General features: G+C 47.5%; 1 protein-coding gene across 4 annotated transcripts; it reads left to right on the top strand.

Annotated features, from left to right (window-relative positions):
* Positions 1-77,489: 77,489 nt before the first annotated feature.
* LOC130043630 (poliovirus receptor homolog) lies at positions 77,490-120,992 on the top strand. 4 transcript variants are annotated; one of them, XM_056136057.1, is made up of 8 exons: positions 77,490-77,609; positions 99,207-99,569; positions 109,089-109,206; positions 110,777-110,925; positions 111,737-111,856; positions 112,873-112,904; positions 113,355-113,455; positions 119,847-120,992. In XM_056136057.1, exons 1-7 carry the CDS (start codon positions 77,522-77,524, stop codon positions 113,433-113,435), a joined length of 951 nt encoding a protein of 316 aa, XP_055992032.1. In that variant the 5' UTR covers positions 77,490-77,521; the 3' UTR covers positions 113,436-113,455; positions 119,847-120,992. The 4 variants fall into 4 exon arrangements, with proteins under 4 accessions (XP_055992032.1, XP_055992033.1, XP_055992034.1 ...); XM_056136058.1 differs by having other exon boundaries at positions 120,626-120,985; XM_056136059.1 differs by lacking the exon at positions 119,847-120,992 and adding an exon at positions 118,918-119,025.
* Positions 120,993-144,179: the final 23,187 nt, after the last annotated feature.

Here is a 144,179-nt window from a genome sequence, read left to right as displayed (position 1 = left end):
TTCACAAGACTCGCTCAAATCTGTGACCAAGAGCAGCCTTTTCAGACTCCTTTTATTTTATGGCTTATTATAATCACGTCCAATGAAATTCAGCAGTTTAAGAATATGTAAATTAACATAGTAGTTAGAAAACATAGTTACAGAAACTGAAACATTAACAGTTACAGAAAGGAAAACATAAACAGTTACAGAATGGAAAACATGGTCAATTACAGAAACTGTAACTGTAACTGTAATTGTAATAACCTCCTTACACCTGAGGTCTGTGATGAATAGGAGAGAATGTTTACATCTGAAGTTTTATCTAGGTCTCAGATATGTGAGAAAAGGAAGCTGCTGCTTTGTGCTGCAGGAATTTGCTGGCCACATAGGGTTAGTTTTGCCTTTTCCATATCAATCAGACTCTCAATCTTAGGCTTGCCCACTTAGTGCATTGTGGGGTCCTGGTTTCTGCTTCCTTCTTGCAGGGCAGCATCCAAGGACTCATCTTCATGATCTGGTTGGGCACCAACAGGTTTATTTATTTATTTTTTATGTAGGAGTACTGCTATTTATTCAGCCACTGATTAGCTGATTGAATTGGGCATGAACTCCACCTTACTATTTTTTTTCACTTGATCACTTAATATCCCGTTACTCATCTATTTGCCCGAGCGGGCGCGAGTAACGTCTCCATTCATCCCCGTTGCATGCTAGCGTAGCCCAATGGCATTTGCTCGTTCTAGGAACATGAAGTGACTCAAACTGATCATTCAGGGTCTTGACAAAGAAGTCTGACCATCTCGTACGTGGGCGGCCACATGATCTTTTGATGTCCTGTGGAATCCAGTTGGTAATGACTCTAGTCCAGTGGTTGTCTCCAAATCTCATTATGTGTCTAGCCCATCTGATTTTTGATGTCTTGGCAAACGAGACATCGTCCCTGATTCTTGAGCATTGATTGAGGTTGGAACTCTGGATTCTCTCTCTCGTTTGAGTGAAGCGTGATATTCCAAGCATAGCTTTTTCGATTCCTCTTTGAGAGACCTGAATAGCTTTCTCATCCTGTTTTCATAGGGCCCAGGTCTCTGAGGCATATGTTAATGCAGGAAGAACAGTGAAATCAAAGAGATGTGCTCGGAGCTGGAGGTTCTTTGTCCTCTTAGTTATTTCTTTGACGCTCTTGAAGGCGTTCCAAGCCGCTCTCTTCCTCCTGCACAACTCAGGTGCCAGGTAATTCGTCATGTTGACTTCTCAACCCAGGTACACATAACTGTTGCATTCGGAGATGATCATTCCGTTGAAAGCGAATGGAATGTCAGGAACAAGACTGTTTCTCACAACGGGAGGGCCTTACTTTACTTTTATTTTATTTTTGACTTTCGGGTCATACCTGGCTTGTCTCAAGGCTTACTCCTGGCTCTACACTCAGGTACCATCCAACCCTGGAAGGCTAGGGGGATCAAACATAGTGCTGGGCATTGTACCAGAGTCATACATAAAAGGCCCTCCTGTTGTTCATCGATTTGCTCGAGCGGGCCCAGTAACGTCTCCATTGGAGATTTTGTTGTTACTGTGTTTGGCATATCGAATACATCATGGGTGGCTTGCCAGGCTCTGCCGTGCGGGCGAGATACTCTCGGTAGCTTGCCGGGCTTTCCGAGAGGGGAGGAGGAATTGAACTCGGGTCGGCCATGTTGGCTGCGTGCAAGGCAAATGCCTTACCGCTGTGCTATCAGAGGGCTGGAGAGATAGCACAGTGGTAGGGCGTTTGCATTACAAGCGGCCAACGTGGCCGACCCGAGTTCTATTCCTCCACCCCTCTCGGAGAGCCCAGCAAGCTACCGAGAATATCCTCCCCGCAGGGCAGAGCCTGGCAAGCTACCTGTGACATATTCGATATGCCAAACACAGTAACAACAAGTCTCATGATGGAGATGTTACTGGGTCCACTTGAGAGTCATACATATGTAAGGAAAACGCCTATCCACTGTACATAGCTCTGGAAGTGAATTTTTAAACTAGTATCTGTCACAAGTTAAAATATTTATGAGACCCTCTGCTTGCTCCTCTTCTCCCGGTAAGGATACCCTCCAGGCTAACATCTCAAGGGCCTCTTCAGAATGGGAAGCAGATTCCCCTCCCAGCTGGGGCCTGACAGCCTCCATGCCTGCCCTCCACTAGCTCCACATCTCCTGAACCAATATGTGGTGACACAGCCCCTCCACTCATCATACCTCACACTGCTCACACTTATCCTTCCTTCCCTGGGTGAAGACAGGTAGAGAGAGAAAAGAGCAGCACTTAGCCTAACTATGAAGATTTACCTTGAGAAAGGGAGATGTGTGCAAGATTCACCTGAGCACAGTCCTAATTCTAATTCTGAAGATTCACCCGAGCACACCAAACACAATGACAAAGACATCAGAAACAGTGATCATAGCATGATGACTCAACCAGAAAACCCCAGCTCTGTAAACTCTTAGAGCATGTGGTGAGGGTTACATCAGGGAGAGGATGCTTGATGAGCTCGAAGAAACAATGGCATAAGCAGTTTGCAAAGCACAAGAAAGTATGCTAGGAAGAATGAGAAAACTCCATTCAGGAATGACATAATGAAAAGTATGGCAGGAAATAGAAGGTCTGAGCAGCAGAATAACAGTAGCTGGTGAAAAGACTGAAGAGCTTTCAGATGAGCTGCAGGAAACCTCTTTGAAGATCTGGAAGACTAGAAGTTCAATAGAGTGGGGAGGGCACTTGCATTGCACGCTTCTGACCTGGGTTAGATCCCTGGTATCCCATAGGGTCCGATGAGCCCCTCCTGGAGTGATTCCTGAGTTTAGAGTCAGAAGTAAGCTAAATGTGGCCACCAAACAAATGAACAAATGAAAGGTTTAGAAGGTTTAAAAAATCTGAAAATAAATGAGCTGCAAACCAGAGAACTATGGGATGAGTTTAAGAGGAACAATATAAGCATCATCGGAGTCTCTGAAGACCAAGAAGGTAAGTTTGAGAAGAACCATTTATTAAAAATTTGTAGATAAGAATTTCCCAGAATTGAAACATGTAAGCACTGAGACCCAAAGGAACAGAAGGGTTCCAGCACAAGTGAGCCAAATACAAAACTCCAAGACACAGTAAAATCATAATGACAAAGCCAAAGACAGACATTAAAAATACTGAAAGCAGCAAGATCTAAAAATGAAACTACACACAAAGAGCTTACTCTGTAAGAATCAGAGTAGATCTATCAAATGACTCTCCAATCAGAAGAGAATGGTGGGATATAGTAAAAAAAAACAAAGCTCAATGAGATGAAAATTTCACCAACAATAGTCTATCCAGAGCCAGAGCGGTAGTATAGCAGGAAGGGCTTTTGCTTATGTGGCTGACCCGAGTTTGACCTCAAGCACTCCACATAGTTCCCTAAAGTTCCCAGGAGTAATCCTTGAGCACAGAGCAGGCCCTGAGCATAACCCATGTGGCACCCAAACCAAAATAAATAACTAATTTTTAAAAGGAGCTTCTTTAAAGCCATGATACAGTTCTCAGCACTTTGTCACTAAATGTTGCATTCACTCATGTGCTTGTGGTCACCCTCTGCCGGATTCAGAAAGGCCTGTTTATTCTTAACTTCCTAAGGTCTTATGCTTTTTCAATAATGAATTGATGTCTCATTTATATTAAATGTACCAGTATAATCAGGTGATATTGTTAATGCGAAAGTGAATTTCCTTATGCTGGTGGGTTCTTGACAATTTTAAGATTTGCATAGACAACTTGGTAGTTGAAAAGTCAGAGTTTATTGTACAGTTTTAGGTAGATGGGTCCGGGTCCCTCCCCAGATGGTGTTTTTTCTTTTTTCCTTTTTTGGTAAACCAAAATCTTTTTTTTTTAAATTTTTCTCCTATTCCTTTTTTAAATTTTTTTTTAATTAATTCACCATGAGGTACAGTAACAAAAATTTCACGTTTGAACTTCTCCCATATGGTCATCAAACACCCAACCCTTCACCAGTGCACGTTTTCCACCACCAAAATCCTCAGTATCCCACCCCTCCATCACCATTCCACACCTCCCCCTGCCTGTGTGGCAGACAATTTGCAAAATACTCTTTCTCTACTTTAGTTTCCTTTGATATTCCGAGACCAGTCCTACCACCCCTCATACCTGCCAAAAATGCAATGCTAGACAATGTGTTTTGTATTGCTTGTTATGTAAAGGTAAAAGTAAAGGTAAAGGCCCTCCCATTGTTCGTTGATTTGCTCGAGTAGGCCCAGTAATGTCTCCATTGGAGACTTTGTTGTTACTGTGTTTGGCATATCAAATACATCATGGGTGGCTTGCCGGGCTCTGCCGTGCGGGCGAGATACTCTCGGTAGCTTGCCGGGCTCTCCAAGAGGGGCGGAGGAATCAAACTCGGGTCAGTCATGTTGGCTGCGTGCAAGGCAAACGCCCTACCGCTGTGCTATAATGTCGTGCAGCTGCTAGAGGAATGCTCTAGGAATTCCAAGATTTTAATAATTAGGGTCTGAAGAAATCACTGCAGCAAGTTGCTTGGGTCCAAGATTCATTCTTGCATCTCTGGTTCGTGGCCATGTGAGAGCTTAAGTAGGCGGTGGGCGGATGTGGCGTCAATCAGAGTCCCATCAGGGCAGGGGGAAGGAGGAGGGCTCACTCCTCCCCAGTCCCTCAAGACTTGGGATTTGCCATCACCGCGACTCATACCTGGAGCTTCTCACTGGATTCTAGAAAATGGCGGTTGCAGGACCTCCTAGAGTGCAGGCATAGAGACAACACCTGCCCCCATCTGGAGCAGCCCAGCAGAGAAGGCCTTTTGCAAAGTCCCAGGCCATCTCTGCAGCAAGTTGCTTTGGTCCAAGATTCATTTGTATGTCTCGTCCCAGGTGTTTTTTTACCTATGAATGACTTTACCAGTCCTGTCCCACACTGTCTACAGTCTCCTGTGAACGAGTCACTGGTCCTGTCCCATGATACTCTGTCTCGTGAGCGACTTGCTCAGTCTCCAGCCACGGCCACATGTGCCTGGGTGAGACTCCTGTGTTTAGCACCTTGTCAGTACCTGCACATTTCAGCCCTGCCTGAACCTGAGCTTTCCTGGGCATCTACTGAGACCTGCCTGTATTCTGCCCTGTCTGGCCCTGAGTACTGGACCTTGTGCCCTGGCACGCTGCCCTACCTGATGGTTATAAGGAGCCATTACTGGGGCTCAGGGTCCAGGCCGGGTTCCAGGGTGTCTGAGCAGGTGCTGGGCACCAGCTGCTCCATAGCCCAGGGTGGTGCTGTGAGATGAAGACACTCAGAGCATCTTTTGCAGAGTTTTAAGGGGGTTCAGGGTCTTTCCAAGGGAAATTGCTACATGGGGTATTTCTGGACCCATTGGGCAGACGGTTTGGGGCTCTTTTTTTTTTTTGTGCTGGATCACCATATTCTTAGGTCTTGAGAAATATTTCCACTGTTTTCCTAGAAGTGGAACAGAAAGTGAAACCAGCTTTCTCTGCCTCCCCACCAGCTGCTCCAAGCCTGTGTTGGGCTCCTCTTACACTCAGGCCCCCAACAGCACAGGGGGAGTGAGCACTCACTGCCCTGTTGGTGTGCATGTTCCAGAGAATCTACGGGTGATGGTGTGAGAGACACACTCCCCAGTCCCAGAAGTCAGAGAAACAGCAAAAGTGAGGTGCAGTGAAGGTGAGGCGTGTCTTGGCCTCTGAAAAGAACAGGCATGGGCTGGAGGGATCTTGGCTCAGGGAGCTGCTGGGAGACCAAGTGCTGAAATGGGGGAACCCCTGGAACAGCCCTGACTGTGGGAGCACTCGGGAGAGTTCATTATCCTCATCCCTTTTCGCTAACTAGGAAAAGGACCATAGAGGCCAGGAACCAGCCTGCTGCCTCCCAGCAGAGGTCTCTGTCTCCTCTTTCATTTTCTTTCTTGTCTTTGTTTTGGGTCCTACTCTGGAGTGAGAGATTACCTAAGAAGTCTCCAGAGCACTTGTTTACTGAACTGAAGAGCCTTTATTAGCCTGCAGGGGCTGCCCAGCCTGAGAGCACAGGGCTCAACGTTACCAACAGCCCCAACCTGCTTCCAGGCAGTTTTCATGCATTTGTATCACATCCTGTTTGGCAACATCAATTGGGAAATTTTCTAAGTAAGCGAGATGATTTTAGTACAGAGGCTGGATGTTCATGGGCTGCCTTAAATGGTTAAAACACTTTTTAAAAAATTTGGCAGCTGAAAAGAGCAACGTATGGCCGCAACTTTGTCTGTAAATCAGGATATTCTCAAGGTTAATCTTAGGGGTTTCCAGGCCCTGGGTCTCTGCATCCTTGAAGTGTTCCATTCTGGTGCTCAGCTCTTTATTTGAGCCGCCTACATTTTTCTGTTAACTTTAGTTCACCTGGTCACAATACCTTGTGGTGCTCTGGGCTTACTCCTGGCTCTGTACTCAGGGTTTACTTCTTTGTTCTGTGTTCTGGAATCATTCCTGGAGGTGCTCCAAGAACCATATCTGAGCTGGGGTTGATTCAGGTCAGCTGCATGGAATGCAAATGCCTTCCCTGCTGTACTCTCTCTCCAGTCTCAAATGGATTTCTATCTTATTTTATTCTTTGAGGCCATACCAGCAGTGCTCAGGGTTCCTCCTGGCTCTGCATTCAGGAGTTACTTCTGGTAGTGCTTAGGGGATACCAAGGTTTGAACTCAGGATGGCTGCATGTAAATTCCCTACCAATTGTATTATTGCTGCAGCCATTGGATTTTTGGGGGGGCGTGTCACACCCAGCAAGAGTCAAGGGTTAATCCTGCATCTGTTCTCAGAGATCACTCTTGGTGTGTTAGGGTACCATAGTGGGTGGTGGGGATTGAACTCAGTCTGCCATGCATTATCTGCTGTACTATTTCTCTAGACCCTTAACATGACATTTTCTTTTTTCTTTTAAGTTTTAAGGGTCACATTCATGTGCTTGGTCTACACTGGTTGTCTAGGGCACAGCTAGGGAAATTTTCTCTGTACCCTGTGTCATCTACACTGGCTGCTGAGACCCTGTCTCCATGGACCCCATTCATTTCCTGCCCTGTCTTCACTGGCCCTGCAGGAGAAGGGTCTACACTGTCCATCCCGACACAGAACACACTGCCCTTTGCCCAACTCTTCAGGGGCTGCCTACTTGCTCCACAGCTGCCCTCCCTACTGTCCCGTGGCTATCTACATGGTCACAACACCATCTTCCTGGTCCTTCCCTCACAGCCTTACCCCCACTAGAACCCCCAGTACAGCCAGATGTGGGTCAAAGAGGGGTCCTGTCCTGAGCATCCCCCACGTGTGTAACTATGAATGTCTGACATACACTCCATGGATCATCTGCACCCCAGATCCGCTGTTCAGGGGAGCTGTATCCCCCCACCCACCCCAACACTACAGGAGCAGCAGACATGGTTCGAGCCTCCCCAGCCCATTTAAGAACAAAGACAGTGAAACTGTCCAGAGGAAGATCAGTTTTTGGTTTTGAGAGGAAGACCACACTTGGAGATGCTCAGGGGTTACTCCTAAGTGTACTTAAGAATTACTACTGGTGTTATTGGGGGGCCATATGGGATGCTAGGAATCGAACCTAGGTTGGCCACATGCAGGGCTATCGTCCTACCCACCGTGTTATCTCTCCTGCTGACAGGAGAACAGAGTTTCAAACATTCATTGTACAATCTCCACAGCACCTTAGATTATTAGTCACAGAACCTTCTACTCTTGTCTGTGCTGAGTCACTAATTCTGCATCTGGTTCCTCTGGACCATAGTGTGTCAAGGGTGTCGTAGACACCGTGCCAATTGACAGGCAGTGTGAACAGTAAGGATCAAGACTTCTGGTCTACACTGATACAGCCTAGGATACACCCGCTCACAGCCTGTCTTTCTCCCCTGCCCACACACACTCTGCTGCATTTGCAGGCCCTGGCAGGAGGGAGCAGAGCAGAAATTCCCAAGTATGTGATACTGCAGAGCAGGGACTGAACCCCTCAAAGACATGAGCACATTTGGCATCTGTCCCCACGTCACTAAAGGAACACAGCAAGACTCTGACCCTCCTAGGACACTCCATATGCACCCAGAGTTATGTCATGTTGCCCAGATTCAGCTTCCCTTCATGTCCCCTGTTTGAACTTTGGGTGATGGCTCCTTTTCTCCTCAAGTATGGGCCCCTCAGGACTCCTGTCCCTGAGCTTGTCCCTTCCCCCCCCACCACCACAGATGGCCCCCAGGTCTCCATAAACCTCTATGATGACATTGGGAGGCAGGGCCACAGGGAGACCAGCCTGACCTGTGATGCCGCAGCAACCCAGAGCCCAAGAGTTATGACTGGAGCACATGAATCCTGGGCTGATCCGGGTCCGAGGGGGAGGCTGGGGGTTGGCTCTTGTTTCTGAGTGGGGAGGTTAGGGATGAACTCCCAATTATTGCTGGACAGGGCCTGGCTGTTCAGACTCTAAGGTGAGGAGGAGGAAGGGCTGATCTTGACTCCTATACCTGAGAAAGGTGCTGAGAGTATGGGCCAGGCTCTGAGAAAGGATGCTGGGGATGGACTCCTGATTCTGAGGGAAGAGGGATGGGGATGGACTCCTAATTATGAGGAAGGAGACATTGTGAAGGACTCCTGTGCCTGAAGGAAGAGGTACTGTGGATGAACTCCTGGGTCTGAGGGATGAGGATGGGGATGGACAGCTGTCTGCAAGGAAGGAGAAGCAGAAGGATCAAAAAACTGACTTCTGACCCTATTAGACTGTCTTGCCTGTGGCAGGACCTCAGCTCAGTGGCGGACAGGCACCCATGTTTGGAGACCCAGGGCTCAACCCCAGCAACATCAGAATATCTTTAAATTAAATGAAGGGGTCTTGCACACACAGTTTCTTGGGGGTCTCAGCCCAAGGGATAGGTACCCCAGCTCTTCCCAGGGCTGCTCTGTGTCCCTTCCTCACTCTCCTGCCCCAATCCCCACAGTCCCCACTCAGCACTGGTCCATATGGGGTCAAAGATCACCTGCACCCAGTAGGGGCATTAGCTGGGGTCCACCCTAAGGACCCGGAGACCAGAGCAAAGGAGGCTGCAACTGACACGGAGTCTGAGGAATCTGGGCAGCTATGGGGTCCAAACCTAAGGGCTGGGCTTTCCTCTGAGTGAGGCAGGAGTTCTCGGTGAGCAGAGGAAGTCCTGGAGCTCTGTTCTAGTGATTTCTCTCAGGCCAGCAGGTATGTGTGTTGTGGGGTGACAGGTGAGCAAGAGACTGAGGATAGGGTCAGAGCAGCACCCACACAGGCCCTGAGGACTGGAAGGTTCTGGATGGATTCTGAAGACGGATCTCAGAACCTGCTGAGCAGTTATGGGGGAATGAGAGGGATAGTCAGGGGGACTCCAGGCACCCTCCAATTTGGGCCATACAAGGGGAGGTGCTGGGGTTCCTCAATCCCTGTCACTCTGGGCTCCAACAGAGGCTGCATTCTCACCTGCCTGTGTCCCCCAGGACCATAGGCCTCCTGCCCCCCTCTGCTGTACCCCAGGTCTCCTGGCTCCTGATCCAGCCCACTGAGGAGTCCATCAACACGACTTTCATCTGTTGTGTCTCCAATGACCTGGGGGCAGGCCAGGCAGCCATGAGAGTCATGATCCCAGGCGAGGACTAGTGGGGAGCACGGAGACACCCAGGAGGTGCTGAGCAGGACTATATCTGAGGGGAATGGGAGGGTCCCTGGGGAAGAACCTCCCAGCCAGAAGATGCTCCCGGACTCCAGCTGAGGCCTCCGCCTGGTCATTCAGAAAGGCCTTTTCAGGGGCTGGGGCCGAGCTCTCACCATTGCAGCTGCTGAAAATGCTACAGATGGAGGAGAAAATGACCCCATCAGGTTTGATTCAATCTGAGGGCCCCAAGTGTGTGCAAAACAGGAATATCCCTTATTGTGTCTGTACTGTTGTCAGTGCAGGCTGTATTCTCAGGCCAACTCTGCCCTCAGTAATCCGGAAAGGTACCCCAGCTCTTCCCAGGGTCTGCTCTGTGCCCCTTTCTTACCCTCCTGCCATTCTCCTGGGGAGGGGCTCCTGGGTCTGAGGGATGAGGCATTGTGATGGGTACCAGGGTTTGGCATTGCAGGTGCCCACTTCACCATTTAGTAGAGCTGGAGAAACGGAACAGCTTTTCTTATTTTCTTTATATCTTTATTTAGGGCTGGAGCAATAGCAGAGTGGGTAGGACATTTGCCTTGCACGAGGCCTACACGGCCAACTGGAGTTCGATTCCTCTGCCCCTCTTGGAGAGTCCAGCCAGCTACCCGGGATGTATTCGATATACCAAAAACATAACAGCAAGTCTCACAATGGAGACGTTACTGGGACCGCTTGAGCAAATTGATGAACAATGGGCTGACAGTGCAGTGCTATAGTCTTTATTTACTTATTTGTTTTTGGCGACACCCAGGGTTGCTCAGGGCTTATTTCTGCTTTGCACAGTGATCACTCCTGGCAGCACTAAGGTGACTATATGGGGTTCCAGGGATGGAACCCAGGTAGTCTGTGTGCAGGGCAAGGGTCATCCCTGCTGTCCTGTCTCTCATGCCGCTGAACTCAACACTGACAGTGGCTCTGGCCAATCCCAGCAGCCACAAAGTGGGGAGCGTTCTGATTGGCCAGTCCTGGTCCCACCCCCTAGATCACAGAGTTCTATGGAGTGACAGTGGGGACTGCTATAGGAGTGAGGGGCGATGTTTGTGGCCAGGGGGATCCCAAAGTCTCCGATCCTAACCCTCTGCCTCCTCCTCTTCTCCCAGGATCTCCCCAGGAACCATCACCCTCACGCTGGGCTCTCCGGATCAGCCTCTGGGTTTCAGGAATCGTGTTTATGACTGTGCTGGGGGCCCTGGTTTATTGCCGGGGTCAGAGACAGCCCTGTGAGTGTCTCTGGAACATTCCCCACCCGTAAGTCGGTCCTGAGCCCCAAACCCTGAGCCCACACGAGGCTCTGTGCTCGTTCCCCCAGGCAGCCTGTCCTGCGTGTCCTCACAGCCCGGCAGCCCCGACCCTGTAGACATGGACACTGAGGCAGGGGCTGGTCTCCCACCCTGAGGGAGTGAGGTCCCCAGGTCTGTCAGCACTGGGTGCCCACCAGGGGCACAGGGGGACTGAGGACAACGTGACATCCTCCAACTGTCCCTCATGTCTCTTCCAGGAGAGACCACTAATGCTCCTACAGAAAGGAGGAGGCAGCAGGCACTCTGGACCCCTCTTCAGGGTTGAGAAAGAACTGGGAGATATGAAGTAACAGGCCAGATGGGCTAGCCAGTATTGATCAATGATTAATTATAGGGCTGGGGACCCAGAGCCACAGTACAGCAGATAGGATGCCAGCGTTGCACACAGCCAACGCCCATTTGACACTGGCTCCCTATTTGGTCACCCATGTCCACCATGAGTGATCCATGAGTGCAGAGCCCGAAGTAAGTCTTGAGAAAAAGTGGTTGTGGCCCAAATCCTAATAATAATAATAATAATAATAATAATAATAATCTGTCACTGTCACTGTCCTCCTGTTGTTCATAGATTTGCTCGAGCAGGCCCAGTAACGTCTCCATCGTGAGACTTTGTTGTTACTGTGTTTGGCATATCGAATACGTCACGGGTAGCTTGCCAGGCTTTGCGGTACGGGTGAGATATTCTCGGTAGCTTGCCAGGCTCTCCGAGAGGGGCGGAGGAATTGAACTTGGGTCGGCCATGTTGGCTGCGTTCAAGGCAAACGTCATACCCACTGTGCTATCGCTCCAGCCTAATAATAATAATAATAATAATAATCACTTGATCACTTGACTTCCCGTTAATCATTGATTTGCTTGAGCGGGTGCCAGTAATGTCTCCATTCGTCCCTGTGGTGTGCTAGTGTTGCCCAATGGCGTCTGTTTGTTCTAGGAACACAAAGAGCCTCAAACCGATCGTTCAGGGTCTTGACGAAAAAGTCTGACCATCTTGTAGTGGGCATCCACGTCTTTTGACGTCTCATGGAACCCAGTCGGTAATGGCTCTAGTCCAGCGGTCATCTCCAAATCTCATTACATGTCCAGCCCATCTGATATTCGATGCCTTGGCAAACGAAACAGCATCCCTAATTCTTTTAATCGTCAACGGAGGTCTGAACTCCAGATTCTTTGTCTCCTTTGAGTGAAGCGTAATACTCCAAGCATAGCTCTTTTGATTCCTTTTTGGGAGACCCAAATAGCGTTCTCATCCTGTTTGCGTAGGACCCAGGTCTCTGAGGCGTATGTTAATGCAGGAAGAACAGTGGAATCGAAGAGATGTGTCTGGAGCCGGAGGTTCTTTGTACTCTTAGCTATTTCTTCAATGCTCTTGAAGGCATTCCAAGCCGCTCTCTTCCTCCTGTGCAACTCAGGTGCTAGGTAATTCGTCATGTTGACTTCTCGACCTAGGTACACATAACTGTTGCATCTGGAGATGGTCATTCTGTTGATAGCGAATGGAATGTCAAGAATAAGACTGTTTCTCATAAACATTGTCTTCGTGAGATTCAGCTGTAGTCTGACCTTTCCACACTCACAGTCGAAGTTGACCAGCATTTGTGTCACTTCGCCAATGTTTGTTGTTATTAGAACAATGTCATCAGCAAAGCAATATCATCAGCAAAGCGGAGGTGGTGTAGTTGCCGACCATCTATCTTCACTCCCATTCCTTCCCATTCCAGTCGTTGCATAACGTTTTCGAGGGTGGCACTGAAGAGTTTTGGTGAAATGGTATCACCCTGCCAAACCCCTCTCTTGACATCGATGATAACTTCTTTGTAGAATTGTGAGATCCTGGTAGTGAATCCGTAACACAGCTCATGGAGGATCTTGATGTATTGAGTTGGAATGCCCTGATTGGCTAGGGCTTCCATGACCGCTTCCGTCTCAACAGAATCAAAGGTCTTCATTAAATCAATGAACGTTAGACAGAGTGGCATCTTGAACTCCTGAGAAACCTCAATGAGCTTGGTTATCATATGGATATGGTCAATCGTGCTGAATCATTTTCGGAAACCAGGTGGCTCGCATGGTTGTCCTTCATCTAGTGTTCTGCCAATCCTACTCAGGATGACTTGAGTGAACAGCTTGTTGATGACAGACAACAGGCAGGTTGGGTGATAGTTGCCAATGTCGTGGATGTCTCCCTTCTTGTACAGTAGTACAGTCCTGCTGGTTTTCCACTGGGATGGAACCTTGCATTCAGAAAGGTAGTGCGTGAAGAGCAGAGCCAGTGTATCAATGAGTACTGATGGCAGGTTCTTCAGTTGTTCAGGTCTGACCTTGTCTGGGCCAGGTGCTGTTTGTTTCTTTACCGATGAAATGGCATGTCGGATTTTGGAAGGGAAAATGCTGGGAACAACATATCCATCCTGTGGAATTTGGTATATGGGCAGGTGGACATGGATATCAAAGAGATCTGAGTAGAAGTCATGGGTAATCTCCATTGCCCTTCTGGAAGATGTGATAGATCCATCAGGACATCGGAGGGCAGTCATCTTGGTCTTGTAGTTGGTGAAGGACAGGCCAGCATTATGAATGCTTTTCCTGGCTTCTGCCCCATCTACCAGCACTTCTGCTCTTCTCTCTTTGAGGTCTTCCTTTATCGCATCCCTGCACTGCTTTGTGAGCTCGGATGTTCACTTGCAGTTGCTTGAGGCATGCACCAAACCACGTTGGTGAATAAGCTCAAGAATTTTCAAAGACAGGCAGTTTTTGTGGCTATCTCTCTCTTGGCGTTTCTCGCACAATCATGGGGGTGCTGAACCAGTCGATCGTATTCCTCTTCAATGTTGTCAACAATGGCATCTTCCCATGTTGCCACAATAGTGCCAAAGAGCTCCCAGTTGGTGGGAGTTCTGGGAGTTCTCTTTTTAAACTTTGCAGCTCTTTCTCCCCGCTCTGTGAAGTAGAATTTTGCATGAAGGAGATGGTGGTCTGACCCCGTTTGGAATTTTGGAACAACAGTGACATCGGTCAAGCAAAACCATCGATTGAATATGATGTGGTCTATTTTGTTGTGGAATCGTCCACTGGGAGACTCCCATGTCCAACGTTTAGATTCGGCCTTCTGGAACTGTGAGTTACCATGGATGGTCTTGGTTGACATGATGAACTCAGACAGTCTCTCACCCTGTTCGTTCCATTCTAGGCCATGGATCCCGATGTGGAGTTCTTTGGCTGATCTTCTCGGTCCTATCTTGGCATTAAAATCACCCACAATGATCTTGTAGAAGGTGTGGTCTTCTTTATAGAACTTCTCCAGCTCCATGTAGAACTTCTCAATTTCTCCTTCATCATAATTGGATGTTGGTGCATAGACAACGAAGATAAAAACTGCCAGCAGTGAGCCACATCTATTCAAATGTAATCATCCGATTCGGATTGTTAGGTATTTGAATGAATTAATGTTCATGGCCAAGTTCGTGTTGACAAGGACACCGACACCTCCAATGCCTCTTTTTTTGCATGTTCTGAGGAACAGTTCTCCAGTGTTAAAAACGGCGTGATGTGATTGATGATGTCTTGTCTCGGTCAGACTAATGATGTTGTACTTGATCTTTCACGCTTATACCATCAGGTCCTCGATGGATGCATCCGATGTCAGCGTACGTGCATGAAAGTGCAGACAGTCATTTTTGTCTTTCTTTCTTTTGGCAGCCTAGTTCGGCTTGAGATTTTATCAGCCTCTCCTTCCTCATCCTTCTTAATGCTGCCCTATTGGTGGCTTTCTCAGGGTCAGGGAAATGAGACCCATTGTATTTACTGGTTTTGGCTTATCAAATAAGCCACGGATAGCTTGCAAGGCTCTGCCGTGCGGGCAGGATACTCTCGGTAGCTTTCCAGGCTCTTTGAGAGGGATAGAAGCTTTTAGGGCGGCCTCTAATCACCCTTGCAGGTGTTTCCACGGTTCAAACCATATTTGAACCCTATCAAATATGGTGCGGCAATCCTGGAAGATGGGTATTAAGTGTCTTATGATGTGTTAAGGTCTGGAAAGCATCCTGGAGTGTGGTGGCGGCTGGATAGTGTAGGTAGTGGAGGTAATAGAGACAAGTGGTTGAACTCCAGGAACAAGGAAATACTCCATGTATGGGACACGTGGAGCTGTGTTCCACTCTTAATGGGCATCAGGTTTTGAGCTAGGACAAAGGTGCCTCAATTCCCGAAGGAGGAAGGAATGATTTTTAATAGGAGCACCTTCTAACTTCTCTCTAGGATACCTGTTTGTATTGTAGTGGATGTCTCTCTCTCCACCCCCATGCACGGATTCATACCAAAGCCTCAAGAGATAAGTATTTTCTCTCACATATAAGCTAGGTTACATGCATGACTGCCTGTGAATCTGATCAGAGAATGGCAGTGCTCCCCTGCTAGCTTCCTGACAGAAGTTGTGATACTCCTGCTCCAGTGCTCCTTGCCTGCTGCAATGCTCCCTGCAATTCATCGAACTCCTGAGGCTGCTTTCCTGGGACTCTTGCTGTGGCCACTACCTCTCCTCTTGCAGGAACAATTCTTCAAACCTCTATCCAGACTCATGATTTCATCAAAGTGTGACTAAATGACTCTTACCACCTCTGGATAGTGCAGGACAATTGGACACTTTACAACAAGGACTGCTCTGGGTCCAGGGTCGGGTTGAAGTTTTAGAACAAAAATGAGACTGTTTTGTGATGAAATTGTTCCTCGTTCTATTTTAGTGTTTTTTGTGTTTTGTAAACAGGAAAGGGGGAGATGTTGGATATTAACACAAAGTGTTTTAGGCTTCATCTGTGAATTGCCCCTTTTCCTCCTCCTAGAGAAGTTTATCTTGTCCTTGCTAGCATCCCTAATTTAGTTAAAGTTTATCTTTAACTTTTCCTTTGTATTTTACCTCTTATTGTCTCAGTTCCCCAAGTCAGTCTTGATTACTTTTAAGTCAAAACTTTCTGGTAATTCTGAACTTTGCATTTATACTGCTTTGTGTTTGAAGTGCTGAGTATTTATACCTGATTCTTTATTTCCCCTATAGTTTTTTTATATTTTACTATAGAGCAATGTTCTTTGGTTAAACACAAAAAGACCGTTAATGTACAGAACATTGCAGAGAAATGTACTCGGTTGTTTAGTTCCATAAGATGAGGAAGAACAAGGAGGCCAAGTGATGAGTTGACCCAAAGTTAGGAATAAAAAGAGGTCACTCAAAAGAATAGTGAGAAACAGAATGGCTCTCTGGGGATGCAGAGACAGAATAATAATAACCCAAGAATAACCTGACAACAACCCTAGAACCCCTAAGAATAACCCGAGAATAACCTGACATATTTATTTATTTATTTTTCTATACTTTATTTTAACACCCTGGTTTATAAGGTTGTGCATGATGGTTGGTTACAGCCATTCACTATTCAGCCACAATCCCACCACCACTGTCCTCTTACCTCCACCAAGAGGCCATCAGACTGTGTTTTCTAGACTCTAATCTCTAGTCCAGAGCTGTAGGCTCTAGGGCTGGAGCGATAGCACAGCTGGTAGGGTGTTTGCCTTACATGTAGCCTACCTGGGTTCCACCCCTCTTGGAGAGCCCGGCAAGCTTGGAGAGTATCCGCCCACACGGCAGAGCCTGGCAAGCTCCCCGTGGCATATTCGATATGCCAAAACCAGTAACAAGTCTCACAATAGAGATGTTACTGGTGCTCACTCGAGCAAATCAATGAACAATAGGAGGACAGTGCTACAGTGCAGTGCTATGGTCTCTAGATCAGTGAATGAGCTTACATGGGTTCATCACACTCCACTTTCTTAGCTGCCAAGTGGGAAAAAAGTTTTTAACCTTCAACGCTAATTTCCAGTGTCCGCCCTCTCTAATCATGCCTTCTTGCTTAGTAAGAAAGGAATGGATCCTTGTTAGTGAGCAGGATGTGGTAAGAAGCAGTGAAAACTGCCAGCACTCAGGTGGGGCTGTTGGTGGCTGAGTCTGCCCTCAGGCTGACTCTTCATTTCAGAATCAAGGGCACTGGGGCCCTCAGGGAAATCTCAGGCTCACAACAAGAGGAAACCACTTGCTACTTGCTGAAAGGAAGTACTTTCAGCAAGTTGCTGAAATCACTTGCTGAAAATTAAAGCTAGTTGCTGCTGGCTGCTGCCATCTGACAGCCCTTTGTGACAAACTGACAGCCCTTTGTGACAAACTAAAGCTCTTTGTGACAAACTAAAGGATATGGTCAACACCTGTCATTGTCAACACCTGGACAACTCCCTCTACCTCCTCCTCCTCATCCTCCTCATCATCCTCACAGAACACACAATACATTGTGAACTCACAGGTGACTCAAAAGGATAGCTAAAAACAGGATGACACAAGCTGAAAATAGACTATCTACGAACTTGATTGCCATTCAATGCCTCTTTTACAAACCACAGCACCTAAAAGGAGAGAGAGAGAGGGAACAAAAGGGAATGCCCTGCCACAGGGGTAGGGGGTGGGAGGGATGCTGAGAGCATTGGAGGTGGGGAATGCGCACTGGTGGAGGTATGGGTTCTCAATCATTGTATAACTGAAACCCAAGCACAAAAATTTGTAAGTCTACAACTGTACCTCATGGTGTTTCACTAATAAAAATTAAAACAAACAAACAAAAAAATAGTCGCAAGATTTTGTATTATATTTCTCATCTGATCATTAAAGTATTGATTGTATTCTTTAGAAAAAAAAAAGGATGACACAGATCATGAACAGAGGAACAAAAACTGAACCCTCTGAGTATAACCGCGGGGAATAACCTGACTTTGAGACAAGTTCTACACTGCTCCCCACTGTTGTTCTTAGCTACCACGTGAGTAAAAATGTTTTCCACAGATCAAAACTAAGGTCAAACTGTTGTTCTGTCGCGAGCTGAGAATGAACAGAGAGAGAGAGCGAGCTCAGGATAGGATAGTGAGTTTATTAGAGGCTCAGCATTAAGGACCCCAAGTCAGAAGAGAGACTTGGAGTCCCATTTGCTGAGAGGGTCTCTCTTTATCCTTTGAAAGTTGGATACAATCTACCAAACAAGGGTTACAGAGGTAATTGTTGGAGTACAAGAAGCTTAGGTTTACCTGGTTACACCCATCAATCTGGTTACACCCATCACAGTGCTCCGGAGGCACTTCCACTTCCATTGTGTTTATCTGTAAACAGTCTTCCCTATGCTCTCCTTCCCACCCAGTTAATCAGCTTTCCCCTTAATCAGACTGTTAATTTGTAAGATCAGTTTCCCAGAAATCTATGATTTTATATGTATGAGTGAAATATTGCCTTTCTCCTCTTCTTATGCCTTATGAATAGTTTACCTTTTTGTATAGATACAGGAAGACCGTTAACATTATGCTTTGTAAGTTAGGATTTGATTGGCCTTGAATATTATTCACTCCCAGGCATCTGCTTTCTCGACTTAAGCCTCAGTTGCCCTTAGTTCCTAACACCCCTAAAGCAGGGTCCCGATGAGGGACTGAATGGACCCAGGACAAGCGGTGAGCTACCCTGGCAGCGAAATGGGCCAGGCCAAAGTGCCACGATTCTTAACTTTAAGTTAAGAGTTTGATTATAGACAAATGCTGTCATGATCCAAAGGTAACGACAAGACTAAGATCCTGCTAGGGGTGGGAAAGACTATCTGGCCTGAGCACCGTAGTCTGAGATGGAGATGGCCCTAGGAGAGCAATTCTATAAGTTTAAGGTATTTCTTACTGTATCCATACAAAATGATTTATATTATATATGCTTATATGCTTGTTGAACAAGGAGAGGAGAGACACACCCTTGGGATTCCACTCTAGGGTGGGTCCTCATGCTGAGAGGATCTGTCCTAGGAGCGGCCTTCCCTGAGGCTAAGAGTTCTACCCCTATTGATTGTGACCACACCTATGTGTAATTGTTTCCCCATTCTCTTGGAAAGAGATATAAGGAGACTGTAGATTGGACAAGGGGGGGGGCAGAGACAGAAGGAGCAGAGACAAGGAGAGACGATGAGAGACAGGAGCAGAGACAGATGAGGAGAGAGATGAAAGCATGAAAGTACACATCTCAAGAGGGGAGATGCGGGTGACACATGTGCTCGGGCACCACATGTGCTCGGCCACGTGGGCACAAAGCAGTACATGGGCTCAGGCAGCATATGCGCACGCTTCCTTTGTTCCAGGTGGCCTTTATAGGGCTTCTCCAGCCTGCCCCCACGTGGGGCTTCTTCCCAGGTAAAAGTCCGTTGCTAAGGAGGTTACCAGGGATGTCCAAAAAGAGGAATTTCATGGAGAGGCCTATATCCTCAGGGTCTGCCTGCCTACATCAAATCCCCCCTAGAGATTCCACCACCTTGAATCTTTAAGGGAGAATGGCAGAAGGTCCATCTTCTGGAGCTGCTTCATGCTGACAATGGGACGCTGGCCCTGCCTAGACAAGGGGTGAAATCTCATGCTACCTCAGCTTTTTAGTGGCCCTCAGCAATGAATTGGTTGGGTTCCTGAAGTTATCTGAAAGAAATAAATCAGTTCGATTAGACTGAGGGATATCACTTTGAAATGATTAGACCCTGGGAGGAGTAGAAGGTCCTTTCTGACCCAGTAAGGACAGAGTTTTTTGCTGTCTTAAAAAACAAGAGTTAAAGCAACAGAAACCAAGCAACATAATGCCATACCCATATCTATCATTAAAATAATGGAAAGGAATAATTCTACCCACAGGTTTGGTTGATAGAAAAATGACTTCCTGTGTCCAGATATTTCTACTGGACACAGAAACACCAAGCCATTCTCTGGCTTTCTCAGTACAGATTGGAAAAGCTTCTGCCCATACACTGAAGCTATCAATAAGAACCAACAGATATTTATACCTTGAACATATGAGCATTTGATCATTTGCATAAGGTCAAGCTGCTGATCATCCTCTAAGTCCCTTGATGCTGAACAGGTGTCAGGAGAGTAGGCTCAAGATTTCTACTAGGTTCATTAATGGCACAGAAAGCACAGTTCTGAGTTACATCTGCCTTACTTCCTGTTCAGTCCCTTCCCGTGGAAGATGGTTCTCACTAGTGTTAAAACATAACCCTTTAATAATATTCCATTGTATTGGTCCAGGAGTTAGTAACTTTCCTTGTTGGGAAAGTCCAACAACTTCCTTTTGGAAACCTCCAATGTCCATTGTTCCTCTTCTGCAGAGCATTCTGGCTTAGAGGAAATATTTTCTGGTGTTAATCCCATGATGCAACAAAAATTAAGAGCTGTTAATATCCTTGTTCTCTCCAAATGACTGTTCACAGAAAATGAGATGCAATAAAGTATAGAAAGAAAATTCGCAGTATTTTAGAACTAGATATTAATCCATTCTAATTTAACCAGTTTAGATGCCCTTTCTTGACACTTTGGCCAATTCACAGACTGGGAGAAAGCAATTCTGCACTTTGAGATGAGCTTCACCTAGTAAAGCTCTGGCTTCCAATGCTTGGATCAGACTAGTGACAGCATGTATAACATTGAGTTCCTTTACAGATTAGGCTGTTTACCTACAGACAGTAAACCAAGTTTTATCTAAATTTCCCCAAAGGGGGTAACTTTTTGATCAATATTAGGATACATTTATTCAGTCACCTCTGTAGAATTAGAATCTGATTCTTACAAAAAGCAAGTTGCAGAAACATGGTTTTCTCTCCACCTTCACTTTAAAACTTTGCAAGATAGCTTAACAAATCTGGCTTGCTCCTTTGCATAAACACAGTAAGATTAGAGAACTCTCCATTTGGGATACCCCATTATTTACTGAGAAGTCCTGGGGATCGGCTAAAGACAGGAGACACACCAAAAGTGGCATTAATCTTCTCTGGCACGTCAGAGCTACCCAGGCCTGGCCAGAAGATGTCCCGCGATGAACTGTATGAATGCCTCAAGCCTTCAGGTTGTGGCTTTGGTCCTCGATTTCCACAGAGATGTCCTGGCAGAAAGGAATCCATCCCATCCCTTCTTCAGGGCTGGAAGAAATCCTGATTTCCAGGTTTTTCCTTGACACTGAGAGTAGGCCCAGACTGAGATAGTCATTGTAGAGTCCTGGATTCTTCATTCTCCATAGCAGTGATGATTTCCAGTCTTTCCTTGAGCTGGCCTTCCTGTAGGGTCACCCTGAGGTTTGTAGGGTACATGAAACAGTACCTGTTAAATCCCTGCTCCTGTCATTTAGACAGATTCCCTGACTGTTCCCTGGGATCCCATAGTTGGTTTTTCCTGTCTGCATGAGGGGTAGACCCTATTACAGAGAGGAAAGACTTATCTGGATTTATGCAAACCAACATAGTGCCATGAAACATCAAAAAACATACTGAAGGTACAAAAGAAGAGAAAAGCAAGCATTTCACTTTACTCACAGAGATGTAATACACCTGTTTGCTGTGGGTCCTAGTAAGAGAAGCTAATATCTGTAGAGATAAAGCATACCGTTTAACATGTTTTCAATCCCACATGGAAACACTTTAACTTCCCATTAATAAGAGCACTGTACCAGGAGTTCAGTGTACAGTTTAACATGTCTAATTCATTTAACCCCATGTCAAAAACCCTTGGTGTCCTGCAACTTTTGAAAAATTCAATTATCTTAAGAGCATTGTAACAGGAGTCCATATAACCCATCCAGTATCTTTCCCATAGATCTTACAAAAAGGTACTAGAACAATTCTGCATGTGATTTAAAGATTTTCTTATAACAAACAATTTGATCAGTTCCTTTTCTTAAAACACAACCTCAAACCTTCTACACATTCCTTTACATGCATTCTGTAACTTTCATTCATTTAAAAATCAACTTCACTTTAACAGAATTCCTTTCCTTTTTCCCTCTGATATCTCCATCCATTATCTTTCTGACTTAAGACACACGTCTATATTCCCAAGAGTCATCCCACAACTGACTATCTCCCAAGTTTGGAACACTAGTTACCAATCATCTCATTTAACATTGACAAAAATCCTCTGCCGTACCATTTCAAAAGCATTATATCAGTTCTATAGTTATGTAAAAAGGCTTTAGAGATGCTCACAATTAAAGTTCTTACAACATACATTCACTGGGCAAAAGTTCGCTTCACATTAGAAATTAACCAAGAGACATCTTAGAATTCTGATTTCTAGGAAAACACAAATACAAAAAGATTAAACACTCAGATTACCATAGAACAGAAAGCATTTCACACTTGTGTACAAAGTTCTGTGAAGGTCAGGACTAGGTTGATACCTGGAGACAGAACTTGGCATGAAATAAAGTTATCATAATAATAGCATGCATTTTCACATACAGGACAGGCTGATTAATAGTCAGTAAAAGTTCCCACATTTCCATGAGATTCTCCATTCTTATCTCAAACTCTATACCAAGGCACAATGCTATGGCTTAACTCTCTCAAGATGACATCTGAGATCACTTACAATTCTTTGCTAAGTACCTCTAGAAATTTTAATTACCAAAAGTCTCATAGATCAAATAAAAACACTTGTAGGATAGGTTTTGCAACCAACTTTATAGCTCTAGAAACTCATATTTTAAAATAAACATGAACCTCTTTTTATATACCACATTATTTCAACTCACAAGATTTTCTAGGTCAAATATTCTAATCCAATGCAGATACAAATATGTGCATTGATATAACGGCATAAAACCCTTGAACCACCAATTAATATAAAACATGATAAAACCCTCTTTGACTTAATTTCAATAGTTCTTGTCCCTTAGTTATTTAAATCATAAGCTTTCTACACCAGATACTTTTACCAATTCCACAAGAATACAAACATGTTTTCAGACACAGAAAAAGCCCTTTAGTTTTTTCTAAACTTTGATATTACTATATAATATATATCACTCAGCTCCTGGGAGAGAACAAGGCAGAGTCTCCTACCCTATGCCTGACTGTCTCCACCAGGGCCCAACAGCTGAAGACCACCGGGGCCCAGCCAAGGCCATGCTGGGACCACTCTCCACACACTTGGATGAGCCTCACGCATAAAAGAACTGGCAGAGGAACCCAGGTGTGTGGGACCCGGGGCTGAGATCTCCAAGCCTGCTCGGTTTGGGACTGGACCTGCCAGTAACTAGACAGTTACACCCACCAACTGCCGTGTAACTCCAACAACGGCCAGGATCCAGAGATTATCACACTCAGCTCCTGGGAGAGAACAAGGCAGTCTCCTACTCTATGCCTGACTGTCTCCACCAGGGCCCAACAGCTGAAGACCACCGGGGCCCAGCCAAGGCCATGCTGGGACCACTCTCCACACACTTGGATGAGCCTCATGCATAAAAGAACTGGCAGAGGAACCCAGGTGTGTGGGACCCGGGGCTGAGATCTCCAAGCCTGCTCGGTTTGGGACTGGACCTGCCAGTAACTAGACAGTTACACCCACCAACTGCCGTGTAACTCCAACAACGGCCAGGATCCAGAGATTATCACACTCAGCTCCTGGGAGAGAACAAGGCAGTCTCCTACCCTATGCCTGACTGTCTCCACCAGGGCCCAACAGCTGAAGACCACCGGGGCCCAGCCAAGGCCATGCTGGGACCACTCTCCACACACTTGGATGAGCCTCACGCATAAAAGAACTGGCAGAGGAACCCAGGTGTGTGGGACCCGGGGCTGAGATCTCCAAGCCTGCACGGTTTGGGACTGGAACTGCCAGTAACTAGACAGTTACACCCACCAACTGTCATGTAACTCCAACAACGGCCAGGATCCAGAGATTATCACACTCAGCTCCCGGAAGTGCACGGCCGCATTCACGGCCGTGCGACATCTTATCATCTCATTCCTAATTTGGTCAAACTGGCAGGCTACCAAATGTACCCTGCCCACACAGCAGAGTCTGGCAAACTCCCCGTGGTATACCCAATATGCCAAATACCAGTAACAATGATGGGTCTCATTCTCCTAACCCTGAAAAAGCCTTGAATACGGCACTTAAAAAAAAAAATCTCAGGGCTAGGACGAAGAAGATGTTACTGGCACCTGCTCGAGGCAATCGACGAACAACAGGGTGGTCGTGATCGTGATCGTGATATTAGCATAAGAAAAAGCACTTGTACTGTCAATGTTTATAGAAACATAAGAAAACTATTTATGAATATGAAGAAACTTTATTTTAGTGGCTTCTGTACCTCTGTTTGTAAAGACGGCCTAATTTTCATTACAATTGGCTGATACTTGTAAGATAAAGCCTTGCATTCTCTGGACTTTATTTCACTTTGGTTTCAGGCTCTAGTTCCACAGCTCTTCTAGATAGTAGATTCTTTAAACCTTGTCTAATAATTTCCAAAAACAACTGCCTTCCTTAAATCACTGAGCTGCATATCACTGACTTCTCTAGAATTTCTACTTCTGATTTCAACCTGGTTCCAGCACTTGAGTGTTCCACACAGACAGACAGACAGACAGACAGACAGACAGACAGACAATGAACTGACTAAAGACCACCACACCTACATGTGCACATATCTGCAGTTGATCGATCGATCTGACCCTTCAAAAAATGGCAGGGAGAAAACTGATGGACTGAGAAAGGAAGGAGCAGTCCCCAGGGCAAAGAAGCCCTGTCGACCGATTGGGAACAGTGCTCCCCATTTCCCAGCCTGACCAGCCAGTCTCCTGTTTGTTAAAAATGGGTCAAGAAAGCGCTTTTTGTTGATATAAGCCGGCAAAATAAACTATGACAAACTTGTTGAAATCTAAGGTGGCTAGATGTTAGATGTTACCATATTTTAGTCAAGGCTAGTTCTGAGGCAAGGAGCTAGTATCATGATCTTGCATTTTCCTGCCTCCTCTGCTTTGATAATCCTATTTCTTATGTTACCTGCAAAGCTCTGACTGCAAAATGATCTGGTAACGCAAACTGTCATTCACTGTATATCCTTCCCAATATTCTAACTTATACTCAGGCCACGTGGTGTTACAGAGGTCAACAAGATATTCCTTATCTAAGCCACCTACTTGGAAGCTCTTCCGGTGTTTTAACGAGCAACCCAAAGGAGAATATTTAGGTACTGATGTAGAATTTCCCATATTTCCTAATTGCAAGCAATAATCTATGAATATGATGGTTCCTTGGCAAAACTTTTCTTCAGGTCTATCCAAGGGGACTCGAACCCCTTTACTCTGGCCTCTCCCGAGGGGACTCTAACCCCCCGTAAATTGGCCTTAGGCTTCTCCCAAGGGGACTCTAACCCCTCGTGGATAGGACTTCACTTTGGCTTCTCCCAAGGGGACTCTAACCCCTCGTGGATAGGCCTTCACTTTGGCTTCTCCCAAAGGGACTCTAATCCCTCGTGGATAGGCCCTTGGCTTCTCCCAAGGGGACTCTAACCCCTCGTGGATGGGCCCTTGGCTTCTCCCAAGGGGACTCTAACCCCTCGTGGATAGGCCTTCACTCAGAGGCTCATTGGATTTGGACCGTCTCCACCAATGGCCTCTGCTTCCACTGTAGGTGTCCCTGGGTGGACCTGGCATCGGGCAGACCCACAGCTGTGTGCCCGAGCCTAACCTAGTGCTGTGGTCTTAAAACTCTGCTCCTTGAAAAAGTTCTGCCTTACCTCTGGACTGCCTTCATTAGCATTTCAAATGACCTCTAGCTGATTTTCTAGTTAGACTGAGAAAAGGAAAAAGATTTTCTGTCTGGAAGTTGATCTGCTTTTAGTTTCCCAGAATCTGCACACTATTGGGCTTTCCTCCCATTCCTCCCATAGTGGACGGTGATGCAAGACAGACAAAGGAGGGGTTCCTCTTTGCAGAGACCATTCAGATGCTTGCCTGGCCGGTGGAGAACTTAGCCTTAGTGGTTCAGCATTGTGACTTGCGACCGGCATCTATGCCAGTGCCACCATTGACCGTATGTTCTCTGTGAAATCGCAGGCAGCCCACCCGAGCTCCGTGACTTTAGAGGGACTTTAAGAGTGCCAGGTCGTGGAGCTACAAAATCACGCCCGATAGGAGGATCTATCAGGGTGCTCATACACACACACACATTCACACAGAGGTTATCACATTCCTCCCCCTTCCCTCCTAGAGATTTCCAAGGGAGCATGCCTCCACAGCAGATTTTCCACAGATTACCTCCTTCCTCGTGGATTTCTTCACTACATCTCTCCCTTCGTGGTCGCTATCTGATGTCGGTGGGCCCCACAGGTGACTCATGTGAAGTGGGGAGGAGAAAGACAATCACTTTCTCCCCACCCGCCTCTGCCACTCGGGACCCAGGGTTACTGGGTTCTTGTCTCGCCTTGCAGAAAGGAATTTCAGGAGTAGACAAGCAGTGAAGTAAATAGATTTTATTTGGAGGATTTTTAGGTGCGGAGGAGCAGAGACAGAAGGAGAAGGGGGCAGAGACAGATGAAGAGTGAATCAGAATAAACTACGACTAATACCTACCGCTGATGGGATTACATGGCGCCAGGGGGCCAGGTGGTGGGTGTGACCCCCGCCTACTGGAATTTGGAGGATCTGGGTGGAAGATGCTCGACTCCAATTCGAGTAGGCTTGGAGGTCTCGGCCCCGGAACCCGCGTGACTTTGTCCCTCTGCCAGTACCTTCATGTGTGCAGAGAGTGGTCTCAGCATGGTGGTGGCTGGGCCTGGAGGTCTATGGCTGCCGGAGCCCCGGTCGGGGCGGGGAGGAAAGCTCGACCCGCTCCCCTCCAAGGGGTCCCGGCGAGGGACACCCAGGCGCGGGGGCAAAAGACTGCACTGCTCCACACTGCTCTTGTCAGCTACTAAGTAAGTAAAAAAATTTTCCACGTTTCAAAGCTAATGTAAAACTTTCAATATTCTAAAATCATGCTCGCTTGTTTGGTGAGGGGGGAGGGGGAAGCTGATCGTCGTTGCTGAGTAGAATGGGATAAAGGAATGTTTCAAACTTGCCTGGATTCAGGTTAGGGCTGTTGGTGGCTGAGCCCTGAGCTCTCAGGCTGGGAAGCCCCTGCGGGCTAATAAAGGCCTTTTAGGTCTTTCAGACAAGTGTACTGGAGCCTTCAGGGTAACCTCACTCACAACCCTGAGAGGCTGATATGGGTCTACTGTGCAGTTGCCACTGGCTGCTGGGGTCTGCCTGGGGCCTCCAGTTCTGACTTTAGAAGATTCTGAAATCAATGCTCTGTCTGGTCTGACCCAATAGAAACCAGCTGGTGTTTTTCCCCATGGATGAGCTGTCACATCCTCTGCATCCTAAGCCCCAGGACAGTTCTTTCAGATTCTCTCACCCTGAGAGCACTTCTAAGAGACCAGGGGCAAAGTGGGGGAAAGCTTTGACCTAACCTGAGCCTAGCTAAGCAGGGCCAGGTGCAGCCCTGCAGACCCTCCTGGGTGGGGATTTTTCAGAGGAAGAAACTGAGGCTGCGGGGTCCGAGCAACAGCACAGCGGGGAAGGCACTTGTCTCCACAGGTCACATAGGTAAGATTCCCGCACCCAGATGGGTCTCTAGTGAACCTGAATGCAGAGTCAGGGAAACCTGGGCACCTGTGGCCATTCTCAGATTTCTTGGTTCTGTCTCATCCCAGTTTCACATTAGCAAGTGGCAGGTCTTGGAAAGAGAACCAGAAGACAATGGGAGAGACTAAAAGGGAGTTGCAGAGGAAGACAGAGACTGAAGAGGATGATGCAAGAGGGAAGATAAAGGCAAGAGAGTAAAAGGAAAAAGACGAGATGGAATAAAGGAAGACAATGGCAGCAGACTAGAGACCAGGAGACACAGAGAGACAGAGACTAAGGAAGATAGAGGCAGGGGACTGAAGAGGAAAACAGACTTGGGGATAGAGAGGACACTGAGAGACTTAGAGTGAAGACTTGATGCTGAAGACTATATGTTGAGAATGAGAAGGTCAACAACAAGATGCTGAAGGAGGAGAACTGAGAGTTTGGAGACCTTGTGTCTTCAAGGAGACTTGGATGATGATGGAATTCTGATGACTGGGACTACAGCCATAACGACTACGACTGTGACGTAAAGGGAGAGTCGGGACGACGCCAGAGAGTCCACCCGTCTCCTGTCCTTCTCCCGTTGTCTGTAATAGCCTAGGGAGGTGACTCTAAGCCACTGAATGCCACCACCATGTCCTACTCGTGTGCGGAACCAGGCCCACCACTGCAAACCTTTCTTTCCAACCTTTATCCCCTTTTTCTTCATTTTATCTTGTAGTGTTGTTGTGAAAACTCAAGGCATAGTATTCCAACAACCTTTCAAAAACATTTTTTTAGTTTTTTTTTTTAAACTCCCTCGTCCCCCTTTTTTTTTTTTTTAACACAAGGTGATGACCAAATAGAGATTGGTTGCATACAAGGTGTACATCTGAACACCTGTGCTATTTCTCTGGTCCATCAAAGGATGTTTTAAGCATGTAGGAAGGGATAATAGAACCCACTGGATGTCAGAATGCTTTTCTTAGGAATGAAGCATTTTTGTTTGCATCCACTTTTTTTTCTCTCATGGAAATTAAACTAGTAGACACAGATGGCTCTCAGTGGTGTTTTAGTTTCTTAATGTCCTTGTAGAGAACCCGGGAAAATTTGGGTGTGGGTGTGACTCCCAGAAGTTTCTTGATGGTTTAATGGATGGTTTCTGCTGTGAGGTCTGTAGTGGCCTGTCTCAGGCTTTGGACTCCTTAACATTCAGTTAACAATTTAAAGTTAGACTTGATTTAGACATGATTTTAATATTGTGGACAGTGTTAGTATTAGAATCATGATCAGAAAGATTTGGAAAGATTGAAGTTGTCGGATCTTAATATGAATATGAATTATAATATGGATAAATATTTGTGATACTAAAAAGAATTTTTGTACAGATTTTGATGGGCTGGTTTCCAAGATTTTTTTTTGCACTTCCATCTATGAAGATTCTCTCAGAATAATATGAAACAGATTACCCATTTCCTGAACCATTAGGACCTATTATACTTTTGCTTTGGTTTAAAGAAATTTACTTCCCAACAAATCAATAAAGTTAACTGTACAATTGTAAATTGTACTTTGTAAATTATAAATTGAAGATGTGTTTAGCTTTGTAAAGTTCAGAATGTTATGAGGGTAAAATTGTTTTAAACGGCAAAACAATTGTGTTTAATAACTTATTTAAGACTAGTGTAATAATTTTTTATATGTTAAAGTTAAGTTAAAGGCCCTCCCGTTGATCGTCGATTTGCTCGAGCGGGCCCAGTAACGTCTCCATTGGAGACTTTTGTTGTTACTGTGTTGTTTGGCATATCAAATACTCTCTGTAGCTTGCCGGGCTCTCCGAGAGGGGCAGAGGAATCGAACTCGGGTCGGCAATGTTGGCCGCTTGTAAGGCAAACGCCCTACCTGCTGTGCTATGGCTCCAGCCCTTTTTTATATGTGGAATGTAAAATCAGATTTTTGTATGTAACATCATTTGCAATTTCCTACTTGTGCTGAAGACCATGCGTTCTGGAAGTTGGGATAGTTACTGTTTTCTGACTATTAGCTTGATTTTTATACTCATGACAAATTGAAGTACTGTGGACTGGAGTGACAGTAGGGCAACTAGGGTGTTTGCCATGCACACGGCTGACCCAGGTTTGATCCCTGGCACCTCATATGGTCCCCTGAACTGTGAGGAGTGATCCCTGAATGCAGAGTCAAGAGTTTGCCTTGAACATTGCCAGCTGGGTGTGGCCCAAACAAAAAACAAACAAAAAAAACATTGAGGTGTTGCAATATTTAAGCTTTTTCTTTCTGCAATGATGGCTTGAGAAATGTGCTCTGATATTCTAGGTTTTTCTTGCTTTTCACCCAGTTTCTTGCTTTTTTGCCCTTTAATCATTTTGATTATAAGCTAGTTTTTTTTAAATAGTTAAACTATAAACTAGGTATAACTATATAAATTATAAAGTATATCAAGTATTCTTTTAGACACTTGATTATAAGGCTCCTAAGAGGTTCATAACATTAAGTAAATTTAAAAATTAAAATGGTTTAAGAAATAAACCTAATTAGTTTTGTTGAAATAGCTAGAATATTTTAAAAACTAGCTGCAAATCTCTTTCCCCACCCTGGCATTAAAATAGACCATTTCATTTCGGTTTTGCTGAGTAAAAAGGCATAAGGAATGAATAATTATGGGACATAAGTTTGTGTCTATATTTGTTTTTAAAATACTGTTTGGATTCAATTTGACAGTTCTTGATAAAATAAAATGTTTTACCAGTTTTCTAACCCATGTGTTTCTGTACCCCTAAATGCAATTGTACTATCTGTGGGAATTATCCCGACTGCTCCTCCTGCAGTTCTTTGTTTATTGACTTAGATTCGAGCTGGCCTAGAGCCCAGTGATTTTGTTACAAATCTGTTTTTGTTGCTAGACCCAATAAAAAATTCTTAACTTGTTAGAAAGAAAGAAAGAAAAAAGAAAGAAAGAAAGAAAGAAAGAAAGAAAGAAAGAAAGAAAGAGGTGGGTCTTCCTCCCAGGCTAGTGGGCGAGTCTTGTGAGATGAGGGGTTGACATATCCGTTGAGGTTTAGTGGAGCCAATTCTGGAACCTAAAGCAGAAATTTCTTTTTTTTCCCCTGAATTTTTTTTTTCATAAAATTGTTCACAGTAATTGTTTGCATTCAATTTTTCAACACCAAACCCACCACCATTACCACTTTCCTCCACCGTTATTTTGAATTTTCTCACCCCCACTAAAGCCTGCCTCACAGGCAGGTGCTAAATAATTTATTTTGTATTGCTTGTGATGAATAGTATAGGATGTCTGCTCCATCTGAGATGCCCCAGAGAAATCAGTTCAGCATGGGGTCTGGGGGCATCTCTGTAGCAAGCTGCCCTGTTTTGAAATTCATTCATGAGTCACTGGATCTTGGCCATTAACACACTTAACCCAGAAATTTCTTTTAACAGTGCTGATTCCTTCAGCAGCAGCTGCCCCTAAAATCCTTTGCAAAGAAAATCAACCAGCAGGAAGAAATGCTCAAAGGGCAGAGAGACCCCCAACCATCCTGCTCAGCCCACTAAGACCCCTGGCATGCCCTGGCCCCCCTCCCTACTGGGCCTGACTCTGTTGCTGCCTCTGCTCTTACCATTCTGGGCACCCACCAGAGCCGGTAAGTGATCCCTTCTCCTGACCTTGGAACCCAGGCTCCCAGCCCTGCACAGTGCTTACCCCATCCCTGCACCCTCACAGGCGGAATCAATGGCCTGGCAGGGCCCCTGCAGCCATCAGGGAATCAGCAATTCTATTCCCGCGGGCTCAGTCACTCTGCAGAAGGGTCATAAAACCCCATTCCACTCTGTACCCAGATGTCCAGCTCTGAGGGTGCCCACTTGACAGCGACCCCTCACTGAGCCCCTCACCCCATATTCCAGGGACCAGGGAGACTGCTCCATGTCATCCTCAGCTCAAAATAGGGTCAGGCATTGACCCTTGGAAAGGTACCTCTGTGTCTCCAGAAATGCTGGAGAGTGGAGGGGATGGACTGTCCGTGAGTAAGACGTCGTCAGACTGTGTCCTCAGGGGCATTACTGGGGCTCAGGGTCCAGGTTAGGTACCAGGGTGTCTGAGCAGGTGCTGGACACAAGGTGATCTAAAGCCCTGGGCAGGGCTGTGAATTCAAGGCACTCAGCATTTTATGCAAAGTTTGAAGGAGGTTCAGAGTCTTTCCAAGGGAAGTTTACCATAGGGGGTGTTTCTGGAACCATCAGGCAGAGGATTTTGTGTTCTTTGACTTGATGCTAGAAGTTTTACCACTCGCCCCAGGTCCATCCCTATTCCACAGTGGAATCTCCCTTTGGTGGGTGTTAGGAACTATGGCAACTGAAACCTGAGTCAAGTAATTATGAAGGATGCACAGGAATTGATACAATTAACTCCCAAATATTGGGATCATAGCATTAACAGCCTTTCTGTGTTTAAGAAAAGAACACTGCTCTATAGTAAAATATGAAAAGGCTCTAGGGTGTGAGTTCACAAAGCATGTGTGGGTGCTGCGCGATGTGTGTGTTCAGTGTCTAAGAGCTGCCTCCCATCCTTCCCAGGCCTCTCCAGCAGAGAGACAGAGAGATAGGGGACCACAGCCTGATGGTGAAAATGACCTGTTTAATGCAGAGCTGCTGAAGGGGTCAGATGTATAGGGTTGCATGTTCGTATGATTTACACAGGTAAAACATTCCAGCAGAGGCAATTCTCTGGGGGAGATTAGCTCAAGGAGATGCTCTGTCTCCCAAGATATCTATATTGCTTTTCTCTTTCCCTCTAGTCATATATATCAAACAAGTAAGTCAAACAATTAGTCACACAATTAATTCTACTTCTTTCCCATGTATTCAAAAAATGACTACGAGGCCTCAGCACTCTCGCTGCCTGCACTTGGGCCCCTTCCCTCACCCCAGACAGCCGATGGCAATGGTGAACAAAGGAGGAAACAAGGCAGGTTGGTGATCAATTGCAGTTTATTCCATTCCCATCTCCCTCTGGCTCCTTCCTGTCTCACCCATTCTCATATTACTCCTCCTATTCCTCTCCTGTGCCCACTTAGTTATATCCCCAAATCATGAGGGGTTAGAGTAGCAGTTACACATAGGTGTGGTCACAAGATAAACAGGTGTAAAGTCCTTCCCTCAGGGGAAGCTTCTTCTAGGACAAATTCTCATCCAGGAAGATGATCTGCCTAACGACGAGATACCATACAAAACTCAGAATCCTTAGAAGGACCTGACCCTACAAGTCAGCATAGTCTGATTTGAGGATCACTGTATCACTGTCATCCTGTGGTTCAATTGCCTCAAGCAGGCCCCAGTAACATCTCCTTCATCCTAGCCCTGAGATTTTAAAAAGTGCCTCATTCGAGGCTCTTTCAGGGTTAGGAGAATGAGACCCATCATTGTTACTGGTTTTTGGCATACTGAATATGCCACGGGGAGTTTGCCAGACTCTGCCGTGTGGGCAGGATACTTTTGATTTGAGGATAAAGGTGATTAATCAGTTGAGGAATCAGAGCACAGAGAAGAGGTTAAAGATAAACACAGATGAATGGGAGTGCCTTGTGAGCACTATGATGGGTGGAACCCAATAAACCTAAGCTCCCTGTGGCAAGGGAGAAAGGACAAACCAATATTATCCTAAACTTATCAACACTTACAGTTGTTTGGAAAGACATAGTAAGAGATAACAAGCCCAAAAGTAGTTCTCTGGCTCCCAGTTCTCTGATAGCAAGCAAGCTTTTACCATAAATCTCAGACTAAGTCCTCAGGCCAGTTCAGCTTGTCCTTCCCCATGGAGGTTCTGTCTCGTAAGTCATAACAGCTTGCACCAAGACCATGTATTTATGCTTCCTAGACTGTCCCATTTCAATGCCTGGGTAGCTTTGCCTCTTTCCCAGTTCCATCCCAGTCCCATGACAGGACCTCCTTTTTGGGGGTGTTAGAAGCTACAGCAACTGAAACCTGAATCGAGTAATTGTGATAGATGCCCAGGAGTAGATATATTTCGAGTCAATCAACTCCCAAATATTAGAAGCATAGCATCAAGGTCTCTCTGTGTTTAAGAAAAGAACATTTCTCTATTAAAATATGAAAAGGCTATAGGGGAAATAGAAAAGCAAGTAAATCGCTACAAATACAAAATCTAGAATTATCAGAAAGTTTTGGCTTGTAAACAACCAAGAGTAACTTGGGGAAATAGAAAAGGTTAAAGATAAATTCAGTGAATTAGGGATGCTCACAAGCTTCTGCAAACTTCTCTGGGAGGAGGAAAAAGGGAATTCACTGATGAATCTTGAAACACTTAGGGTTAATATTCAACAATAGGGAAAACAGAAAAGCAAGTAATTTATGACAAATACAAAGTCCAGAGTCACAGAAGGTTTGACTTACAAGCAATCAAATCTGACTTGGGGAATTGTAACAATGAGAGGTAAAGCACAAACAAAAGGTTGAAGATAAATTTGGGGGGTTAGGGATGCTTGTAAGTGCACTTAAGATTCTCTGGTGGGAAGAAAAGGGGCAAATCACTGATGAAGGCTAAAACATTTAGGGTTAATATCCAACACCAGTACAGAATCAGCCCTCTGCCATGATACTGTCTACACTACACTGGCAGGAGGGAGCAGAGCAGAAATTCCCAAGCATATGACACTGCAAAGCAGGGTCTGGACTCCTCAAGGACATGAGTGCAATTGGCATCTGGTGTTTCTGGATGCATCGGGGATAAAGTTTTGCATTCTTTGACTAGATGCTAGAACTATACTTTCTGCTTTTATGGCCACATCCAGTAGTGCTCAGGGGTTACTTCTAACACTGTTATTAGGGATCATACCTGGTGGACTTGGGGGGCAATATGGGTTGCTGGGTATTGAATTGTGTTGGCTGCATGCAAATGCCCTCCTCACTGTGCTATTATTCAGGTTCCAAGCTTGCTGTCTTTCACACACACACACACACACACACACACACACACACACACACACACACACACACAGAAGAATACATACCATTTATGAATATACTTTCTCTAACTACCAGTATTTACGGACTGGAGTGATAGCACAGCAGGTAGGACGTTTGTCTTGCATGCGGCTGACCAGTGTTTGATTCCTTTGTCCCTCTCAGAGAGCCCGGCAAGCTACCAAGAGTATCCCGCCCGCACAGCAGAGCCTGGCAAGCTTCCCGTGGCATATTTGCCAAAAACAGTAACAACAAGTCTCGCAATGGAGACATTACTGGTCCCTGCTCAAGCAAATCAATGAACAACGAGATCACAGTGGTACGGCAGTGCTACAGTGCTACCAGTATTTACAGAGTACAAACTTGTGTGTTAGAGAGGGGGAAGGATTAATGGGCACCTAACAGATAAAAATCAGGGGTTGGAGTCACAGCTCAGAGGTTATAACTTGCCTTGCCCATGGTCAACCCAGGTTCTAGTCTTGGCACCACATATGTTTCCCTGAGCCCTGCCAGGAGTGAGCCCTGAGCACCACCAGGTGTGGCCCAAAACAAACCACTGCACTGCACTGCACTGTCCTCCTGTTGTTCATCAATTTGCTCAAGTGGGCCAAGTAATGTCTCCATTGTGAGACTTGTTGCTGTGTTTGGCATATCGAATTCGTCATGGGTAGCTTGCCATGCTTTGCCATGCGGGTATGATACTCTCAGTAGCTTCCCGGGCTCTCCGAGAAGGGCAGAAGAATCAAACTCAGCTTGGTCGGGTCGGCCGCTTGCAAGGCAAACGCCCTGCCTGCTGTGCTCTCGCTCCAGCCCAAAATAAACCAAAAAATATTTAAAAGTAAAAGAGTGTAGACTTTGTCCCAGCTCCCCGGAGTCCCGTGGTGTGTCAGAGTAGAAAGTGGGCCCAGGAGGTCACTTTCATATTGCTGACACTTGAGAAAACTTGGAACTTCTAAGAGGGGTCTGAGATTAATTGTGGCTTTTGATCTCTTTAAAGATTAATTTTGGGCTCTTAAATAAGACTGATAAATAAGCTTGTATAGCTGAGCCGGAGGTGGTTTGTCAGTGTGACTCTCACATACCTAACTTTGACTGTTTAATTTCTTGGTAAACTTGGTCTCAACTTATTTCAGCTAAAGGCACAGCAGCAATTTTGGGGTATCGGGAAGCCTGAAGGCACCATCAGGCTGCTGATGCACTTGCCCCGCAGGTACAGGTTGACCTGCTGGTGGCACCATATCCCCTGCCCAATTTTTTAAATTACTACCAATACGTAGTAGATTGAAGTTGAGGAAAGTGATGCCTCCCATCTTCTTTTTCCCCAAGGATTGCTTTAGATATTTGTGGGGGTTTATTGTTCCATATGAATTTCAGGAATGTTTCTTCTACTTCTTTGACAAATGCCATGGGTATCTTTATAAGAACTACATTGAATCTGTATAATGCTTAGGGGAATATTGCCATTTTGACAATGTTAATCCACCCAATTCATGAGCAGGGGGTGTGTTTCCATTTCTTCATTTCCATGACCTTTTTACACCATCTGACCACCATTGGTCTCTCATGGGCAATTATTAACTGCCTGGGGAGATCTGTGGTTTGCAATTTTTTTCTTATTATTATTGATTTTGGTTTGGGGGCCATACACTGTGATGCTCAGGGGTTATTCCTGACTCTACTTGGAGGATCATATGGGATGCTGGAGGTCAAAGCGGGGCTGTTCTTGTGCAAGACGAGTGCCCTCCCCATTGTACTCTCTCCAGTCCCATGATTTTCTACTTTCAGATTGGTTGCAGTCTCAGACAACAAAGTCACTGTTTTAAAAGATAATTGGAGCTTTTATTATTTTATTTTTAATTTTTAGGCCACACCTGGCTGTGCTCAAGGCTTACTCCAGGCTTTGCACTCAAATATCACCTCTGGCAGGTCTTGGCGAACCATATGTAGTGCTGGAGGCTAAACTCAGGTCATCCATATGCAAGGCAAACACCCTATCCACTGTACATCACTCTGGAAATGAATTTTTAAATCAGAATCTCTCAGAATTTAAAATATTGATGAAACCCTCTGCTTGCTCTTTCACCCCTCTGGGTAAAGATAACTTCAGGGATAACATTCCCAGGGCCTGTTTGGAATGGTAAGCAGATTCCCCCCTCAGCTGAGGCCCACCCTTAAACAGCTCCACATCTCCTGAACCAATATGTGGTGACACAGTTGCTCCACTCATCATCTCTCACATTGCTCACATTTATACTTCCTTCCCTGGGTGAAGACAGGTAGGGAGAAAAAAGAGCAGCACTCAGCCTAATCCCAGAGAACTTTAGGGGGCCTTACTATGAAAACTCACCCTGAACAAGGGACATGAAGGCAAGATTCACCTAAGCACAGGCCTAACTCCCAAGATTCACCTGAGCATAGCAAACATAATGGCAAAAACAGTCAAAGCCTGTCAGGAACAGTGATCATAACACAATGGTTCAGCCAGAAGCCCCCAGCTCTGTAAGCTCTCAGAGGATGACATGAGTGACAGCAGGGAGAGAATGCTTGATGAGCTCAAAGAAATGGTGGTACAGGCAGTCAGCAAAGCACAAGAAAGTAGGCTAGCAGGAATGAGAAAACTGCATTCAGGTGTGACAGCATAAAAAGTATGGCAGGAAATAGAAGGTCTGGGCAGCGGAATAGCAGTAGCTGTTGAAAAGACTGAAGACCTCTGAGATGAGGTGCAGGAAACCTCTTGAAATATCTAGAAGACTAGGAACTGGAGCGATAGTACAGCAGGGAGGGCACTTGCACTGCACGCAGCTGACCTGGGTTAGATCCCCAGCATCCTATAGGGTCTCATGAGCCCCTCTAGGAGTGGTTCCCGAGTGCAAATCCAGGAGTAACCCTCAGGCACTGCTAGGTGTGGTCCCCAAGCAAACAAACAAACAAAAGGTCTAGAAGATTTAAGAAATCTGAATGAAATGAGCTGCACACCAGAAAACTATGGGATGAGTTCAAGAGAAATGATATAATCATCATCGGAGTCTCTGAAGACCAAGAAGGCAAGTTTGAATAGAATCCTTCATTAAAGGAATCGTAGGTAAGAATTTCCCTGAGTTGAAGAGTGTAAGCATTGAGAAACAAGGGAACAGAAGACTCCCAGCAAAAGTAGAGCCAAATACAAAACTCCAAGATACAGTATAATCAGAATGACAAAGCCAAAGACAGAGGTAAAACACTGAAAGCTGCAAGAACTAAAAATGAAGCGGGTAGGGCGTTTGCCTTGCACGCAGCCAACATGGCCGACCCGAGTTCGATTCCTCCGCCCCTCTCGGAGAGCCCAGCAAGCTACCAACAGTATTCGATATGCCAGACACAGTAACAACAAAGTCTCCAATGGAGACGTTACTGGGCCCGCTCGAGCAAATCGATGATCAACGGGAGGGCCTTTACTTACTTACTTATACATAGAACTCCCATAAGAATCAGAGTAAATGACTCTACAATCAGGAGAGAATGATGGGTTATAGTGAAAGAAAAAAATAAAGCTCAATGAGATTAAAATGAGACAGCAAGAATAGTCTATCAAAGGACCAGTACAGAGGGTAGAGCATTTGCACACGTGACTGACCCAGCTTCAAGCCCTGGAACTTCACATGGAAAATAAGCAAAATGGAAAAACAAATACATACCTGTAAAAAGAGAAAGATATACAAAATTTGGGAAGAAAATGCATCCACTTTACTAATTTACAATTTTGAGAGATTTCAAAAGTTTAATTTTATTACAACCCTGCCAGGTGTAATCCCTGAACATTGAATCAGGAGCTAAGTGCAACCCAAAAACCTAAATAAATAAATACATTTTTAAAAGAAGCTTTTTGAAAAATCAAGATACAGTTCTTTGCCACTGTAGCATTCAGTCATGTGCATCTGGTCACCTCTGCCAGATTCAGAAAGGTCTGTTTATTTGTAGTTTGCTAAGGATTTTATAATTTTTCATTACTGAATTAATGTCTCATTTATAGTGAATGTCCCAGCATGCTCAGGTAATTTTTATATCATGTAGATTTTATTACAGACATAATCTTAGTAATGCAGAAACTTAAGCATTGTATATATATTTTCTTTTTTTTTCTCCTTACTAATTTTTTTCCCCTTTATTTTATTTTATTTTATTTTTTTTACAGTTGTAGATTTACAATTTTTTGTGCTTTGGTTTCAATTATACAATGATCAGATACCCATCCCTCCACCAGTGCCCATTTTCCACCACCATGGATAATATCCCTCCCCCCCCCATCCCCCCATCCCCCCTGTCTCTGTGGCAGGGCAATCCCCTGTGTTCTCTCTCTCCTTTTGGGTGTTGTGGTCTGCAAAAGAGGCATTGAGTGGCAAACATGTTCAGTCCATAGTCTACTTTCGACATGAATCTCCCCTCCTGGGAGGATCCTCCAAACATCCTTTATTTGGTGCTCCCTTCTCTATCTGAACTGCCCTTTCCTCTAGGATACCCGGCTGGCCTCTAAGTTATGGAGTAATCCTCCTGGTGCTGATCTCAGCTATTCTTGGGTATTAATCTCATACTTTGTTACTTTATATCCCCCAGATGAATGCAATCTTTCTATGTCTATCCCTCTCTTTCTGACTCATTTCGCTTAGCATGATACTTTCCATATTGTACCACTTGTATGTAAATTTCATGACTTCATCTTTTCTAACAGCTACATAGTACTCCATTGTGTAGATGTACCAAAGTTTCTTTAACCAGTCATCTGTTCTTGGGCATCAGGTTTCTTCCAGTTTCTGGCTATTGTAAAGAGTGCTGCAATGAACAAACAAGTGCAGATGTCACTTCAACTATACATTTTTGCCTCTCTGGGATATATTCCCAGGAGTGGTATTGCTGGGTCAAATGGGAGCTCAATTTCTAATTTTTTGAGAATCGTCCATACTGTTTTCCAGAAGGGCTGAACCAGTGGACATTCCCACCAACAGTGAAGGAGTGTCCCTTTCTCGCCACATCCACGCCAGCATCGGTTGCTTTTGTTCTTTTGAATGTGGGCCAGTCTCTGAGGTGTGAGATGGTATCTCATTGTGGTTTTGATCTGCATCTCCCTGATGATTAATGATGTAGAGCATTTTCTCATGTGCTTTTTTGCCATTCGGATTTCTTCTTTGAGAAAGTTTCTGTTCATTTCATTGCCCCATTTTTTGATGGGGTTGGATGTTTTCTTCTTGTGGAGTTCAACCAGTACTTTGTATATCCTTGATATCAACCCCTTGTCGGATTGTATTCGGCGAATATCCTTTCCCATTCTGTAGACTGTGTTTGTATTTTGGTCACTGTTTCTTTGGAGGTGCAGAAGCTTCTTAGTTTAAGATAGTCCCATTTATCTATCTCTGTTTTCACTTGCTCGGCCAGTGGCGTGGCATCTTTGAAGATACCATTAGCTTCAATGTCATGGAGGGTTTTGCCAACTTTATCTTCAATGTACCTTATGGTTTCTGGTCCGATGTTGAGGTCTTTAATCCATTTTGATCTTACTTTTGTACACGGTTTTAGGCAGAGTTCTGAGCCTATTTTTTTTGCATGTAGCCGTCCAGTGATGCCAACACAATTTATTAAAGAGGCTTTCCTTACTCCACTTCACATTACTTGCACCTTTATCAAAGATTAGATGAGCATATGATTGAGGGGAGATGTCAGTGTATTCAACCCTGTTCCATTGGTCTGCAGTTCTGCCTTTGTTCCAGTACCATGCTGTTTTAATTATTACTGCTTTGTAGTACAGTTTGAAGTTCGGGAGGTTGATTCCTCCCATTTTATTTTTCCCAAGAATTGCTTTAGCTATTCGTGGGGGCTTATTGCTCCATATAAATTTCAGGAGTGTTTGCTCCATTTCTTTGAAGAATGTCATGGGTATCCTTATAGGGATTTCATTGAATTTATACAAGCATTGTATATATATTTTCTAACGTGATAAGTATTCCCTTTTTTAGGATAAAATAGCACTGTAGCACTGTTGTCCCATTGTTCATCGATTTGCTTGAGTGGGCACCAGTAACATCTCCATTGTGAGACTTGTTACTGTTTTTGGCATATCGAATACACCACGGGGAGCTTGCCAGGCTCTGCTGTGTGGGCGGAATACTCTTGGTAGACTTTTAAAAGTATTATAGGCCTATTCTTATATTTCCTTAAATTTTTCTCATTTATCCACACCTCATTTTTACTAAATTGTATATTTAAAATGATTAGCATAGAATTATTCATACTATAATTTCCTTTATTGTTTTGCTTTGGGGTTTTGGGTTTTCTCTTTGGTTTTTGGGCACACCCGGCGAATCTGGGGATTTCTCCTGACTCTGATCTCAGGGATCACGCCTGCTTTTTAGTTCACACCTGGCGATGCACAGGGGTTACTCCTGGCTCTGCACTCAGGAATTACTCCTGGCGGTGCTCAGGGGACCATATGGGATGCTGGGAATCGAGCCTGGGTCGGCTGCATACAAGGCCCTGCCCCCTGTGCTATCACTCCAGCCCCCAGGGATCACTCCTGGAGGGGCTCAGAGGACCATATGAGATGCCCAGGACCAAACTGCAGTTGACTGCAGGCAAGGCCATCACCTTACCTGCTGTACCATCCCTCTAGCCCCATACTCTTTTCCTTAAAAAATAACAAACAAAAAACTTTTTTTGTATTGAATCACTGTGAGATAGACCCTTACAAAGCTGTTATGATTGGATTTCAGTAATACAGTATTCCAACACCCATCCCTCCTCCAGTATACATTTCCCAGCACCAGTGTCCCCAGGTTCCCTCCCATCACCACCTCTCCCTGTCTGCCTTCATGGCAGGCGCTTTTCTTCTCTCTCTCCAATCCCATACTCTTGATTTTTAAATTTATACCTGTAGGGACTGGAGTAGTAGTACAGAGGTTTGGGTGCTTGCCTTCATGGAGGACCTGATTCCGCCCCCCCCCCCCAAACCTATATGGTTCCTCCAGCCGGGCCAGGAGTGATTCCTGGGTACAAAGCTAGTAGTAAACCCTTAGAAACTGCCGGGCGCCCAAACGACTCTGGGCTCAATGGGACCCGGAAGCAAAAGATCCTCTGCCTACTTCCCCCAGTCTCTGGCAACCTAGGGGTCACACCCATAAGCCACTCCCTGCCAGCACCAGATAATCTCCTCATCGGCCACCCTCCAAGAACTCATTGGCTGCTTCTCCGGGAAGGGAGCATAAAATGAGGTTCCCATAACCATGCTGCTGGACTCCATGCCAGGCTGTTTTCACTCGGAGCACCCCAGGGTGAGAGGCCTCCCTGCCCCAAGTGACCCAGCCCCAGCAGTCAACTTCCACTACTCAACTGCTTCCAGGCTCGTAGCTGCTTTCCAGTCTGCATGGCTGCAAAGTGGCCATGCAACACATCATAAGACACTTTCCACCTGTTTTTCATAGTTACCACACCATATTTAATAGGGTTCGACATTAGACAGAAAATCAGAGAGACTGATATGTATATATGCAAAAGAGAAGATTATCCACGACTTCTACTGGGATCTCTTCGATAGCTCCGTCCACCTGCCCACATACCAAATTCCATGGGATGTCGTTCCCAATGTTCTCCCTTCTGAAATCTGACACGCCATTTTGTCGACAAAGTACAGTACCCAGTTCAGACAAGGTCAGACCTGAACACCTGAAAAATCTGCCACTCGTCAATACACTGGCTTGACTCTTTACACTACCTGTCTGAATGCAAGGGTCCATCACAATGGAAAACCAGCAGGACCATTCTGTTGTACAAGAAGAGAGACATCCACGACATCAGCAACTATCCCCCAATCTGCCTGTTGTCCGTCATCTACTAGCTGTTCACTCGAGTCATCCTGAATAGAATAGGCAGAACACTATACGAAGGACAACCATGCAAGCAAGCTGGGTTCCAAAAAGGATTCAGCACGATCAACCATATCCACATGGTGACCAAGATCATTGAGGTTTCACAAGAGTTCAAGATGCCGCTCTGTCTAACATTTATTGATTTAAAGAAGGCCTTTGATTCTGTTCAGACTGAAGCGGTCATCAAAGCCCTAGCCAAACAGGGCTTTCAAACTCAGTACATCAGGATCCCCCATGAGCTGTATTATAGATTCACCACCAGGATCTCACTATTCTACAAGGAAGTGATCATCCACGTAAAGAGAGGGGTTCGGCAGGGTGATACCATTTCACCGAAACTCTTCAGTGCCACCCTCGAGAACGTCATGCAGTGACTGGAATGGGAATAAATGAAAGTGAAGATAGACAGTTGGCAACTACACTACCTCTGCTTTGCTGATGATATTGTTCTAATAACACCAAACATTAGCCAAGTGGCACAAATGCTGGCTGACTTCCACCGTAAGTGTGGAAAGGTTAGACTGCAGCTGAATCTCACCAAGACAATGTTCATGAAAAATAAACTAGTCTCTGATATTCATTTGCTCTCAGCGGAACGAACATCTCTGAATACAGCAGCTATGTGTATCTGAGTCAAGAACTCAACATGAGGAACGACTTGGCGCCAGAACTGCGCAGGAGGAAGAGAGCTGCTTGTAGCGCCTTCAAGAGTGTCAAAAAAGTTAAGAGGACGAAGAACCTCCGGCTCTGGATACATCTTTTCGACTCACCATTCTTCCTGCACTAACATACGCCTCAGAGACCTGGGCCCTACAAAATCAGGACGAGAACTCTATTAGGGTATCCCAAAGAGGAATTGAAAGGGCTATGCTTGGAGTATCATGCTTCACTCAAGTGAGAGAAGGAATCCAGAGTTCCGACGATCAAGAATCAGGGATGCTGTGTTGTTTGCCAAGGCATCAAAAATCAGATGGGCTAGACACATAAAGCAATTTAGAGATGACCGCTGGACTAGAGCTGTTATCTACTGGATTCCACAGGATGTCAAAAGGACACGTGGCCGCCCACCTACAAGATGGTCAGATTTCTTCATCAAAACCCTGAACAAACAGTTTGAGGCTCTCCTTGTTCCCAGAGCAAGCAAATGCGATTGGGCTATACTAGAACTGGAATGGAATGAATGGAGACGTTTCTGGTGCCCGCTCGAGCAAATTGACGATCAATAGGATGAGAAGTGATACAAGTGATACATATCAGAGAGCCTGGCAAACTACTTGTGGCGTCTATGACATGCCAAAATCAGTAATGTCAGGTCTCATTCCCCTGACCCTGAAAGAGCCTCCAATCATTGGGAAAGATGAGTAAGGAGAGACTGCTAAAATATCAGGGCTGGGAGGAATAGAGATGTTACTGGTGCCGGCTCGAGTAAATCAATGAACAACGGGATGACAGTGACAGTGATACAATTTACTGATTTAAAATTTGGAGCGATAGCACAGCAGGTATGGTGTTTACTTTGCATGCAGCCAACCCGGGTTCGATTCCTCCATTCCTTTCGGAGAGCCCGGCAAGCTACCGAGAGTATCCCGCCTGTAGGGCAGAGCCTGGCAAGCTACCAATGGCATATTCAATATGCCAAAAACAGTAACAACAAGTCTCACAATGGAGGCATTACTGGTTTCTGCTCGAGTAAATCGGTGAACAACAAGACAACAGTGCTATACAATTTTGAAGGATTTTAGGAATTTGACTTTATTACCACCGCCATGCTAAAGTTTTTAAAATCCCTCTTATAAATCGCATATAACGAAATATAATAAAGAAATAACAAATGGTCAAAACCAACCAGACTGGTGAGCTGGTGTGAAGGACATGTCCTAGGGGAGGGTGTGGTCCGGAGGATGCTGGGGACACAGAACTGAAAGTTTTCTCTGGGGGTGGACGTGGGGCTGGGAAGAAGCAGGAAAAGGATGGGTGTCGCAGTAAAAATGGGAAAATAGGAAAGTAATAAGAAGAAGAAAAAGAAGATAGTGATGATAGTGTCAGAGAGGAAATGTAATATGAAACATCTGATATCAGAGAGGTACATGCCTCTTCAGTGGCCAGATGTGGACGTGGCCCCTCATCCCAGCCACTCTCCCCCACACCCGTCCTAGACCCCTGGACTAAGGTGCACACCCAGGTGAGCAGTCTCGGGGGCTCCTCCCCATCCTGACCAGGGCCCTGTTGGTCTGAGTCCCGCATGTCCCACTCTCTTTCAGCCAATGAGATGGCCGAAATGACCGTGTGGGCACCCACAGAGGTGCACGGCCGCCTGGGCGACATAGTGATGCTGCCCTGTGAACTGCAATCTCGGGGGTCCAGCACCCCAGAAGTGACGCAGGTAACGTGGACACGGTGGGCACTGTCGGGGGAATCCAGCATCCTGGCGGTCCTCCACCGACTGTCCAGGCCCAGAATCTTGGAACCCGGCCATGTGGAGTTCGCGTCTGCTTGGCGGAACCCAAAGCTACAGGATGCTTCGCTGCTGGTTCACGGGCTGCGGCCGGAGGACGAAGCCAACTACACGTGCGAGGTGACCGTGGCCCAGGGCGGGAGCAGGAACGCGACCACCTGGCTCCGGGTGTTCTGTGAGTGCGGAACGGGCTGGGCTGGGAGGGAGGTTAAGGGTGTCGGTTCCCCCAAACTCAGATACTTTCTCAGGGTGGGGGTCATACAGCAGGGCTGAAGGGTTCCTCCTGGCTCTGCACTTGACCTTGGGGGAACCAGGTCCACTGTGGGCAAGAGAAAAGCCTTATCCACTGTCCGTCTCTGGCTCCCTCCACGCCCAGGTTCTCTCGGGGAAACAGCAGCACAGCAAGAAGGTGGGTTGGGGACTCTGAGGGGTAGTGTGACAGGATCTGGGTGGGCAGTGAGAACGGGGAGTTGGGGGGTGCTGAAGATCCTGAGAGGCTAGAGCCGTGGTCACTTGGGGGAAATCTTGGACACTGAGGAAGGTGTGGACAGTGACAGGAAGTAGGATTGGGGGCCTGGGTGTGAGCGTGATGACCCTGTGGGTCTCCAGAGTTTATCCAGACAAAGCACTTAGAGGTGAGCTATGCAGGCTCAGATCCTGTCCCCAACACCAGCACTCAGACCCTCCTATCTATACCCAGGCCATCGACAGTCAAACCCTCACTGTCTACACCCGGGTTACCAACAGTCAAACCCTCACTGTCTAAAACCTGGGCTACCAACACTCAGACCCTCACTGTCTACACCCGAGCCACCAACACTCAAACCTTCATTGTCTACATATGGGCCACCACACTCAGACCCTCACTGTCTACACCCGGGCTACCAACACTCAGACTCTCATTGTGTACACCTGGGCCACCAGCACCCAAACCCTCACTGTTTACACCCATGCCACCAATGACTGTTGCCTCCTCCCTCACTGGGACTCCGTTCGTCCTGACTCCCTTGCTGTCTACACCACCTTCAGCACAGTGTCCACACACTGCCCTCCACCTGCTTTCTGTTAACTCTCTGTCCTGGTCTTGCACTTGCCTACATTCTGCCCCTTCTCTGCCATGCCCACTTCCTGCTCCTCTTCCAGCATCTGCACCAGCGATCTCCAACCCCCAATCTGCAGACAGGTGCCGATGCGCAGAAATTCTATGCTGTGATAAAACTCACTAGAATTTGTCAGTAGATTTGTATTTATTCCTTAATTTCTGTTATTTTTATTTGGAGCAGGGGAGAGACGCCCAACAGTGCTCAGGGCTTAATCCTGACTCTGTGCTCAGGATCACTCCTGGTGGTGCTTTGGAGACCATGTGAGGTGATGGGGATTGAACCCGGTTTGACCCTGTGCAAGGAAAGTGCAATGTACTTGCTACCCGCTGGACTACCACTCTACCACTCTCTCTAGTTTTTTGTTTGTTTTGCTTTTGGGTCACACCCAGCGGTGCTCAGGGATTAATCCCGGCTCTGCAGTCAGGAATCACTCCTGGTGGTGCTGCCGAGATCAAAATCAGGTTAATCACATGCTTGGCAAGCACCCTACCCACTGTACCCTCTCTAGTTATTTTTAAAGAAATATAGATTTCATTTTATCGAGCGATATTTTAAAAGGAAAGCACAAAATACTTTTGTTTTTTAAACCTCACCTATCTGTAACCAGGGCTTACTCCTGGTTCTGCTCTCAGGGATCACTCCTGACAGGCTCAGGCGAGCATTACCTCTCTGGCCCAAAAGAAATAATAGTTTCTTTCTGCCTTAGCAGCTATCCAAATATTTATATTTTCACTGGCCTGTAGGTGCAAAAGGATTAAAAGCCGCTGGTCTACACTCGCTCCCTGGAATGCTCAGCACTAACCATTTTCTACACCAGTGGTCTAGGCTACAGCTAGGGGTATTCTCACTGTGCCGTGTCATCTGAGTGACCCCATGGTGTGTGCATTCTAGAGTGTTTGACACATGCCCCCACCCTCCCAGCCCCCCACGCCAATATCACCCCGACCCCTTGGGGCTGTGATTCACCTTCTCTACTGACACCCCTTGAGCAATCTACACTGAGCCCATCAGGAGTCTACACCACACTGATGGACTCTTCCCACCCCACCCTCCCAACTGTCGACACTGCACACTCCCCACCCTCTTGGCAGTGCCATCACTGATTCCCTTGTTGACACGGTCTACAATGGACCCTTGCTCTGAGAGATGAAGGAGCTGTTTGACAGATCTCCCACTCTATCTCAGAAGCCCGCCAGGATGTGATGCTGCTGCTGCTCTCTCTAGGGATCCAGAGACCCACAGGCCACCATGCAGGACTTGTTAGAGCCTTAAAGTAGTTGGTATATGACAAGGGTCCTGGCCTTTCCTCACAGCCCAGCCATAGGCCCCAACAACAGCTGCCCAGAAGCCTGGGGTGGGGGATTCTGAGCCCCTCTGCACCCTGCTGTCTCCTATTCCAGGACCCTCAAGCTTCCCTCTCCCCAGGGACCCACATCCCTCCTTCAGACCTCCCATCCTGGCTGTAACAGCAGGACCTGGACCCCACCTAAGTGTGGGTCCCTCGGGGCTCCTGTCCCTGAGCCTGTCCCTGTCCCCTCCCCCAGATGCCCCTCAGGTCTCCATCTCCCGCTCTGATGACACCGGGCAGCAGGGCCGCAGGGAGACCAGCCTGAACTGTTATGCCCGCAGCAACCCTGAGCCCAAGAGTTATGACTGGAGCACGTGAGTCGTGGGGCTGATCCGGGTCTAAGGGGGGTGGCTGGAATGGAGTCCTTGGTCTAAGAGAGGAGGCTGAGAGATGGGGTCCTAGTCTGAGACGCCAGAAAGATCCAGGGAGAATAGTCCCTCTTGTCCCCTGTTAAATGTCTCATTGTGGAGCGGGAGCTCAGCGCAATGCTGGGCAGAGCCCTCGTGTGGGAGTGGGCAACCTCCAGGTGGGTGCATCCCCAGCACCCATCATCCACAAGCTAAAATAATGTCATGCACAGAAATCAAGAGACCCAAACTTTAACAACCAAACTCAAAAATCTGCTGTCAGAGGGTGGGCTGTGGGGGTTGGGTAGTCATATGGGAGGGAGCTTGGAGCAGGGGTGGGGGGAGTGACACTGATGATGGGTGGGGGATGCAGTATGATATGTCTAAAACTCAACTAAGAATAGCTGTGTAAATCACTCTGCCTTACAAAAATGTGATTTTTTTTTTAAAAAGTCTTGCAAATACAATTTCTGAAGGGCACAGCCCAGGGGTAGAGTACCCCAGCTCTTCCCAGGCCTGCTCTGTGCCTCATCCTTACCATCCTGCCCTGATCCCCACACTCCCAACTCAGCACTGGGCCATGAGGGGTCAAAGATCAGTTGCACCCAGTAGATGCGACATTTGCTCAGTCACAGCACTGATGAGGCAGAGATTACAATAAAGGAGACTGAAACTAGTACCGGATCTGAGGTGATGGGATTCATCTAAGGAACTGACTTTCCTCTTGAGTGAAGTGAAGGCACTGAATGGAGTTGGACTTGATCTCTGTTCCAGTAAGTTCTCTCAGGCCACCAGGTGTGTGCATTCAGGAGTGACAGGGGAGCAGGGGCTAGGGATGGAGTGATAGTGGAGGCCACACGGGTTCTGAGTACTGAAGGTTCTGGATGGATTCTGAAAGCAGGCCTGAGGACCTGCTGAGCAGTTTTGGGAAAGAGGGAGAGTCGGGGGGGACTCCAGGTACCCCTCAACTTGGGCCATACATGGGGAAGTGCTGGGGTTCCTCAGTCCCTGTCACTCTGGGCTCCAGCAGAGGCCACGTTCTCACCTGCCTGTGTCCCCCAGGACCACGGGCCCCCTACCCCCCTCTTCTGTACCCCACGGCTCCCAGCTTCTGATCCAGCCCACTGAGGAGTCCATCAACACGACCTTCATCTGCCGTGTCTCCAATGACCTGGGGATAGGCCAGGCAGCCATGAGAGTCCTGATCCCAGGTGAGGAACAGTGGGGAACATGGAGACATCCCAGGAAGTGCTGAGCAGGCTCTGCCCAGTATTGAGCTGAGCTCCCTCTCTACAACGAGACATTTAACAGGGGACAAAGGGGACTTTTCTCCCTGGGTCCTTTTGGTGTCTCAGACTAGGACCCCATCTCTCAGCCTCCTCTCTCAGACCAAGGTGCTGAGCAGGATGAGAGGGTCCCCGGTGAAGCAGCTCCTGAGTCATGAGATGCTCCCGGATTCCTGCACAGGCCTCTGCCCATACACTCAGAAAGGCCGTTTCAGGGAGATGAGGCAGAAATCTGGTCATTGAACTTACTGAATCACCAATGTTTCCCAGAAAAATGGCACATTATTAAAAAGGTAGATTCAGCTTTAATAAAATCTAGGTGCTCTAATTTTGTGTGTAAACCAGGATCTGTATTTTTCCCTCATGTTCTCTATGCTTCCTGTTCTTCAGACTCATCCCTCACAAGTCAGGGGAACAGCATATTTTACAGGTTCCCATCACACCGTTCAATAATGGGAGGGGTAAGACATCAGCACATTCATATTAGCTCTGCCCCAAGTCCCAGGCCTGTCTCTCATTGGCTCATGTTAGCTCACATAACCTCCCCAGGAACCAACCACAACAGCCACACAGAGCGGGACGCTCTGATTGGTCAACCACAGACCCTGGAGCTCTATGAAGTGAGGGTGGTGGCTGCCTAGCAGAATGAGAGTCCATGTTTGCTGGACAGGGGGACCCTAACATCATCAACCCTAAATCGCTGCTTCCTTCTCTTTCTTCAGAAACCAGGGAAGAGTCACTCTCACGCTTGGCTCACCAGATCATCCTCTGGGTTTCAGTGATCGTGTTTATGCCTGTGGTTAGGGCCCTGGCTTATTATTGGCGTCGGAGACAGTTCCGTGAGTGTCTCCTCTCTGGAACATTCCCCACCCGTGTGTCAGCCCTGAGCATCCCGAGCCCTGATCCCTGAGCCCGACCCCTGAGCCCGACCCCATGCGACTCTCTGTGCTTGTCCCCCAGGCAGCCTGTCCTGCGCATCACCACGGCCAGGAGACCCCGATCCTACAGATATGGACCCCGAGGCAGGGGCTGGTCTCCCACCCCAAGGAAGTGAGGTCCTGGTTCCAGGCCTGTCACTGAGCGCCCACCAGGGGCACGGGGGACCAAGGGCAGAGTGACACTCCCCAGCTGTCCCTCATGTCCTTTGCTAGGAGAGACCCACCCCTGCAGTACTCCTACAAAAAGGAGGGGGCAGCAGGAACTGCAACTCTTGTTGCCCCTGTAGGAGATAGAAGGAAGAACTTGCTGGGACATATGAAGTATTAGCAGCTGGAGGACAGGGCATATCTGGACCCACAGTGCTTGTTACACACAGTAAAATTTCTCATACACTAGCAGAGACCTCCTCCTCGAGGAAGTCCTTTTTATCGTCCCAGAATGTGTAACCACCTTTTCTGGGCTGCTCACCCCAACTGTGTCCACTCTGCGTTATGCTATGAGGGTCCATGTCTGTGTCTCACATGTACTGTGAGGCCCCAAGGGAAGGACTCTCAGGGTCTGTGTTCCCTGCACCCTGGAACCAGGCTGGATTCGGGTGTTGGAACAAGTGATTCCGGGTGTGTCATCTCCAGAGCCCGGCGGTCTGTGCTTGGTCACTCTCGGCCTTATTATTGCTTATTCACCAGTAGAGGACGGGTTCCCTCTGACTCAGTCTTCTCATCTGTAAAGTGAGGACTCCCTGAGCACTCGGGGCAGCACTGAGCCTTGCATGGGGCATGTTGTACTCCACCCCCCCCCCCCCCAGCTGCGTCTCTCTGAATGTGGCTTTGTGAGTGTCACAGCAGGGCAGGGAGAAGAGAATTTGGAGCATCACTGCCCAGCCGGGCAGCCTGCCCCAAGAATGCCCCTGGCAGGAGGAAACACTCAGGACTGGCTCGGGAGCCCCTAGGGACTGAGATCTGAGACCCAGAAAGGGGAGCCGAGGGGCCAAGGTAACATGGCTCCTGAGGGTCAGGGCCAGACCTGTACCCTACCCGGCTCATGAAGCCACACTCAGCCAAAATGGCGAGATGGGGTTTAGTATTGTTTATAATGAATAAAGTCCTGGACAGGGCTTGTTCAGTATTGATAGTACTGATTTCTACTCAATCACCAGCTGATGGAGCACATAACTTTATGTTTGAGGCTCCAGGTTTGATTCCTGACACTGCACAAAAACTAAAGCAAAAGGAGATAATTGAAGGAATCTGAGGAGTAACTGGCAAAGCTTCTCCCAGACCTGATTTAGAACTGTAGGACCCTGGAGGGAAGGGGGAGTCCCGGGCCCTGCACCACTTCCTGTGATTGGCCGCAGCTCCCTGACATGTCTCCTCTCTCCGCAGGCCAGGACCTGGACTAGGCTGCTGGGGTAAGTGAGGGGAGTGGGGACAGAGTTAGGGGTGTACTCAGAGCACTGCTCGGTTGGTCTCCCGGGAGCACTGCCTGTGCTGCACCCAGAGTCTGTGTATTGTCTCAAAGGCTGAATTAGTTTCTTGGTCTGTGCTCTGATCTGCTGTGTAAAAAATATTTTGGTAACTCAGTGCTTGGAGGTTACTCATGGTGGGGCTTGGTTACTCTGCTGTGCGTGCTGAGGGACCAGCTGTACCCCCTGTGGGTCCAGGTGAGACAGGCGAGCAGACTCCCCTTGCTATCCCTCACACGTGGGGTTGCATTCCCTCATGCTGCATCTGGGGAAACTGCCCGGACACCTGGGAGAAGAACCCGCAGGCCTAACCTCTGGACCGCGGGGCTGCAGGGAGAGTCGCTGGTTTTGTCTGAAAAGACCTTGCAGGTCAGGTTTGAATCTTCCCTTTCCAGGCTGTCTCCTGTGCAGCTGTGCAGTGAAACCAGTGCTTCCCAGGACCCATGGACAGAGGGCGCCAGGGGACAGGCGGAGCAACCTAGACACACTAAAAAAGATGGTCCCAAGGCTGGACACTTTCCAAGAACAAAACACCCCTTGAATCCTCTCTCCTGGCCCGAGACATCCCTCAGGGAGTCCCCTCTGCATCAGAACACAGTGGGCAGGTGCAAGCTTGGGGTCCTCAGCACACAATATCCTCTCACTGGATGTCCCATCTCTCCTCCATCAACCTGACTCACATTCTACCCCAAGGTTCTGTCTCAGCATCCCAGGGCTTCCCAGAAACATAAAACTCTGCTCGGGAGCCTAAGCTGACAGGGAAACCAAGATAATGGGCAATTGTGCCTGGAGAGATTTAGATTAGCTACACATCCCTGTGATTTTTCTGGCTTCTTTTGTAAACACTTGCCAACCCATAAGGAATGCCAGGGCCTCACAAAACTCCCTTACCTTAACTTACTCTCATACTAAGTTGATCCCCACTGGAAGCTCCTTCTCTCTTCTCTTTTACTTTCCAATAAACTTTCCTACTTTCCAACTCTGAGTCTGAGCATCTTTATTACTCAATATTTTCATTGTTAAAAATATTGAAGAACTTGGGAATAGCGAATGAACACAGAGACCCACCGCTTCCACCTCACCTGCATCATTTGTGGCTCGCCTAGGAGAAATTTCCAGCAGAAGAGCAGGACGTGTGCCAGACTCCAGGTCTCTGTTACCTGTTTCTTTGTTTTCTGATGCCTAGTCCTGTAGCCCTATTTGAAAAAACAGGCATCCACCCATACCAGTTAGAAGGTGACTAGCACCTTGGGGTCGTTCTTAAGGTGGATGAAAGTCTGTCCGGCTTTCCTTCTCTGTGATCCCACTTTCCCCAGGAGAGTGGAATGGCGCAGTCTAGGGAGTCGAGTTCCCCTGGAATTGCTTCTGCTCTTCCTTCTCACCCAGTGGCTGGAGAGGAGCACGAGCCCTAACCGCAGCATAAGTGGCCCATGAAGCCTCACCCGGCTTAGTGGCTCGCATCCTGCCTCCAGCATGAAACAACTTTGTCTTGGTCTCCATTCTCTGGTCACACATGAGAACTCAGAACCCCTGGGCTCTCCTCTCTACAGGCTCCTAGGGCACTTTCCTTTGCTGCCCCTGAAAGAACTTGTTTCCCTGGGAGATGCCCAGAGGCTGGTGCTCCTGTGCCCTCTGGCAGCTCAGCCTGGATGGCTTCTGGGCCTCAGCCAGTGTCCTGGAGTGAGGAAGCAGCAGAGGCCCAGGCCAGCCGGGTTGCTGGTGGCTTGTGACCTGCTGCTCTAGGGCTAGAGAGGTAGAGATCCAGCCTCTCCCTCCCTCCCAGCTCTAGGCCATTCCTATTCAGCCTCTTCATCTCCTTCCTCTCAGAGGCAGTTCACAGATCTTTTGTTCAAAGGCTGCTGAAAGTTTAACCCTCTTAGCCTCTACCTACATGCCACCACCTCTATTTGGGGGCTGGTGCTCACTTATGAAGTCTGTTTGACCCCATGGGTGGCTTAGGTGAGGCAGGGAGGAGAGGGAGAGAGAGAGAGAGAGAGAGAGAGAGAGAGAGAGAGAGAGAGAGAGAGAGAGTTACTTTCTCCCGATCCACCTCTGCCACCCTGGGACCCAGGAATACCAGGTTCTTGTCTCACCTTGTAGAAAAGAATTTCAGGTGTAGACAAGTAGTGAATTGAAAACAGATTTTATTTGGAGGTAAAGGTAAAGGTAAAGGCCCTCCCGTTGATCGTCGATTTGCTCGAGCGGGCCCAGTAACGTCTCCATTGGAGACTTTGTTGTTACTGTGTCTGGCATATCGAATACTCTCGGTAGCTTGCCGGGCTCTCCGAGAGGGGCGGAGGAATCGAACTCGGGTCGGCCATGTTGGCTGCGTGTAAGGCGAACGCCCTACCCGCTGTGCTATCGCTCCGGAGAAAAAGAAAGTGAGAGAGAATAACATGCTCGAGAGAAGGCAGGTTTCTCCAAGGGAGGATAGAGAGCCCCTACACACACCCCAGCATTATATATGAATGCATGAAGGTACACATCTCAGGAGGGGAGATGTGGGTGACATGTGTGCTCGGGCACCACCTCTGCAAAAAGGCTGGACTCTCCCATAAGGACCGCCCAAAATCAGGGAAACCTCCTAAACCATGTCCTATTTGCAAAGGAGATCACTGGAAGAGGGAATGGGCAGGGGCGAAGGCCCCCAAACCCCCATTTCAGTGGGGACCTGAAATGATGGGGCCGAGGCTCTGACTCCTGGAGGTCCCATTATATGAAACAATGAAACTCTCTGTGAGCCCCAGTAACCTTAGTGGTAGAGGCCTCCCCATCAGCTTCCTCTCTGACACTGAGGAGGCATTCTCAGTCTTTCTCTCCTATAAAGACATCTGTCTCTTACGTCTGTCAGTATGTGTGTGTGCAAGGGGGAATCTGCTTCTGCCTCACCTGTAGCAGAAGGATTCACAGAACTCAGGAAGGCTGAGGCGGGTCCTCACCCTGACCATGTGGGATTAAGGTCTGCAAGAGAAAAGTACATTGGGGTCCCAGCTTGGCTCAGCTTGGCTCTGTTGGTCCCCGCCGAGTCCCACCCACCACTTTCTCACAGGAACCTGCGTACTGACCTGCACCAGGAAGCTCAGCTCAGCTCCATGCCCAGAGTTTCTCTGGGGTCAGTGGACACAGGAGTCCCCCATGATGATGGAGGCAGTTAGACGGGAAGGGCCCCCATGGCAATAGAATTCCTAGGGAGTAGTTAAACCATCTAGCCCTAAGGCCTTCAACAACCCACCTTGTGAGTTAAGGGGCCTGATAAGACCTTCTAGGTGCCAACAGACCCAGAGAAAGCTGGACCTCCATCCAGCAGAAAAAAAAAACGCAAGGAAAGGGGTTTCAAGGAGGAAAACTCCCAACTCTCCCTCCAGAGTGTTACTCTCTCTCACTTTCTCTCCCTCCTTCCCCTTCCTAAAAGCTTCCAAATAAAATCTGTTTTTACTTGTCTGCTTGTCTAGTCCTGAAATTCCTATCTTCGGGAACACAAAGACCTGGAAACCCTAGGTAAGGCCTTGGACTGACTTTCCTTTCGTGCAAAGAGCAATCCCTCACTCCAGCCTGAGTTTGCAGCTCCCCCAAAAATTGGGTGGTGGGATTAACTCCCAGGCCAAGAAGAACAAGTGGACGTCAATGTGGCTTGACGGCCACCTGGTGGGGTGGGTGGGCTCTGGTCCATGCGGTGCAGGGACTCATCACAGACTTTATCAGTACTCGCCTCCTAGCAGGTTACTGGGGGAGCAAAGGCGGATTGGGAGAAAGTGACCCTGTCTCCTCTCAGCCTCACATAAAGCCACCTGTGGGTCCCACAGACATCACAGGGCTGACCTGGGCTCCAGTCCCGGCAGGGATCCAGGCAATACAATCACCAGACACCCCATAACCACATAGCATAGTCTCTCAAGTGGGACCCCCAAAAGACCCTCCCTCCCCCCATCAATACCCCCAAAAATATACTCTGCTACTAACTGGGAGAGCCCAGGACTCAGAGCCAATACCTGAATCAGAGACAAAGTCAGAATCAGCCCTTCCTGCATGTGGACTCCAGAAAGATCCACTAGGCACAGAGTGTGTGTAAGAATCTGACATCTGGGACCTTAGGGCTGACTTCCCAGCCTCAATCACCTGCCTAGCAGCATGAGGTCATGAGTTTGGTCCCTGGTGTTCCCACGTGCACTAAGCATGGATCCATTTTCTCTTATGACTCAGAATCTTGCCACAGTGATGCAACTGAGCATGATCACTGCAGCACAGGCAGGTGTGTATGAGCACCACAGCTATCGCTGGGCACCCCCGTGAGCCCCACAATGAAAGACTGGGGGCACTGAAGTGTCCAGCAGCAGATGAGCACTGTGAGCACCATAACAACCCCACGGTGCACCATGAGCAGCATGAGGGAAAGGTGCAGGCTTAACAACAGTGGCTGTGACAGCGGGAAGGAGAAGTTTTCTTTTGATTTATTTTATCTTCTTTTTCATTTCTGTTGGGGTCACACCCTGTGGTACTCGAAGAATAATTTGGTGCTGAGACATCTCGCCTGTGAATCTTCATTCCGCACACTGTGCTACAGACCAATTTATAGAATTTGGGTAGGACAGAGCGACAGTCCAAGGGTAGGACACTTGCTTGCTTGTGGCTGACCCAGGTTCAATCCCAGGAATCACCTACAGTCCCCTGGGCTCACCAGGAGCGATTTCTGAATACTGGACGAAGAGTAAGCTCTGAGTACTGCCATGTGTCATGGAAAAACAAAACTAATTTGGGGAGCTCTGTGACGGATCTTGAGAACCAGCTAAATTTCTTGAGATCTTCATCTAAAAATGTAAGATGGTAATAAAAAATATTTATTTTTTCAAGCCTGTAACTTATATTTATATGCCAGAGGACTTGTAAGACTCTGACCTCTGATTCTGTGTTTCTAGGTCTCTGTACCTGCCACACCCCGTGGTGACAAGCCTTCCCTGCTACCCCTTGTCACCAGCAGGGACTGAGATTCTCCTGGTGCCAGACCCAGTCCCCTCCTTCCCCTCCTGCCCCCCTCTCTCCTGTAGAAGGATCCTGGTGTGGGCTATCAGGGATCCCAGGACGTCCAGGAGAAGCTCCCGACCCAAGGCCCTGAATTCATCACCCTGCAAAGGCCCTTGTCCATGTCAGGGATAGTCACAGGCTCAGGGATTAGGACCCGGATGTCTGGGGCCCATTATTCTACCCACCACTGTCCCCTGGGCCCTTCTCTAGTGCAGGAACTGAGACTCTTTCCTGGCGAGGGTACTTAGCACAGAGAGGAATTTGGAGGGATGAACGCATGGAGGGAGGGATTGAGGGAAGGAGTGATGGATAGATGCATGGTTGGAGGAATGGTTGAGAGGATGGGTAGATGGATGTTTATATGGACAGGGTGGATGCTGGCTTGTTAGATGGACAAAAATGGACAGAACGATAGACAGAGGATCAATGATAGATACATAGAAGATACATAAACTGTAGGATATGGGGGATCAGGGCTTCTCAGTGTGGGCGCTATCACACCCTGGGTGTGCCAGAATGATCCAGAGGACCAACTGCAGACTTGGTGGTTGGAGAAGGAGAAAATTTCTGTTCATTTTCTAACGGAGGTAGATTCCAGGGTCTGAGAGGCAGTACAGCAGAAAGGAGATTTCCGTGCACACAGCTGACCTGGATTCAATCACCGGAACTGCACCTGGTTCCCTGAGGCCCACAAAGAGTGAGCCCTGAGCACAGATGGTGTGACCCCAAAGCAAAATTAGAAGGTAAATTTCCAGGAGGGCATGTTGATTCCTTTCCTGAAAATCCAGGAGTCAGCCCTGATCACTGCAGGTGTAGACCCAACCCACTTCCCCTCCCCAACCACCACCCAATGAAGACCTTGGGGCTGGAGAAACAGCCCAGGGGCAGGACACCAGGTCAGGTAGAAAGGAGACAGCAAAGGGTGTGTGGGCAGCCCTGAGGGGGAGAAGGAGAAAGAAGGTTCCAGGCTGTAGGCACTGAGGCTCCCAGTCAGGCAGGTCCTGGTGTCTGGGAATAAGGAAACTGTAGCGGGTTCCACACAAGTTCTCTCCCTCTGCCTGACAGGGCACAAGTAGGTCAGCCCCGGGGACTGCTGTGCCCCAGCTATGAAAGGATCCAGGAAATCAGACACAGAAACCACTTTCATGGATCCGACATGGAAAACCATTTTCTTGGATCTGACACCAAAACCCACTGGAGCCAGGACCCTTTATCACAGACCAGGAACCTGCACAAACATGGCCAGACCCCTGACCCTCAGACCCCAGACCCAGGGACTAGGAAGGAGAAGGAGGATTTGGAGGGAGGGAACCTAACTCATCAGAGCAAAATAGAACATTTCTCTGGAGCTTTGGCCCCTTGAAACTTCTTTTTAAAATTTTATTCATTTTATTTTTTAAGAACCAGATAGGACCAATAGGGTGTTTCAGCCTAATCACTATAGAGATGATAATCATGATCCTGGGACTCCAATCATCTTGTTCTCTTCCCTCTGGATAAGGAACAGGAGCCGCATTTCTTATGGGAGACTTTGCTACTTCTCTTTTCTAGGAGGAGGAAGTTTGAAAGCAAAAGTAAGGCAAAAACAAAGAGAATGTATGTGAGCCCCATGAATCCCACTTCCTGATGCTTTTTACTGCCTTGATACTTCCTGCCTCCTAAATAAATGTTTGCTTGATGATTTTGAGCTCCCTTAGAATCCTTCAGGGGGAGCACAGAATCTGTGGGCAAGGGCCTGAGTGCCAACCACCCCCCCTCCCCTTATGACCATCTCAGCCCCTGGCAGCCTGGGAGCAGCACCCCTCCCCCCATGCATATACACAAATACATGATGCTGTTCGGGGCCAGAACAACCACTTCCTGGGTAACCCCCAATGACAGCCATGCTGAGAGGCCAGCAGGGGAGAATATTCTAGACCTTTCATGAGCGTTTCTCTCAGGCTCAGAAGTGGCTCTGCAGAAGGGCCCATGGTGGACAGCGCTTGCTCCCAAGGAAAATCTCCCATGGTCCACTGGGTCCTGCGGGCAGTGGGCCTGGGTGGACCCCACTGAGCACCACAGAGAATCAGGTGCAAGCACCAGAGCTGGGCGTGGGAGCCACCCCCACAGCTACAGCCACAGGGATGAGAAGGAGAGAAAATAATAACAGCCAGAACCAAGTAACAGTAACACAAGTTCCTGGACAGAAAGAGTGAGAAAGTAACTCTGAATTTCTAGTAGAAATTAGCTGATCATCCAGAAGGGGACGCAAACCTCGCATTACCTAAAGATTTATCGTGTGTGTGTGTGTGTGTGTGTGTGTGTGTGTGTGTGTGTGTGATGTGTGTGTGTCTGTCTGTGCACATTTGCTGCCACCTGTTCAGGACTAACCCTGCCCTTTTTGCTTTTATGTGGTCCCCAAAGCTGTTGCTCACAACTTTCCCAGAATCAGCTTCTCCCTCACCCCAGATGCTGAACATCTTTGCAGAAAAAGGGGGTTTCTCTCTTACCTGCTAACTATCCATCAGCAAATACCAGCGATCTGCGCCCAGACTCACAGGAGGGGCTGGAGAGAAAGTTGGGGCTGGGTTAAAGCTCTTGTCTTGACCAAGGCTGACTCTGGTCCCCGAGACTCACTGGGAGATACGCACGAGCACAGAGCTGAGAGCTTCCTTGAGTCCCAGTGAGGGAGGCAAAAACCAAACAGAACCAAACTCCAGAACAGAGAATCAAACCAATTCCTTCAATCTTCACACTCTGCCCTCCACCAAGAAGGAGCCCCCACCTCTGCCTGGACCTCACAGTTGCCTCTCACTGGGCCTCTGGCTTCCACCCCGACCCCCACAACCTGATCCCCAAGCAACAGCCAGGGGACCCCAGAACACAAGCCCAGGCACACCCCAAGGTACAGACCAAGTTCCTCTTTTCTCCTCTTTACTATTTGGTTGGTTTTTCTCTGGGCACCCAGGGCAGTGCTGAGTGCTTAGTGCTTGGACTCAGTGCTTGGGGGTGAGACCTAGGGGTGCTCAAGTACCACACAGTGCCTGAGATTGAATTCAGACCTCCTACACCCAATCTTGTTCTCGGACCTTTGTACTAACCCTCCGGTTTTTCCTTTTCCCCCTTTGATTTTGTCTGTAGATCTGTCTGTTTCTCTCTCTGTCTCTGCTCTGCTGCTTCCCGACCATTTATTTAGTGCTTCCAGATTTGATGGTGTTGAGGCCAGATAGAGAGCATAATGGGCAGGGCACCTGCATTGCACGTAGTATACTCAGTTTTGATCCCCAGCATCCCATAGGGTCCCATGAGCCCACCAGGAGTGAACCCTGGGTGCAGAGCCAGGAGGCATCCCTGAGCACTGTCTGGCATGACAATAAAACAAACATGACAATAAAAACAAACAATAACACCAGAACAGACTTGCTGGCATTCTGTGGGTTCCTAGGGGAAGGCTCTGAGTCACTCCACTAGAGTTACCTTGGGCAGTCCTGATACCAGGGTTATTCCTGTTGCACTCCCAAACCTTGACCCCTGAAGAATGTTCCTATGTTTCATCCATGAATTGATAATTTTTCATCAGGAACAGCCCTCAGTGTTCAGGGAGCGGAACCAGAGGCCACCAGGGGCCAGAGCAGGGGTGGTTGCAGCTGCGGAGGAGGTTATGGTTTGCTGCTCCGATTCTTGTTTTATTTTTCAGGGCCACAGCTTGTTTCTCAGGGGTTACTCCTGGTTATGCACTTAGAAATTACCCCTAGCAATTCTCATGGGACCCTAGTGGGACACCAGAGTCAGAACCAGGTTCAGCTGCGAGCAAGGCAAGCACTCTTCCTGCTGTGCTCTGGCTCTGGACACTCTCTGCTCTTATTCTCATCACAGCCTTTTTGTTTCTTAACTTTCTCCATCCTGAAGGTCTATCCTGCCCCAGGGGGACCCTGACACAGACACCAGTGAGAGATTTTGTTCATTTTTCCCATCAGGGTTTAAGTATGTGTTTTATGAGACCCAGGGCTTACTCCTTGCTCTGTGCCCAGGATCACTCTCAGCCAGGTACAGCAGAGCTAATTCAGTCCTGTAAAGGAAATCCAGTGCTTTAATCCATGGACTGTCCCTCTGGCCAGCCCCTGGGTCTGGTTTCATGCCTTGCTGAGGTGGGGACATCAAAGCTCATACAGGCTCCAAAAGTGTTTCAGGAAACTCAGCATTCATGGGGAGAGACAGGGATAAGGCAAACTAGAAGCATACAAACATCATACATCACATGTACAGAACATTGCAGAGACATGTCCTGGGTTGTGTAGTTCCATTAAATAAGGGAGATTATGGAGGCCATATGACAGGTGACTCAAAGTTAGGAGGAAAAAGGACAGCGAGAAACAGGATGACCCTATGGGTTGCAGAGACAGAATAATAATAACCCAAGAATAAACAGAAGAACCCAGAACCCCTAAGAATAAACTGAGAATAACCTGACTTATTTATTCATTAAATTTTCCTAACTTTATTTTAACACCATGTTTTATAAATGGTTCATGTAATTGACTACAGGCCTTCACTATTCCAGCCCAATCCCATGATCACTGTCACCTTCCCTCCACCACTGTCTCCATTTTCCCAACCACCCCTCAAACCTGCCCCATAGCAGCCCAACAATAATTTATTTTATATTGCTTGTTATCCCTAAATGGCTAACAGAATGATCAAAAATTATTTCCATAGAAGAAAATTTGTGAAATTTTTTGAGTCTCATGATGGGGACAGTAAGTCCTTGCCTGGGAGTTACTAAGGTGTTGTTGCTAGTTAAGGCTTCTGTGTTCATGTTTGTGTCAGTCGAGATCAGTTGGTTTTTATGTTATATTCCGTCCGTCTTCTACTCAGACGTTAATGATGTAGATATTGGAGATATTTGCAGCCATGCACTTCCGAAAATCAAGATTTCTTCACTGTGCAGTCCTGCTGGAGATAAATTAACTGGGTGTGGCTTTGGGGTGTGGGAGTGTCTATGGGGCTTTTTTTGGGCAGGAGCTGGCCCGACCCCTCTGAGGATGTCCCTGACAATTTTGCGGATAGGTGATCTCTTTCCAGATTTGAGTCGCAGGAACAAGGAGAGCAGATGAGCTTCAGGGTGGCTGATCTCAGCTAACTAATAAACAAAGTAGTTGTCACACTTCATTGTTTTCTACTGCAAATAGAAAGAAGCTTTTTAACCTTCAAGGCTAGCCTCCAACCTTGCCCTCCATCATCACAGTCCCTTGTATAGTAAAAGGGAAGCAGGTGGTTGTTGAGCAGGATGTGGTGAGAATGAATGAGAACTGCCTGCACTCAGGTGATGCTGTTGGTGGTTGAGCTAGGCAGCCGCTGCAGGTATAAAGACTCTTCAGTTCTGGAGATTTTTCAGAGGGAGGAACTGAGGCTGCAGGGCCGAAGCAACAGCATAGCAGGGAAGGCGCTTGTCTCTACAGGCCACACAGGTAAGATCCCCGCACCCAGGTGGGTCCCTGATCCTGCCAGGAGTGAGCCCTGAGTACCGCTATGTGAGGCAAGAAAAACAAAAACCAGGTTACTCTGTGGCCACTCTTAGTTTCATCTCAACCAAGTTCCCAGCTGTAGGAAGTGGCTGTAGGAACCTGGGATGCGCCTCAGTTCCCCCTCCCCCCACACACCAGCTGGTGGGCAGTTCTCGGGATGAGCAGTTGTGCCGGTGCAGAAGAATGTCAAGGCGAAGGAGACTCCATCCTACAGTGTAGACAGATTATTCTAACTGCTCCTCCAGCAGCTGCTTCCCCTCCATCCCCCCCCCCCCCCCCCGCTATGGAGCTGACCTGGGCTCCAGCCCCAGCATGGATACAGCCTGCACACATCACCAGACACTCATAAGCACACAGCTGGCATAGACTGTCCAGTGGGTCCTCCAAGCACCCTCCCCTGCCCCCCCAAAGACTCTGCTATCAAGTCGGACAGCCCAGAGGCAGCAACTAAGTCAGAATCAGCCAATCCTCACAGAAACTGTTCCAATAGGCAGAGAGTGTGCGTAAGGATCTGACATCTGGGGCTGTGGGTTGGCTGCCTGGCCTCAGTCACCTACCTTGAAGCATGAAGTCGCGAGTTTGATCCCTGGTGCCCCCATGTGCTAAGGGTGCATCCACTGACTCTGAGTCCTGTTCAATGATGCAACTGAGAATGATTAGATTGCCTGGGCACAGTTTGGAGTGTATGAGTACGACAGCTAAAGAGTGGGTGCCCAGGTGAACCCCTCAGGTGAAGACTGTGAGCACTGAAGTGTCCAGCAGCAGATGAGTACTGTGAGCACCAGGAGAGTAATTGCAGCCTTGGGTGCAGATGTGGAGGGAGATAGATACTTTCTGTTTCTTTACTTAAAGCTCAGTTCCAGGGCCTGAGACAGCGCAGGTGGTCAGATACTTTCCTTGCACACTGTTGACCTGGGTTCAGTCACCGGAATTGCACATGGTTCCCCAAGGCCCACCAGGAGTGACCCTTGAGCACAGCGGGGGGGTGGCCAAAAAAAACAAAAAAAGAAGACACATTTCTAGGAGATCACTAGTGATTCATTTCCTGAAAATCCTGAAAATCCCCTGAGCAGTGTAGACGTAGACCCAGCCCATTTCTCCTCCCCAACCACCACCCAGTGAAGACCTTGGGGCTAGAGTAACAGCCCAGGGGCAGGACTCCAGGCCGGGTAGGAAGGAGGCAGCAAAGGGTGTCTGGGCAGCCCTGAGGGGGAGAAGGAGAAAGAAGATTCCAGGCTGTGGGCGCTGAGGCTCCTAGCCAGGCGGGTGCCAGTGTTTGGGAATAAGAAAGGCCCCTGGAACAGACACCAGTGAGAGTTTTTATTCCCTTAGTGGTCATGATCACGATCACCATCATCCTGTTGTTCGTCGATTGCCTCGAGCAGGCACCAGTAACGTCTCCTTCGTCCTAGACCTGAGATTCTAAAAAGTGCCACATTTAAGGCTCTTTCAGGGTTAGGAGAATGAGACCCATCATTGTTACTGGTATTTGGCAAATTGGGTATGCGACGGGGAGTTTGCCAGACTCTGCAGTGTGGGCAGGTTACATTCGGTAGCCTGCCAAGTTGTCCAAAGCAAGAATGAGATAATAAGATGTCACGTGTCACAGTTCCAGAAGGCCGAATCTGAATGTTGAACATGGGAGTCTCCTGGTGGACAGTTCCACAATGAAATAGACCACATCATATTCAATCGACAGTTTTGCCTGACCAATGTCGCTGTTGTCCCAAAATTCTAAACAGGATTGGACCACCGTCTCCTTCATGCAAAATTCTACTTCACAGAGCGGGGAGAAACGGCTGCAAAGTTTAAGAAGAGAACTCCCAGAACGACCACCAACTGGGAGCTCTTTGGCACTATTGCTGCAACATGGGAAGATGCCATTGTTGACAACATTGATGAGGAATACGATCGACTGGTTCAGCACCTCCATGATTCTGCGAGGAAGGCCAAGAGAGAGACATTCCCAAAAAAACGCCTACTTTGAAAACTCTTGGGCTTATTCACCAACATGGTTTGGCGCATGCCTCAGGCAACCGCAAGTGAAGGTCTGAGCTCACAAAGCAGTGCAGAGATGCGATCAAGGAAGACCTCAAAGAGAGAAGAGCAGAAGTGCTGGTAGACGCAGCAGAAGCTGGGAAAAGCATTCATAATGCCCGCCTGTATTATTCATGACTTCTACTCAGATTTCTTCGATAGCCATGTCCACCTGCCCACATACCAAATTCCACAGGATGGATATGTCGTTCCCAATGTTTTCCCTTCTAAAATCCGACACGCCATTTCGTCAGTAAAGAAAAGAACAGCACCCGGCCCAGACAAGGTTAGACCTGAACACCTGAAGAACCTGCCGTCAATACTAATCAATATGCTGGCTCGGCTCTTTACACACTACCTGTCTGAATGCAAGGTTCCGTCCCAATGGAAAATCAGCAGGACTGCGCTACTGTACAAGAAGGGAGACATCCACGACATTGGCAACTATGGCCCAAACTGCCTTTTGTCTGTCATCTACAAGCTGTTCACTCGAGTCATCCTGAATAGGATTGGCAGAACACTAGATGAAGGACAATCCTTTGAGCAAGCCGGGTTCCTCAAAGGATTCAGCACCACTGACCATATCCACACAATAACCAAGCTCATTGAGGTTTCTCGGGAGTTCAAGAGCCGCTCTGTCTAATGGTCAGGTCATTGATTTAAAGAAGGCCTTTGATTCTGTTGAGATGGAAGCGGTCATTGAAACCCTAGCCAATCAGGGCATTAAAACTCAATACATCAGGATCCTCTGTGAGCTGTATTACAGATTCACTACCAGGATCTCACCAATCTACACAGAAGTAATCATTGATGTCAAGAGAGGGATTTGGCAGGGTGATACCATTTCACCAAAACTCTTCAGTGCCACCCTCAAGAACATCATACGATGACTGGAATGGGAAGAAATGGGAGTGAAGAAAGATGGTCGGCAACTACACGACCTCCGCTTTGCTGATGACATTGTTCTAATAACACCAAACATTAGCCATTGGCACAAATACTGGCCGACTTAGCCCATGAGTGTGGAAAGGTCGGACTACAGCTGAATCTCACAAAGACAATGTTTATGAGAAATGGTTTTGTTCCCTACGCTCTATTCGCTCTCAACAGAACAACCTTCTCCGAATGCAACAGTTATGTGTACCTAGGTCGAGAAGTCAACATGATGAATAACCTAGCACCTGAGTTGTGCAGGAGAAAGAGAGTGGCTTGGAACGCCTTCCAGACCGTCGAGGAAATAGCTAAGAGAATGAAGAACCTCCGACTCTGGGCACATCTCTTTGATTCCACTGTTCTTCCTGCATTGACATATGCCTCAGAGACCTGGGCCCTATGCAAACAGGATGAGAATGCTATTCGAGTCTCCCAAAGAGGAATTGAAAAAGCTATGCTTGGAGTATCACGTTTCACTCAAATGAGAGAAAGAATCCGGAATTCTGACCTCCATCGACGATCAAGAATCAGGGATGCTGTCTCGTTTGCCAACGCGTCAAAAATCAGATGGGCTGGACACGTAATGAGATTTAGAGACGACCGCTGGACTAGAGCCGTTACTGACTGAATTCCACAGAACATCAAAAGACCACGTGGCGGCCCACCTACCAGATGGTCAGACTTCTTCATCAAGATCATGAATGATTGGTTTGAGGCTCTTCGTGTTCCTAGAATAAACAGACGCCATTGGGCTACAGTAGCATGCGACAGGGACAAATGGAGACGTTACTGGCGCCCGCTCGAGCAAATAGCCGATTAACAGGTAGTTGAGTGATCAAGTGATCAAGTGATGGCCGAGAATGCGGCCACATGCTTCTGGGAGCTGGGTTTTATAGTCTCTTGGTCTTGGCCGTTGATGGGATGACACGGCACCAAGGAGCAGTTGGTGGGTGTGATCCCCGCCTACTGGAAGATGGAGAATCTGGGTGGAGGATGCTCAGCCTTGATCCGAGCAGGCTTGGAGATCTCAGCCCCGGGATCCGCATGCCTTTGTTCCTCTGCCGTTAACTTCATGGCTGTGGAGAGTGGTCTCTAGAGGCTTCGTTCTCGGGGCTCTGCTCTAGCAGAGTTCCTAGTGGTGTGAGTGTGTTTTGCCACACTTAGAGGGTGTTCGGGGAGTACTCCTGGCTCTGCGCTCAGGGATCACTCTTGGCAGGGCTGAAGGAAACTAATTCATTAATGGAATTGAACATGGATTGGTCGTAATACAGCAGGAGTAAAAGGGTAGAGCAACATATCACTTTAAATGTCCGCCCATGGAACAGATAGCCAATCAGGAAAGACAGTGGTGGGGCAGCAGTAGATTAAAGGAAGTCTGAGCCCCATCTCTCTCTCTTTCTCTCTGTCTCTGTCTCTGTCTCTGTCTCTGTCTCTCTCTCTCTCTCTCTCTCTCTCTGAACCCACACTCTCAGCTCTCTCCTCTCTTCCAGGATCATCAGGTAAGGCTTTGCGCCTGGACATAAGGCCAAGTAAAGGAGGTCATGAAGGCTCAGACAGGGCCAGGGTTCAGATGCCCAGGAAGATCAGGTACAGGAAAGGATCAGATGCCCAGATAGTGACAAGGTGCTGTCTAACCCCCACACACGTGATCATGGCCAGTAACTAGAAAAGCTGGGACAGGATGACAGGAACTGCTGGGGCACAGCTGGGAGGCCCAGTGATGGATACAGAGGATAGGGGTCTTGCTCACGTGGCCAGAGAATGAGGAAAGTGAACACAAGAGAGAGAACAATGCAGGAAGGGACCTGGTGCTGTTCAGGAGACAGGTCATCATAGGACGGAGCAACATAGGGACAGGACCAGTGATGTTGTTCATGGGTAAAAGAGAGGCCTCAACACCTCAGGAGGGTCCCCGACCCATCTGCTTTATATGTATAATAAACTCTGACTTTTCATCTACCAAGTTTTGTATGCAAATCTTCCATACAAGCATCCACCAGTTTTTGTTTTTGTTTTTTTTTCCCCCCAGTGTAGGAAAATCTACTTCTGCGCTAACAGTCATGAGTAAGGCCAGTGCCTTAATTCCCCAACTGCCCCTCTGACCAGACCCCGTGTCTGGCTTTATGCCCTGCTGAGGTGGGGACATCACAGCTCATACATGCTCTGATAGTTCTCCAGGAAACTCACACATTCATGAGGGAGAAAAAGGGGTAAGACAGTCTAGGAGCATACAAAGAACATAGATCCCACATATGGAACATAGCAGAGAAATGTGGTATGTGTAGTTCTGTAAGATGAGGAAGACCAACGAGAACTTGTGACGAGGTGACCCAACATGAGGATAAAAAAGCAGGTGATTCAAGAATAGCTGAGAAACAGGGTGAGACACTCTGGGGACAAGGGTCATTTGGATAGAAAATCTGAGAATAAGATGACTTTTATTTATTTATTTATTTAAATTTTTCCCAGTTTATTTAAATGCTGGTTTACAAGGTTGTTCATGATGGTTAGTTGCAGGTACTCTATACTTCAACCCCAACCCCACCACCACTGTCACCTTCCCTCCACCACTGTCTCCATTTACTCAACCACCCCTTAAATCTGTCCCCATAGCAGGTCCACAATAATTTATTTTATATTGCTTTAGCAACTGAATGATCAAATACTATTCCCATAGAAGAAAATTTGTGAAAAGTGTTGAATCTCACGATAGGACAATAAGTCCTTGCATGGGGGTTGCTAAATTGTTGCTAGTCAAGGCTTCTGTGTTCATGTTTGTGTCAGTCGAGATTGGTTGGTTTCTGTGTTACATCCCATCCGTCTACTACTGGGATGTCAGTGATGTAGATATTGGGGATATTTGTGGGCACATGCTGCAGAAAATAAAGATTTCTTCACTGGGCATTCCTGCTGGAGATTAACTGGGTGGCTTTGGGATGTGGGAGAAGCTGCAAGGGGCTTTGTTTGGGTGGGAGCTGACCCGACCCTCCTGAGAGAGTCCTAGAGGTCACAGCCAGGAGCAGGTGTTCCTGACATTTTCCAGGAAGGTGATCTCTTTCCAGATTTGTGTGAGTCTCTGGGACAAGACCAGTAGCTGAGCTTACATGGTAGGGTGATATCAGCTGACTTATAAACAAAGTGACTGCTGTACATTGCTCTTTTCAGCTGCCACATAAAAAAGCTTTTTAATCTCAAAGCTAACCTGAGACATCCCTCTGCCCTCTATAATCACACTTGCTTGCTTAGGCGGGAAAAAAGTGCCGATTGCTGTTACCGAGCAGAATGTGCTAAGAACGTGTGAGAGCTTGGACTGCACTCAGGAGGGGCTGTTGGTGCTGAGCCCCGTGCACTCAGGCTGTGCAGCCCCTGAGCTAATAAAGGCTCTTCAGTTCTGCAAACAAGCCTCTGGGACCTTCAGGGTAACCTCAGACGCCACAGCGAGGGTCTGAACAGGCGCCCACTGCACTGTGCCCACTGGCTGCTCGTCTAGCCTGGGGCCCTGGTCCTTCACTAAAAGGCTCTGAAATCAATGCTCTGGCCTGCTCTGAGCATTAAAGAATAGCAATAGCACCAGGATGACTTTTTTTTTAAATTGTTCCAGAGTGTAGCCATCTACACCCCAAGCCCCAAGCCAGTCCTTTTAGCTCCTCCTGCCCCAAGAACACTTCTAAGAGACCAGAGGCAGACTTGCAGAAGTTTTGACCAAACCAGAGCTGGGCTAAGTTGGGTCAGGTTCAGCCCTGCAGACCCACCTGGGTGCAGTTTTTTCAGAGGGAGAAACTGAGGCTCCGTGGCCAGAGTGATAGCACAATGGAGAGGGCTTGGCTCCATGAGACCAACAGAGGTTTTGATGTCGGTGGGCCCCACAGGTGGCTTACGTGAAGCAGGGAGGAGAGAGATGGTCACTTTCTCCCTAACTGCCTGTGCCAGGGGACCCAGGGTTACTTGGTTCTTGTCTCACCTGCAGAACAGAATTTCAAGAGTAGACAAGCAATGAAGTAAAACAGGTTTGATTTGGAGATTTTGAAGGAGAGAAGGGAGAGAAAGTGGGAGAAAATGGAGAGTAACAAGCTCAAGAAAAAGCCAAGGCTTCTCCGAGGGCAGAGAGAGCCCTTATCACCCCATCCTCACAACATTAGATAGGAAAGCATGAAAGAACACATCTCATGAGAGGAAATGTGGGCGACACATGTGCTCAGACACAACATGTGCTCAGACACCACATGTGCTTGGCCACGTGGGTTCAAGCAGCACGTGGGCATATTTGTGCCCTTCCTTTGTTCAAGATGGCTTTTTTAAAAATATTTTTTTCTTGCTTCTTGGGTCACACCCAGCAATGCTCAGGAATTACTTCTGACTCTATGCTCATGAATTACTTCTGGCGGTGCTTGGGGGATCATATAGGATGGCAGGGATTGAACTTGGGTTGACTGTGTGCAAGGCAAATGCCCTACCCATTATACTATGGCTCTGGCCCTTCAAGGTGGCTTTTTTTGTTTTGTTTTGTTTTTTGGGTCACACCAGTGATGTGCAGGGGTTAGTCCTGGCTCTGCACTCAGGAGTGACTCCTGGTGGTGCTCGGGGTCCATATGGGATGCCGGGGCCCCAACCCAGGAGGCTGTGTGCAAGGCAAATGCCCTGCCAGCTGTACTATTGCTCCGGCACCTCAAGGTGGCTTTTATAGGGTTTCTTCAACCTGCCCCCCACGTGGGGCTTCTACCTAGAAGAATCACAGAGACCATTGCTAGGGTTGTTGCTAAGTGGGTAGAATTGGGTGCAGTCTTTGAAACTCCTTTTCTTGAACTCTGATCCTGCTGGATCTTCTCTTGGAGGATGGGTCCAGACTTCTCTGGTCTGGGCTAGCAGAGAGTTAAACAGATTAAAGGAAGGAATTGAGGGTTCTCCAGTAATTTTCTTCAGGCTCTTCTATAGGGAAGGATCCAGTCTCTTGAAGAAGTTCTTATTAAATCTTGTTTTCTGGATCCATAAGGTGGGTCAGACATAGGACTGGTCATTTTATTTCTTCCAGATATTTCATTGCCATCATGTGAGTGTGTGTGTGTTGGGAGGCTTCCCTAACCTACCTGCCGGCATCAGTTTGATCCCCAGAACCACACAGGATCCCTGACCCTGCCAGAAGTGAGCCCTGAGTACTGCCAGATGTGGCAAAACCAAACAAACACAGTTGATCTGTGACCACTCTTGGTCCCAACTCAGTCCAGTTTCCAATATTAGAAAGTGGCGCATTGCTCAGACTCACCTCATTTCCCTCCCAAGGCTAGTGGGCAAGTCCCAGGGAATGAGAGGTTGAACCCACGCACAGAGGATTAGAAATTTCAATGCGCAGGAGAAGATTCCTTCTAGCATTGTAAACAAATAATTGGAACCTGTTCCTCCAACAGCAGCTGCCCCTGGGATCCTACACAGGTAGAATCAACAAGTGGGGAGATATGCCCCTGAGGGGAAGGAGACCCCTGACCAACCTGCTTCAGCCTGCTAACCCCCCAGCCCCCACCATGGCATGGCCCAGTCCCAAACTCTACTGGGCCTGACTCTGCTGCTGCCTCTGCTCTTACCACCCTGGACACCCACCAGAGCCGGTAAGTGACCCCTTCTCCTGTGCTCGGACTCCAGGCTCCCGCAGGCTCCCAGCCCTGCACAATGCTTGCACCACCCCTGCACCCCCACAGGCAGGATCAATGGCCCTGTGGGGCTCCAGCAGCCATCAGGGAATTGGCAATTTCAGTCCTGTGGGCTCAGTCACTGCGCAGAAGGGGTGCAGCACCCCATTTCACTCTGCCCCCAAATGTCTGATTCTGAGGGTACCCATTTACCAGCATTCACCCCATCAATGACCCTCACTGTGCCCCTAACCCCAATGTTCCAGGGACCAGAACAACTGATCACTCCCGAGTCAGCTTCAGCTCAAAACAGGGTCAGGCATTGACCCCCTGAAAAGGCACTTCAATGTCCCCCAGAAATGCTGGAGAGCGGAGGGCATGGACTGTCCATGAATGAGAGGCCATCAGACCGAGTTCTCAGGGGCCATTACTGAGGCTCAGGGTCCAGGCTGGGTTCCAGGGTGTCTAAGCAGGTGCTGGGCGCCAGGTGCTCTAAAGCCCAGGGCAGGGCTGTGAGTTCAAGACACTCAGAGCATCTTTTGCAGCGTTTGAAGGGGGTTAAGAGTCTATCGGAGGGAAGTTCCCACATGGGGTATTTCTGAACCCATCAGAAGAGGGTTCTGCATTCTCTGAGGAGGTGTTAGAAGTGTCATTGCTGGATCATCCTATTTTAGGTTTTGGGAAACATCCACTTCTGTTGAAAACAACTGCTTTCTGGAAGTGAAACCAACTGACACTGTCCCCCTCCAGCCTGCCCTGCACCTGGGTGAGGCCCTTTTGTGATCCAGGCCCCCAACAGCCCAGCGAGAGTGAGTGCTTACTCCCATGTTGATGTGTGTGCCCTGAGAATCCATGGATGAGGGTGTGAGAAACCCACTCCCCAGTCCCAAAAGTCAAAGAGCAGGTATGGCTAAAAGTGAGGTGCAGTGAAGTTGAGGAATTTCTTAATTGTCCCCAAAGAGTAGGTGTATGTTACATGGACACATCCAAAGTGCCCAGAATGGGTCAGAATGACAGTACAGTGGGAAGGAGATAGTACTGCATGTATTTCGCTTGCCTTGCATAGGGTCCGCCCTATTTGATCCTGGCATTGTGTATGGTGCTCCAAACAACACCTGGGGAGATTCCTGAATGCAGAGTCAGAAGTAAGCCCTGAACACAGCCAGGTGTGGTCCCCAAAATCAGGAACAACAACAAAAGTGCAAGAACAGGCATTGTATCCCCTAGGCTGCAAGTTCCTTCTCCAGTTCCTCATTGTCTGATGGACCCAGACATCACCAAGATTTAATTCAATCATTTGAAAACATGCATCCCTTGGGATTGGTTAGATTGAAAAATAAAAGTGTGTGTGTGTGTGCGCGTGCACGTATGTGTGTGTCTGTGTTTTTTGGACGACACCCAGTGGTCCCCAGATCAGGCCCACAGTACAGCCAGATTCGGTCATAGTGGGGCCCCAGCCTCAATGTCACACAACACATGCACCCCAAGGTGTGTGTGTTGTTAGTGTTTAACAGATGCCCCAGAGATCACCTGCACCCCAGATCAGTCCCCCACCCCCACCCCAGCACTGCCACAAAAGTAGCAGAGAGAGTTCGAGCCTCCCCAGCCCAACTGAGAATAAAGACAGTGAAAGTGTCAGAGGAGGAAGATCTGAGTTCCAGGCATTAACTGTCCTTACCCCTCCCCAAGTGCATTAGGACATTAGCCACAGGCCCTCCTGCTCTCTGTGCTGAGTCACTAATTCTGCATCTTTGAGTTCTTCAGGAACCACTAAGGGGCAGGTGTTCTGTGGACACTAGGACAGGAAGTATGGACCATGAGAATCCAGATTCACGACTACACTGACTCTGCCTAGTGCCATCTACACCTCTCACAGCCTGTCTTTCCCCACTCCCCGGACATGCTCGGCTGCATTTGCAGGCCCTGGCAGGAGGGAGCAGAGCAGAAATTCCCAAGTATGTGAAACTGCAGAGCAGGGTCTGCACCCCAAGGACATGAGTACATTTGGCATCTGTCCCCAGGTCACTAATGTGACAGAGTGAGACTCTGACCCTTTCCCGGATACCCTGAATGACTCAGGATTATGTCATGTTACCCAGACTCAGCTGGCCCTGGTGTTGCCTGTTTGAAACGGGGAGGGAAGGTGGGGTTCTACTCCACGTCAATATGGGTCCCCCAGGGCTTCTGTCCCTGAGCCCAACCCTGTCCCCTCCCCAGATGCCCCCCAGGTCTCCATCTCTCTCTATGATAACATCGGGCAGCAGGGCCACAGGGAGACCAGCCTGACCTGTGACGCCCGCAGCAACCCGGAGCCCAAGAGTTATGACTGGAACACGTGAGTCCTGGGGCTGATCTGGGGCAAGCGGGGAGGCTGGGCTGGATTCCCAATTATTGGGAGACAGAGCCTGGGTGCCCAGACTCCAAGATGAAGGGGAAGAGGGCCTGACCTGGATGTACCTGAGTAAACAGGTGCTGGGAGCATGAGCCTGGGGTTGAGGGAAGAAACTGGGATGGACTCTGGATCTGAGGGGAGGGGCTGGGGACAGATCCCTGGTCTGCACAGAAGGACAAGGGGGCAGTCCAGAGGGATAAGTCAACTTTGACCCCTATAAAACTGTCTTGCCTGTGGAAGGTAAACTCAGCTTAGAGATGTGACAGGCACCCACGTGTGTGAGATCCAGAATTCAGGTCCAGCACCCCATCACATTATTTTTCAATAAAATAAAGTGTCTGGATCACATAGTTTCTGGGGTCTCAACGCCGGCGGCAGGTATCCCAGCACTTCCTAGGGCTGCTCTGTGCCCCACCCTCACCATCCTGCCCCACCCCCACACTCCCAACTCAGCACTGGGTCATGGAAGGTCAAAGATCACCTGCACCAGGTAGGGGCATCATTAGCTGGGGTCCACCCCAAGGACCCAGAATCCAGAGCAAAGGAGGAATAACTCACCATGGGGTCAGAGGGAGGGGACCCAATCTAAAGACTGGACTTTCCTCTGAGGGAAGTAGAATCTAGGGGTAATGAGCAAAGAAGGTCCTATATCTCTGCTCCAGTAAGTTCCATCGGGCCAGCAAGTGTGTGTGTTGTGGGGTGACAGGAAGCAAGATCCTGGGGGCATGGTGAGAGTGGAGGTCACACAGGCCCAAGGACTGGAAGGTTCTGGATGGATTATAAAGGTGGGTCTCAGGGCCTGCTGAGCACTTATGGGGGAGTGAGAGGGAGAGTCGGGTGGGATTCCAGGTACCTTCAACTTGGGTCACACAGGGGGGAGGAGCTGGGGTTACTTAGTCTCCATCACTGGGATCCAACAGAGGTCGTGTTCTCACCTGCCTGTGTCCCCCAGGACCACAGGCCCCCTGCCCCCCTTTGCTGTACCCTAGGGCTCCTGGCTCCTGATCCAGCCCACTGAGGAGTCCATCAACACGACCTTCATCTGCCGCGTCTCCAATGACCTGGGACAGGACAGGCAGCCATGAAAGTCCAGCTCCCAGGTGAGGACCAGAGGGGAGCACAGAGACACCCCAGGAGGTGCCGTGCAGGACTGTCTCTGATTAGGGATGGGTGGGTCCCTGGGGAAGGACCCCTCAACCATAAGATGCTCCCAGACTCCTGCCAAGGCCTCTACTCAGACACTCAGAAAGGCCTTTCCAGGGGCTGGGGCAGAGCTCTCACCATTGCAGATGCTGAAAATGCTGGGGTTCTGAGAAAACATCTCTGTCAGGTTTGATTCAATCTGGGAGCCCCACATGTTGGTGTAAAGCAGGAACTTGCCTTATTCTGTTTATTCTGTTCTTGGTGCTGACCCTGTTGTCAAGCTGACTCTGCCCTCAGTAATCAGGGGCACAGGGGCATTCCAGGTGCCCATCCCACCAGTTAGTGGGACTCAGAAGAACGCAACTCGTCTTCTTTTATCTTTCTTTTTTATTTCTGGGGATTGCTCAGGACTTATTCCTGGCTGTGCTCAGTTATCCTGGTGATGTTCAGGGAACCATATGTGGAGCCGGGGATCCAACCCAGGTAGGTTGTGTGCAGGACAAACGCCCTCCCTGCTGTCTTCAGGATAGAATTGAGGTCCCCTGAACTCAACACTGACAGCGGCTCTGGCCAATCCCAGCATCCGCACAGAGGGGAGCGCTCTGATTGGTCAGTCCTGGGTCCCGCCCCCTGGACCACACAGTGGGGGCTGCCCATAGGAGTGAGGAGCGATATGTACGGGCAGGGGGACTCCAAAGTCTTTTATCCTAACCCCCTGCCTCCTCTTCCCCCAGGATCTCCCCGGGAACCGTCACCCGCACGTTCAGCTCTCAGGATTGGCCTCTGTGTTTCAGGAATCGTGTTGGTGGCTGTGCTGGGGGCCCTGGTTTATTCCCTTGGTCAGAGACAGTCCCGTGAGTGTCTACTCTCTGAAACATTCCCCATCCATGAGTCGGCCCTGAGCATCCCGATCCCCGATCCCTGAGCCCAACCCCGCGCGAGGCTCTGTGCTCGTCCCCCCAAGGCAGCCTATCCTGCGTGTCCCCACAGCCGGGCAGCCCCGACCCTGTATACATCAACACTGAGGCAGGGGCTGGTATCCCACCCCGAGGGAGTGAGGCCCCCAATTCCAGGCCTATCAGCCCTGGGCGCCCACCAGGGGCACAGGGGGACCAAGTGACACTCCCCAGCAGTCTCCTGTTCCCTGACACTGGAGATGCATCTGATGCTAGTGTACGTGCATTGAAAGTACAGACGATCATTTTTGTCTTCCTTGGTTGTGGCAGCCTAGGTCGGCCTTGAGATTTTGTCGGCCTCTCTTTTCTCATCCTTCTCAGTGCTGCCATGTCGGTGAAGCCTTCAGGGTCAGGTGAATGAGACCAGTTGTAGTTACTGGTTTTGGCATATTGAATACACAACGGATAGCTTGCCAGGCTCTTCCGTGCGGGCGGAATACTCTCGATAGCTTGCCAGTCTTTCCGAGAGGGATAGAGGCTTTTGGGGCGACCTCTAATCACCCTTGTAGGTGTTACCATATTTGAACCCTATCAAATATGGTACTACAATTCCGGAAGATGGGTATTTAGTGTCTTATGATGTGTCCGGAAAGTGTCCTGGAGTGTGGCGATGGCTGGGTAGTGGAAGTAGTGTTTTATTACAATTTTTATTACAATTGTAATAAATACAAATTTATTACAATTTTTGTTATTATTAATTTTTGGCTATTCTCGGTGTCTTGCCTCGCCACTGTGTGGTTGGGGCTTTTCAGTCTCCATCTGTGCCTCTGCCCGACGGCTCCTCTGGGGGTCCTTGAAGGCCAGGATGAGGCCCAGGTGGAGCTCAGGGTGTGGGGGCAGTAGGGATAGCTCCTCCCATGGCAGGTCTGAGCAGTGAGTGGGAATAGGTACTGGCAGGAGGCCAAGGTCGGCCTCACTCACACAGCAGCCACCACCCTCCTGGGGAGGTCATTAGGGATGCCTAATTCAGCCTAGGAGGCAGGACTTGACTCCCACCACATGGGCCACTGTTTGGGGAGACAAGACGTGTGGGTTCAGGTGAGGATTTGGATGCAGGAAATGGGATCTTTGCTCTCACCCTCAGAACTGAATGAGGGCCTGGGGGAGGGGGGTGTCACTCCTCAGCTCCGCCTGCTGCCCCCTCCCATCCACTGTGGTTCTCTTGTTTTAGGGGGTGAGGGGGATGAGCTTTATCAGATTGTGGGTTCCTTGCGGTCTGTCACAGGGATCTGGAGCCCAGGTGCCCGGATCTCAGACTGGCTGGCACTTTCCCTGCCCTGGGAGGGAGAAGATCACTGGCCGTCACTCCTTAATGTTCAGATCTTTGAAGGGTTCCAGCAAAGTCCACCTTGCTGGACTGTGCCGAGGACATAGGCCGACTCTCAGAGCCCTCTCTGAGCACACTGACTCATTATTAGGGTTCTTTACATTTCAGAGTGAGGTGGGCAGTTTGCATTCCACACCTGTTAGTGTCCAATGTCACTCCAGTTATTCAGGAGGTGCGCCTGGCAATTCTAAAGGGATCAGTGGGGTGCTGGGAATCAAACCCAAGCCTCCTGCATGCAAAGCGTACATGCCCTGCCTCAGAGGCGGGGTGGCCTGTGGGGGGATGGGGTAGGGGTGATGGGAGGGATACTGGTATCATTGGTGGTAGAGAATGGGCACTGGAAGAGGGATGGGTACTCGATCATTGTATGACTGAAATGCAAGCACGAAAGTTTGTAAGTCTCTCTTGTCTGGACTGAGGCTGAGTCTGGTCCAATCTCCAGCACCTCATGGTCGGAGACTCACTGGGAGCGACACAGGAGCACTGACTGAAATGCAAGCACGAAAGTTTGTAAGTTTGTATGACTGTACTCCATGGTGATTCACTAATAAAAAAATTAAAAATAAATTAAAATAAATATAACACTCACGGTCATGGTCACAGTCCTCCTGTTGTTCATCAATTTGCTCGAGCGGGCCCAGTAACATCTCCATCGTGAGACTTGTTGTTACTGTGTTTGGCATATTGAATACATCACGGGTAGCTTGCCAGGCTCTGCTGTGCGGGCCGAGATACTCGGTAGCTTGCGGGGCTCTCCGAGAGGGGTGGAGGAATCGAACTCGGGTCGGCCATATTGACTGCGTGCAAGGCAAACGCCCTACCGCTGTGCTATCACTCCAGCCCTAAAATAAATAAAATAAATAAATTAATAAATAATAAGTTAATAAATAAAATAAATTAATTTAAAAATAATAAATAATATATTAATAAATTAATAAAATAAATAAATTTTAAAAATTTTTAAAAAGGAAGTCCCTGATTAAAAAAAATAATGCAAAATATTAAAACAGATTAAAAAATTTCCTGAAAAAAAAAAAGAAAGAGGCCTGTTTTTTAAATTTTATCCCAAGCTAGTGCGCATGTCTTTAATGTAGCTGTGCGCTGGCACAAAGCCAATTAGGAAGCTGTGGGAAAAGAAGATTGGGTATGTAAACTATGCGGAACCTGGTACCTCAGCAGTTGCTCCGCCTGTGTTGCTGCTCAAAGGGAATTAAAGAGGTGTGGTTAGGATTCCGAGGACAAAGGGACCCCTCTGGCCACCCTGCTCCAGCCCGCTAGGACCCCCGGCATGGCCCAGTCCCCCACCCTGCCGGGCCTGACTCTGCTGCTGCCTCTGCTCTTACAGCTCTTACAGTCCTGGGCGTCCACCAGAGCTGGTAAGTGACCCCTTCTCCTGCATTCGGACCCCAGGCTCCCGCAGGTTCCCAGTGGTATGCAGTGCTTGCCCCACCCCTGCACCCCACAGGCAGGATCACTGGCCCTGAGGAGCCCCTGCAATCATCTGGAAATCATCAATCCTAGCCCCAGAGGCTTAGTTACTCTGTCTAGGATAACATTGCTTTGTTGTTTCTCCCTGATTGCAGGGAATATAAGTTTGTTGGGTTATACCCATCACAGTATTCCCTAGTCACTCCCATTCCTGTGTTTGTCTGTAACCTCTTCTTTGTACTCTGCTTCCCCAACTGGTCACTCACCTTTATCCCCATATCAAACTCTATTGACTGGTAAAGTCAGATTCTTCTAAGATACTGGATTTGTATTTGTAAGTGTAATATTGCTTTTCTCTTCTTCTTATGTCCTTTGGATAGTTATGTTAGAGCAATGTCCTTGTTGTATAGACTCAGGAAGACGTTAACGCTATGCTTTTTTAACTTGGGAATTGACTCTGACTAATAATCACTCCTGGGCATCTGTTTTCTCGATTTAAGCCTGAGTTGCCCTTAGTTTGTGAAACTGAAGTGGAGCTATGACAGGCTCTACTTTAAGACCGAAAATCAGCAGGCCTAAGTGTTGGTTTCCCTAACAAAGAGTCCCGACTTCTCAGAAAACAATATCACCCATTCGCGTTCCGCGGCCGCGGAACATCTTATCAAAATTTGGACAAACTTGCAGGCTATCGAATGTAGCCTGCCCACAGGGCAGAGTCTGGCAAACTCCCCGTGGCGTACCAAATATGCCAAATACCAGTAACAATGATGGGTCTCATTCTCCTAAATAGCCCTGAATATAATCTCAGGGCTAGGATGAAAGAGACGTTACTGGGGCCTGCTCGAGGCAATCGACGAATAACAGGATGATGAAATGAAATGAAAAAAAATGATGGCAAAAGTCTATCAGAGTAGGGGGCATGGGCAGTGGCACTCAGACAAGTGAAGAGGGCCTAGGGAGTGGAGTCATGGGACTGGATAGGGCCCAAGAATTGGAAACATACTGTTGATCCCTGGAATCACTGGACAGGACTGGGACCAGAACTGGAAATACTTCCAGTTCCTATAAAAATGCTGTTATATAACTAAACCCTATATAAATTGCTTAGAATTCAGAGTCAGGATCCTTGTCAAGTCTCCACTGTTCGATGAGACTTGGACCCTAGCTCGAGCCAGCAAGAAAGAGGCTTTGCATTTACAGCCTTGCATCTGGTCTGGTTAATGTGCGAGCTAAACTCCCTTCCTGGGACATAACAAGTCCTAGCACCCCCAAAGTAGGGTCCCGATGAGGGATAGAATGGAGCCAGGGCAAGCTGTGAGCTACCCCGGCATCAAAACAAGCCAGGCTAAGTGCCATAGTACTTAACTATAAGAAAGGAGCATGGTCATGTAACAACTGGATTAGGACCCTGCTAGGGTTAGGAAAGACTGATCTGGCATGAACACTGTAGTTGGGGATCTATGGGAAGTTGTCCCCAGGAGAGCCACCCTATAAGCTTGAGGTATCTCTTACTGTGTTCATACAAAATGATTAATATTATTAAGGAGTAAAATTAAGATAAATTTTTAACTGGTTATTGGACTAAGGAAAGGAGAAAAACACCCCCTATATGTTTTTTAGCCTTAGGCGGGTCATCTTGCTGAATGATAATTATCCTAGAAGAAAATTCCCTTGAGGGAAGGGTGAGAAGCAGAAGATTTCTCAATATGATCCTAGAAAAGGGGGAATATGAGAAGCAGAAGATTCCTCAGTGAGATCATAGGAAAAGGGGAATGTGAGAAGCAGCTAGCTCACCTCTTCTCACTCTGGTCGTAAAAGTTGTAGGGCGCAGCTCTGGCCAAGAGGGATAAATATTTAACTGTGTTTGCCTTACAAGCGGTCAACATGGCCGACCCGAGTTCGATTCCTCCACCCCTCTCGGAGAGTCCGGCAAGCTACTGAGAGTATTCGATATGCCAGACACAGTAACAACAAAGTCTCCAATGGAGACGTTACTGGGCCCGCTTGAGCAAATCGACGATCAACGGGAGGGCCTTTACCTTACCTTACCTTTACCTTAACTAGTTTACAGCCACAGACCCAGAGAAGATTTTGCAGGAACATAAGGCCAGGAAAGGAATTTCAAAGAAGACCATCACCATTCCCAACGCCCCTGGTAACTGCCTTAGCAACGGACTTTTATCTAGGTAGAAGCTCAAGTGGGGGCAGGTTGGAGAAACTCTATAAAGGCCACCTTGAACAGAGGAAAGGCACACATATGCTGCCCAGCCCATGTGCTGCTTGTGCCCACATGGCTGAGCACATGTGCCCGAGCACGTATGTTGCCCCCATCTCCCCCCTTGAGATGTATACTTTCATGCTTTCGTGTCTAGCTGATAAGATGCTTTCTTGATGTATGGGAACTGGGAATGTCTTCTTAATTGTGAATGTTTGTTTTCTTGATAATTTGCTTGTGTATGTGTTGGTCTGCTTTGGACTCTGTAAGTTACTTTTGCCTTTGGAATTGTTTATCGTCGAGCTCTGACCTGAGTCAGGATGTCTCAGCCCTAGCTAGCTGGTAAAATAAAATCTCGATGTGCGTTTTACATTCATGCAGGATTCTTTGTCTCTCTGAATACTGAGGGGTGGTCTGGATCCTAACAGGAAGGACTTTACATCTGTTGATTGTATGACCACACCTATGTATAATTGTTTCCCCAACCCCTCATGATTTGGGATATAACTAAGGCTCTAAGAGTAGGCAGGCAAAGAAATGAGAATCCTAGAGGGGAATCGAGGCGAATTGGGGAGAATCAAGGAGAATTGGGAAGAGAAGGATCGAGGAAAATTGGGAGAAGGGAGACGAAATTGGAATAAACTGCAACTGATTGCCAACCAGCCTTGCCCTCCTGTCCTCATTTGTCTGCCCATTGCCATCAGCCATCCCCAGTGGGGGAAGCAGAGCACAAAGAAGAGGTTACAGATAAACACCGAGGAATGGGAGTGCCTGCAGAGTACTGTGATGGGTGTAACCCAATAAACCTAAACTCCCCATGGCCAGGGAGAAAGGACAAAGCACTGTTATACTACAACTCTGCAGAAGGGCTATAGCACCCCATTAAATTTTTTCCCCCAAACACCCGACTCTGCAGTGCCCACTCGCCAGCATTCACTCAACAGTGACCCCTCAATGTGTCCCTCACCCCAATGTTCCAGGGACCAGAGTGACATAGAAGGACTGAACTAATTTGTAGAATATAAAATAACATACTGGTTTTTATTGGAATTGAAAGAGCTATGCTTGGAGTATCACGTTTCACTCAAATGAGAGAAAGAATCCGGAGTTCCAAACTCCGTCGACGATCAAGAATCAGGGACACTGTCTCGTTTGCCAAGGCATCAAAAATCAGATGGGCTGGTCACGTAATGAGATTTAGAGAGGACTGCTGGACTAGAGCTGTTACTGACTGGATTCCACGGGATGTCAAAAGACCGCGTGGCCACCCACCTACCAGATGGTCAGACTTCTTCATCAAGATCGTGAACGATTGGTTTGAGGCTCTTCGTGGTCTAGAATGAACAGAAGCCATTGGGCTACACTAGCACGCGACAGGATCAAATGGAGACTTTACTGGCGCCCATGCAAGCAAATCGACCATTAACGGGAAGTCACGAGGGCCAGTAATATTATTACATAGTTGGAATCCTGCCTTATGAGCTGGGGGAGAAGAAGCTGGAATATAGAAGGGATCACTAAGTCAATGATGGTTGGAGGGATTGTTCGGGATGGGAGATGTGTGTTGAAAGAAGATAAAGGACTATGCGTGTTAGCCTCTCAGTATCAATATTGCAAACTATAATGCCCAAAAGTAGAGAGCGTGTGTGACTCATAGACTCAAAATCAAACTTAAAAGAAGGACTGAAAGAGCTACTGTAAGACAAAAAAAAAAACTACAAGCACAATAAACCTGTACATAATTATGACACAAAACCCTGTAACAATAATCTCTCTAATGTCAATGGCCTAAATGCACTAATTAAGAGACACAAGGTGGCAAAATAGAGTCAGAAACTGAACCCAACATTCTGCTGCCTACAAGAAACAAATTTGAACAGTCAGAGCAAACACAGACTCAAAGTCAAAGAAAACAATCCTGCAAGCGAACAACTCCCCTCAAAAATCCACCGTGGCCATACTAGTATCTAAAAACATAGATTTTAGGTTAAAAAATATTAGAAGGGTCAGCAAAGGCCATTTTTAAATAATGAAGTGATATTTACAGTAGGAAGAAATCACACTCCTAAATATATACACACCCAATGCGGGACCAGCTCAATACTTAAAAGAACTGCTAATAGATTTTAAGGAGGACATTTCTAGCAACACAATAATAGTTGGAAACTTCAAGACCTCCTTAGCAGCTCTGGACATATCAACAAGATTAAAATTCAGCAAGGAAACACTGGCTTTGAAGGAAGAGAGAGGGCTAATAGACCTATACAGGACTTTGCACCCCCAAAAGAAAAAATACACATTCTTTTCCAGTGCATACAGAACATTTTCCAAAATTGACCACATGCTAGGCCAAAAAACATACTCAACAGAATCGGGAAGATAGAAATAGTATCAACAATCTTTTCAGACCACGATGCACTGAAGATAGAGGTGAATCACACAAAGACACGGAGAACCAAATCAAATACCTGGAATTAAACAACTCAATGTTGAACAATGAGTGGATCAGGAAGGAAGTCAAGGACGAAATCAAAAGATACCTGGAAACAAATGAGAATGAAGACACGAGCTACCAGAACCTTTTGGGTGCAGCTAAAGCCATGTTAAGAGGAAAATTTATAGCATTGCAAGCAGTCCTAAGGAAGGAAGAAAGGGCCTACATAGATAACCTGACCTCAAAGCTCAAGATCTTAAAAAAAGACCAACAAAAGGAACTCAAATTTGGCCGTAAGAAAGAAATAATAAAACTTAGAGCAGAAATTAACAACATGGAAACCTAAAAAACAATCTCAAAGGTCAATGAAACCAAGAGCTGGTTCCTTGAGAAAATAAACAAGACTGATAAACCACTGGCAAGATTCACAAAGAAAGAGAGAGAAAACCCTAATAAAACGAATCAGAAATGGAAAAGGGGACATCACAACAGAAACCAATGAACTTCAAAAGATCATCAGAGACTACTTTGAGAGTCTCCATTCCATGAAACAAGAGAACCTAGAAGAAACGGATAAATTCCTGCACTCCTATCATCTCCCAAGGTTGAACCAAGAAGACTTGGGATACCTGAATAGACCCATTCATATCAAGGAAATTGAAACTGTAATCAAAAGTCTTCCCAAAAACAAAAGCCGAGGCCCAGATTGATTCATTAGTGAATTCTTCCAAACATCTAAAGAGGACTGTTGCCAGTTCTTGTCAAGCTTTTTCAGGAAATTGAAAAAATAGGAACTCTCCCAAACATTTTCTATGTTGAAAAGATTGTTGATACTATTTCTATGGTATTAGGTATCTCCCTAATACCAAAAGCAAACAAAGACACCAACAACAAAGAAAACTATAGGCCAATAACCCTGATGAACATGGGTGCAAAGATCCTCAACAAAATATTAGCAAAGAGAATCCAACAACTCATCAAAAAGATCAAACACCACCACCAAGTGAGATTCATCCCGGGGATGCAAGGATTGCTTAACATTCAGAAATCAATCAACATAATCCATCATATCAACAAAAGTAAAGATAAAAACCATATGATCATATCAATAGACGCAGAGAAAGCTTTTGACAAGATCCAGCACCCATTTATGATGAAAACTCTCCCCAAAATGGGTTTTGAAGGAACTTTCCTCAAGATAGTCAAAGCCATCTATGACAAATCCATGGCAAGCATTATCCTCAATGGGGAAAATCTAAGGGCCTTTCCTCTAAGACCAGGGACAAGACAAGGATGCCCACTATCACCACTTCTGTTCAATATAGTATTGGAAGTATTTGCAATAGCAATTAAGCAAGAAGAAGACATTAAAGGCATCTGGATAAGAAAGAAAGATATCAAGCTCTCACTATTCGCAGATGATATGATAATATGTCTCAAGAATAAATCCTCTACCAAGAAACTCCTAGAAACAAAAGACTTGTACAGTAAAGTCCCAGGTTATAAAATTAATGTCCAAAAATCCATGGCCTTCCTATACACAAACAATGAGACAGAGGAAAGTGACATGAAAAAAACAATCCCATTCACAACCGTGCCACAGAAAATCAAATACCTCTGAATCAGCCTAACTAAAGACGTAAAGGACCTCTACAATGAAAACTACAAAATGCTACTCCATGAAATAAAAGAGGACATGAGGAAATGAAAACATATGCCCTGCTCATGGATAGGAAGAATTAACATTGTCAAAATAGCAATACTCCCCAAAGCATTATACAGATTCAATGGGATCCCTATAAGGATACCCATGAAATTCTTCAAAGAAATAGATCAAGCACTCCTGAAATTCATATGGAACAACAAACGCCCATGAATAGCCAAAGCAATTCTTGCAAAAAGATGTGGGGAGGCATTACCCTCCCCAGCGTCAAACCCTACTACAAAGTGGTAATAATTAAAACAGCCTGGTACTGGAACAAAGGCAGGGCTGCAGACCAATGGAACAGGGTGGAGTACCTGTACACACAACCCCAAATGTATCTAATCTAATCTTTGATAAGGGAGCAAGAAATGTGAAGTGGAACAATGAAAGTCTCTTCAACAAAAAGTGCTTGCATAACTGGACAATCACATGCAAAAAAGTGGGCTTAGACCTCGACCTAACACCATGCACAGAAGTCATATAAAAATGGATTAAAGATCTCAACATCAGGCCAAAATCAATAAGGTACATTGAAGATAAGGTTGGCAAAACCCTCCACAATATTGAGTCTAACAGTATCTTCAAAGACGACGCTCCACTGATCAACCAAGTGGAAACACAGAGAAATAAATGTGACTATCTTAAATTAAGAAGCTTCTGCACCTCAAAAGCTACAGTAACCAGAATACGGAGACAATCTACAGAATGGGCAAGGATATTCACCCAATACTATCTGATAAGGAGTTGATATCAAGGGTATACAAAGCACTGGTTGAACTCCACAAGAAGAAAATATCCAACCCCAGCAAAAAAATGGGGTGATGAAATGAACAGAAACTTTCTCAAAGAAGAAATCTGAATGGCTAAAAGGCACATGAGAAAATGTTCTACATCACTAATCACCAGGGAGATGCAGATCTAAACAACAATGTGATATCATCTCACACCACAGAGACTGGCCCAATCCAAAAGAACAAAAGCAACCGGTGTTGGTGCAAATGCAGGGAGAAAGGGACTCTCCTTCACTGCTGGTGGGAATGCCGACCGGTTCTTCTCTTTTGGAAAACAGTATGGACATTTCTCAAAAAATGAGAAATTGAGCTCCTATTTGACCCAGCAATACCACTCCTGGGAATATATCCCAGAGAGGCAAATGTTCATTGCTGCACTACTCACAATAGCCCAAATCTGGAAAAAAACTGAGTGCCTGAGAACAGATGACTGGTTAAAGAAACTTTGGTACATCTACACAATGGAGTACTATGCAGATGTTAGAAAAGATGAAGTCATGAAATTTACATACAAGTGGTACTACATTGAAAGTATCATGCTAAGTGAAATGAGTCAGAAAGAGAGGGACAGACATAGAAAGATTGCATTCATCTGGGGAACATAAAGTAACAAAATAGGAGATTAACACCCAAGAATAGTTGAGATAAGCACCAGGAGGTTCACTCCATGGATTGAAGGCCAGCCGCACATTCCAGGGGAAAAGACAGCTCAGATAAGGAAGCACCAAATAAAGTGTATTGGGAAGATCCTCCCAGGATGGGAGATGCATGCTGAAAGTAGACTATAGACTGAACAAAATTGCCACTCAATGCCTCTTTTGCAAACAACAGCACCCAAAAGGAGAGGGAGAACAAAAGGGAATGCCCTGCCACAGAGGCTGGGTTGGATGGGGGGGGGGGATCTAGGGGTGGGAGGGATCATTGGTGGTGGAGAGTGGGCACTGGTGGAGGGATGGGTACCCCATCATTGCCTGAAACCAAGCACAAAAATTGTAAGTCCACACTGTACATCATGGTGTTTCACTAATAAATTTTTTTAAAAAAATAACTTTTAGAAACTCTATAAAAAAAAAGATGATATATTTGAGAGTTCATTGATTTAAAGAAGGCCTTTGATTCTGTTGAGACGGAAGCGGTCATTGAAGCCCTAGCCAATCAGGGCATTCAAGCCCAATATATCAAGATCCTCCGTGAGCTGTATTGCGGATTCACTACCAGGATCTCACCATTCTATAAAGAAGTGATCGTTGATGTCAAGAGAGGGGTTCGGCAGGGTGATACCATTTCACCGAAACTCTTCAGTGCCACCCTCGAGAACATCATGCGATGACTAGAATGGGAAGGAATGGGAATGAAGATAGATGGTCGGCAACTACACCACCTCTGCTTTGCTGATGACATTGTTTTAATAACACCAAACATCAGCCAAGCGGCACAAATGCTGGTCGACTTTGACCGTGAGTGTGGAAAGATAGGACTACAGCTGAATCTTACGAAGACAATGTTTATGAGAAACAGCTTCGTTCCTGATGCCCCATTCGCTCTCAACGGAACCACCATCTCCGAATGCAACAGCTATGTGTACCTAGGTCGAGAAGTCAACATGACAAATGACCTGGCACCCGAGCTGCGCAGCAGGAAGAGAGCGGCTTGGAACGCCTTCAAGAACGTCGAAGAAATAGCTAAGAGGATGAAGAACCTCCGGCTCCGGGCACATCTCTTTGATTCCACTGTTCTTCCTGCATTAACATATGCCTCAGAGACCTGGGCCCTACGCAAACAGGATGAGAACGCTATTCAGGTCTCCCAAAGAAGAATAGAAAGAGCTATGCTTGGAATATCACGTTTCACTCAAATGAGAGAAAGAATCCGGAGTTCCAACATCCGTCGACGATCAAGAATCAAGGACGCTGCCTCATTTGCCAAGGTGTCAAAAATCAGATGGGTTGGTCACGTAATGAGATTTAAAGACGACCGCTGGACTAGAGCTGTTACTGACTGGATTCCACGGGATGTCAAAAGACCACGTGGCCGCCCACCTACCAGATGGTCAGACTTCTTCCTCAAGATTTCTTCATGTTCCCAGAGCGAACAGATGCCATTGGGCTACACTAGCACGCGACAGGGACAAATGGAGACTTTACTGGCGCCCGCAAAGTTAGTCGTCGATTTGTTAGTCAGCAAATCGACGACTAACGGGAAGTTAAGTGATTAAGTGATATTTGAGTCTGTGACAGAATATTCAACTCTATTCTATTGGTCTGTGGATATGTTTTTAGCCCAATACCATGCTGTTTTAGTTACTATTGTTTTGCAGGAGAGTTTGAAGTTGGGAAAGATGATGCCATCCATCTTCTTGTTCCCAAGGCTTGCTTTAGCTATTCGGGAGAGGTTATTGGTTCCACATGAATTTCAGAAGTGTTTTGTCTATTTCTTTTAGGAATGTCATGGGTATCCTGATAGGGACCGCTTTAAATCTGCATAGTGCTTTGGGTAGTATTGCCATTTTGATCATGTTAATCCTCCCAATCCATGAGTAGAGGATTTGTCTCCATTTCCTAATGTTCTCTTATTTCTTGGGGTAGTGTTTTGTAATTTTCTTTGTATAGGTCCTTCACCTCTTTGGTTAAGCTGATTCCGAGGTACTTGATTTTCTGAGGCACTATTGTGAAAGGCATTTCAAAGAACCATCACCACTCCCAACCCAACCTCCCTTGGCAACCCCCCAGCAATGGACTTTTACCTAGGTAGAAGCCCCATGTGGGGACAGGTTGTAAAATTCTATAACAGCCACCTTGTGCATATGCTGCCTGAGCCCTTGTGCTGCTTGTGCCCACGTGACTGAGCACATATGGCACCTGTGCACATGTGTTGCCTTCATTTCCCCTCTCGAGTTGTGTACTTTCCTATATAATGTGGGGTGTGTGTAGAGTCCCTCTCTGCTCTTGGAGAAACCCAGGTTCTCTCTCTTTTTTAATTTTTTTATTTTATAATGTAGTACAAAATTTTTCATTACATTTAATATTCAAACACCAATCCCACTACTATTACAGCTCCCCACCACCATATTCAGATGTTTCCTCCCCAAACCCAAATTCCTGCCTCAAAGCAGAACCGAAATAATATATTTTGTATTGTTTCTTATAAAAAATGGCTGAAAATGCTACAAAATAGTATCCTTAGAGGAAAAAGTGTAGAGATTGTTGTATTTCACCCAGGGGCCATTAAGTCCTTCTATAAGAGATCACTAACATGTTGTTAAGGGTTGAGCCTTATGTAATATATATATATATATATACATATATATATAATGTTATTTCCCTCTAGGGTTGGTTGTCTCCTACTTTGAACCTTATCAAACATGGTTCAGTAATCTTGGAGTATGTTTGGGAGTATGTTGTGATTTTAAATATAGCGCAGCCGCAAATGTGGCCGCACAGTCCAGGAATAAATAGACTCGTGGGTGCTGCTCAGCCTGAGCATGTGGAGAGCAGCCCTGAGCATGAGGGACGCTGAGTTATGGAGGTTTTTGACTGTGGAGCTGGGTCCCAAGGGGTGGGGAGGTGTATCACCTGCCCCCCTCTTGGGTGTCCTGGCAAGGGGTCTGGTGGCATGGTTATGGCCAGTGCCATGATTTGCTGCCTTCTTCCGGGAGAGAAGAATGTGCGATCTCCTGGATTCGATCTTGAGCACATAATTCTCTCCCACTTTTTCTCCCTCCTCCCCTTCAAAAACCTCCAAATAAAATCTGTTTTTACTTCACTGCTTGTCTACTCCCAAAATTCTTTTCTGCAAGATGAGACAAAAACTCAGTAACCCTGGGTCCCAGGTAGTAGAGACTAATGGGGAGAAAGTGACTGTCTTTCTCCTCCCACTTCATATAAGTCACCAGTGGGGCCCACAGACATCACTCAGAAACCCTGTCAAAAGCCAAACAGAACAACATCCCAGAACAGAGAATCAAACCAATCCCTTCAATCCTCACACTCTGCCTGCCGCCAAGGAGCCCCCACCTCCTGCCTGGACCTCATAGTCACCTCTCACTGGACCTCTGGCTTCCTCCCGGACCCTCATAGCCTGATCCCCAGAACACTAGCCCAGGCTCTCCGCCCGGGTGCAGACCGAGTCCCACATTTCTCCTCTTTTTGTTTGTTTGGTTTCTGAGCACATGGGGCAGTACTGCATACTCAGTGCTTGGGGGTGGGTCCTAGGGGTGCTCAAGGGACCAGGAAGTGCCTAAGATTGAATTCAGACCTCCTGCACTCAAAGCTTTTTCTCAGCCCTTTGCGGTATCGCTCCCACCTTCCTTTCTTTGCCTTTGGGTCTCTGCTTCTATCTGTCTGTTTTCTGTATGTTTCTATATATCTGTCCATTGCTCTGCTGCTTCATAACCATCAGTTCTTCCAGATAACGGTGTTGAGGCCAGAGAGAGAGAACACAGAGTTTAGGGTGCCTGAGCACAGCTGTGTGTAGCCTCCACCTCCCCTGAAAAAGAAAAGAAGAAAAAAAATAAAAAGAAAAAACTGAGCCTCCAAGCGGGGAAGTCAGTTGCTCACAGGAGCCTATACCCTGTCTGTGGGGAGCCCCGGACTGAGGCTGTTGGCGAGGATCAGTGGATGGCTAAGAACTGGGGGGGGTCTCAGGGCTGGAGAGACAGCACAGCGGGGAGGGCACCTGCTTCTATGTGGCTGATACAGGTTCAATCTCCAGCACCACACAGGGTCCCTGAGCACTGCTAAAGTAACCCCTGAACAACATTGGTGTGGGAATAAAAAAAGGAAGGAAGAAGGGGAGAAAGAGAAGAAAGAGAGAGAGAAAGAAAAAAGAAAGAAAGAGAGAGAGAAAGAAAGAAAGAAAGAAAGAAAAGAATGAAAAAAAGAAAAAAAGCTGGCGCCCTTTTTTTAAATTTTTTTTCTTTTTTTATTTTATTTTATTTATTTTTCTTTTTTTATTAGTGAAAAACCATGAGGTACAGTTATAGGCTTACAAATTTTGTGTTTGGGTTTCAGTTATACATTGATCAAGTGCCCATCCCTCCACCAGTGCCCGTCATCCATCCCCACGGGTCCCAGCATCCCCCCCCCCTCATTTCCCCCCCTCCCATCCTGCCTCTGTGGCAGGGTATTCCCCCTTGTTCTCTCTCTCTTCTTTTGGGTACTGTGTTTTGCAAGAGAGGCTTTGAGTGGCAATCATGTTTGGACTATCGGCTACTTTTAGCATGCTTCTCCCACACTGGGAGGGCCCTCACAACACCCTTCATTTAGTACTCTCTTCTCTATCTGAGCTTCCTTTTCACCTAGAGCCTGTGGCTGGCCTTCTTTCATGGAGCAAAATTCCTGGTACTAATCTCAGCCATTCCTGGGTGTTAATCTCCCTTTTTGTTGCTTTATGTTCCCCAGATGAATGCAATCTTTCTGTGTCTATCCCGCTTTTTCTGACTCATTTCGCTTAACATGATACTTTCCATGTAGTACCACTTGTATGTAAATTTCATAACTTCATCTTTTCTAACAGCTACATAGTACTCCACTGTGTAAATGTACCAAAGTTTCTTTAACCAGTAATCTGTTCTTGGGCACTCAGGTTTTTTCCAGATTCTGGCTATTGTAAAGAGTGCTGCAATGAACAAACAATTGCAGATGTCACTTCGACTATACCTTTTTGCCTCTCTGGGATATATTCCCAGGAGTGCTATAGCTGGGTCAAATGGCAGATCAAATTCTAATTTTTTGAGAGTCGTCCATACTGTTTTCCAAAAGGGTTGGACCAGCCGGCATTCCCACCAGCAGTGAAGGAGGGTCCCTTTTTCGCCACATCCGCGCCAGCACCGGTTGCTTTTGTTCTTGTGGATGTGGGCCAGTCTCTGTGGTGTGAAATGATATCTCATTGTGGTTTTGATCTGCATCTCTCTGATGATTAGTGATGTAGAGCATTTTCTCATGTGCCTTTTTGCCATTCGAATTTCTTCTTTGCGAAAGTTTCTGTTCATTTCCTCCCCCCATTTTTTGATGGGGTTGGGTGATTTCTTCTTGTGGAGTTTAACCAGTACCTTGTATATCCTTGATATCAACCCCTTGTCGGATGTGTACTTGGTGAATATCCTTTCCCATTCTGTAGGCTGTCTTTGTATTTTGGTCAATGTTTCTTTTGAGGTGCAGAAGCTTCTTAGTTTAAGATAGTCCCATTTGTCTATCTCTGTTTTCACTTGCTCGGCTAGTGGCGTGACATCTTTGAAGATACCATTAGCTTCACTATCATGGAGAGTTTTGCCGACTTTGTCTTCAATAAACATTATGGATTCTGGTCTGATGTTGAGGTCATAAATCCATTTTGATCTTACTTTTGTGCATGGTGTTAGGCAGAGATCTGAGCCCACTTTTTTGCATGTAGCCGTCCAATTTTGCCAGCACAGTTTATTGAAGAGGCTTTCCCTGCTCAATTTCACTTTTCTTGCCCCCTTATCAAAAATTAGATGATTATATGTTTGGGAGGAAATGTCAGTATATTCAACTCTGTTCCATTGGTCTGCAGCTCTGCTTTTGTTCCAGTACCATGCTGTTTTAATTATTACTGCCTTATAGTAGAGTTTGAAGTTAGGGAGGTTGATTCCTCCCATTTTCTTTTTCCCAAGAATTGCTTTAGCTATTCGTGGGGGCTTATTGTTCCATATAAATTTCAGGAGTGTTTGCTCCATTTCTTTGAAGAATGTCATGGGTATCCTTATAGGGATTGCATTGAATTTGTACAGTGCTTTGGGATGTATTGCCATTTTGATGATGTTGATTCTCCCCATCCATGAACAGGGGATATTTTTCCATTTCCTCGTGTCCTCTTTTGTTTCCTGAAGTAGCGTTTTGTAGGTTTCTTTGTACAGGTCCTTTACTTCCTTAGTTAAACTGATTCCTAGATACTTGATTTTCTGGGGCACAATTGTGAATGGGATTGTTTTCTTGATGTCACTTTCTTCTCTTTCACTATTTGCGTATAGGAATGCCATGGATTTTTGGGTATTGATTTTATAGCCTGCCACTTTACTATACAAGCCTATTGTTTCTAGGAGTTTCTTGGTAGAGGTTTTAGGGTTCTCTAAGTATAGTATCATGTCACCTGCGAATAGTGAGAGCTTAATTTCTTCTTTCCCTATCTGGATGCCCTTAATATCTTTTTCTTGCCTAATCGCTATTGCAAGTACTTCCAGTACTATATTGAACAGTAGTGGAGAGAGTGGGCATCCTTGTCTCGTCCCTGACCTTAGGGGGAAGGGTCTCAGTTTTTCCCCATTGAGGATGATGTTTGCTGTAGGTTTGTGGTAGATGGCTTTAACTATATTGAGGAAAGTCCCCTCTATCCCCATTTTGGCAAGGGTTTTCATCACGAATGGGTGCTGGATCTTGTCAAAAGCTTTCTCTGCGTCTATTGATATGATCATATGATTTTTATCTTTTCTTTTGTTGATATGATGGATTATGTTGATTGATTTCCGAATGTTGAACCATCCTTGCATCCCTGGGATGAATCCCACTTGGTCATGATGTATGATCTTTTTGATGAGTTGTTGTATTCTATTGGCTAGTATTTTGTTGAGAATCTTCGCTCGTGTTCATCAGGGATATTGGCCTGTAGTTTTCTTTTCTTGTGGTGTCTTTGTTTCCTTTTGGTATTAGAGAGATATGGGCTTCATAGAAGCTGTTTGGGAGAGTTTCTGTTTTTTCAATTTCCTGGAAAAGCTTGAGAAGAATTGGCAATAGGTCCTCTTTAAATGTTTGGAAAAATTCACTAGTAATTCCGTCTGGGCCTGGGCTTTTGTTTTTGGGAAGACTTTTGATTACAGTTTCAATTTCCTTGATGTGAATAGGTCTATTCAGGTACTCTATATCTTCTTGATTCAGCTTTGGGAGATGGTAGGAATCCAGGAATTTATCCATTTCTTCCAGGTTCTCGTGTTTCGTGGCATAGAGACTTTCAAAGTAGTCTCTGATGATCTCTTGAATTTCTTTAGTTTCTGTTGTGATATCCCCATTCTTATTTCTGATTCGATTTATTAGGGTTCTCTCTCTCTGTTTCTTTGTGAGTGTTGCTAGTGGTTTATCTATCTTATTTATTTTCTCGAAGAACCAGCTCTTGGTTTCATTGATCTTTCGGATTGTTTCTTTGTTTTCCATGTCGTTGATTTCTGCTCTAAGTTTTATGATCTCTTTCCTTCTGCCTGATTTAGGCTCTTTCTGTTGATCCTTTTCTAAGGTCTTGAGCTGTGAGGTCAAATTGTTTATGTGCATCGTTTCTATCGACTTAAGATATGCTTGCAGAGCTATAAATTTTCCCCTTAATACAGCTTTCGCTGCATCCCATAAGTTCTGGTAGTTTGTGTCTTCATTCTCATTTGTTTCCAGGTATCTTTTGATTTCATCCTTGACTTCGTTCCTGACCCACTCATTGTTCAGCATCAAGTTGTTTAATTTCCAGGTGTTTGATTTGGTTCTCCGTGTCTTTGTGTGATTCACTTCTATCCTCAGTGCATCATGGTCTGAAAAGATGGCTGATACTATTTCTATCTTCTTGATTCTGTTGAGGTATGTTTTGTGTCCTAGCACATGGTCTATTTTGGAAAATGTTCCGTGCGCGCTGGAGAAGAATGTGTATTCTTTCTTTTTGGGGTTTAAAGCCCTGTATAAGTCCATAAGCCCTTTCTCTTCTATTACTTCTTTCAAAGCCAATAATTCCTTGCTGGGTTTTGTTCGTGTTGATCTATCCAGAGGTGATAAGGCGATGTTGAAGTCTCCAAGTACTATTGTGTTGGTAGTGATGTCCTCCTTAAAATCTGTTAGCAGTTGTTTTAAATATTTAGCTGTTCCCTCATTAGGTGCGTATACATTTAAGAGTGTGATTTCTTCCTGTTGTACGTATCCCTTGATGAAGAGAAAATAGCCTTCACTGTCCCTTCTAATCTTTTTCAAGGTGAAATTAATGTTGTCGGATACTAGTATGGCCACCCCAGCTTTTTTAGGGAGTTGTGTGCTTGCAGGATTGTTTTCCATCCTTTGACTTTGAGTCTGTGTTTCCTCTGGCTGTTGAGTTGAGTTTCTTGTAGGCAGCAGAATGTTGGGTTCTGTCTCTGTATCCATTTTGCCACTCTGTGTCTCTTAACTGGTGAATTTAGACTGTTGACATTGAGAGAGAGAATGGTTATGGGGTTTTGTGTCATCTTTCTGTGCGGGTGTGTTGTGGTTGTAGGGTTTGTCTTTTCTTATAGTAGCCCCTTTAGGCCTTGCTTTAGATTTGGTTTTGAGTCTATGAAGTTCCTGAGCTGCTGTTTATCTATAAAATAGTGTACCGTTCCTTCAATTTTGAGGGAGAGTTTAGCCGGGTAGAGTATTCTTGGGGAAGCATTCATTTCCGTGAGTTTTTTGACTATATCTCGCCACTGCCTTCGGGCTTGTAGGGTTTCCTCTGATAGGTCTGCTGTGAATCTAAGGGATGCTCCTTTGTATGTGATTTCCTTCTTTGCTCTTGCTGCTTGCAGTATTGTGTCTCTATCGGCAGTATCGATCATTCTAACTATGATATGTCTTGGAGTGTTTTTGTTGGGGTCTCTTTTAGCTGGCACCCTTTGGGCTCCTTGAACCTGAATGGCTGCATTGTGCAGCTCTGGGAAGTTTTCAGCAATGATTTGTTTGACGGTGTTTTTTTCGTTGGGATTGTTTCCCTGAGGTTCAGGTAGCCCCATGATTCTAATATTGTTCCTCTTGGAATCATCTGCTAGGACTCTGATTCTCTGTAGAGCCATTTTGAGGTCCCTTGCCACTGTTTGTTGTTGCGTGTTGGCTTGTTGCAGCTGATCTTCCAGGTCACTGATTCTCTCTTCAGCTGCGGTCATTCTATTTTTAAGAGAAGAAACTGAGTTTCTCATTTCATCTATGGAATCTTTTAATCGTGACATTTCTGCCCTCATTTCTTCTCGTAATTTGTCGATTTTTTTCTGTGGTGTTACTGGCTGTCTGTCTGACTGTTTCATTGAGTTGATTGAACATCTTGATGACTTCGTATCTGAATTCTATGTCAGAGAGGTCCCTTAGGTGAGCTGTATTGACAGAATGGTCTAGATTGTTTTCGTTGTTCTCCCCTTGTGTTGGAGATTTTCTTTGTTTCTTCATATTGCTGAGTAGGTTGGGAACCAGATTCCTTGGGGACTAGTTTCCTTAGTATGGGAAAACAACCTGCGGTCCCGTGAGCATTGGCCTGCTGGAAATTAAGCCACGCCCACTTTTGAGGCCACGCCCACTTTTGAGGAGGCCACGCCTCTACAGAACCCTGGGTTTGGGATGAGATGGGCACCGCCATCAGGAGTGAAGAGGGCAGGGCAGCCGCTCAAAACTGCTTCTCTTCAGGCATCTCGGGGGACACCTGGGGTCCTGCAGGGAAAGATGGAGGTCCCAGGGTCATGAGCCGGCAGCTGTGCTGACCTGGAATTAAGATGAGATGGGTGCCGCCGTCAGGAGTGAAGAGGGCAGGGCAGCCGCTCAAAACTGCTTCTCTTCAGGCATCTCGGGGGACACCTGGGGTCCTGCAGGGAAAGATGGAGGTCCCAGGGTCGCGAGCCGGCAGCTGTGCTGACCTAGATGAGGTGGTGAAGAATCAAGTTATATAATCAGGCATGCAGCTTTATATGGTGTAGTAATCAAGTCCTTTTCTAATTTCAAAGATTCTGTTCCTCCTGGTTCTTTATACCTTCAGTTCTTATGAATACAGAGGCACTATGATGAACCATGCCATAGGATCCTTACGATGAGTTCTTTTGAATAGTCTACTCAAAACTGCCTTAAAACACCTGACAGTGCCATTGGTGGACGTTAGTGGAGTATGATCTCCTCTAAAATGAGGGATAAGGGAGAAGGAGGAAGAATGGATCCAGGACACTCAGGATCCAATACAAAGAACATGAAACAAAGAGTGCAAGCTGGCGCCCTTTTTGGTTCCAGTTGCCAGCATGAAAAAAATGTCTGGATCTCAGAGATAGATAGTCCAGTGGTTAGGAAGTTTCACTTGCCAAGTGCTAGCCAAGGATCCCATATTGTCTCCGGGCACAGCCAGGAGTAAGTCCTGAGTATAGACAGGTGTGACCCCAATCACTTTATCTGCTCCCACCCCCTAAAATAAAGAAAAAAGAAAATGGCCTCTTCTCTTGGAGCAGCACCAATTTCCTCCCCCAGGCTATGGGTGGGTCCCTTGGGGTGAGCTGTATAGCACCCACAGAGCAGAGGAGAAAGCTGTGGGCAGAGCCACAGGCTGTTTGGGGGATGGGTGGAAAGTCCCTCCCACAATTTGTAAACAGTCAGCCATCTGGTTCCTGCAGCAGCAGCTGCTCCTGTATTTCTGCACAGAGGAAATCATGGGGCAGGATGTTAAGACCCCAGTTGCAGAGGAGACCCCCGCCCACCCTGCCCTGCCCACCAGAAACCCCCGGCTTGGTTGGGCCCCCCACCCTGCTGGACCTGACTCTGCTGCTGGTTCTGCTCTCACTGCCCTGGGCACTCACCAGAGACTGTAAGTGACCACTTCTCCTATGCTCAGACCCCAGTCTCCCTCAGGCACCCAGCTAGGCCTGTGCAGTACTTGCCCCACCCCTGCTCCCACCACAATTAGGATCAATGGTCCCTCGGGCCCCTGAAGCCCTCAAGAATTAGCAATTCCAGTCCTGTGGGTTCAGTCACTCTGCAGAAGGGGCACAACACCCCATTCCACTCTGCACCCAGACAGCTGGCTCTGAAATCCCCATTTGTCAGCATTTATCCAGCAGTGATCTCTCCCTGCCCCCTCACCCCAATGTTTCAGGGACCAGGACGACAGCTCTCAAGTCAGCCTCAGCTCAAAACAGGGTCAGGCACTGACCCCCTGGACAGGCTCCTCAGTGTCGCCAGAAATGCTGGAGAGCAGAGGGGATGAACTTTCCATGAGTGAGAGGTCATCAGACCATGTTCTCAGGGGCTGTTACTGGGGCTCAGGGTTCCAGGCTGGGTTCCAGGGTGTCTGAGCAGGTGCTTGGAGCCAGGTGCTTTAAAGCCCTGGTCGGAGCTGTGAGTTCAAGACACTCAGAGAATCTTTTGCAGATTTGGAAAGTGGTTCAGAGTCTTTCCAAGAGAAGTTACCACATGGGGTGTTTCTTGGCCCATCTGGCAAAGGATCTTGTGTTCTTCCTCCTCTCCCCCCACTTACACACTTTAAACACCATCTTGGTTTAGAGAGTTGTATATGATGAATTTCTACAGGCATTCAATATTCCAGTATAATTCCACCACCACTTTCATCTTCCCTCCACCATTGTCTCCATTTTCCCAACCACCTGTCAAGCCTGCCCCCGTAGCAGGCCCTCAATAATTTATTTCATATTGCGTGTTACCAATTAAGGCTAACAGAATGATCAAACAGTATTTCTTTATGAGAAAATTAGTGAAAAATTTTGTATCTCATCACGCAGATATTAAGTCCTTGTCTGAGGGATTATTATGATTCTGTTACAATTTCAGCTTCCACATTAATAGTTTTGCTATCCAGATTAATTGGCTTCTACTTTACATTTCATCCAATCTGGTGAGCTGCTACTGGATTGTCAGGGTTGCCGTGTCTTGATATTACAGCAGAGGTGCTGGTTGGTGGGTAAGACTGCAGGGCTTCTGGAAATATAGGGAGATGTGGGGAGGTAGACCACCCCAGTTCCATAAGGCTGGGGACTTTCAGTCTCAGAGACCCATGTACCTGAGGTGTGGCAGGGATAAGTTCACTGTGAGGCTCAGTAGTTTTGAGGTGATTGGTGTAGGAGAGAGCCGCTGCTGAGATATTATTTGGGTGTGCAGTGACCTGCCCCCTCTGAGTGTTATAGGTGGAGGGAGTGAGGTGCACATGGCAAAGTTTAAGTCAGGTATTGTTTATCAGCTAATCAGTGACTGTTTTCTCTGCCAAGAATTTGAACAGGAGAGCAGCCCCCCAAACTATCTTCCAGAGCTTTCTATGAACTCTTTCTCTTCTCATGCTAAGTTAGCAGGCAGACCTCATACAGAAACCAAAGATAAGCAATTAGTAAAGCAATGTATTGATTACAAAATAGGACTATTAATAGGACAGTAGGTGAGCAATTCACTGATTAATATAGAAACCACCCCCCAAATAAGAAACTAAAGATAGTTGAAAAATAGTAAAATAAACTCAAAACAGTCAGATAATAGTTAAACAACTGATTGATTTTGGGACTAAAAATGTAAGCAAGTAGGCCACCCTCTTTATTGATCCCCAACATCCTGCACTTGTTTTTCTACCAAGTGAGCACACGTACTGCCTATCTCCCAGAGGAGCACACATCCTGCTTTTCTGCCACGTAAACATGCATCATCTTACTTGTCAAAAGGGCTTACATTCTGGGTGCAGGGTCAAAGACAGTTTGCCTTTTTCTCAAGGAAGCAGGGTCAGTTGGTCTTTCACACAGAGAGCTCCTCCCACCCACCAGTGTCCCCCCCCCCCCCCCACACACACACACACACAGTGTCTCAGCCAGTTAAGGGTCTGAGAAGTTTTCTTAGCTAGTTGATCCCTTTAAAGATTTATTTATGCGTCTCTGGAACAAGGCTGGTAAAGATGAGCCTATGTGTTGACAGAGGTGGTGGTTTATGGGAGCGAAATATCCCTGTTACTTGGAAGTGGAACAGAAAGTGAAACCCACTTCCCCTGCCTCTGACCAAGCTGCTCCATGCCTGTATTGGGTTCCTCTTACTCCCAGGCCCCCAACAGCACAGGGGCAGTGAGCGTTCACTGCCCTGTTGGTGTGCATGTCCCCGAGAACCCATGGGTAATGGTGTGAGAGACCCACACCCCAGTCCAATAAGTCAGAGAAACAGCAAAAGTGAGGTGCAGTGAGGTGAGGTGTGTCCTGGCCTCTGGAAAGAACAGGTGTGGGCTGGAGGAATCTTGGCTCAGGGAGCGGCTGGGAGACTAAGGACTGAGATGGGGGAACCCCTGGAACAGCCCTGACTGTGGGAGCACTCGGCAGTGCTCACTGTCCTCTCATCCCTTTTCACTAACTAGGAAAGGACCAGAGAGGCCCAGGAACCAGCCTAATGCTTCCCAGTAGAGCTCGCTTTCTTCTCTTTTTCTTTCTTTCTTATATTATGTTTTTGTTTTCAGGCCATACTGTTGTGAGTTGAGAGTAGCCAAGAAGTCTGGTTCACACATGTTTGCCTAATTAAAGAGCCTTTATTAATCTACCCCACACTCTCCATCCTGCTGACTTGCAGGTGACCACTCAGCTGAATAGCCCTGAGCTCCTCCCCATCCTGACCTGGATCCCAGGATCTGTAGCCCCTCAGCCTGGCCCCTCTCCTCTCCATCTTTCTTCCTCCGCCCCCCCCCCACCAGGGACCAGGAAGGTGGTCGTGCTGGCTCCCGTGGAGTTGCGTGGCTCCCTGGGTGATACCCTGACCCTGCCGTGTCACCTGCAAAGTCTGGATTCCAAAACCCAGCGGGTGACTCTGATCAGTTGGAAGCGGCTGGACTCGCTGGGGGATCCCAGCATTGTGGCCGAATTCCACCGGGAGCAGGGCCCCAGCATCCCGGAGGCCGACCGTGTGGAGTTCAAGGCTGCCAGGTTGGGTGCGGACCTGCTGGATGCCTCGCTGACCATTCGTGAGCTGAGCCCTGGGGATGAGGCCAACTACACCTGCGAGATCCACATCAGCCCATCCCAAATGGGGAGCGCAAGCACCTGGCTCCGGGTGTTCTGTGAGTGTGAGGGGAGGGGTCAGCGGGTAGGGAGGGATGGGGCTAGCAGGAAGGGAGGGGCGGGAAGACTCAGAGAGGGAGTGGTCAGGGAGAGACCCAAGGAGGTAAAGCATCAATGGTGGGGCCGGGGGTGCATGTGGGGCCGGTGTTGTGGATCAGGAGAGAGGGCATGGCCTGGTTCTTGCTGAGGACCTTGGTGACTTTTCCGGGGGCGTAGGGAGAAGCTGCTTGTTTATTTGGTTTTTGCCTGGGCCAGGGTTAGTTAGTTATTCGGAGCCTGTTTGGGGACCTGGATTAGCTCCCAGACTCCCCACAGTTTATCCAGGACAAAGGCTGAGAGCTGAGATGGATTGCCCGGTTCCTGCCTCCAACACAGGGACAATAGCGCTGCCATGACCCCACCACCAACACCAGCACACCCACCCTCATTGAGTCCTTCCTGACCCTCCCTTCCCCCTGGGCCACTACTGCTACCATCCTTAGCTGCCTCCTCCAACTTCTTTTTTATTATTTTTTTTTATTGAATCACCATGAGATATAGTTACAAAGCTTTCATGTTTGAGTTTCAGTCACACAATGATCGAAAACCCATTCCTCCACCGGTGCACATTTTTTACCACCAATGTCCCCAGTATCTCCCCTCCCCCACCCCTCCCCCTGCCTCTATGGCAGATAGTTTCCCCCAAACTCTCTCTCTACTTTTGAGCATTATGGTTTGCTCAAATTTTTCCACCACCATTCAAGCCTGCCTGCCAGGGGCAGAAGCTAGATAATTTGTTTTCTATTGCTTATTATGAATATTGCTGGAGCGATAGCACAGCGGGTAGGGCGTTCGCCTTACAAGCGACCAACATGGCCGACCCGAGTTCGATTCCTCTGCCCCTCTCGGAGAGCCCGGCAAGCTACCGAGAGTATTCGATATGCCAGACACAGTAACAACAAAGTCTCCAATGGAGACGTTACTGGGCCCGCTCGAGCAAATCGACGATCAACGGGAGGGCCTTTACCTTTACCTTTACCTTATTATGAATATTGTGAGAGGTAGCATGGCTACTTTTGTGCTTCTGAAATTCTAAAATTGTAAATGATGGGTTCTAGAGACATCTCTGTAGGGAGCTAACTCATTTTGAGATTCATTTGGCAGTCTCTGGATAAAGGCTGTTGATGTGCTGAGATGGTGCCCGGAGGCAGATCATGGGCAAGACAGCCAGGACCCCAAGTGTGCGGAGAGACACGGAGGGACTACCCATCTCCACTGCCGCCTCGTGGCCTCTCCTCCAACATCACAGATATTCCTGCTCCCCCGTTGCCTCCCGGATTGCTGTCTACACTGACTCCCACACTGTCTACACCTGCCCCTTCAGCAGAGTCAACACACACTGCCTCAGCTGCTCTCTGCCCTGGGATGCCCACTCTGGCACCCTGCTGCCCCCATCTGCTCAGCTCCCAGCCCATTCCCGCGCCCGTTTCCAGCATCTCCACCAGCGCTTTCCAACCCCTGTCCACAGACTGGTGCCGATCCGTAGAAATTTCCTGCTGGACCACAGGAAAATTCATTAGGACTTGTCAGTAGCATTTGGTCTACTGCTTGGTTTCTGTTTATTTTTTTCTCAGAAAAAGCAAAAACAATTTTAATAAAGAAGTGTTGCCTTTCTAAACTCAAACACATTCAATGTTTTGTATAATACATCAAAAATATATCTTGTTCTTTACTTTCCTCCAGAAGATTATGGAGCTCAATCATTATTACAGGGTACACAAAATTAAGTATATCAACATGACATAACTACTCATACTGTTTATAGTGCAATATTTATGACACCACAAGGCACACAAGTTTATACATGTTAATATGGATTATTGTTCTGTTTTCTGACATTTATACCTGGTAGTGATGGTGAAATTCAACATTATATCATGTCTTTCTTTGAAAGCTTGACATTAAGAGTTAAGAAAATGAGTGATCTTATAGACACTGACATATGGAAAATACATTTTTGTGATTTAATACTATAAATTACATGTACCTTTTGAATTATATGTATATATTTACTAGAAAGATTGACAGATACTAAAGAGACTAAAGAAAACCTCTTAACCATCAAATCAAATATAATTCAACTACTTGCAGCAATCTTAATTTACCAATCAGACTACTGCTCTTAAATCCTTTGGTTGTCAGGTACCAAACTAATTTTAAAGTTAGGTAAATTCTTTTCTTCCTAATTATTATGGGTGGTCCAATTCCCCATAATATACACAGCTGAGAAATATCCCTTATGCATCTTTATTTAAGTGGCAGTCAATTAGGAACAAAAGTAATCCTCTCTTAAAAATGTTTTTAATGCAAATCATTCCAGAATGACTTCAGACTATGGACAGAGACTGCAGGAAAAGACTCTAGTTCTATATTTTGAATGATTCTTCTGTATATTGCCACTTCTGCATAAGATTAAAATCATGTGTATCACCTCATCAGGATTGTTCAATCTATGTTAATCCAGATAGCCCAACTCAATGAGTTTTGGGTATAGTGTTTCTAAAGTCCGTTACTAGCAATACTTTACAGAAATTTCATTCCAATAAATACATATAAAAGCATTTAGATTATATGCATGTTTACAAAAAGTGCTTCAAAGATGTCTGGTCAAATTGCCCGAAGATTTCAAAGCCCAAACATTTGTTGCAAATGTAATTTGGACAACTACTATAAAAGCAGGAAAAAGCAAGACCAAAAATATTCATCTCTTTTAAATGTTTTAACCCTATTCTTTGGGAGATAGGTAATAAAAGTACATTGCAGTTTGTGCTTGCTTTTACATACAAGTCATCTGGACCTTTTACTACAAGCAGTTCAGATCTTTTCATTATCATCACTGTTGATTTTTTAAATGCAACTGGGCTTTGTTGTTTTAAAGAAGTTTTGGACACATCTGTGTGCATGATTTACATAGCAATTGTCTCATAGTCATTATCCTGAGACCGCAAATCACAAAAGTTAAAGAAGAACTGCAGGTCTTTCTGGAAGTTTTTGTTTAGAAAGCCATAAAATATAGGGTTAGCACAGGTAGATATCATTGCTGTGAGGTGGCAGAGCAGGAACAAGAGAATATGGTTGCATGTGGCAATGATCTGATGATTCCAATTGAACACAGTGTTAAAGATGGTTAGGGACAACCAGCAGACAGCAAATGCTACAACAATAGACAGCAGCATAATGTTGATTCTTTTGGTTTCATTGGACCTATACCTTATTATCTCTCATCTTGTCCATCATGTTGTTTCTCCTTTTTAATCGGATGTATATCTTGAAGTAGTAAATAAATATAAAACAGAGTGGGCCGAAATACTGCAGCACCAAGAGGAGGGTGGTGTAAGACAACCTGAGAAAATAAAGTTGAATTCATTTTGATTAGTCAGACTGTTACAGATTACTTTAGACAAATGGGCAGTATGTGTCTTCAAAGCAGGTCAAATGTTCATTGTATTCTTATTTTCATATTGGAATTCATTTGTCAAAATTATTCTGAATTCTTTATTTCCTTGAACTGAACAATCCTCTTTTGCACTCCTTTAATAATGCGGGGAGTTGCGTTGGAATGGAACAATGGTGAGAGAGACAGTTTCTGTTTATTTTTAAGTTAAATAAATATAGAGTTTTTATTATGATAAGAGATTCAGAACAAACACACAAAACTTTGTTTTTTTATTTATTTTTATAAAGTTATTCACAGTAGTTCATTACAAATAATGTTCAAACACCAATCCCACCACCATGCACCTTCCCAACACCATAAGAGGAAAATGTGTGTAGATTGTTGTATTTTATCCTGGAGCCATTTAAGGCCTTGGATAAAATGTTAAGTGCAAGTATGTTAAAACCCAAACAAATGTGTGCTACTTTTGATACATCCGTGGACTAGAGTATAAGAGGTCCCGTGGCTGCAAGATGGCTCCAGGATGTTCTGCATTGCTCTCTTCCATTCTGTGTTGTTTTCTTTCAGAAACTTGATTTCATAGTCTCTGGATCTTGGCCACTGATAAGATTATATGGTGTCCAGGGGCAGTTTGTGGGTGTGACTGCCAAGCTACTGGAGACCTGAGGAGGAGGTGGCCCATCCTGTTTCGAGCAGGCTTGGAGATCTCAGTCATGGGCCCCGCATACCTGGACTTTTCTGCAGGTTCCCTCATAGGTGAGGCTCACCCGAGTTTGTGGAGAGTGGCCTTGATCATGGCCTTGAGCATGGCTGCAGTTGGGTTCTGGAGGTTTTTGGCTGCCAGGGTGCTGCTTGGGGTGGGAAGGGAGACTCAACCCTTCCACACAAAATATTTTATAATTTTTTTTAAAGTTCTTTTTTAGCGGTTGGCAAAATATTTCTATTTTCACTGGTCTGTAGGTACAAAAGAGTTAAAAACCACTTCTCCACACTGGCCCCTGGACCACACAGTACTATCCACTGTGTACAGTGGTCTTAGTCGAAGTTAGTGGAGTTCTCACTGTTCCCTGTATCATCTACACTCGCTGCTGAGACCCTGACTCCATGCACACCCTTCATATTCTGCCCTGTCTACACTGCCCTGTCTACACAGGGGAAGGGTCTACACTGTCCTTCTCTTTACAGATCTCACTGCTGTCTACCTGATACCATCTACATCGCCTCCTCATGGGCTGCCTACCTGCCCCACAGCCTCCCTGCTGCCCATGACTGTCTACACAGCCCCCAACACCACTACCTGCTTCTCCCCACACAGCCTCATTTCCACTAGCACCCCCAGATCAGGACCTCAAATACAGCCAGATGTGAGTCACAGTAGGACCCCATCCTGAGTGTCCCCCATGGAGTGTGCATCAGGCAGTGTCTGACACAAGCCCAGGGATCACCTGGACCCCAGATCCTCTGTTCAGGGGTGCTCATGTTCCTACTCCTACCCCAATACTGCCTATGGGAGCTTTAGAGATGGTTCCAGCCTCCCCTAGTTGAGAATAAAGACAGTGAAAGCATCATAGGAGGATGACTCGAGTTTCCAGCATTAATCATCCTTACCCCTCCGAGGATATTAGGTCATGAGCCACAGACCTTCTTGCTCTCATCTGTGCTGTCACTAATTCTGCATCTCTGTGTTCTCTGGAACCACAGTGTGCCAAGGGTTTGTGGACAGCGTGAGTGGGAGGAGGCAACAGTGTGGACTGTGAGGATCCAGACTCATCTCATGTTCTTTACTGATCCAGCCTACTGTCATCTACACCCCTCACAGCCTGTCTTTCCTGACTTCCTGTACATGCTCTGCTGCATTTGCAGCTGTCATACTGACACCTCGGGTCCACAGAACTGGCAAGAGAGCTGGCCAGGGCAGTCCACCCAACTCCATCCGTTGCGTGCCAGACAGGGAAGGACGACAGCCTTAGAGGGAGGATGAGGACAACAAACCATATAAACCAACAAGACAAAGACAAGACATGGCTCCAGGAAACTCTGCAGGGAGAAGACTCACTCTATTGCAATCAGGCTTAGGTTTATGTACTTTAAGAGAAAAGGGAGAACAATGGATGGAACCTTTCAGGGGGAATTTCCTGCACAAGCCCACAAACAGTAGAACAGGGTGTTCTGCTTCCTCACTCTGGTCGTAGCCTGAAGTTCCTGTTGAGCAAATCTCAGAACGCAGGGGGCCAGCAACAGTATGACGGCCAGCACAATCAAGGGACGGTGAAAGACATAACCCAGGTGGCCAGATGCCCTTGAAGCCAGGGAAGGAGGAGTGGAACAAGTACCAGGAATGGAAATCCTCACTAAACTCGGTCAGATTGTTGATGTTCTGCTCAACCACCCAGGTTCATTAATAAACAGCATTGTTCTCACAGGAACAGACAGATTCCCCCCCTTGTCTGCTGTTAAGTCCAGAGCCCTCCGGTTTTGGAGAGTCACAGCAGCAAGGGAGGCAATCTGGCACTGGCATGCTTCAAACTCTTGGTGGTGAAATCAGTGGCCTGCTGCAGTTGCCTGGCAAAGTCCTCTGCAGTCAGAGTCCATGGGTGACAGCACCACCATGGAGAGACCTAGGGTGGTGGTCAGACTTTGTGTTGTCTCTCAGGGTCTGACAAACCATCTTGGTGGTCAGCAGGAAGGAGCTGGACATATCTACCTGAATCCCTATGAGCTTTGGACTATCCTATGGGAAAATTCAAGCAAAACCTCTCCCTGTCATAAACAAAGGGTCTCCCCACATACCATAATGGGAGGGACTGATGCTACAGGATGCCAGTGAATAACAATGGGAGGTGCATCCAAAATATTGAAATATCAAAAAGATTAAGGATGGAAAGGGCTAAGGACAGCCTGATGTTAGGGAGTGTACTCCCCCTTTTTGTTTATATCAAATAGTCTTTCAAAGTGTGATAGGCGTGTTTCACCAAGGTTTGTCCCTGGGGATTTTATGAGATGCCAATGGTGTGCTGTATTTTTCATTAAGCACAGAAATTTCTTTCATCTTTTTAAAAAAATTTTATTTTCATAGAATTGTTCACAGTAATTGGTTACATTCAATAGTTCAACACCAATCCCACCACCATTACATCTTCCCACCCACCATTATTTTGAATTTTCCCACCACCACCCAAGCCTGCCCCAAAGGCAGATGCTAATTTAGTTTGTATTGCTTATTGTTGAATAATTGACCAAAAATGATCCAAAAAGGTTTCCTTAGAGAAAGGTGTATGAAAATTGTACCTTGTCTTGGAGCCATTAAGCCCCTGTATTAGAAATTTTGAACTTTATATCTATTTTGATCAAGATTGGTTGTCTTCTACCTTACACCCCATCAAATGTGGTGCGTTACTCTTGGTATAATGTATGATATGTTACACGACCAGAAAAGTGGCCTTCCACTCCTCCTGGAATTCTAAAATTTTACATAGGGTACTAGAAATGGAGTTAAAATTTTTAACTGGATGGTGATTTTATGGTCTGGAGGCATCTTTGCAGCATGTTACTCTCTTCTGAGATTCATTTGTGAGTCTCTGGATCATGACCATTAATGACCTTAAATGGTGCCCAGAGGCAGTTTGTGGGGGTGACCACTAGGAAACCGGAAGCCGAGGAAGATGGAAGAAGGGGCCCATTCCTGACTCCGGAGCCTGGAGATTTCAGTCACAAGTCCCACATACCTAGGTTTTTCAGCAGATTTAATCTCATGCATGGGGGACTCTGGGCAAGGCTGTGAAGGTTGGCTTTGAGCATGGTGGTGATTGTGTTCTGTAGGTTTGTGGCTGCCAGTGTTCTTTTGGAACAGACAGAGAACATACCTGCCCCCCTCTGAGGTGCCTGAATGAAATCAGCCTGGTGTAGGGTGGAAAGACTTCTCTGCAGCACGTTGCTTTCTTCCACGATTCATTGAGTCTGATCACAGAAATTTCTGAAGGCAGAACAATAAAGGCAGGTCCATTATCAGTTTTTAGGCTGAGGAGGAGATCCATAATAGCCATACAGGCTAGCATATGGTGAATCAAATGACGTGCCCTTTTACCAGCCTCGGCTGTAGTCCATATAAATTTGATGTGTCAATAGTAATGAAAACATACTGTTGGTGGCCAATTCTAGTATATGGGAGACATCAACTTGCCAGAGTGCATTAGGTTGGAGACCATTCTGGGAGTCACTCCCGGGCCTTGCAGTCCTGGAGTAATCATCAAGTCCTGACAAGAGAAGCAAGTATGCAAAATGCGATGAAGATGGGCAATAAGGCATCAGGGAAATGGGCCTGAAGGCCATTAGGATTAACATGAGTCAGGTGATGAAATTCTTGTGCTGTATCCAGCAGGGCAACAAGAGCTCCGATGGAGGCGATGACATTACCCTTGGACAGGGGTCCCAGAGTGGGAGTTTGGGGGACTGTGGGCCCTGATCTATTGAACATAAATGGGGAAGTCATGACCCTCAAGAGATGAGGCCACTTCAATAAAAAGAGGGGAAAGAAGATTCTCATCTAAACATACATGGGGCGACCAGCATTGTGAAAAAATTGAGAAACTTTCCATCCTGTGCTTGGGCCTTTCAGGAGAGAAAAGCCACTCATTCTCATAAAGAGTCATAAAAAAAATAAACAGCTGTGACCCATGGGGTGACAGTGATATCAGTGTCCCAAAAAGTCTCAACTTGGGGCTGGGAAAGGTGGAAACTGCAGGTGGTAAGAAAGCCCCTGGAACAGGTGGGGCTTTAAGAGAGGTCTTTAAGAGAGGAAGAAGACCCACCCATAGTGACTACACAAAAGAGTATCATAAGACAAATTCTTAAAAGAGGAGAAAGGGAAACTCTCAAACACTCGTCCAGTCATTCCCCTCACAGAATCTTAAGGAGACCTTGGCTTTGGAGCACAGGCATAAGCCCCCTCCTGGTTGACCCTCCCAGGTAGGCCAAATCTCCTTCAGTCTTTACAGTCTGATGAAATCATGGATTAGAACCCACTCTAAGTCCATAACTTTTTGCTGTGGGCCCACCACGCACACTCACAATCACACTCCAGTCAGGAGAAAGGCCAATAACAGGTGGCATCTCAGAAAGCCTGGGGCCAAGGGGAATCGTCCAACAACACAGGGTGATTCCGGTATCCCACTGCCAGGACTACTCACCTGATCACTCTGCTGGCCTTCGTAGGTCTTCCTGGGCCCCATGTTGGGTGCTAGGTGTTGTTCTGACACGTTGGGTGCATGGAACCGACAAGATAGCTAGCCATGACAGTTCACCCAACCCCATCCATTTTGTACCAGACAGGGAAGCAGAACAGCCCTAGAGGGAGGATGAGGACACAGAGCCATTTGGAAAGACAAGACAGACAAAGACAAGACACGGCTCTGGGAGCCTCTGCAGAGAGAAGACTCACTCTACTGCAATCAGGCTTAGGTTTATGTACCTTAAGAGAAAAGGGAGAACAATGGATGAATACTTTTCAGGGGAGATTTCCCGCACAAGCCCACAATTAGTCAAAAAGAGTGTTCTGGGTCAGTCTCCCCTGCTGGCTGGCAATTAGCTTGTTCGTGGTCCCTGATGTTTTGTTTTAGGAATAGTGATCGGACATTGCATCTGGCTGTCTGAGGAAGGAGGGAGGAGTCGCTGCTGAGAGATCAAGGGGGCCCTCCCAGGGGAGGGGCCCCTACAGCTCATCTGCTTTGGCCAAGGCTCAGGAGCTCACCCTGACCCCATCTGCTCCCCCATTCATCTCCTGCAGCACCCCACATGCAGGCACTAGCAGAAGGGAACAGAGCAGACATTCTCAAGCATGTGATGCTGCAGAACAGGGTCTGGATCCCGAGAACATGAGTGCATTTGGCATCTGTCCCCAGGTCACTAAAGTGACAGAATGAGACTCTGACCCTTTCCAGAACATCCAAATGACTCAAGGTCATGTCATGTCACCCAGACTCAGCTGCCCCTTATAGTGCCTTGTGAAATGTGGGAGAGGTTCTTCTCTTCAAGTGTGAGTCCCTCAGGGCTCCTGTCCCTGAGCCTGTCCCTGTCCCATCTCCAGATGCCCCCCAGGTTTCCATCGCCCTCTATGATGACACTGGGCAGCAGGGCCAAAGGGAGATCAGCCTGACCTGTGACGCCCGCAGCAATCCAGAGCCCAAGAGCTACAACTGGAGCACGTGAGTTCTGGGTTGATCAGGGTCTGAGTGGGGAGACTGGGGATGGACAATCAGGTCTGAGGGGATAGGCTAGGGATGAACTCCTAAATATTGGGGGACAGGGCCTGGGTGCCCAAACTCCAAAATGAAGAGGAGGAGGGCCTGACCTGGACTCCTGTACCTGAGGAAAAGGTGCTGGGAGCCAGGGTCTAGTGAGGAGTCTGGGATGCATTCCTGGGTCTGAGGGAGAAAGCTGGGCATGGAGTCCTGGTCTGAGGGAGGAGGTGGGTATGCACTTCTAGATCTGAGGGAGAAGGGGCTAGGTATGACTGCTGGTTCCTAGAGAGAAGGCTGGGGCTGGAACCCTGGGTCTAAGGAAGGAGATAAATGATGGATCCAAGGATCTAAGGAAGGAAGGATTGCAGGACAGATTAATTAGGGAGAGGGAAGAAGGACTAAGGCATGAACTCCTTGGTCTGTTTTGGGTTTTTTATTTGTTTCGGGGGCCCAAATGCAGCAGTGCTAGGGCTTATTCATAGCTGTTCAATCTGGGATCACTCCTGGTGGGCCTCTGTGGATTGTATGGGGTCTTGGGGGTCGAATCTGGGTTAGTCACATTAAGGCAAGTACCTTACCTGCTATCTCTCCGGCCCTGGACTCCTGGATTTGTGAGAGGAGGCTGGAAATAAACTACTGGGTCTGGGGATAACCCCTGTTCTGCAAGGAAGGAAAAGCAGAGGGATCCAGAGAGAGAGACACACACAGAGACAGAGACAGAGACAGAGACACAAAGAGAGGGAGAGAGTGTCACTACTGACACTGATTAAATTGTCTTACCTGTGGGCAGGGAAATTGGCTTAGTGGGGGACAGGGACCCAGATATGTGAGACCTGGGACTCAGCCAGCACCCACACCCACGTTATATTTTTATATAATAAAGGTGCCATGAACACACAGTTTCTGGGGTCTTCAACCCAGGCAGCAGGTACCCCAGCTCTTCCCAGTTTTGCTCCTTGACCTGTCCTCACCCTTCTTCCCCATCCCCACACTCCCCACTCAGCACTGGGCCATGTGGGTTCAAAGATCACCAGCACCCAGTAGGGGCATCATTAGCTGGGGTACCCCCAGGGATCTGGAGACCAGAGCAAAGGAGGCAGTAACTGACCCGGGATCTAAGGGATCAGGGGAGCTCTGGGGACCCTTCAAAGGGCTGGGCTTTCCTCTGCCTGAGGCAGGAGATTTCTGGGTTGCTTAGCAGAGAAGGGCCTGAAGCTCTGTTCCAGCAAGTTCTAATCAGGCCAGCAGGTGTGTGTGTGTGTGTGTGTGTGTTGTGTGTGTGTGTGGGGGGGGGGGGGGAGGTGAAGAAGCCAAGGGATAGGGGTGGGAGTGGAGGCCAGACAGGCCATGAGGACCAGAAGGTTCTAGATGAATTCTGAAGGAGGGTCTCAGGACCTGCTGAGCAGTTATGGGGGGATGAGAGGGAGAGTTGGGAGGTCACAACTTGGGTCACACAGAGGGAGGAGCTGGGGTTCCTCAGTCCCTGTCACTGGGCTCCAGAAGAGGCCTTGTTCTCACCCACCTGTGCCCCCAGGACCACGGGCCCCCTGCCCCCCTCTGCTGCACCCCAGGGCTCCCAGCTCCTGATCCAGCCCACTGAGGAGTCCATCAACACAACCTTCATTTGTCACGTCTCCAATGACCTAGGGACGGGCCAGGCAGCCATGAGAGTCCTGATCCCAGGTGAGGACCAGTGGAGAACACGAAGACACTCAGGAGGTGTCAAGCAGGGTTGTCTCTGAGGAGGGATGGGAGGGTCCCTGGAGAAGGACCTCCTCAGCCATGAGATGCTCCTTGAAGTCCTGCAGAGGCCTCTGCCGGGACACTCAGAAAGGCCGTTCCAGGGGCTGGGGCCGAGCTCTCGCCATTGCAGCTGCTGAAAATGCCACAGTTGGGTGAGAAAATGGGCCAGTCAGGTTTGATTTAATCTGGGAGCCTCAAGTGTGGGTGTAAAGCAGGAACTTTCCTGATTTTGTCTGCACTGCTCTCAGTGTTGGCTCTATTCTCAGCCAACTCTGCCCTCAGTCATCAGGGGCCCATGGGCATTCCAGGTGCCCATCCCACCGTTTAGTGGGGCTGGGGAGAACACAACACCTTTTCCTATTTTGTTTTTCTTTTTTTTGGGGGGGGGTAGTGTCAAACCCAGGGTTGCTCATGGTTTATTCCTGGCTCTATACTCTATGCCCTGATAGTACTCTGGGGACCGTATGTGGCGCCAGAGATGGAACCCAGGTAGTCTGTGTGCAGGGACAGCACCCTCTCTGCTGTCCTGTCTCCCTGCACCCTGAATTCAACACTGACAGTGACTCTGGCCCATTCCAATAGCCACACAGAGGGGAGCGCTCTGATTGGTCAGTCCTGGGTCCTGCCTCCTGGACCACAGAGCTCTATGGAGGGACAGTGAGGGCTGCCCATAGGAGTGAGGGACGATGTGTGCGGATAGAGGGACCCCAAAGTCTCCCATCCTAACCCCCTGCCCCCTCCTCTTCCCCAGGATCTCCCCGGGAACCATCACCCTCATACTCAGCTCTCCAGATCGGCCTCTGTGTTTCAGGAATCGTGTTGGTGGCTGTGCTGGGAGCCATGGTTTATTCCCGGTATCGGAGACAGTCCCGTGAGTGTCTCTGGAACATTCCCCAACCGTTTGTCGGCCCTGAGCTTCCCGAGCCCCAATCCCTGAGCCTGACCCCGCACGAGGCTCTGTGCTTGTTCCCCCAGGCAGCCTGTCCGCATGTCCCCACAGCCGGGCAGCCCTGACCCTACAGACATGGACACTGAAGCAGGGGTTGGTCTCCCACCCCAAGGGAGTGAGGGCTCCGATTCCAGGCCCCGTCAACACTGGGCAGCCTCCAGGGGCACAGGGGCACAGAGGGCAGCATGGCACCCTCCAGCTGTCCCTCATGCCCCTTGGTAGGAGAGACCCCCTAATGCTCTTACAGAAAAGAGGGGGCAGCAGGAACTGGAACCCTGGTCCCTCAGCAGGGCCTGAGGTGGAAGAACTTGCTGGGACAAGTGAATTAACAGACCATGATGGGTTCAGCCAGTATTGATTGATAATTTATTATAGGGCTGGGAAACCAGAGCCATAGTACAGCAAATAGGGCTCCTGCCTTGCACAAAGCCAATCCAGATTTGATCTCAGCACCCTATTTGGTTCCTCAACTTTACCAGAAGTGATTGTTGAGTGCAGAGCCAGTAGTGGGCCCTGAGCTTTACTGGTTGTGGTCTAAAACCCAATACTACTACTTCTATTGAGAATAATAGGCCAGGGATAGTGTTTGACTTCTGTGATTTATTGATTTATATTTAACAGACCAGATGGGGTTTTGTAGTATTAGTTCATTGATTGATAGTTAATAAGAGGCCGGGATGGGGTTCAGTGGTGGAACATGTGACTTGCATATGTGAGATGCTGGGTTTGATTTCTGACACTGCAAAGAATTAAGCTGAAAGGAAAGAATCGAGTGAATCCCGAGGAGTAAACGGATGAAGACTCTCTCCAGCCCTATTTTAGAACTGTGAGGCCCTGAGGGAAGGGGAGCCCTGTGTACCTGGAGCCACAGGCCCCGCACCCCGGGGTCTGCCCATGACATCCCGCGGGTTCCTAACGCATCTGCTCTCTGTCTGCAGGCCAGGACTCCCACAGCGGCCCTGATCACAGGGTAAGTGTGGGCAGGTGCTGAGGTGGGTGAAGTGCCCACAGAGCACTGCCCAATCGCTCTCCCAGGAGAACCCCTGTGATGCCCCCAAATCTCTCACGCTGACTCACAGGCCGAGTCTAGTTTGCTGGGTCAGTGCTACTGCTAAGTTTCTATTTCTGCCACTCCTGGCTCTGGGCTCGGGGTCGTGCAGGGCAGGGCTGGAGAATCATATGTTTCTTGGGATGAAACCCAAGATTCCCCACGGGCAACTCCCTGTGCTGTTCCTCAAACGTGAGGCTTGCATTTTAATGGGCATCCTTTGTTGTCCCCTCAAGCTGCATCTGGGTAAACTATAGGGCCCTCGGGGAGAATGACCCACAGGCCTGACCTCTGGGCCATGGGGCTGTTGAAAGAGTCTGTGTTTTTTTCTGAAAGGACCTTGCAGGTCAGGTTTGAATCTTCCCTTTCCAGGCTGTCTCCTATGAAACTGTGCAGAGAGAAGCCAGCGCTTCCCAGGACCCACTGACAGAGGACACAGATGGACTAACCTAGAGATGCTGGAGCTGGGACAGGTGAGGTCAGGGCTGGATGCCGACCTTAAGACAAGGCTCTCCCTGTATGCTGATCCTCTCCCCACCCCCCTGCTTTTTGAATAGCAGCATAGAAGCTGTCCAGAATCACAGAAGCTATTTGCATAGTGATGTAACTCTCTTTACTTAGTGCCACAGCAGGTGCCCAGACGCAGATATCCTAGTTACTTAGTGTCACGGATCAGTTACTGTTCATGGAAAGGGCCCTGGTGGATCAGTAAGGGATACTTCAGGGGACTGTTTAAAGGCAAAAATGAAGATGAGAACCAGATGGTGGAGCTTTGTGCCTATTAAACTAGGTCGCTGTCCCTGCTGAACCCCATGGTGATAAGCTTTCCCTGCTGCCCCTAGACACCAGTAGGAACTGAGACTGTCCTGGCGCCACATCTGGTCCCCTTCTTTCCTCCTACCTCCTTTGCTCCTGTAGAAGGACCCTAGTGTCAGCCATCAGGGCCCCCATGGATGTGCAAGAGAAGCTCCCAACCCGAGACCCTGAATTCATCATCCTGCAAAGGCCTTTGTCCATGTCAGGGACATTTGTAAGATAACATTGGTTTGTCCTTTCTCCCTTGCTGCAGGGAGCTTGGGTTTATTGGGGGGCTGGAGCGATAGCACAGCGGTAGGGCGTTTGCCTTGCACGCAGCCAACATGGCTGACCCGAGTTTGATTCCTCCACCCCCTCGGAGAGCCTGGCAAGCTCCCCGTGACGTATTCGATATGCCAAACACAGTAACAACAAAGTCTCCAATGGAGACGTTACTGGGCCCGCTCGAGCAAATCGATGATCAACGGGAGGGCCTTTACTTTACTTTACTTTATCTGTCACACTATAAAACCCAGCTCCTGGAGGAGAACAGCGCAGAGTCTCCTGCCTCTGTGCCTGGCTGTCCTCACCGGGGCCCCTTGGAGGGGGGAGGGTTGAGTATCTCTCCCCTCCCCCCACCCCGAGCAGAGCCCCAGCAGCTGAGGACCTCCAGAACCAGCCACGGCCATGCTGGGACCACTCTCCACATGTCTGGACGGGCCTCATGCATGAAAGAACTGGCAGAGGAACCCAGGCATGCGGGTCCCGGAGCTGAGGTCTCCAAGCCTACACGGATTGGGACTGGGCCTTCTCCACCTAGACCCTCCATTTTCCAGTAGGTAGGCGTCACACCCACCAGCTGCCACCAGCGCCAGGTTGGTCTCATCAACGGCCAAGATGCAGAGACTATAAAACCCAGCTCCTGGACGACATCTTATTATCTTATCTTTCCTTTGGAGAACCTGGCAGGCTACCAAAAGTACCCTGCCTGTTGGAGTACAAGGAGCTTAGGTTTATCAGGTTGCACCCCTCACAGTGCCCCCAAGTCACTCCCATTACTTTGTTTATCTGTAACCACTTCTGTGCTCTCTTCCCCAACCAATTTGTAAGGTCTCATCCTTCTAGGACACTGTACTTGTACTGTAAGTTAATATTGCCTTTCTCCTCTCCTTGTGTCCCTTGACTAGTTTATGCCATGCCCTTTTTGTATGGATACAGGAAGACAATTAATATTATGTTTTGTAACTTAGGAGTTGATTGGCCTTGAATATTATTCACTCCTGGGCATCTGCTTTCTCAAGTTAAGCCTCAGTTGCCCTCACTTCCTAACACCTCAAAAGCAGGGTCCCGACGTAGGACTGGATGGAACCAGAGCAAGCCGGTAAGTTATGTGCTACCCTGGCATCGCAATGGGACAGGCCAAGGTGCCACGATTCTTAATTATAGATTAAGAGTTTGATCATAGGCAAATGCTGTCATGATCCAAAAGTAACGACGAGACTAGGACCCTGCTGCTAATAGGAAAGGTGTCTGGCCTGAGCACTGCAGTCTGAGATCGAGATGGCCCTAGGGGAGCAATTCTATAAGCTTAAGGTATTTCTTATTGTATCCATACAAAATGACTTATATTATATATGCTTATATGTTGATCAGACAAGGATAAGAGGGAATACATCCAGGGAATTCTGTTCTAGTGTGAGTTGATCTGCTATATGAGAATCTGTCCTAGAAGCAGCCTTCCCATGTGTCCTGACTAGCTTGGATGAGACTGAACATTTCTCCCCTTCATCTGCCTTCAGTGAGCAAGAGGCAGCTTCCCTTATCTCACAGAGACCCTACTGTGGAGAGGCAGCCTCTCTTATCTCACAGAAACCTTACTGTAAGAGGCAGGCTAGTCATTGAGATATAGATTCCAAACTCTAGCAGGCTGGTCTCTGATATGCTATCCAAGTGCTTGCAGCTTGTGTAAGGTGAGGCCACGATTACTGGCCTGCAGATGTATAGAAACAATGTATGTTCTGCCATCTCATTGTTCTTTCTGTAACTCTTTTTGATGACATCATTGTATTGAGCCCTTTAGAGGTACCATGATCTATATAAGGGAGATTTCAGGGCTCTCAGGAGAACACGTGCAGGGGACACGTGCGGATACGTGCCATAGAGAACCTGGGAACACGTGCCTGAGAGAACCAGAGAGCACGTACTTGAGAGATCCTAGGGCCTCTATGGCATACACTTCTTCCTTGTAATAAACTGCTGCTAGATCAACCAGCCTGGCCTTCATTTCCTTCCTTTGCCGGACCATCGCCATCGACCTCCCTGAAGTGGGGAAACGGCCTGAGACGACCTAACGCAGGCGGTGGGAGAGATAGGCCACTGCTATTCCCCTTGCCCATCCTTCTGTGTGTGATTACACACCTGCCCGCACGGCAGAGTCTGGCAAACTTCCCGTGTCGTATTCAATATGCCAAATACCAGTAACAATGATGGGTTTCATTCTCCTAATCCTGAAAGAGCATTGAAATGGCTCTTTTTAAAATCTCAGGGGTAGGAAGAAGGTGACGTTACTGGTGCCTGCTGGAGGAAATCGACGAACAACAGAATGATCGTGATCATGATCGTGATCTGTCACAGTGCTCCTGAGGCACTACCAGGATGGAGGGTCTAGGTGGAGAAGGCCCAGTCCTCTGTGTTTATCGTTAGCCTCTTCTCTGTGCTCTGCTTCCCCTATTGGTTAGTCACTTATATCCCCAAATCAGACCCTCTGATGTGTAAGGTCAGACTCTGGATATTGTATTTGTAAATGAAATATTGCTTTTTCTCTTTCCCTTTTGTCCTTTGAAGTTTACTTTAGAGCAATGTCCTTTTTGTATAGTAAGTAAGTAAAGTAAAGGCCCTCCCGTTGATCATCGATTTTGCTCGAGCGGGCCCAGTAACGTCTCCATTGGAGACTTTGTTGTTACTGTGTCTGGCATATCGAATACTCTCGGTAGCTTGCCGGGCTCTCCAAGAGGGGCGGAGGAATCGAACTCGGGTCGGCCATGTTGGCCGCTTGTAAGGCGAACGCTCTACCCGCTGTGCTATCGCTCCAGCCTCGTCCTTATTGTATAGACACAGGAAAACAGCTAATACTATGCTTTTGTAACTTGGGAGTTAATTGACTCTGAATAACATTTACTTCTGGGCATCTCTCATATTTACTTGACTTAAGCCTCAGTTGCCCTTAGTTCCTAGCACCCCTAAAGCTGGGTCTCAGCGAATGGACCCAGGACAAGCTGTAAGCTACCCTTGCATTAAAATGAGACAGGTCAAGTGCCATAAAACTTAATAATAAGTTAAGAGCATGGTCGTGGATGAATTCTATCATGATCCTAAGAGAAGTGACTGGACAAGGACACTGCTAGTGTTAGGAAGGACTAATCTGGCCTGAGTATCGTAGTCTGAGATTTATAGTGAGATGCTCCCAGGAGATCTACTCTATAAGGTTTATATATCTCTTACTGCATCCATACAAAATGACTAGAAATATTATTAAGAAGTCAATTTAAAATGACTGTTTAAATGGATGTGGACTAAGGAGAGGAGAAATACACCCGTAAGATGGTATTCTGTCCTTGAGCAATTCTCCTTGCTGGATAAGAATTTTGTCTTAGAAGAAGCTTCTCCTGACTTCATGTCTCTTGATTGTACAATATTTATGTATGCTTGTTACTCTCAACCCTTCATGATTTCTCTATACCTAGCTTTGTGAGACTGGAATGAAGGGCAGTGTGAGACTGACATAGGTATGCAGGGAGACTGGAATAAAGGGCTGGAGGGAGATTGGAATAAAATGGCAACTGATCACCAACCAACCTGGTGACCCCAATTTCCTCCTTTGTCTATTGCCAACAGCCGGCCAGGGTGGGGGAGGTAACTCTTGACCAGTGAACACATGCATCGTGCACCCACAGTTTTTGAACTCAAAGATGGATGGATGGGAGGCTGGCTGGGTGAAGAGATAGGTAGCTATGAGTAGATGGATGAATGGATGGATGCTGGTTGGTTAGAGGGACAACGGATAGACGAAATGACAGCTGGATCAATGATAGCTGTATAGAAGATACATGAAAAATAGGAGCTGGGGCATCAGGGCTTCTTGAGGCGGGAGCTACCACACCTAGGGGTGCAGGGATGATCCAGGGGAATACTTGCAGTCTTGAGTAAAGCAGGGGAGGAAGCAACTTTGTATTTCTTTATTTAATGAATGTTGTTTCCAGGATCTGAGACAGTACAGCAAGTCAGGTACTTTCTTAGCAAGCAGTTGACCAGGGTTCAATCACCAGAACAGCATAGGCTCCTCGAGGCCCATCAAGAGTGACCTGACCCCTGAGCACAGCTGGGTGTGGCCCGAACACCAAAAAGAAAGGTAGATTTTAGGAGGACACTGGAAAAATTATTTCTTTTCTGAAAATCCAGGAGTGACCCCTTAGCAGTGTAGGACTAGACCCAAACCATTCTCCTCCTACCACCAACGACCACCAAATGAAGAACTCAGGGCTAGAGTAAGAGAGAAGGAGAAAGAAGGTTCCCAGTGGCTGGAAGGAGTGGGGCTCCCAGCCAGTTGAGTCTCAGTGTCTGGGAATAAGGAAACTGCAGTGGGTCTCTCTCTCTCTCTCTCTCTCTCTCTCTCTCTCTCTCTCTCTCTCTCTCTCTCCCCCAAACAGGGCGCAAGTAGGTCAGCCCTGGGGACTACTGGGCCCCAGCCATGAAAGGATCCATGAGATCTGACACAGGAACCACTTTCATGGATCCAACAAGGAAAACCACTTTTGTCAGTTTGTCAGGACAGTTTGTCATGGCACCTCAGGAACCTGCACAAAACATGGCCAGACCCCAGACCCCGCAGGCTCCCAGGTCCCCAAGCTCAGGTATTTGGAAAAATACAGGGAGGGACCATGTTGGAGAGAGCCTGACACCATCAAAGAGCAAAAATATTTTGGTGGGAATTATGATATGTACTTTTGATTTTCTAGTTCATTTATACCATGTATTATAAAGAGATAATTTTGCTTGTCGGTGGAAAGTTTTCAATGATATCCACCATGTCTGCACTTGAGATCAACTTCCCTTTTCCAAGATAAGCAAACGCTCTTTTTAGGAACCTCCCTGTATTCATCTGATACGCTGCCATCATGTGCACGTGCCCCACATTGTTCAAGCATGACGCAAAGTACTAATGAGTCTACAGCATCGCCCTGTAAACACAGGCTCTGGAATCTCTGAGGTTTGTCTGAGGTGTCAGGGGCCTCACCTAGCCTGGACCCACTGTTCTGATCAACCTCCTTGTTCTCCTGTTTTATCTTGTGCTTGATGAAGTGACCAAACATTCTCACACATTTGGAGCCCCCAGCGAGATCCCCAAGACATTGATCTCCCTGGTTGGGTGAGTATATGGGGACACAGGTCTGTAGGGGAGTCGTCCTCCTGCAAATTCCAGGAGCCCCGAGGGAATCTGACTCCCCTGGCACCTCCAGAAGTAATTCTCAGCTGAGGTAATTCCAAGCTAAGTGCTCCTTTCCCTGAGGTGATTTCAGGGACCCCTGAGGTGATTAAAGGAGGTTATTGGACTTGGAAGAAAGGTTTGGATCCTGCCCTGAGTTGATTCTGGGGACAGTCTCTCAGGACCTACCTAGGATAAAGCCCACGAAGACACTGCCTGAGTTGGCTATATGGGTGCGATGACAGCCTGGACCAGAGTTTGGGGAGAGACCATGTCTATCTATCATGTGTCTGTGTGGGGCGGGGGGAGTCCTAGGAGTGTGGGAAGAGACTGTGTCTGTCTGTTGTGCGAGTCACTGTCTGAGAGTCCCAGGAATGTAGGAGGCATTGTGTCCATCTGTTGTGAGTCACTGTCTTGGGAAGTACCAGTTCTTATGTTTAGCCTCTCATTGACCTTCCTCTTTCAATACTGCAAATAAATTTCCAGCTTCCTCTATTGCAAGGGAAGTGACTGTTGTGTTCCCACTTGCTTCCTCCTTGGACTGTGGTCAAGCTGAGTCATTGACTCTGCCTCTCTCTTTCTCTCAGGCTCTGGATGGATGACCAGTTAGACACTCCTTGTCTGCTAAGAGAATGTTACTGACTCCTTCAGAACTACAAAAGCTAAAACGTTAATGTATTACTGTGTTGGGTTGCTATGGTTTTGGTTGTGTTAAGATTTCATGGGGGGCACTGTCATTAAAAATGTATCTAACATTTTAAGAATGAAAGTTCTATGTATAATTTGGTATAATTTGTATAATTTGGTATAATTTATAATTTTTATATTTGTATAATTTATAATCTGGCTATTATAATTTTGTACCTATCGGGTTGGTACCAAAGGAACCCTTTCCTGACCCCTCCCGCTGTCCTACCACCATCCTTAGGAGTCAGAGAATCTGATGGTGCAAATCAACCAATCAGAGATGAGTATGTATGCATGTATGTATGTGTGCACACATGACTGGCCTTTATAGTCATCATCCGTTTTTCTGTTTGTGCACTGGAGAGTCAGAGCAGGACGAAATCAGAAATAGAAGCCTTCAGACCAGCTGCATCGCTGGTCAGAGTGTGAGGCCATGTGTACTAATATTTAAAAATGTCTGGTCTTCGATGCTGGCGTGGATGTGGCGAGAAAGGGACACTCCTTCACTGTTGGTGGGAATGTCCACTGGTTCAGCCCTTCTGGAAAACAGTATGGACGATTCTCAAAAAATTAGAAATTGAGATCCCATTTGACCCAGCAATACCACTCCTGGGAATATATCCCAGAGAGGCAAAAATGTATAGTCGAAGTGACATCTGCACTTGTTTGTTCATTGCAGCACTCTTTACAATAGCCAGAAACTGGAAGAAACCTGAATGCCCAAGAACAGATGACTGGTTAAAGAAACTTTGGTACATCTACACAATGGAGTACTATGTAGCTCTTAGAAAAGATGAAGTCATGAACTTTACATATAAGTGGTACAATATGGAAAGTATCATGCTAAGCGAAATGAGTCAGAAAGAGAGGGATAGACATAGAAAGATTGCATTCATCTGGGGGATATAAAGTAACAAAGTATGAGATTAATACCCAAGAATAGCTGAGATCAGCACCAGGAGGATTACTCCATAACTTAGAGGCTAGCCGGGTATCCTAGAGGAAAGGGCAGTTCAGATAGAGAAGGGAGCACCAAATAAAGGATGTTTGGAGGATCCTCCCAGGAGGGGAGATGCATGTCGAAAGTAGACTATGGACTGAACATGTTTGCCACTCAATGCCTCTTTTGCAGACCACAACACCCAAAAGGAGAGAGAGAACACAGGGGATTGCCCTGCCACAGAGACGGGGGGATGGGGGGATGGGGGTGGTAGGGATATTATCCATGGTGGTGGAAAACGGGCACTGGTGGAGGGATGGGTATCTGATCGTTGTATAATTGAAACCAAAGCACAAAAAATTGTAAATCTACAACTTTAAAAAAAATAAAATAAAATAAAGGGAAAAAAAAATGTCTGGTCTTTTTGACAATTGTCCATGTGATCTTCATGGATTTATGAGCTGTGTAAAGGAGACACCAAGATGACATCACATGGATTGTTTTTAGAATTTTGTTTTGTTTTGTTTTTAGAATTTAAAAACGGAAGTCAGGAGATAATCTATGTGAGCTTCATGGATTTATGTCAACATGGTCCTGATTTTAACTAAGCATAAACTTATTTGCAATCATGAGTATGTTTGACAATGACATCACTTTGATTAAGCATGCACTTAAATAATGTTTTTATAATCATTTGTTTAAAGTTGTGAGGTTCTAAGATTGGACGTTCAAGAATTGTTGATAAGTTAAATTATTTCATGAGAATGAGCACACTATTAATAATCAGTATAAATGTAAACCATTTGGTTAGAGATCATACCATATGCTTATTCTAAATGATCTAAGAAACTTTTTGTGGAAGACTAAATTATGATGTACATGAGATAGCTGCTTTTCTCTCTCCTTTATGCCTTTTGTATGTTTTTATCTTAGTGCAAAGTCTTTTTTGCATGGACTACAGTGCTTTGCTTTTGTAGTGTGGGAGTTCATTGCCTCCTGAAAATACTAGTGTTCAGATGAGTCCTGATACAATCCTGGGCATCCATCATATTTACATGACTTAAGTTTATGTAGCCTTAATTCCTAGATCTGCCTTAATTCCTAAAACCCCAAAAGGTGGGTCCCACCCAGGGTCTCGGGCAAGCATTAAGCTACCCTGGCTTTGACACTGGAGGGCTTAAGGATCCACAAATGTATAATTAGTCAAGAGCAGGGTCATGGAATAGGCTCTGACCAAAAGAAGCAACTGAAAAGGATCCTGTGAGTTTGGGAAAAGCCCACCTGGCCTAAGGACTGTGGTCTGGGAAACGTGGCTAGATGTCCCCAGGAAAAACCACCAGCTCTAACCCTGAGTCCAGAGAGACTGTTACCAAAAAAGTATAGTAAAAAAGAATCTATATTTCTTATTGTGTTAGTGCAAAATACAGTGCCCATCAACGGCCAAGACCCAGAGACTATAAAACCCAGCTTCCGGAAGAGAACAGCACAGAGTCTTCTGCTCCTGCACCTGGCTGTCCTCACTGGGGCCCCTTGGAGGGGAGTGGGTTGAGTTTCCCTCCCTGCCCTGAGCAGAGCCCCAGCTGCCAAAAACCTTGGAAACCAGCCACAGTCATGCTTAAGACCACTGTCCACACGTTTGGCCACATTTGTGGCCGTGTGACCTCTTATTATCTAGTTCTTACTCTTGGAGAACCGGCAGTCTACCGTGAGTATCCTGCTCACAAGGCAGAGTTTGGAAAACTTCCCGTGGCATGTTAGATATGCCAAAACCCAGTAACAATCATGGGTCTTATTCCCCTGACCCTGAAAGAGCCTCGAATGTGGCACTTTCTAAAATTTCAGGGCTAGGACGAAGGAGAAGTTACTGGTGCCTGCTTGAGAAAATCAATGAACAACAGGATGACAGTGATACAGTGAGTGCAAAATGACTGTACATATTTATCAGAATTTAATTTGTTTTTATGATTGTTTAGTGGATTGCCAGTAGAAAGAGAAAGGAATGTGTCAGTGATTTGCTCTTGTGTATAAATCAGAGCTACAGGATGATTTAATGTTGTTTCCCAGTAGGTTGAGGTAAAGGGCTCCCAGTGGACTCACCACTCTGGAGCTGCTATTTCTGAGGACAAGCCAGAGTGAATCACAACACCAAACCTATAGTGTCCCCTCCACCTGAGGATGTCCAGATGCCAGAGAGGTTCCAGCGCTGCCCAGTCAAGTCCCGGAAGCTGTCCAGCCAGAAATGCACAAGCGTGAGGAATGAACCTTGGGCCACAGGCATCGCCTGGGGCCTCTCCATCTCTGCAGGCTACTGCCACTGTCTCAGGCTGGCACATGAGCCCTGATGCTGACATCGGACTGGTGGCCAGTGCCCCTGGGGATTGGTACTGGACAGGAAAGAATTATTAATGGCCTCATATTTTGGTTCCTAATTTCAATTGATGTTGACCGCATTAGCAAGGCCTTTAGTTCTCTTGCTGCTCAACTTTTTGGCTAGACCCCATGTCTTTTGTTAAATTGGTGCTTGTCCATATGCATTATCATCTTATTTTGCTGACCAAGATGTTGAGATATCAATGGTTTGATATCCACCTGGAAAGGGGGAAACGTTATAAAGTGTATCTTTGATTTTATAATTGATCCACAGCATTTAGTTTAAAGAGATGATTTTACTTGTTGGTGGAAAGACCATTTTCAAAGATCCCCACCCTGTCTGCACTTGGGATGAACTTCTGTTTCAAGATAAGAAAATGCTTATGTCAAGAAACTCCCTGTAGGGGGGCGGAGCAACAGTACAGCGGTTAGAGCATTTGCCTTGCACACAGCTGACCTGGGTTCAATCCTTGGTATACTATATGGTCCCCCAAACACCACCCAAAGTATTTCCTGGTGCAGAGCCAGGAGTAACCCCTGAGTATCACTGGGTGTGACCCCCCAAAAAAAATTAAAATAAGAAACTCCCTGTAGCCAGGCCGATAAGATGCCACCATGTGCATGCAACCCCGCATTGATTGAACATAAAAGAAAATAAGATTAGGTTTTAGTAATGTCCGATAAACACAGGCTCTGGGACCTCTGAGGTTTTTCTAGGTCTCGGGCTCATCTGCCTGGACCCACCAGTCTGATCAACCTCTTGTTCTCCTGCCATGGATTGTCTCAATGTGCTGGATTAAGCGAACACCTGTCATAACAACAACAACAACAACAACAACAAAACAATATTGTTCTCGAAATGGGCTGGATCAATAGCACAGTGGGTAGGGCGTTTGCCTTGCACACAGCCAACATGGCCGACGCGAGTTTGGTTCCTCCATCCCTCTCAGAGAGCCCAGAAAGCTACCTTGAGTATCTCTTCGCATGGCAAAGCCTGGCAAGCTACCCACGACGTATTCAATATGCCAAACACAGTAACAACAAAGTCTCACGATGGAGATGTTACTGGGCCCACTCGAGCAAATCGATGAACAATGGGAGGACAGTGACAGCGACAGTTCTCAAAATTTGTTCCCCCAAGTCCCCCACTTCTAATTGGGGACTTTGCTTCTTTCTCTTTTCGACGTAAGGAGGAACATTGACAGTAAAAATGAGGCTAAACAAAGAGGAAGTGTATGAATCCTTCTGGGGGAACACAAGAATCAGTGAGGAGGGGATCATATCCTGGCCTCCTCAGCTCTTTTCCCTGCTCAGTCCCTGGCACTCTGGAAGTGGCAACCCTCCCTCTATGCACACACACAAATACAAGATGGACTTTGAGTCCAGAACAACCACCTCCCAGTGAACCCCACAATGACAACCTTGCTGAGAGGCCATAAAGGGAGAACATTCTAGGCTCTCAGGCACATGTTATTCTCTCAGGCCCAGAAATGGCTCTACAGGAGGGTCCATGGTGGACAACATCAATGGTTACTAGTTCCAAGGAAAGTCTCCCATGTTACCACAGGGTCCCAAGGAACAGTGGGTTTGGATGAACCCCAGTGAGCACAGAGAATCATGTACAGTACCAGAACTGATTGTGGGAGCCGCCCTCACAGCTACAGCATCAGGGGCAGGAAGAAGGAAAAACAGTAACAATGAGAACTAAGGAGGGAAACCCAAACCTCATGAGATCTAAAGATTTCGTATGTGTGTGTGTGTTTGTGTGTGTATGTGTGAGAAAGAGAGAGACAGACAGATAGAGAGACAGACATCTCTGTGTGTCTATCTCTGTGTGTTTGCTGCCACCTGTTCAGGACTAAACCTATCATGTAGCCCCCAGAGCCACTGTTCACAGCTTTCCAAGAGTCAACTTTTCCCTCTTCCAAGACCCTGAGTGTCCTTGCAGGAAAAGGGGGTTTCTCTCTTACCCTCATGCATCAACAAACACTGAAGGTCTGCACCCCAGACTCACTGGAGGGGCTGGAGAGAGTTGGGGCCAGGCTAAGGCTCTTATCTTGACTGAGCCTAACTCTGGTTCAATCTCTGGCACCTCATGATCCCTGAGACTCACTGGAAGCGACACATGAGCACAGAGCTGGGAGCTGCCTTGAGGACCAGTGAGGGAGGAAAAGTCAAACAGAACAAATCCCCAGAACAAAGAATCAAACCAATCCCTTCAGTCCTCACACTCTGCCTGCCACCAAGAAGGAGCCCCCGCCTCCTGCCCAGACCTCACAGTTGCCTCTCACTGGACTTCTGGCTTCTACCCCGACTCTCACAGCCTGATCCCTAGCAACACCCAGGGGACCCCAGAATAGAAGCCCAGGTACTCTCCACAGTGCAGACTGAGTCCCTCATTTCTCCTATTTACTGTTTGGTTGGTTGGTTTGTTTCTAGGCATAAGGGTCAGTGCTGAGCCCTTAGTGCTTAGCCTCAGTGCTTGGGGACCAGTCCTAGGGATGCTCAAGGGATTATAAGGGGCAAAATTGAAAAGAAACTAAGAACGGTGAACATTCCTGACTTGTTCCCACAGATCAGGGCTGTTCTGAGCATTCTCCCATTTCTGCACTTAGTCTTCCAGCAGCTCCCTGGGCCAAATGTTCTTATCAGTATGTTTCATTGGAGGGGAAAACTGAGGCACAGTTCTTTGTTCCAGCCACACAGTGAGTAAGACACAGCGAGTAAGTGCACAAGTGGGATCTGAGCTTGGCCATCTGCAGAGTCCTGACTCCCATCTACCAGCCTCCTAGAAAAATCTTTGTACAACAAAACTCAACAACATAGACCATTAAAAATGAAGAGTCCAGAGAGATACATGATCCCCAGCACAACACATGGTCCCCGAGAATCACCAGGAGTGATCCCTAGCACAGAACAAGGAGTCAGCTCTGAGCACAGGTTGGTGTGGCTCAGTCTCATCCCCACTTCCCCTTGCATGCACATACACACTGGGGAAAATAATCTAAGTAGACTTTTGTTTTGGTTTGTCTTTTTGGCGGGGCCACATACAGCAATGTTCAGGATTTACTCTTGGCTCTGTGCTCAGTGATCACTCGTGGCGGGGCTCAGGGGATGGGGTGCCAGGGATTGAACCCAGGTTGGCCATGTGCAAACCAAACACCCTGCCCACTGTATTATTGTTCCAGCACATGTTCTGGCCCCTTTGATTGTGTCCACATACCATAAACTTGCTCTTTCTTTCATTTTCCTCTTCTTCTTCTTCTTCTTCTTCTTCTTTTTTTTTTTTTTTTTTTGGTTATTGGGCCACAACCAGTGAAGCTCAACTTCTGGCTCGGAGCCCAGGAATGACTCCTTGCAGTGCTTGAGACACCATATGGGATGCTGGGGATTGAACCTGTGCCGGCAGCATGCAAAGTAAGTGTCTACTCACCATCCTATTGCTCCAACACACAGCTGTTGACTTTCAAGACCATCAAAAACCACCTCACCTCACTTTTGCTGTGTCTGTTCCTTGACTTTTGGGACTGGTGAGTGTGTTTTTCACTTAATCATCCATGGATTCTCGGGGACACACACATCAACACAACAGTGAGTGCTCACTTCCCCCCTGTGCTGCTGGGAGCCTGGATGAAAGAGGAGCTTTACACGGGCCTGGAATGGGGAGAGGGAGAGGGACAGCGTCAGTTGTTTTAACTTGTCTTTTTTTAAAAAAAAAAAAAGTTGGTTTTACTTCTAGCTAAACAGAGATGTTTCTCAAAATCTAAAAGTAGGGTGATCCAGTAACAACACTGATAGCATCTAGTCATACAAAAACCCTCTGCTTGATGGGCCCAGAAACACCTTGTGGTAACTTCCTTTGGAAAGACTCTGAACCCACTTCAAATTCTGCAAAATATGCTCTTTGTCTTTGAGTCACAGACCCACCCCAGGCTTTAGAGCATCTGGTGCCCATACCTGCTCAGACACCCTGGAACCCAGCCTCGACCCTGAGCCCCAGTAATAGCCCCTGAGAACATGGCCTGACGACCTCTCACTCACAGACAATCTATCCCCTGCACTCTCCAGCATTTCTGGGGACATTGAGGTGCCTTTCCAGAGATCAATGCCTGACCCTGTTTTGAGCTGAGGCTGACTCAGAGGCAGTGGCCCTGGTTCCAGGAACATAGGGGCAGTGAGAGGTCACTGCTGGGATGAACGCTGGTGAGAGGGTACCTCAGAGCCCATCAGGAGTGACCCCTGAGCTCAGAGACAGGAGTAAGCCCCGAATACCACTGGGTATGACCCAAAAGCCACAAAACAAGTAGCTCAAGCATGTAAATGGTCAATTTCTTTACACTTAATCCTTCTAGAGGCCTAATATGGCAATGACATGAGTCTTGAAAAAAATCACAACTCATAAGCAACAGTTTATCTAAAGGACCAGCATGAAATATGTCTGAATAAGCCTTTCTTCATGGACCTCCGGGAGCCTGTGCCAAAGGATGAGCTGGTGTAGCTAGGGCAGTATTGGTGAAGCAACAGCCAAGTAATAGAACCAGCTGTTTGCTTGGAGCGACCAAACAGTTGAGTAATTTGCCAAAGTAAGGAATTGGGCAGTTGGGTCCAATGAAACTGTTACTAACCATTGCCTAATTGCTGACTGCCTCGTCCCACACGGCTAAGTTGAACAGGATCCCCAAGGCGGAGGAAGAAGGACAACATGGGTAAGGAGGGCTGACAAGCAATGCTCATGCAGTGTCTTTATTGAACAAGCAACAGACTTTTATAAAGCCTCTAGAAGGAAGCATACATTGGAATAATAACAGGAATGTTCAAGACACATAAGTTTAGAATGTACTGGGCTTCTAGACGTCAATGATGTTTTTCTACAATTACATTGTTTCAATGATATTTTCCTTGGTTATATATTAATAAAGCCAAAAGCAACATGTTCTGCCATAAGAATGGGAAAAGAGCCCACCAGCAAAACAAGAAAGTCAACCCTTAGATTGTGTAACTCCAAGGCAATCGTTTCTATAAACAAACCTTTAGAAAACATGTCCCTAGGACAAGGACTTTCTTAATATTAACTAGCATAGGCTCCCAACAGCTGACTACCATTGCAAAAGGGCCGATGCTAAAAATTGACCAGTATATAAATTGCTTCTTAACTCTGAACACAAACTGCTTGTGATTTGGAGTCGAGACCCTTGTCAAGACTCCACTGTGTTGGATGAGACTTAGACCCTAACTCGAGCTAGTGCTGGCTCGGGCTAGTAATAAAGTTCCTTTGCTTTTGCATTATCATGTGTGGACTTGATCTCTCCGCAATTGGGGATCTGAAACTCGGGCACAGCAGTGGGAAGATGTTATGGTGATGGGATTGGTGCTTGAATACTAAATGTAATAAAATACTGTGAACTACTTTATAAAATAAAAAATCATATAAAAAAGAAAGTGTAATGGTGGTGGGATTGGTGTTGGAATACTGAACGCAATAAATCACTGTGAAAATTTTTATAAAAATTAATTTAAATTTTGCAAAATTAGGTTAGCAAAATAAGTCTGGGGAAGATGGTCACTGGTCTGCAGGAGGTGCCCGAATTCAGTTTTGATCACCACGCGCACCCGGCGCTGCTCGCAGGCACAGCTGGTGATCCGTACGATGGCGAGCAGCAGCTCCTGCACCAGCTTCTCCACCATCTGCTCCTTGGTGCGGATGTCGGGGCAGACACAGCCGGGAAACCTCCCGCAGCAGCCAGAATGGCTCCCAGACCCCGCACCCTCAGAGCTGGATATTTGAGGGCATAGTGGAATGGTTTGCTGTGCCCCTTCTGCGGAGTGACTGAGCTCACAGTGCTGGAATTGCTGATACCCTGATGGCTGCAGGGGCCGCGGATCCTGCCTGTGGGGATGCAAAGGTGGGGCGAGCAATGTGCAGGGCTGGGAGCCTACGGGAGCCTAGGGTCTGAGCGCGCGCAGGAGAAGGGGTCACTTACCGGCTCTGGTGGGTGCCCACAGAGGTAAGAGCAGAGGCAGCAGCAGAGTTAGGCCCAGGCCATGCGGGGGGATGGGGGGTCCTAGCGCGCTGAGCAGGGTGGTTGGGGTCTCTCCGCCCTCGGGACCTCTCTTTCTGCTGGATGATTCCCCTGCGCAGGACCCCAGGGGCAGCAGCTACTGGAGGAGTAGGTTCCCTTCATCATAACTGATTAGCAGGGCAGTTCTGCTCTGCTTTGAAATTCCCGCCTTTGCTATGCGCCTGCACAACTGCAACTGCTTACCCCTCAGGACACGCCTAGTACCCTGGGGAGGAAACTGAGTCCAGTCCCAGAGACCCGCCACTTTCTAACGCGGCAAGTGGGCTGAGATGGAGCCAAATGGCCACAGATGTACATGGTGGTTCTTCTATTTTCCTCCAACACCTTGCGCTGCTCAGGGCTCACTCCTGGTGGTTCTCAGGGCCCCACCGTGGCACCAGGATCCAACCTGTGTACCAAGTGCAAGACAAGTGCCCTCCCTGCTGTGCTGAGCTCGGGCCCCACAGCCTCAGTTTTTCCCTCTGAAACCCCCCACCTGGTGGGTCTGCAGGGCTGCACCTGGCACATCCCAACCAAGGCTCAGGTTTGGTCAAAGCTTTCTGTGGGAAATGTGCACTGGTGAAGGGACAGGTGTGGGAGCGGCCTATGACTGAGCCCAATCATGAACGACACTGTAACTGCGTACCGCAATGATTCACTTCAAGGAAAAGAAAAGAAAATAAAATAAAAGAGAGGAGAAGAGAAGAAAAGAAAATAAAATAAAAGAGAGGAAAAGAGAAGAAAAGAAAAGAAAAGAAAAGAAAAGAAAAGAAAAAATAAAGGTTACCGTTAACTTTGCCTGAGTCTCTTAGAAGTGCTCTCTGAGGCCAGAGAAGGTAAAAGGACTGGCCAGGGGTTTGGGGTAGAGTGTCACAGCAGCTCTCGAAAAACAAAAAACACTGCCAGATGGATTCAGACCAGGACAGAGCACTCATTTCAAATCCCTTCTGAGGCCCCTGGCCAGAGGGCAGCAGCAGCCAATGGGGATGAGCAGTAGACTCGAGTCAGCCTTCAGGGGTGTGGGTGAGGTTACCCTGAAGGCCCCAGGGCACTTGTGTGAAAGACCTAAAAGCCTTTATTAGCCTGCAGGGCTGCCTGAGAGCTCTGGCTCAGCCACTGACAGCCCCGGCCTGAGTCCAGGCAGTTTTTATACCTTCTGATGCTGCTCAGCAACAACACTCACCTTTTCCCTAAGCAAGCCAGCAAGATTACAGAGGGCAGATGTTCGCAGTGAGCCATCAAACGTTAGGAACCTTTTTTTTTGTTGTTGGGCAGATAAAAAGAGCAGTGTGTGACAGCTGCTAAGGCAGATAATTCTCGTGGTTATTCTTAGTGGTTTCCTGTCCCTGTGTCCCCAGAGTGCCTCATCCTGTTTCTCACTGTTATTTTGAGCCATCTGCTTTGTTTCTGCAAACTTTGGGCCACCTCATCACACACAACCTCGTGGTTGTCTTCATCTTACAGAACTATACAGTCCAGGACATTTCTCTGCCATGTTTGGACAAACTGGCAGGCTACCGAATGTAACCTGCCCACACGGCAGAGTCTGGCAAACTCCTCGTGGCGTACCCAGTATGCCAAATACCAGTAACAATGATGGGTCTCATTCTCCTAAAGAGCCTTGAATATAGCACTTTCTTAAAAATCTCAGGGCTAGGATGAAGGAGACGTTACTGGGGCCTGCTCGAGGCAATCGACGAATAACAGGATGGCCAGCCGTGATACCGTTCTTTATGTGGGACCCGGGGCTGAGATCTCCAAGCCTGCTTGGTTTGGGACTGGGCCTCCTTCATCCAGATCCCCCATCTTCCAGTAGCTAGACAGTTACACGCACCAACTGCCATGTAACCCCATCAACGGCCAAGATCCAGAGACTATAAAACCAAGCTCCTAGAATGTGGCTGCACGATCTCTTATTGCCTAGTTCTCACTCTTAGAGACCGGGGCAGGCTTCTGAGAGTATCTTGCTCGCATATATGCCTGATTTGGAACACCTGTAAAGGTGATTAGAGGCTGCTCCCAAAGCCTCTATCCCTCTCGGAGAGCCCAGGAAGCTACTGAGAGTATCCCGCCTGCACGGCAGAGGCTGGCAATCTACCTGTGGCATACTTGATATGCCAAAAACAGTAACAAAGGGGGCTGGAGCAATAGCACAGCGGGTAGGGCATTTGCCTTGCATGCGGCTGACCCGGGTTCAATTCCCAGCATCCCATATGGTTCCCCGAGCACTGCCAGGAGTGATTTTTGAGTGCAAAGCCAGGAGTAACCCCTGGGCATCGCTGGGTGTGACCCAAAAAGCAAAAAAAAAAAAAAAAAAAGTAACAATGATGGTCCTCATTTCCCTGACCCTGAAAGAGCCCCCAATATGCCATCGGGTTACACTAGCACGTGACAGGAATGAATGGAGACGTTACTGGTGCCCACTCGAGCAAATCTATGAACAACAGGGTGACAGTGATAGTTCTTTATGTGTGATCTATGTCTTTGTATGCTCCTACATTGCCTTGTTCCCTTCTCTCCCCATGAATGTGAATTTCCTGAAAAACTATTGGAATATGTATGAGCTGTATGAGAGCAGCAACCCGTCCCTTCCTTCCCACCCCCCCCCCCCGCAGACCCCTCCCCCACAACCTGCAGCTGCCTCTACTCTGACCTGTTCTGGCCTCTGGTTCCGCTCCCCGAATGCTCAGGGCTGTTGCTGCTGGACAATTGTCAGTTCAGGGATGAGACTGAGGGACATTCTTCAGGGGTCCAAGCTTGGGGTACAGCAGGAATAACCCTGGTATTAGGAAGGGCCCAGGATAACTCCAGAGGAGGGGCCCAGAGCCTTCCCCAGGAACCCACAGAACACCAGCAAGTTGTTTTGGGTTGTTTGTTTGTTTGTTTGTTTGTTTGTGGGACACACATGGCAGTGCTCAGGGCTCACACCTGGCTCTGCACTCAAGGGTCACTCAGGGAACCATTTGGGATGCCAGGGATTGAACCAGGGTTAGCCGCATGCGAAGCATTTGTCCTATACACTGTGTTGTCTCCAGCCTCAACACCACCAAGTCTGGAAGGGCAGATGGTCAGGGAACAGCAGAGCTGGACAGACAGACAGACAGAGAGAAACAGACAAAAATATAGAGATATCCAAAGGTAAAGAAGGAAAGAAGGAAGCCATCGTGCAAAGGCCCGAGAACAACAATCTATGAGGCCAGAATTTAATCTCAGGCACCGCATGGTTCATTGAGTACCCCTAGGACTCACCCCCCAAGCACTGAGCCCAAGCACTGAGCACTCAGCACTGCCCCATGTGCCCAGAAACCAACCAACCAAACAGTCAAGAGGAGAAATGAGGGACTCGGTCTGTGCCGTGGGGAGCTCCTGGGCTTGTGTTCTGGGGTCCCCCTGGGTGTTACTTGGGGATCAGGCTGTGGGGGTCGGGGTGGAAGCTTGAGGTCCAGTGAGAGACGACTGTGAGGTCCAGGTAGGAGGTGGGGGCTTCGTGGTGGCGGGCAGAGTGTGGGGATTGAAGGGATTGGTTTGATTCTCTGTTCTGGAGTTTTGTTCTGTTTGGCTTTTGCCTCCCTCACAGTCCTCAAGGCAGCTCCCAGTTCTGTGCTCGTGCATCACAGTGGTGGATAGAATAATGGGTCCTAATCTTTGAGCCTGTGATTGTCCCTGATATGGACAATGACCTTTGTAGGGTGATTATTTAGGGCTTTGGGTCAGTAGCTTCTCCTGGATGTCTTGGGGGGGGGGCCTTATGGCTGACACCAGGGTGTGTAAACTCCTCTCTCGAGCTGCATAAATTCCTTTTGCTTGGGTGATGCTAGGAGTGATCATACATTAATGGATGTTCCTGGGCTCTCTGGGCGCCTCTCTCTTGCTGCCTACATTCGGTGCTCTCGAGCCGCTTCCCCACCTGGGACAGCCATTGCCTTTGGCAGACTAAGGAAGGAACTCTCACAATTCTCACCTTGCCCCCAACTCTCTCCAACTCTCTTCAACCCTCTCTCTAACTCGCTCCACACTGCTCTCCCCCTCAGGCCACCTCTCTCTCTCTCTCTCTCTCTCTCTCTCTCTCTCTCTCTCTCTCTCTCCTCCCTCCCCCTCTCTCCCTCTTTCTCTCTTCCACTCCCTCCACCATTGGCTCTCTAACTCTCCTGTAACTGTAACTCCGTCTCTTCAGTTCCTGCGGCAACTCTGTCTCTTTCTTTATCTCTGCTGCAACTCCTCTCTTCTCTCACCAGCCTCTCCCCGGGGAAGTACAATCAACATATTTATCAAGCCTTCCTGACCATCTGCAGCCCAAGAGGGCAAAACAACACCCAAGGTGTGTTTCTCCTCTCCTTGACTGGACCGAGATCTCCCCAGAGAAATCACACGAAGACAAGTGGCAATGCAACAAGCAAAGAGTCTTTATTGGCTAGCTCGATTGAGGGCCCACATCCGGCTCACTGACACAGCATTTTCTTTGGAGTGAGTGGCCTCTTGCCACACAGACATGCGCGGTATTTATCTTTCAGCATTACATACATTACATTTCATAAGGGAGCTTTCCGTTAGCAACAGTCTAAGTGTATTTCCAGGTACTTGGTAACTTCTGATTGACTAAGGGCTGAAGTAGCTTCCGGGAACTTTCCCGCTCTCCTCTGTTTGGTTGTTTTGGCTGGCCCCACTGTTGCCACATCATTTTGGGGAAACTGTAACTTAAATCTAGGAAACTGAAACCTAGGCCTGGCTTTTCACTGAGCCTGTCATGGTGCTGCCTTGGCTCCCCTATCTTTCATTCCTCCCTTTTCTTATATGGCAATGGTTGAGAAGGGTCAATCTTGACCCCTTATAATTGGTACAGAGAAGAATACTGACTCCTGAGTACCATAAGCTGGATGGTGTTTACTCATTCTTTCACGAACATTAATAACTTGTTTAGGATACAGGGACCCAAGATGAGCAGAAAAAAAAATAAAATGATGATGGGTCCTATCAGGCTCATTACAAGGGACATGGTCCATGGTGACCAACCAGTTCAATAGCTTCTCATATCACCCCTGTTCAACTTGTCTTTTGCATTGTCATGCAAGCAGTCTGTCCCTCACCTTCTGCAGGGTTTGGGTTACCACACGTGATTGGTTGACATGAAAGAAACACTGCTCTCCTAGAGCAACACACAGTCTACCTTCTCTCATGAAGACCAGGTCCAACCCTCTCCTGTTCTGGAGGGTGACTTCTGCAAGAGAGGTTACCTGCTCTTGTAATTTCTCAGTGGAATAGTGCAAGTAATATCGGTCTAGGTTGACTTGCACTGACAGCTCTCTTTAACAGCTGATCCCCATGTACTAATGCTGTAACCCCTACACTGGTCGAGCCAGTGGTTCCTGCCCTGACCAAAGGCAGGTAATAAGATATCGGGACGCCTCTCCAAGTCCTAAGTAGGACCCTTAAGTGATCCAAACCATCCCTCCTCTCAAAATAGGAGATGCTATGTAGGATTTGTACTAAAATATAGAAATCAGAGTGGTGAGCCTTCTGTTGCTGATAGATGCAGGGGGTGAGCCCTTTAGTACAGGCAAGCCAGGTTCCATTTGGTCCTCTCAGGAGTAGACCACTCTAATCCCCTCCTCTCCCTTCAGTTTGGGGTATAGTTAAGGTAAGGTTGCAAAATTTATTAGACCTCGGAAGAGTCAAACCCATTGCTTTTTAAACATAACCTGGTGCCTTGAATTTCCCTTAGGGTTATAACTCCTTTAGTCCAGCTGCAGCCCTCAGAGGAGGTCGTATTGATGAGACTCTTCCTTCGGGCCAGTCCAAAAGTGAAAGGGAGGTCAGGGATCAAGGCAGAGCTAGCAATCCTCTGTCAGGTTGGGATGAGAGGAGTCCAAATACAAGAATGTTCCTTGTACTGCTTTGAGCAAGGGCTTAGTCTAGGGCTCAGTCAATGCCATGTTGCCACTGGGGTCCCCCTTTTCCGGATCAGGTTTTCCTATGCCCCCCTTCCCAAGACATTCAAAGAAGGTCCTGGAGAGGACTTGGAGGAGTCCTGGGGGGGATCCTTCTTGGGTCTCCATTGAATGGTGAAACAGGTGCCGGGGTCTCTCCCTGCCATGTACAGCCTGATCCCCCAAGTTTTTCCCTTGCTCCAACCATCACTGGCAATGAAATGCTGCTGCCAAGTTCTTACTTTGATGATTATGGGATTGTTGTTTCCTACTGTTTTTGTCCTAGTTACCCTCCTGGGCCTTTCCCCTTTCCTCTGGATTTCTAAGTCCACATCTCTGTTTGCCCAAGGGGCGATAGTCTCACAGCCCCATTTTGCACAGTAATAGTCCTCACGTCCTCCACACTCAGGGCTTGCTTCGGCCGGGCAGGTATAGAAGTCAGTGGCCAGGAGATTGGTCTCATAATAGCCTGGCCTGCCGCACGCCACAATTGATGTCCCTGGCACCCAGTGATATTGTGTAGGGTCCATGAATGTCCGGAGGGCTGCTCTCCCCGCTAGTCCCGTGTCAACATCCCCCAGGAGGGAACATAGGTCCAATTCAAAGACTGGTTGTTCGGTCCCATTGTACCTAGCCAGTTCCTTTCCTGACGTGGTGAGAGTCAGGAGCCACTCCCCTTCTCTGGGACCATACGGGGAAGAGGCTCCCTGCTGGACAGTGAGCAGGAGTAGGTAGATCATGTACAGAAGCATCATGTCTCATTGGAGTTTGCCTTACGGTTACAGCTATGGCAGGAGGATGATCGAGGTGGCAGCACAGTTCCCCTTCTTGTCGTCGGTCAATCTTGGGAAACCTGGATCTTCAGGGGATTTGTGAAGTTCTGGTAACTTCCCAGGCGGGTTCCTGCTGGTCATCCAGTAGTTCTTCTCTGGAGGTCACCGCTTGGATGTGGCTGTGCTGGACCCAGATTGCTATCCTGTCCACCTTCACGGCCTTTGGGATGGTAAGAATCACTTGATAGGGCCCTTTCCTCCGGGGTTCGAGTAGCCCTGCCGTGTCTTTGGATCAGAACCCAGTCCCCGGGTTGGTAGCCCTGGGCTGGCAGCACTGCTGGGGACCGGTAGAGTGCTTCAGTGCTGACCACACCTGGGAGTGTGTCCTCCGCAGGGCCTGTCATGAGGAAAAGAAGCCATTCTCTGTGTCAGTGGCCTTAGTAATTACATCACTGGTGAGAGTAGGCAGAGCAGGAGGGGGTCTCCTATACATGGTCTTATGGGGAGGGGGGGGTAGGCCGAGGTTATATGGAGTGTTTATTGCCCTAAATAAAGCAAAATAAAGGAGGGTCACCCATTCTCCACAAGCCTCTAGTGCCAATTGGTAAGGGTCTCCTTTAGGGCCCAATTCATTCTCTCAACCTGTCCTGAATTTTGGGAATTATATGCACAATGCAGCTTCCAATTGGTCCCCAATGCCTGGGCTAATCCCTGAATGATTCTAGATACAAATGCCAGCCGGTTATCTGATCCTGTCATTGGGGTCAGCCCAGAGCAGGGTAGGATTCTTCTAGTAAGATCTTGGTCATCACCTTAGCTGTCTTAGACTTGCTAGGGAAGGCCTCCACCTACCCTGAGAAGGTGTCTACCTGTACCAGCAGGTCCCTATAACTGTACCTCCCTGGCTTTGCCTCCGTAAAGTCCACCTCCCAGCATGCCCCAGGTAGGTTCCCTCTCACCCGAGCTCTCACATGTCCTGGTGTCTTCTTGGTTGCCATCAGCTGGCAGGCATGGCATTCTTTAATTAGAGTCTCAGTTTTGGAGAGGGCCACTGGTAAACTCAGGCCTCCATTCTTCATCAAATGCAACATTTTCTGTGCACTCAGATGAGTGGTACCATGGAGCTTCTGTTCTCAGTTCCTCAGGGAGTAGTATCCTGCCCTCACCATACTTCCACCACCCATCTTCCTGTCAAGGGGCTGATTGTTGGTGTATCCTGTCCAAATTAGTTTCAGTGTAGGGGGGTGCTGTAGGCAGGCTTCTAAGTCCTGAGATAGGCAGAGCCATGGTCAGTCCAGGCTGGGGTTCAAGTGCTACATTCTTAGCATCTCGAACCTCAGCCTGGTTCCCCTAGACACAGGCGAATTGGCCTTTTGATGCTCTGCGTAGTGTACCATGGATAGCATATTGGGCCCTCCTAGGGCCTCTAATGGATTTAAAATCTCTTCCTTGTTTTTGATTTCTTTTCCTCTGGATGTCAGTAGTCCCCTCTTTATGTATATGGCCCCGTGCACATGGGCAGTGGTGAACGCATAGCACCTATCCGTATATACAGTCAATCACTTCCCTTTGGCTCTCCTCAAGGCTTCTGTGCAAGCGATGAGCTCCACCCATTGGACAGAGATACCCATAGGCAGGGGCATTGACCAGACAACCTGCTCATTATCCACCACCATGGCCCCAGTATACCATCTCCCTTCATGGACGAAGCTGCTCCCATCAGTGTACCAAATCAACTCACTGTTAGCCAGAGGTCTATCCTGAAGGTTGGAACTCACTGTGTGCACCTGGGCTAGTATGTTAGCACACTGATGCAGGGGTGCAATCAGGTCCGGGTCTGGGAGAATTGTAGCCAGGTTGAGGGTTGCAGGGGGAAGAAAGTTGATACATGGGGAATCTAATAACTGTCCTTGGAAATGAGTTAGTCTAGAATTACTTATCCAGCACCAGGAGGCTGCCTTAATATCCAGTCTACTGCATGGGGAGTCATCACCTGAAGCATCTGGCCCAGAGTCAATTTGTCTGACTAAATAGGCCATAGCTGCAATAATTCTTAGGCATGGAGGCCACCCGGCTGCCACTGGGTTCAATTTCTTGGAGAGGTATACCACCAGTCTCTTCCAGGATCCTAAACCTTGGACCAAGGCTCCCTTGGCTATTTCCCTGCTTTCATCTACGTATAATTGAAATGGCTTGGTGAGGTCGGGCAGGGACAAGGCTGATGTGGTCAGGAGCATGATTTTCAGTTCTTTGAATGCCTCCTGCATCCCAGCTGTCCATTGAAATGGCTGCCCTTCCTGGGTCCCCACATATAGGGCCTGGGCTAGTTCTGCAAATCTGGGTATCCACAGCCTACAGAATCTGATAGAACCCAAGAATTCCCTCACTTGCCGTGGGCTTGGGGCTCTGGGATTGATAGTACAGTCTGGTTCATGGCCTCCATAAGCCATCGTTGTCCTTTGCTCAGGATGTAACCCAGATAAATGACCTCCCTCTTACACACCTGGGCCTTTTTGGCAGAGGCCTGGTACCTTAAATTACCCAGGGTCCAAAGTAAGTCTTCCGTGGCCTCCTGGCACTTTGCCAGGTGTGGTGCAGTGAGCAGGATGTCATCCACATACTGCATTAGTTAAGTCAGGGTGGTTCCTTCGGTACTCACCCAGGTCTTCATGGAGATGGTTGGGGAGTTTTTGAATCCCTGTGGCAACACAGACCATGTCAATTGTCTACATATACCATGCTCTGGATCGGTTCATTCAAATGTGAAAATGTCCTGGTTTTGGGGGGCTTGTGAGAGACTAAATAAAGCATCTTTCAGGTCCAAGACGGTGCCCCATTGGTGATTTGAAGACAGCAAGTTGAGCAGCTGTGGGGGTTGGGAACTGCAGGGTGAATGTCCATGACTCTCTGATTCACTTCTCTCAAATCTTGCCCTGGTCTATAGTCAACAGAACGAGGCTTCCAAACGGGGAGGTACGGGGTGTTCCAAGCAAATCAGCACTGCCATAGTATCTCAGGTCTAGAAGTCTCTGGATATGGGGGTAATGTCTTGCCATGCCCCAAGAGTCATTGGGTATTGTTTTTACCCTAACGGGATTCTGCTTCCAGCTTTAATTTTCTGTACACCACCAGCCTATGATTCACCTACCCAAGTCCCCCTGTCTCAGCCCAAGCTTCTGGCACCTTCTCAACCCAGAGTGTCGTGTCATCCATGGGTACATATGGTGGTTGGTGGAGTATGAATTCATCGGCCAGGAAGAGTCATCACTTGCAGTGAGGACCCTTCCCACTGTGACTATGACCTCGTCTGGCTCAAAATAAATCCTTGTCCCCACTTTGGTGAGTATCTTTCCCAAAGAGAGGGGTGGGATCACGAAAGGACAGGTTACCTCTCTGGTACTCAAACTAAATTCTCTAGTGGAAGTTCATTGGTATGCTTTCGTTCCACTTGCTCCTTGGACCAAGGTGGTTGTTTGTCCGTTTTCCTTGTGGCTTTAGTAAAGTGGAATGTTGGGCTCCTGCAGAAAATCAAACGGGTCTCCTCCCACTTTTAAGGGCAAAGGGAGGGAATTGAGCTCTGACCACCGTAACTGCTTTTGTAGTCTGCATCTACCACCAAGACAGTGGTGGTCCCTCAAGTCTTGGGGTAGTCCCTTGGGCCTGGATCGCTCCTACGGGGATTCTCTTGCCCAATGTCCCGTCCCTTTACAGTGTGTGCACTGGTCTCACTGCAGTTGTCACCGTGATCCCGAGTAGGTGCCTCCTCAACTCTAGTCCCTCCAAATGTCTCTGCCGTTCCCTGGGACTTGGAGCCGTGGAAGCTAGCAGTATCTTAGTCATGTTTCTAGCTTATGTCATGTTCTCTGCCACCCTCTGTCTTCTCTCCTCAGCTATAATCCTGCCCTGCTTCTTCTCTGGGATTTCCCTATTATTATAATACACCCTTTTAGCTACAACAATGAGATTCAACAGAGTCTTCTTCCCCAACCTATCTGTTTTCTGCAGTTTCTTCCAGATGTCTGAACTGCCTGATTGACAAAGGCCATGATTACCACCACCATGGTATCTGGGGACTTGGGGTCCATGGGGGTATAATTCTTGAAAGCCTCTATGGTTCTAAGAAGGCTGCTGGGCTTTCCTGGACTATTGCCTCACCTCTCCTACCTTAGCCAAATTTATTAGTTTTCCCCCCGCTGCTCAGAGACCAGCCATAAGAGCCTGACGGTAGACCTGGAGCCTCTCCCTACCTTCAGCCTTGTTGTGGTCCCACAAAGTCCGCGAGAGGGGAAAGCTGCATTGATGAGGTCCAGGTAGGATGTAGGCCGTCTGTCCTCCCCGGGAACCAGTTTCTGTGCTTGGGTTTGGATTCTCTCTCTCTCCTCTGTATTGAACAAGATCTTCAATACATGCTGGCAATCATCCCAGGTTGGCTGATGAGGGAAAAGAACTGTATCAAACAAGCTCATTAGGTCCTGGTGCTTGTCAGAGAACATTCTAGGTTATACAGTTATAGAGATCACTAGCAGAGAAGGGCCAATATTGGAGAGCCTGGTGGCCCATATCATCCATGGCCCAAAAGCTCACAGGGGCAAAATATTGGTGGAGTCAGTGGGCCCTTGCAGGGAAACTCAGAGGATCCGACTTTGCGTCCCTCCCACAGGGCCCAACACCCTCTTCCCCCATCCCCCCATGCGAGTCTCGTTGGCTCATGTCAGGCAGCTGGTAGGGAGGAGGCTCGAGGAGACTCGAGTGCTGGTCCCCCTGAGACTATAGGAGGTGTCGAAGCTGAAGAGCAGGGAGGGGGAGACAAGCGAAGGGGGCTGCCCTAGGCTCCTTGTTAGAGTTCCCCAAATTCAGTCCTGACTCTTTCAGGGCCAGGACCTGAGAAAGCCGATGAATCAGTGATTCCTGTGAATGAAGAAAAGGTTTAACCAGGAATAGGGATTTTCTACCTCATTCTGCCAGACCAGGATGTAAGGGATCTGGCCGGGGTGTCCGGATGGCCCTGCATCAAAGACCATCTGTGTGGGAGCAAAGAGCAATTTGGATAAAGAAGGGACCAGTATGGCAATCACTCTGGACAAGAACTGAGTATTGAAAGTAGGTTATATATATATATATATATACATATATATATATATATATGATAACCTTTCAGTATCTGTATTGAAAACCATAATGCCGAGAGAGAGAGAGAGAGAGAGAGAGAGAGAGAGAGAGAGAGAGAGAGAGACAGAGAGAGAGATAGAGAGAGAGAGACCGAGAGAGATAGATAGAGAAAGAAAGAGAGAGAAGAGAGACAATGGAGAGAGAAGGCAAGAGAGAAGGCAAGAACAAAAGTCCTGCCATAGAGGGTGGTGGAGTGGGTGGAAGGGAAACTGGGGACATTGATGCTGCGAGCTGTGCCTGTGGAAGGTAAGGATGTGGGAGCATTGTATGACTGAAACCCAATCATGAAAAAGTTTGTAACAGTGTATCTCACTGACTTAATTAATTACTTTTTTAAAAGATCAGGACGACTGATTAGACCATTTGCATGCACAGCTAGGGGCTGTCAGTATATTCAGGAGCTCTCAAAGGGTGACCCTGTCATACTACACACAGGGCACACCCACCTAGAGGTGTGCACAGGGAAGGTTTGCCAGGCCTTAGAATCTACAATGAATGGTGTTGTTACTCCCAGGCAGACCAGGATGGGGAGAGAGCGGGCATCCTGGCACAAGAAGGAGTCAATTACAACCTTCAGACTCTGCTGGGAGGCCTCAGGCTGGTTCTTGAGACTCTTTGGTTCTTCTTCCTAAATAGTAAAAAAGGGACTGAGAACAGTGACCCCTCCCGAGTGTTCCCACAGTCACAGCTGTTCTGAGGGTCCCCCGGCTCAGCACTGACTCTCCCAGCAACCCTGGGAGTGGTGTTGTCAACCCTGATTCATAGAGGAGAAACTGAGGCACAGGGTCCTTTGCTGCTGCCATACTCTGGGTAATGGCAGAGGTGGGATTTGAGCCTGGGCATCTGCAGGCGAGGTCTGGACAGACTCCAACCCACCAGGCGCCTATGAACATTCTGTTGCAGCAAAACTCAACAATAAGAAACCATAAAGCTACTGGAAGAAAGACGAAATTATCTTTCCTTAGTTGCTTTCTTGGATTAACACAACATGGTGTGACCTTGGCTCAGCACTGGAGGGCAGTTGATGGGGGTCCATGCAGTGCTGGGTTCTGTGGAAGGTCTCCCATGAGCAGAGCAGACCCTGTGCTCCAGTCACTGAGCCCTCTCCCACACCCTGGACATTCTCATGGCTAAGACATCGGGACATGCTCTCTGTCACCCAGTAGGGAAATGTACATGTGTTGTCTCTGCCACCTGTGCTGGGGGTGGGGGAGAATCAAGCCTTCACCCACCACTGGAGGGATATAAACTGGGCCAGCTCATTGGAAACAGTAGAGACGTTTCTGAAAAACTTAAAAGTAAGGGGCCCAAGAGATAGCACAATGGGTAGGGCGTTTATTTTTCATGTGACCAACCCAGGTTCGACCCCTGATATCTCATACAGTCCCCCAAGCACTGCCAGGAGTGATCTGAGCACCACCAGGTGCGGGGGAAAGGGAGGTCAGTAGTGTGGGTCACTCACCTTCGTCCATGGGACCCCAGAACAGCAACAGCAAAGGCAGACAGACAGCAGGTACAGCAGCAGCTGGGCAGGGGCTGGGCTATTTGAGGAATCCTGGGGAGGCACAGGCCCCCAGGGTCTGTTAGCTCTGTGGCTTCTTTTCTATAATGATTCTGAGAATATGTGCCAGTGGGGCCCAGTGCCTGGGGCGGGCCCAGGTGGTGACTGAGCTGCAGCACCCACCCACAGTGAGGCCCTGAGCCAGCTCTGTGCCTGCACCCTCTGCCGCCCCTTACAGGCCAGGCAGGAAAAGTGAGGCACGCCTAACACACCAGGTCCCTTGCTAGTGCTGGTGGCTGGGCTGAGATGGGTCTTGGGGCGGGGCCACATCCTGGTTATTGCCCACCTGTGGACATTCTGCAGTGGCATAGTCCCAGGCTTCTGTGGGAAACTTGCTTCTCCCCTCAGTTTCCCCAAAAATGCTGACTCTATTTCATCCCCAGCTCTTATACATTCCCAAAGTATCACCAGGAGCTACCCTTGAGCACAGAACAAGGAACAGTTACTGAGCACTACCAGGTGTGGCCCAAAAAACAGAAACCAGAGGTTGCGATCATGAAGGGCATCTATGTTGGGGCTGAACTGAGTCCTCAGGATGAGCCCATGTAGACTGCACCACACACGGGCAGGAACATAGGGACCCATGAAAACAGGCAAGATTTCTCGTGAGTTCTGACTGGTTTGGATGAGGCTGATACCTTTTTCTTTAAGATGTCTTAGTAAATAATTTTATAAATTTCAGTATACTGAAATTGTTGGGCTCTCTGAGAGGGGCAGAGGAATCAAACTCGGGTGGGCCAGGTCGGCATGTAGACCGTGTGCAAAGCAAATGCCCTACCCGCTGTGCCTGGCAAGCTACCAAGAGTATCTCGCCCACACTGCAAAGCCTGGCAAGCTCCCCATGACATATTCGATATGCCAAACACAGTAAGAAGTCTCACAATGTTACCGGGCCTGCTCGAGCAAATCGATGAACAATGGGAGGACAGTGACAGTGACAGTGACTGAAATTGTCAGTCTTCCTTTTCTCACAGATCCCAGGTGCTTACTTAGCTTGTTTTCAGTATGCAGATCCTAGGTACTTAGCTTGTTTTCAGTAGGCAGAAAAGCTTTAGGCTTTGCATGTTCTTCCTGTAACTCCTTTGTTGATGACCCCACTGTATTGAGCTCTCTAGAGTATGAACAGTAGGATGGTAATAAAAGGAGATTTCGGGGTTCTCTACCCTTGTCACAGAGTCTGAGAGAACATGTACCCTCCATGAAATAAATTCTCACGGCATCTGAAAAGAACCTGGACCCTCCATGAAATAAATTTCTCTCACGTTCCTTGTCTCAGCAACTCCAACTGAACGAACATCTATGCAACACACCTGGGGCTGGACCCCCCTGTGGCACCCCTATTTGGACACTGCCACCATGGGCCAGCGGGAGCCCTGGAGTGCTGTGTGCAGAGCCGGACCCTCAGGGTCAGCCCCTCCTGCCAGAGAGCTGCAGGGA

Source organism: Sorex fumeus, unplaced genomic scaffold, assembly GCF_029834395.1.
Source record: "Sorex fumeus unplaced genomic scaffold, SorFum_2.1 ptg000122l, whole genome shotgun sequence".
Classification (NCBI taxonomy): domain Eukaryota; kingdom Metazoa; phylum Chordata; class Mammalia; order Eulipotyphla; family Soricidae; genus Sorex; species Sorex fumeus.
The sequence above is the reverse complement of the archived record's forward strand: the minus strand, read 5'-3'. Positions and strand labels throughout refer to the sequence as shown.

Bases quoted from the DNA above. Each gene is read 5' to 3' on its own strand.
- LOC130043630 (XM_056136057.1), top strand. From the start codon at position 77,522: ATGGCCCAGTCCCCCACCCTGCCGGGCCTGACTCTGCTGCTGCCTCTG. The intron at 110,926-111,736 runs GTGAGGACCAGT...CCTCTTCCCCAG, and splicing joins CATGAGAGTCCTGATCCCAG to GATCTCCCCGGGAACCATCA. The intron at 111,857-112,872 runs GTGAGTGTCTCT...CTCTGTCTGCAG, and splicing joins CCGGTATCGGAGACAGTCCC to GCCAGGACTCCCACAGCGGC.